The 122,858-nt window shown below is 48.8% G+C and overlaps 3 protein-coding genes across 7 annotated transcripts; 2 read left to right on the forward strand and 1 right to left on the reverse strand.

Annotated features, from left to right (window-relative positions):
- Window positions 1-9,717: 9,717 nt before the first annotated feature.
- On the forward strand, window positions 9,718-16,097 carry Phf13 (PHD finger protein 13). Of its 2 annotated transcripts, none has more exons than XM_041653081.1 (4): window positions 9,718-10,106; window positions 11,781-11,882; window positions 12,950-13,484; window positions 13,819-16,097. In XM_041653081.1, exons 1-4 carry the CDS (start codon window positions 10,068-10,070, stop codon window positions 14,043-14,045), a joined length of 903 nt encoding a protein of 300 aa, XP_041509015.1. In that variant the 5' UTR covers window positions 9,718-10,067; the 3' UTR covers window positions 14,046-16,097. The 2 variants fall into 2 exon arrangements, with proteins under 2 accessions (XP_041509015.1, XP_041509014.1); XM_041653080.1 differs by lacking the exon at window positions 9,718-10,106 and adding an exon at window positions 10,767-11,001.
- An 806-nt stretch (window positions 16,098-16,903) lies between these two features.
- Thap3 (THAP domain containing 3) lies at window positions 16,904-22,793 on the forward strand. Of its 4 annotated transcripts, none has more exons than XM_041653035.1 (4): window positions 16,904-17,019; window positions 20,249-20,441; window positions 21,789-21,869; window positions 22,101-22,793. In XM_041653035.1, the coding sequence occupies exons 1-4, from the start codon at window positions 16,946-16,948 to the stop codon at window positions 22,380-22,382; spliced, it is 630 nt and encodes a 209-aa protein (XP_041508969.1). In that variant the 5' UTR covers window positions 16,904-16,945; the 3' UTR covers window positions 22,383-22,793. The 4 variants fall into 4 exon arrangements, with proteins under 4 accessions (XP_041508969.1, XP_041508971.1, XP_041508970.1 ...); XM_041653034.1 differs by lacking the exon at window positions 16,904-17,019 and adding an exon at window positions 17,083-17,708; XM_041653037.1 differs by lacking the exon at window positions 21,789-21,869.
- A 690-nt stretch (window positions 22,794-23,483) lies between these two features.
- LOC121448666 (dnaJ homolog subfamily C member 11) lies at window positions 23,484-75,592 on the reverse strand. Its single transcript, XM_041652833.1, has 16 exons — window positions 75,488-75,592; window positions 55,815-55,944; window positions 53,721-53,794; window positions 48,842-48,943; window positions 38,873-39,001; window positions 37,642-37,764; window positions 37,109-37,182; window positions 34,107-34,296; window positions 33,435-33,520; window positions 33,097-33,213; window positions 28,847-29,002; window positions 27,827-27,896; window positions 26,826-26,883; window positions 26,603-26,745; window positions 26,053-26,182; window positions 23,484-24,759 (listed from the first exon to the last, which is right to left on the reverse strand). Exons 1-16 carry the CDS (start codon window positions 75,557-75,559, stop codon window positions 24,734-24,736), a joined length of 1,680 nt encoding a protein of 559 aa, XP_041508767.1. The 5' UTR covers window positions 75,560-75,592; the 3' UTR covers window positions 23,484-24,733.
- Window positions 75,593-122,858: the final 47,266 nt, after the last annotated feature.

A 122,858-nucleotide genomic window follows, 5' to 3' on the forward strand; every position in this document is an offset into this window, starting at 1 on the left:
ACAGAACTGGAACAATGGTAACATCAACAGGAATGCTAATATGGAAAGGGGAACATCACATGGGGTCCTACTCCTAGACAATAAAAGACAGGGACTGATGATAGTTTGGAATTAGTCTTTTGACTGGGTAGTGGTGGTGGCACACACCTTTAATCCCAGCACTTCACTTGGGAGGCAGGCAGGCAGATCTCTGTGAGCTTGAGGCTAGTCTGGTCCACAGAGTGAGTTCTAGGATGGTCAAGGCTACACAGAAAATCTCTTGTCTTGGAAAAAAAAATTAGTCCTCCCTAGGGATGGGCCCCATAACTGGTTGTCCAATACAGAGTGGTCAGCCCTGAAACCATATACACACATCAACCAAAATACACTCAGCAGGTTATAGTCATACATTTTTGCACACAAACAAACACACAATAATTGCAATCAAGGAAGAAGAGGCTATCAATTTGAGAGTAAGGGGGAAAACCCAGGAGTTGGGAAGGGGGAACATGGGAGGAGCCAGAGGGAGGAAAGGGAAAAGTAATACAATTATACTTTCTTTTTTTTAAAAAAAAATATTTATTTATTTATTATGTATACAATATTCTTTCTGCGTTATGCCTGCAGGCCAGAAGAGGGCACCAGACCTCATTACAGATGGTTGTGAACCACCATGTGATTGCTGGGAATTGAACTCAGGACCTTTGGAAGAGCAGGCAATGCTCTTAACCTCTGAGCCATCTCTCCAGCCCCCCACAATTATACTTTCATTAGCAATGTATAAAAATTAAAATAGTAATTTCTTAAAGTTTTGTTATTAAATATGTACAGTTATGTTAACTATATAGGACTATTTTTGTTTAATATTTTAATATTATTTTTGTTTAATATTTTATCAGATTTATTCATCTTACACCTTTTGCCTTCATGTCTGTCTGTGCACTCCATGCTTGCTTGGTGCCTGAGGAGCTCAGAAGAGACCATTGGAAGCCCTGGATCTGTAGTTAGGGATAGCTGTGAGCGACCATGTGGGTGGGGCTTAGAGAAGGCACAGGTGTGCTCCTAACTGCTTAGCCAACTCTCCAGTTCCACACCCTAAGTTCTGAGGCCAGCCTGGGCTACACAGTGATACCTTGTGACTTTTCTTTCTTGAGCAGCAGTGCTAGGCGCTAATCTCCAGGCTTACATTTAGCTGGACAGCAGCCTAACTGAGCTCCACCCAGGAAGGAAAGTCACTAAGTTGCTCAGGCTGGCCTAGAACATGTATACTTCCTGCCTAGGACTGCCAAGTAGTTGGTATTGTAGGCATCAGCCATCACTACTGGCTGAGGTTAACATTTTTCTCAAGATCTCTAGGTCTATTTTTTTAAGATTTATCTACTATGTATACAATGTTCTGTTGGCATGTATAGGCCAGAAGATGGTACTAGATCTCACTATAGATGGTTTGTGAGCCCATGTGGGTGCTGGGAATTGAACTCAGGACCTCTGGAAGAGCAGCCAGTGCTCTTAACCTCTGAGCCATCTCTCTAGTTGTTGTTTTGTTTTTTTGTTTGCTTTTTGAGATGTGATTTCTCTGAGTAAAAACTCTGGTTGTTCTGGAACTCAATTTGTAGACCAAGTTGGCCTTGAACTCAGAGATCCACCTGTCTCTGCTTCCTGAGTGCTGGGATTAAAGGTGTGCACCACCACATTGCCTGGTTTAGGTCGGTTTTTAAAATGATTAACATTTTAGGGGCTGGAGAGATGGCTCCTACATAAGAGCACTTGTTCTTCCCACATGAGGGTTCACAACTCTCTGTAACTCCAATCCTAGGGGATCTAATGATCTTTTCAACCTCTGAGGCTACCAGGCAAACACATGGTACATATATACATGCACACATGCAAGCAAAACAGTCATACAAAAAAATAATAAATCTAAATACTTTAAAATAAAAAAAATTGAGCTTATTATGACACCCTCAACCGAACAGGCAAGCACCCAGGACCATCCAAAATCTGGGTGGGAATGTGGTGAGAACAGACAGGCCCAGATTCAGCCCTATCAGCTGTGTGTGGGATTCTGAATGGCCTACCAACCCAGGCCTGCTAGCTAGTTCCTCCTTCTCCCTGGGGGTGAGACATTTACTCCCTGCAGGGTAGCAATGACTTACACTGTGAGACTGAGTCTGAGGAAATGCTGGGCTATGCTAAGGGGCCTTAGAGCCCTTAAGTGGTGCAGCTCCTGTCTGGAGAGGAAGATGGTGGGTAAGCTGTCAGATAAGCAGGAGTTTAGACATTTAAAAAATCATGAAAATTCTAATTTACCTATAATAAAATAAAATACAAAATAATAAAATAAAAAATGTGGGCTGAAAATATACAGTTCAGTGGGCAGAATGTTTAGTATGCATGGACCCTGGGTTTAAACCTTAGTACTGGGGGAACTATAAAAGCAGTCTGTCCAGGCTGCTGCTTTTTTTTTTTTTTTTTTTTGAGACTAGGTTTATGTAGCCCTGGCTGCCTGGAACTTGCTTTGTAGACCATGCTGGTTTTGAATTCACAGAGCTCTTGCTTGCCTCTGCCTCTCAAACGCTGAAACTGAAGAAGACATGTGCCACTATGACTGGCCCAAGTAGCTTGGTTATGATAATGTAAAGTATAATACATGATTTAATCAGTGGTACTATTTAAGTAAAAACAAAACAAAACAAAACCAAGTCAAACAAACAAACAAAACTGGGCATGTGAGGTAGCTTGGTGCAGGTATTTGTTCCCAAGCCTGGTGACCTACCTAGTGACCCTTGGAACACACACTGTGGAAGGAGAGAACCAACTCCCACAAGTTCTGTCCCACTCACACAAATAAGTACAAAGAGGGACTGGAGAGAGCCTCACAGGTTAAGAGCACTGGCTGTTTTTCCAGAGGTCCTGAGTTCAATTCCCAGCAACCACACAGTGGCTCACAACCATCTGTAATGAGATTTGGCGCCCTCCTCTGGTCTGCAATGCAGGCGTACATGCAAGCAGAACACTGTATATATGTAAGGAATTTTTTTTTTTTTACAAAGAATTAAATTTAAAAACTATTTGTTCAGGCTGTAGTGACACAGGCCTGTAATTCTGGCATTCAGGAGTCTAAATCAAGAGACTCTGAGTTTGAAGCAAGGTTGGGCTACAAAGCCCCCACCCACTCACACCCTTCTCTACAGCCACGTACTCCAAACCCTCAACTCAACACAGCCTGTTTGCCTGGTGATCCTCGGATAAAAGAAATACAAACCACTCCATTCTGGTGTCTGGATTCTAATTTTAGATAGTCAAGAAGTAACCTGCATCATGGTGAAAACTGCTTGCTATCTTTGGTTTTTGTCTAAGTTTTTGTTTTTGAAAGAGGGTCTCAGTCAGGTGGTGGCAGCATACACATTTAATCCCAGCATTCAGGAGGCAGAGGCAGTTCCAGGATAGCTAGGATTACACAGAGAAACTGTCTCAAAAAACAAAACAAAGCAAACAAAAAGAAGAAAAAGAAAAAGGGTTTTACTATTCAGTCCTGCTTAGCCTGGAGGTCACTATGTAGTCAAGACTGGCCCCAAACTCTGGGTGTCACCACCAGCTGTTTTTTTTTTTTTTTTTTTTTTTTTTTTTTTTTAATGACTGGAGAGATTGCTCAGTGGTCAGGAGCACTGGCTCCTCTTTCAGAACCCAGGTTTGGGCCGGGCGGTGGTGGCGCACGCCTTTAATCCCAGCACTTGGGAGGCAGAGGCAGGTGGATCTCTGTGAGTTCGAGACCAGCCTGGTCTACAAGAGCTAGTTCCAGGACAGGCTCCAAAACCACAGAGAAACCCTGTCTTGAAAAAGCAAAAAAAAAAAAAACAAAAAAAAAACAAAAACAGAACCCAGGTTTGATTACCGACAGCCACACAGCAGTTTAGGACTTTTAGTTACTCCAGTTTCAGGGGATCTGATGCCCTCTCCTGGCCTCCAGGAGCTCCAGACACACATGTGGGTCCCCAGACAAACAGAAGCACCATACCTGTAAATACACGTACAATTAAAAACATGAATTTTGTGTTTGTGCGTGTGCATACTGGTGTGGCTTCGAGGAGGCCAGAAGAGAATGGTACAGGCACTGGGGCTGGAATCACAGGTGTTGGGAGTTACCTGATGTGGGTGCTGGAAACCCAGCTGGGGCCTCTGTAAGCGCAGCAGCTGCTGACTCAGCTCTCCAGCTCTGCCGTGCCTTTGCGGTCTACAAATAGCACACAAGAAACTGACTTGATTTCCCTGCCTGCGCACCAGCTGATGACGCAGTCAGCAAGTATGGACTTTAAATCTTCACAGACATTCTCGCCCTATAGCCCGGTACTATGAGTAGAGAACAGCATGATTTTGAGGAACATACACCTACACTCTCTCTCTCTTCTGAGCAAGGCAGAGTAAGATGTGGGCAAGACAGGCAGGAGGAGTCCAAAAATACACTCTAGCTGGAACAAGTGCGGAGCAACCAGAGAACTTCTCCGGGCAGAACAAGCCTCTGGGGAAATTCACACCACACTCCAATCGCACAGTGAGAACAGGAAGCGGAGAGTGTTCCCCAAAGTTCCCCAAGTGAAGGTATGGAGCATGAGACTCAGGTAGGTGAGGCTATATTTGGAATACAATTAAAATAACCACATCCTCATATGACTGGGAAACCCTGGTATTCCTAGTATGTGACCTTGCCACAGCCTGGGCTAGTGCTATGTCCCCCCCCCCCCCATGAGCAAGTACAGTTGTCTAGAATAGTTGTCTAGAATTAGCACTCAGCAAGCAGACACACCACACACACACACACACACACACCCCGCACGTAGGTAGAAATCAAAGACTGGTAACTCTGGGATCAGGATACCATGACTAACATTGCTACTTAAGATGCTCTAGGTCTTTGGGCCCATGGAGCCAAGAGTTAGTATACCTGCAAACAAGCAGGCATGGAAAACAGAGACTTTCCAGAGAGAAGAGCCTTTACCACAGCTGGGCAGTTTGGGTCAAAACACTTAAATTTAGGGAACTGAGACACAGCTCAGTAGGTCAGAGTCCTTGCTGGCAGAGGACCAGGGTGAGGTTCCCAGCAACCACACTATCTCCTGACCTCCAAAGACATCGCACACAAACGTACTGTGCAGTATCCAAGCAGGCAAAAAACACCTACAGAAGTAAATTTTAAAAGATTTGTTTCCAATTACATGTATGTACCTGTCTGTGGGTAAATACATTTGAATGCAAATTCCACAGAAGGCTAGGGGCACTGGACTTCTCCAGAGGTGGAGGGGTATAGTGCTTGTCAGCCACTCCATGGGGGTGCTGGAAACAGAATGGAGCCACACTAAACCACACAGCTACTAACCACTAAACCACACTAAACCACACTTCAGCCTCCTCCTTTTTAAAGATTTTAGTCCTGTGTGTGTATGCCCATATACACGCAGATGTCAGACCAACTGGAATATGAGTTGTGAGCCTCCTGACTCGGGTCTTTGGAACAGAACTTGAGCCCTTTGTAACAGTAGTCCTTACCCTTGACCACTGAGCCATTCTTCCAACCCCAAGAATATGCGGCTTTTGCCAGGTGGTGGTGGTGCACATCTTTAATCCCAGCACTTAAGAGAAAGAGGCAGGTGGATCTCTGTGAGTTCGAGGCCAGCCTGGTCTCCAGAGCAAGCTCCAGGATAGGCTCCAAAGCTACAGAGAAACCCTGTTTTGAAAAAACAAAACAAAACAAAAAAAAAGGAATGTGTGGCTTTGGAAGAGTTTAAGCAATTTTTTGGCACAAACATTAGACTTTATCTCACACATACTGGGCAAGTACCCTGCTATGAACCTGTATCCAACTAGGGAGGCCAGTATTTGAGACAGCATTTTGATTTGTAATTCAGGCTGGCCTGGAACCATGGAAATTCTCCTGCCTCAGACTTCTGAGTGCTAGTACTTGGGTGAGCCACCATGACTAGCTGAGAATCATTTCTCTACTTATTTTTAAGCAGTGCTGCGGACAAATCCAAGGGCTTTCTGCATGATGGACTGCCACTGCATAGAAAACTTCCTGTTTTGTTTTCCTGTTGGGGAAGGGGCTCAAGACAGCCTCAGCACATGTAGTCTAGGCTGTCTCAGAACTGCTGACACATCTCAGCTTCCCAAATGCTGGGATTACAGACGTGAACAATTGTGTCTTGACTCAGGTTTTAACTTTTAGGTTTACTTATGTGGATGAGTATTTTGCTTGCATGTCTATTTGTGCATCATGTCTGGTGTCCAAGGAGGACAAAAGAGCACACAAGATCTACTGGAACTGGAGTTGCAGGTGGCTGTGCACAACCATGTGGGTGCCAAGAATTGAACCCAAGTTCTCTGTAAAAGCAACAAGTGCTCTTAACTACTAAGCCATCTCTCCAGCCGCAGGTTTCTATTTTTAAAAGATTTTATATTTTTTTTCTAGGATTTTGAGACATTGCATTTCTGTGTAGTCCTGGCTGTCCTGAATTTACTCTGTAGACCAGGCTGACCTTGAACTCAGAGATCCACCGGCCTCTGCCTCCCAAATGCTGGGACTAAAGGTGTGTGCATCCATTGCCCAGCTCAGATTTTTGTAAAAAATAGTTTATGTGCATTGTCTGTGCGACAGTGTTGGGTCCCCTGAAACTTGAGTTATAGACAGTTGGGAGCAGCCATGTGGGTGCTGGGAGTTGAACTTGGGACCCCTCAAAGAGCAGTTTGTGCTCTTAACCACTGAGCTATCTCCAGCTAACCCTCAGCTTAGATTTTATTACTATTAGAGACAATATAGTTCTAAGTTGGCCTCACATTCAGAGATCCACTTGTCTTTGCCCTAATGAGTGTAGAGGTTAAAGGTGTTTGCCATTTGGTTTTACTATGTTTTTTTCCGAGACAGTGCCTGCTTGGGAATACAGGCATGCAGCACTGACCCCGCTTCCTTGCGTGCGCGTTTTTCTGAGTGTGGCTTTGTACATAGTGAAATATTATCTGTGGAGGCCAGAGGAGGGTGTTGAATCTCCTACAGCTGTGGCTACCCTCGGTTGTGGGTTGTCTGATGTGGGTGCTGGGCACAGACCAAGTCCTCTGGAAACCCTGAGCCATCTCTGCCAGCTTCCTGATGTGACATGTTTACCACGGGCAACAAAGATCTGGTATAATAGTCATTTACTTTTTTTTTTTTTAAATATTTATTTATTTATTATGTATACAACATTCTGCCTCGATGTATGCCCGCACGCCAGAGCAGGGCGCCAGATCTCAGTACAGATGGTTGTGAACCACCATGTGTTTGCTGGGAATTGAACTCAGGACCTCTGGAAGAGCAGCCAGTACTCTTAACCTCTGAGCCATCTCTCCAGCCCCGTCATTTACTTTTTGATTTGTATCGGATAGTGTCTTGGGTCATCCAGGCTGGCCTCAGCTGACCTTGCTGTAGTCCTAGTTTTCTCTCCTCTATCTCCCAACCTCTGGGGTTACAGGCGTGCATTAGCACGCTAGTGTGTAGCGCTTTCATTTTTGTTGTTTTTTGAGACAGGGTTTCTCTGTGTAACAGTCCTGACTGTCCTGGAACTCTCTTTGTAAATCAGGCTGGCCTCGAACTCACTGAGATCCACCTGCCTCTGCCTCCCAAGTGCTGGGATTAAAGGCGTGTGCCACTACTGCCCAGCCCTCTTTTTTTAAGATTATGTAGGAGTGTTTTGCTAGCGTGTATATCTGCTGTGTGTGTGTGCTTGGTCACCTCTGGGGTCAGAAGGCGTTGTTAGGGTCTCAGGAACTGGAATTAGGGAGGGTTATGAGAACCCAGGTGCTGTAGGGAATGGAACCCCAGGGTTCTGTAAAAACAAGATATGCTCCTAACTGCTGCTGGTGTACCTCTGAACTACCAGATACCAGAGCCTAACTTAAGAGTCTTGCACGTTATAGCTAGGTGGCCCACCCCCAACCTTCATGGATAGGTTCCTGTCAACCTTAGATCTCTCTGAAACCTAGGAAGGGATTTTAACTTTCAGCAATCCTGCCTCAGTCTCCTGAGTGCTGGAATTAGACACCACACCTGACTCTTAGGTCTTTTTACTATACAAGAAAAATTAAGTTACTTCAGGTGAGTCTGACCATGGGCAAAACTAGTCAATCTCCAGACATTTGCTCTAGACACAAAAATCATGGAATATCCTAATTCTGCATTTGACCATATTGAAGGTCCTACAGGCTAAGCCCACAGTCCCTGTTTTCTTTGTAATAATTTCATCTGTGCACTACTTCAATGTATCACCTCTGGGGAGCCCTCAACAGGGCTTCATTATTGCAGAAATCATAACACAACAAAAACAACAACAGTAAACTACTTTTATTGAGTAAGTCACTGTGATAGAAATTTTATTTAGGCTTAAGGAACTGAGGCTGGTTTCTGAGATCAACACCGTTTCTGTTCTTTTGATAAGGTCTCACATTGCTCAGGCTAGCCTCCAATTATGTAGTATCCCTTTCTCGTTCCTTCTCTCTCCTTCCTCCTCCACCCTCCCATTCACAAAGTCTCATTATGCATGCAGCCCTAACTGGCCAGCAATTCGCCAGGTAGACCAAGCCGGCCTCAAGTCCCGCCTGCTCCTGCCTGCTGGGTGTAATGGGGTCACCACACCTGGCTAAACCTATTCTTTTCACCACTGTTCACACGAGGATTCGCTTAAGCACGGAAACAGCCATAATCACTGACTAGTCACTCTCCACAGGCTCTCTCAATCTCGTCTTTTTCCTGCGTCAGTGTTTTCTCATTCGAATTTAAAATCTTATGTCGCTCTTTCGACAGTTTTTACAGTTGCCAAATATATTACTGAACAATGTGTACTTTCCTTCTACACGATTATTAATGTTAAAATATCAGTAACAGCCTTACGGTAACGTCACCAAGGCACTCCGCTAAGCGTTCCGGGTCGACCTTGCACACTCACAAGCAGAGCCCGGTCTGGCCTTCGTGCATTGCCCACACTCGCCGTGGGCACCACGCACCCGCCGCCTCTCGGATCCCAGAAAAAGCGTTAACTCCGGAGGCTCAGCGTTTCCCGTCGCCGCAGCCCTGGGACAGCGGGGAGAAAAACAAAAAGCGACCTGAAGCCAGGAGCGGACCGGGAGTTCGGCCCCACCTTCAGCTGCTCGCACCGGGTGCCTACAAGCGGGCCCTCCAGGCCTAACGCCGCGCTCGCTCCCTGGCTCGCCCGGAACCTCCAGCTAAACGCCCGCGGCCGCGAAAACAAGTGCGCTCCGCCCTCGCGGACGTCAGCGGCCCGCCCCCATCCTGCCTTAGCCGCCGGGACACCCGCCCCACAAAGGCCCAAGCCCAGGCCCCACGGGAGAAAGCGGAGCCCCGGCCACCGCCCTCCGAGACCCAGGCCGCTGGCTCGACCCCGCCCCCGCGCAGCCCGCGGCCTGCCGCCCCTCCCCCACCAGCCGGGAGGTGGGAGCCCCCGCCCCTCCCCCGCTCCTCAGGCTCCCTGAGTCCTGTCAGCACCACCCCCGCTAGCGTACGCGGCCGCAGGGCCTCTTGGGAGTTGGAGTTTTGAGACGGCCTCTCGACGCCGTAGCGCCGCGCTCGGGACTACGAGGCCCACAATGCTGCGCGCCGCGGGCGCCACACCCCCACATTGACGCAGTTCAGCCATCCCTGGACTACAGTTCCCGACGACCCTCGCAGCGCTCCCGCCCTCCCTCCCGAGACACGAGCCGAACTGGGCGTCAGGTCGGGGAGCCGGTCGGGTTCCCGCTCGCTGTCGCCGCCGCCGCCGCCGCCGCCGCCCCCCACAGTGCCTCTCCCGCCTCTCCACAGCATCGGTCGTGGGAGCTGCATCCTCCACTCAGGTCGCTGTGGACACTTCAGTCCGGGATCAGCGAGCCTGAGACGCGACACACCGACACCCCCGTCACCTCCAGCCCGGGCGACCCCTCCCTGGACGGGTCCGCCCTCGCCCTGCTCGGTGCCGGAGCCCCCCGGCCCGGAGCGCCCTGCGGGCCCGCTCTCGCACTCCGGCCTCGGCACTCCCCCAGCCGCCGCCCCCCACCCACCCACCCGGAACATGGACTCCGACTCCTGCGCCGCCGCTTTTCACCCCGAGGTGAGTGCGAGCTTCGCCCCGCCGCCCCCTTCCCGGCCTTGGCTGCGCTCCCGGCCGAGCGGGACCCCGGGAAGCCGTCTCGAGCCCGGCCTCCCTCCCCCCACGTTCGCCCGGCGCCCCCAGCTCGGGCCCGCGCTGCTGCTCCCCGCCGGTCCTCCCCGGGCGCCGCGCCCACCCTCCCGCCGCCCCGACTGGGGCTCGCGGGGGTCCCCTCCCCATCTCCCCGGGGCGGCCCGGTCCCCTCGGAACGGCTACGCGCGCCGTCCTGCCGCCCCCTCCACCGGCCAGGCCGCGCCCCACCCCCACGGCGCCCGCGTCCCGGGGGTCCGCACTCGGGAGCCGGACTCCGTCTCCCGCGCCTGCCCCTCCCCCTCCTTCCGGGGAGCGGCCCCCGCGCAGCGCCTCCGGCCGGGTCGGGGTCGGTGTGCGGGGTGTGCGGCGGGGGCGGGGCGGGGCGCGGACGGTCCGCGGTGTCGCCGCTGCGGGCGGGAGGCGCCGGGGCCTGCGCGGCTCCGGGACACCCACCCCGGGTCCCGCGGGCGTCCCGCACCCCACGGGTGGGCCCCGCACCTTCCGGGGCCTGCGCGGGCGAGCGGGCGGCGCGCGCCATCTGCTCCGGGAGGGAGGGCGGGTCCCTGGCCACCGCGGCACCGCCCCGCATTCGCGTCCGCGGCCCTGACCCCCCTCCCCCCCCACCGCGATGTCCCCCGGGGCGAAATTAAAGTTCTGCCGGAGTTTGGGGCCCGGTGGCGCGGCCTATGGCCGCCCGAGTGCCGGGAGCGCGCGGCCCGCTCTGTCGCCTGCGGGGCTGGCCGAGGGGCGGGAGCCAGCGGCCTGCCCGAGCAAGTTGGGTCCGCGTTTGAAAGTGCTGCTCTTTCGCTGGAGGCTTTCGGAGGTCGGCCCGGTGTCCCCCTTCCAGCTGGCCGAGCACCTGAGTACGGGTGGGGGTGGTGACAAGTTGCGGGAGCAACCGCAGGGAATGTTCCCGCGGCCTTGGATGCTCCGCCTTCTCGGGAGAAAAATCCCTTCTTGTGGTGGGTGCTGTGCGGCCGTTGAGAACGGCCCCTGAGCTGGCCGATCCTGCCTGAGTCGTAAGTGCGCACCTAAAGCGAGCGGTGCGTTCTCCATTCCGACTGGGTTCTAAGAACATTTGGGTGTCCGGCAGGCATCCCGCCCCTCCCAGGAGAGGAGGATGTTCCTCCGAGCCCCGAGCCGCAGACAGTGGGGCTCCCCCTCCCTGCCTTGGCCTCCAGGGAGTCAGGTTTGGAGAGCAAGGCGAGATTAAGCAGCTGGTTTTTGAAATCACTTAATTTTTCTTTAGAGCCACAGCTGCAGTTTGTTTTCAGAGTGGAAAATCTCTAGCAAAAATGTCGATGTTGGAGCTCCCGATAGGCCTGCAGGGACAAACAGATAAGGCGGGTGCCAGGAGGTGGACTCTAGACAAGCTTTTATCTTCTAGCTAGTTTCCCAGTGTTCTTGGCACAGAATATTAAAACTCCTCTTTCTACCTTAAGAACACTTTGTTGTTTCTTGACCCCAACTCACCTTATCTTGTTTCTAGAGTGTAAATTCTGCAGTGCTGTGTGAGTTGGCAATAAAAGTTGCAGCTTGCTTTGTTTTGGTCAGCTTCACCTCCTGGAGTTTTCTTCACAGCCCCTTTGTTTCCCTCCACAGGAGTACTCCCCCAGCTGTAAGAGGCGCCGCACTGTTGAAGACTTCAACAAATTCTGCACCTTCGTCTTGGCGTATGCTGGCTACATCCCCTACCCGAAGGAGGTAATGATTACAGTTTGGAGCCTCAGCCTTGACTCCCTGCTACAGGTGCTTTAGCAGTAGCGGGTCTGGAGGCACTTGGTGCCAGCTTCAGGCAGCAGTCTGGCGGGAATCAGGTTTTTGGGAACCTAGATGAGTTCAGACAGGGAACAGGGAAGTGATTCCAAAGCTTTCGTAAGTTTCTCTAGAACTGACTTAACAAATAGATTTCCGCTGGGCGATGGTGGCGCATGCCTTTAATCCCAGCACTTGGGAGGCAGAGGCAGGCGGATCTCTGCAAGTTCGAGACCAGCCTGGTCTACCGAGCTAGTTCCAGGACAGACTCCAAAGCCACAGAGAAACCCTGTCTCGAAAAACCAAAAAAAAAAAAAAAAAATAGATTTCCATTTACTTATTACTTATTTTTGGTTTTTCAAGACAGGGTTTTTCTGTGTAGCCCTAGCTGTCCTGGAATTCACTCTTTAGATCAAGCTGGCCTTGAACCACTTCCCTTAAAGGCTTGTGCTGCTATGCTCAGCTGTTATTTTGTTTGGCTTTTAAAGAAGGTCAAAAATTTGAAACTAACTTAAGTCACTTAATTGAAAAATACCTGTTGTGAGCCAGGAATGGGGCATGCCTTTAACCCAGCATTCAGGAGGCAGAGGCAGGCAGATATCTGAGTTTGGGACTGTTGGGAGAACAAATGGAGGTGTACTCTTCCTTCTCCAGGGGGACTGAAGCTGAGAGAAGGCGATTGTAGTAGCGGTTTCTGTAGGATCTTGGAGGGCGGGAAGAACTCAGGGCCCCTTCCTTGCATGCTAGGCAAGCACTCTGCCACTCCAGTCCCGAATTGTACCTTAGCCTTGACTGTGAGCTTTGTCCTGGCTCTGGGCAGGAACATCTCAGTGAGGGAAGGTGTGCCGTCCTGGTCTGCTGGCGCGTTAATACTAATGAGGTCATATAAGTTTGATGCTGGTTTGAGCCCAGGTTCCAAGTCGTGCTTGCTCAGTGTAGAAGGACTGACCTGCTTGGAGGCTCCTAGCCCTGGAGGCTGCTTAGATGACCAACCATGCCCTGTTGCTCTGTTTCAGGAGCTCCCCTTGAGGAGCAGCCCCAGTCCCGCCAATAGCACTGCGGGCACCATCGACAGTGATGGCTGGGACACGGGCTTCTCTGACATCACCTCTTCTGTGCCCTTGCCGGTGTCGGACCGCTGCTTCAGCCACCTGCAGCCTTCCCTCCTGCAGAGGGCAAAGCCCAGTGACTTCCTGCTGGACAGGAAGAAGACAGACAAGCTGAAGAAGAAGAAGAAGAGGAAGCGGAGGGACAGCGACATTCCTGTGAAGGAGGGGTACAGAGGGGGTTTGCTGAAGCTGGAAGCTGCAGACCCATACGTAGAGACCCCCAGCAGTCCCACCATACAGGATATTCCCCAGGCTTCTGCTGACCCCTGCTCAGGCTGGGACTCGGACACTCCATCAAGTGGCTCTTGTGCTGCTGTGTCACCTGATCAGGTTAAAGAAATAAAAACTGAAGGGAAACGGACTATTGTCCGGCAGGGGAAGCAGGTGGTGTTCCGGGATGAAGACAGCACTGGCAACGATGAGGACATCATGGTAGACTCAGGTGAGTGCTTTCCCTGGGGTGGGATCAGGGAGGAAGTGTAGAAGGGCAGATAGGTAGTTGTTAGCTCCTGGGTACAGCCCAAGATTTCTGTCCAAGCCTGAGTGTGAAAATGACGCAACCCCCCCCCCCCCCCCCCCCCCCCCCCCCCCCCCCCCCCCCCCGCTCTCAGCACTGTTTGGGATGAAGTAACTGCCTTCAGAGAGACACCAGCTCAGCTAGTGCAGCTGGTGTGAGTGTGGCCACACTCTGGCCACCATGTGCTGGATGTGCGGCTCCCAGGCAAGATGGTGGGCCTCAGGGGGTTCTCACTTGTCAACTGTTCATTTCCCTCCAGATGACGATTCCTGGGATCTTGTCACCTGTTTCTGCATGAAGCCCTTTGCTGGTCGCCCCATGATAGAGTGTAACGAGTGCCACACCTGGATCCACCTGTCCTGTGCGAAGATCCGCAAGTCCAATGTTCCGGAAGTGTTTGTCTGCCAAAAGTGCCGGGACTCCAAGTTCGATATCCGACGTTCCAATCGTTCCCGAATGGGCTCCCGGAAGCTGTTTCTGGACTGATTTGGAGCTGGCCAGGAGATAGGCGGGACTGGAAGGGCCTGGGCTCTGTGGCCTCCCTTAGTTGAGCACAGAACTCTCGGCTCTGGTGCGGGCAGACCCTGCCACTCAGGTGCCTAAGCAAAGGACTAGCTGTCCAGATAAAACTGTACATAGCCAGTGAGCAGATAAAATGGTGGCCAAAGCTGCTGCTCCAGCTGTGTTCTCGGTACCGGAGACAGACTGAGCACCAGGTCTACTCGAGCTGAGTGCGGGCACACAGGATCGTTAGCCAGTTCCCACAGTTGGGAGCCATTCTAGCTGTCAGTCCTGTCTCCTTTGTGCCTGGGAGTGGAGTTGTTCTGTTCCCCTGGCCTGTGTTTATTCTCCAGTGTTGGTCTATTATCACAAGTGTCTATACAGCAGCCGTCCAAGTTGTCTGCCCCTTTGTGATCTCATTGTCCCTGCCTTAGTTGTACTTACTGGGCTAGGGAGTTGCTTCCTTAGAGATCTGGTGTCCCTAAGAGGAGCCCTTGGTGGTGGGTGAGCAGTGAGTCTTTGGTTTTCACTGTTTGTTGAAGGGACAGTATGTACCCACTTATCCACAGAGCGGGGTTGTGGGTGGAGGTTGTCCTGTGTTCATAACTCAGTTCTTGTTTTGCATGATGTAAAAAAACCATTTTTTTGCACAATACAGTCCAAAGTGTTGGCCAGTGTCTTCCTACATGCTGTCGGTGGTCCGTGCCCCAGGGTGCCCTGCACCACCCTCTGTGGAAGCACTTGGTTTCTCTGTTCTTCATCTGCTCCAGTAGCAGCCCCCAGATGATGCTGTCCTCAGGACCTATGTGCTGTTGGTTTAGATGATGGTTAGAAAGAATCCAAGGGCATCCTGCAGGGACTGCCCTTACTGCACACAGGCTGGCCTGCTGGGTTCCTGGGGCAAGGCACAGGTTTGGATTAGTGCTGAAACATCAGCTTGCAACAGTGTGTGGAGTTGGAAAGGTGTGACCCAGAGCCCTGGTCTGGGTGAGGGCTGCCCCACACCTGGACACTGGTGGTCTTAGGGCTGGAACGAAGAGGGAGTGCTGTGGCTCTCAGGGGGTCCTCGTTCTTCAGCACTTCTGATGCTTGTTCTCAGCAGTGTTTGGCAAAGCAGTGGGTATATTAAGTATTGTTTCTTGTTAGACATGAGACAGGGAAGAGTACCCAAGTAGGTCCCATTTCTTCCCCCTGTGTAACACCTTTGCAGGGTCACCAGGCTTTCATCTTAAACACCAAAGGAGCTCAGACTGTAACGAGGCTAATCAGAGCCCTTCTTGGGGGGAGGGAAAGGGGTGGGTCTCAGTGTCTTTCACGCTTGTCCAGTTTATGGAATTGTCTTAGTTTTTTGTTTGTTTTTAAAGTCCTATTGCTCATATTAAAGTACAGAGACATACTCATTGCTGAAGCTCAGTTGGTCGCGTAGATCTCTAGGGAGAACTCTGCTATAGTGAAGGAGCTGTTCCAGAAAGTCTTGTCCCCCGGCTATTGTCTGGCTCTGAATGGAGTAAATACCCAGGACAAGTTAAGAGGAATTTGCCAAAGACCTGCCCCATGACAGTACTTGTCCAGTATCCTCACCCTGAGAAGAACCAAAGTTCCAGTAGGTGTTTTTTTTTTTTTTTTTAAAGTGCATTTAAGAATACGTGGTTTTGTTGTGGTTTGGTGTGGAAGGCCATTGTTGTTTGTGTCCAGAGATTTGATGGCTCTGGGATACAGTGACACTCATCTCAATTTGTTTGCTTGCTTTGTGTTTTTAAGGGGAGTTGTCCCTATGGGTGGTTTGGGGGTAGATTGAGCTGGGCAGCTGTCATCAGCTTCTTTATGCAAACGGGGCATGACCCTTCTAGGGGCTCCTGGTTGATGCTAGTGATGTGAGGGGAGGGAAAGATGTCACCCCCAAAGTAGACCCCTCCCATTGGCTTTGGCCAGGCCAGACACAACATCGTTTACATGGTTCTGTGTAATTATAAAGTTTATGTGTATAAAGCAAGCTGTTTCTGTGAAACTGTATATTTTGTAAATAAAGATATTGCTACTTTGAGGTTGGTGTCTCCTGAGTTATCCTGTGCTGAAGGACACTGCGTCTTCCCAGTCACTTATCCGGGTGGTGACTCTGGCAAAACTGACTTGTTTTTGGCATTTAGCACAATGAAAAGGACGGCGATTCCTGGTCTGCTTCCCCAGTTAACTCCTAGACCCAGTGTAGCTTACTGACAGGCTTGAGCACTAGGCAGAGGCAGGGGGATATCTTGAGTTTGACGCCAGCCTGGTCTACAGAGCAAGTTCCACAAAAGGCTCCAAAGCTACACAGAGAAACCCTATTTTGGAAAAGGGAAAAAAAAAGGCTTGTTCCTCAGTCACTCTGTCTCCACCAAAGGTGGTGTGCCCATCCCCAGATTTACCTGTGCTTCAAAGCCACAGCCTTTGCAAGTTTGGGATTGGAACTTTCTTGTCCCAACATGGTGATAGGCCTTTAAGCCCAGCATTTGGTAAGCAGAGAGAGGCGGATCTGAGAAGGGGTGAGTTTGCAGTGCTAGACTTCTGTCCCCGAAATGGCCAAGAGGGTACCTCCCGTGGGTACCCCCTTTATCTGGGAGGCTGATAGGGGAATGTGATGGGTTCCAGGCTAGCCAGTCTCCACCTGTTTTTAAAAAGATCCAACTTCTACTGCCTACAAGCACCTCAGGGACCTTTAAAATATTAGCTGAGGGTTGACACCTCTGTTACAGGTTTCCAAGGTTAATAGGGCTTAAACTCTTGGAGGCGGGGAGCAGAGCAAGCCAGGTCCCAGCCCTCTGAGCCCTGCAGACCCCGCCCCTCAAGCTCCGCCCCTGGGGCCGCGTACTGCCATCTTTGTTAGGGGCAGCGGGCTCATCTCCGGGATGCCGAAGTCGTGCGCGGCCCGGCAATGCTGCAACCGCTACAGCAGCCGCAGGAAGCAGCTCACCTTCCACCGGTGAGGGATGGGAGGCCGGGACCCGACCCTGTGTAGCAGTCACAGGCCCCAGTGCACCTGGCGGGAGCTCCGGGAGGCCCAGGGTGTGCGGACGAGGTGGACCGGGATTGCAGGGAGGGGACGGCTGGGGCGTCAGCGGTTGTTCCCGCAGCCTCAAAGCCCGAACCCCGCCAGCCTCTCTTAGTGCAGGCTTGGGCTAACCCATCTTGCCTGGAAGCATTAGGTGCTTAGTGTAAACAGGCTGCGTGTGGGTGGCGTCTGGCTGTGTCCCTACACTGGCCTCTTACTGCCTGCGTCACCTCGAGGGAGGCCCAGGCGGAGGTACATGGTCTGGAGGAATGAGCGCCCTCCAGGATGGCCAGGCCGCAGGGGCTTTAGTCGTGGGAAGGTGGTGGGTACTCAGCCCTGTAGTCCCAGGACTCCTTCCCTCAGCCCAGCTCGTGCGGAGCCCTTTCCAGGGAAGCGCCCTTCAAGGCGCCAGCTTCGAGCAGTGTCTGTGCCTCCGGCGCAGTTCACCGAGGCCTGGCAGCCTGCGCCGCATCGGGTGCTCCCCACCCCCCGCGGGGCCTCAGTACACTGTTTCAATGCTTCTACCACGGAAAAATGCACACATCAGTTGGCAGCCCACAGACGACTCTCCACTGGCACCCACTTCCAGTCTCTTCTCACCTGCCCACAGGGAGAGCCAGGTTTGAGCCTCTCTCTCTCCTCTCCCCTCTCCTTTCCTCCCTCCCTCCCTCCCCCCCTCTTTCCACTGTTGCCAGAGTCATCCTTGCCCCGCATGCGCACTGCACTTGAGTTCTTTTCTGCATAGTACTCCACTGAACATGTGTCAGAATTGTGCTCTGCAAATGAAGGGCCTCTTGGTGCCTGCATGGGCAGTTATCCAGGGACCTCTGTCTCCTGGTCATGTTGCCGTGTACTCAGGGACAGTCACCTCCATTCACCCTCGCCTTTTTCTTCTTTTTTCGTAAATAATTTTTATTTCATATGCATTCATGTTTTGCCTGCATGTATGTATGTCTGTGTGAAGGTGTCCAATCCCCTGGAAATGGAGTTACAGGCGGTTATAAGCTGTCACGTGGGTGCTGGGAATTGAACCCCAGGTCCTCTGAAGTTAAGAGCTGGTGCTCTAAGCCATATCGCTAACCCCCACCTTTTGTTTTTAAATTTTTGTTTTATTTATTTATGTGTGGGCACAGATGCCACAGTGCAGGAGTGGAAGTCATAGGACAGCTTCTAGAGTTGGTTTCATTCGCCCACCATGGAAATCATGGGGACCAAACTCAGGTCATCACTTGGCAGCCAGTGCCTTCACCGGCTGAATCATCTTGCTGGCTCTAATTTTTTTTTTTTCCCCCAAAACAGGGTTTCTTTGTAGTTTTAGAGCCTGTCGCCTGCCCTGGAACTAGCTCTGTAGACCTGGCTGGCCTTGAACTCGCAGAGATCCGCCTGCCTCTGCCTCCGGAGGGCTGGGATTAAAGGTGCGCACCACCACTGCCGGCCTAGAATGTTTTTATTAACACAGTTATCACATAGACTGGTAGGCTCCTAATGACTTTTTCCTTCTGTGTGCGTTCCATGCTTTCATTACTAACCCGTGTGACCTTTCTCTCAGGCGGTGTTGCTCCTACTTTTCTGAGAGAGCAGAGGTCTTGTGTCGCCCAGGCTGGTTTTAAGCTGGATCTTCCTGCTGGAATTCCAGGCCTGCACTGCCACGTCAGTTCTTGCTTGGGCTTTGCCTTTGTCTTACCTGACTTCTCACTAGCTTGTGACCACACTGGTCTTTCCCCCAGAGTCCTAGGACACATCTGACCTCTGTCCCAGATCGCCCTTGTCAGTCTCCTCGGCTGAATCCTCCCACTTCCCACACTGAGTGCTGCCGTGTTCAACATGGAACCAGAGTGCTGGCAGGTTCTGCAGGGACATCCCCGGGCACATGTGCCCATCTGCCACGCCTGTTCTTGGGCAGTCGAAGAGCACCTTGAACACCTAACATTCCAAACTTGTGTTCACCCAAACCTCCTGTCCTCCATGGCAAACACGAAGTTCCTTCCCATTGCTTCATGATCCACAGGCAAACCTTGAAAGTCCTTGACTGGCCTGGAACTTGCTAAGTGATGAGGTTGGTTTGGAGCTCACCTGCCTCTGCCTCCCGAGTGCTGGAATTAAAGTCTCGCGCCACTACCGCCCAGCAGTTGTTCTATTTTTTTTTTTTTTTTTTTAGTTTTTCGAGACAGGGTTTCTCTGTGGTTTTGGAGCCTGTCCTGGAACTAGCTCTTGTAGACCAGGCTGGTCTCGAACTCACAAAGATCCGCCTGCCTCTGCCTCCCAAGTGCTGGGATTAAAGGCGTGCGCCACCACCGCCCGGCCAGTTGTTCTATTTTTGACAGAAGGTGTCATTCTGGTACTCCAGGCTGTCCTTGAATTCAAAGTAGTCCTCCTGCCTCAGCCTTCCCAGACTTGAGTCGCTAACTTAGCACTGTCTTGCTTTCATAGCATGTTCCCCCGTCTCCAGCACTTTCTCCTGCTCGGCCCTGGTTCTCACTGTAGCCTGGGTGGACACATGCTGCCTTTCCTTCCCTTCTCTGGAACCTACAGAGACTCACACCTATCTAAAGCCTCGTGTCACATGGTCCTTTGTGAAGGCCACTTGCTGCAGGGTCTGTTCGGGTGTCACCTTGCTAAGGACCACAGGGCCACCTCCTGTGGTCAGCTGCTGCAGCCCTCACAGTCCACCTCAGCTTGCTTTGCTGCTGTCCGCCACGTAGGCTCCTGAAGGGCAGGGACTCGGTCCTATCCACTGCCACGTTTTGGCAGGAAATTGAGACATGGTCAGAGGTGAACTTTTTTTTTTTTTAAATTTTCTTTTATGTGCATTGGTGTCTTGCCTGCACATGTCTGTGAGGGTGGATTTCCTGAAACTGGAGTTACAGAGAGTTGTGAGCTGCCATGCGGCTGCTGGGACTTGAACCCCGGGGTCCTCCGGAAGAGCATTCAGTGCTCCTAATCACTGAGCCATCTCTGAAGCCCCAGCAGTGAACTCGTGAAGGAAGGAGAGTTGCTGGCACATGCTTTGGAAATACAGCTCTCTTGAGCTCTTGCCATGCTCGTGATCCTGGGTTTCATATATGTGCTGATAACAGCCTTGGCGAGTGTCCGGATTTTAGGGTAAACAAAGTGGACTACTGAGTTCCTAAGGCTGGATCATGGAATGCTGTGCCCATAGGTTCCCGTTCAGCCGCCCGGAGCTCCTGAAGGAGTGGGTGCTCAACATCGGCCGGGTCAACTTCAAGCCCAAGCAACACACGGTCATCTGTTCTGAGCACTTCAGACCTGAGTGCTTCAGCGCCTTCGGGAACCGCAAGAACCTCAAACACAATGCCGTGCCCACCGTGTTTGCTTTTCAGAACCCCGCACAGGTAAGGTGCTGGTCTGACGTCCAGCCAGTGGGACTGTGTGCTGAATGGGGAGCTTAAAAAGAAGCTGGGGCTGGGGTGTAGCTCAGCTGGTAAGAGTACTGGCCCAGGATGGAAGCGGCCTTGGGTTCGAGCCTTTGCATTGCATAAACTATGGTGCAGGCCTGTAATCCCATAATTTGGAGCCAGAGGTGAGAGGGTAAGGCCAGCCTGGGGTACATGAGACCCTGTCCCACCCCCCAGAGAGAAGAAAAGTAATTTCAAACACTTTTAGCACTAATTTGTGCTTGCTGGGGCCTGGGGCTGCTGTTCCCTTGGTAGAGGTGCTTGCCTAGCATGCACGGAGCCCTGGGCTAGATCTAGATCCCCAGCGCTGCAGTCTAGGCTGTGGCTGTGCATGTGTGCAATCCTGCCATTCCAGAGGTGGAAGCAGGAGGATCAGAAGTCAGTCATCCTTGGGGTTTGAGGCCAGTCTGAGGTACATGAGAGCCTATCTCACAATAAATAAGAAACCCAGGTACGATGGCACATGCCTGTAATCTCAGCACTTAGGAGGTGGAAGCCAGAGGATTGCCACAAACTCCAGCCTGAAGTTTTAGGCCGTGTTTATAGGGTGGAGGTTACAGCTCTTAGGTGGGAAGCCAGGGCCAGTGGCCAGAAGCTGGAAGAAATCTGAGCAGGTCCACTTCACAGTCCTCGGTGCCCCCAGGCTAAGCTGGTGGCAAGAAGCTGCAGATGGCCACTGTGTGCGCTGCCAGCAGCTGCATGACCTTTTGATGACAGGGTACTGTAGGGCCAGTGTTCACCCAGAGGAGTCAGGTCCTTGGAGCTGTGGGGACCTGTTCAGGTGCCACTGACCCAGGATTTGGGGAGTACACCTAGTGCAGGCAAGAGTCAGCACAGCTGGATTCAGGCTGAGCAGGGGGACGTGGCTGTACCAGGCCTCTGTCTGGCCTCGGTTAGGTCCCACTGTGTCCTGCCTGAGCCACGGCTGTGTCTTAGAGCTGGTGAGGGAGAGATGCCGCCTCTTGTGAGGGTTGCAGTGGAGGGCAGTCAGGCAGTGCACTCAGCACTGAGTTTAGTGAGCGCTGAGAGAGTATCTGGAGAAAAGCAGAGTGTCAGGTTTGAGTTCAGGATGCTTGCTTTCCCAGAGGAAGCTGTGGCCTCAGGCTCAGTGGGTCAGAGGCTAGAGCCCGGGGAGTTGGTGGGAGACAGGCTCTTACTGCAGATGCGCAGGACTTGGCTGCAGCCTCCGGGCAGGGATTACTCAGGGATGGACAGTGGCAGCTGCCTGAGGATCCGGTGTCTGCCAGCTCAGCCAGCCTGACTCCGCCTGCCTGCTGTATCCAGGTCTGTCCTGAGGTGGGGGCTGGTGGGGACGGCACACTGGAAGAGTTTCAGCCTCCAGACACTGAAGGCCCTGTGAAACAGGTAAGACCCTGGGTACAAGCTGGTCTCAGAAATGCCCCAGAGGACCCAACAGATGACAGGACCAGAGCTTCTCCTAAGACCACCGTCGGGATTTCACAAGGGGAAGTGGGGGAAATGGGGCTGGAGCTAGACCAGAAGGGTAGGGGGCATTGTGACCCCAGCTCAGAAGCCTTCCTGCTGGGGACACAGGGCCACACCTGGACAGCTCTTACTTCTGACCTCTGTCCTCAGGTCTTACCAGAGAGAACAGAAGCAATGGAGGCTTCTGGCCTGCCAGCCGGCCCCATGGGGTTAGAACGGCCCTTCCAGGGACAGCCGTCGGATCACAGCTATGCCCTTTTGGACTTGGATACCCTGAAAAAGAAACTCTTCCTCACGCTGAAGGAAAACAAGAGGCTCCGGAAACGACTGAGGGCCCAGAGGCTGCTGCTTCGGAGGACGTGTAGCCGCCTGCGAGCCTACAGAGAGGGACAGCGGGGACCACGGGTCAGACGGCCAGCACAGCAGAACTGAGCCCGAGGAGGCTCTGGGATGTGAGGAAGTGTGCACATTCCTACTACTGGTGCTGCAAGGCACCTTGAGACTGGCTAGATAGGATGCCCTCGTCAGGGGAGGGCCCAAGTGCTGGGGAACCAGAGGCACAATCTCGGGTCTCCTGGGCTGAGGATGGCAGCTGTGGGCCTGTCTTGTAACAGTGACCAAATGTTAGGAGTTGTCACAGCCCTGCCAGAGATAGCTCCCCGAGGGAGAGGTGGCCATTCCTGCAGTCCACCTCCAGGAACACGGCTAGTCTGTGGGGTCGTTCTCACCTTCCCAGAGGAGGAGTTCTGAGGGCAGGGCAAGGGTCTCCCGCACCAGCCTGTATTTTTGACGACTCTTTCTGGCCTGGTCTGTGTAAATGTGGAATAAATTCTTTGAACTCTATTTAAGGCCTGCTGCTTTCACTTTTTCCTGATACAGGAGTGACTACCGCGGCCACAGGACTGATTGACAATAACTAAACAGATAAATAAGTGCACGTGGGGAGGGGCTGCAGAAACATCTTCTCCCCTGGTTAAGAGCACTGGCTGCTAGTTCAGAGGCTCCAGGTCCAGCTCCTGGCACCCACACGACGGCTTACCACCATCCAACTCCAATTCTAGGTGGTTTTTGTTTCTTTTTTTTGCCCCCTTCTGATCTGGGGGCACCCGGTAAATACCTGGTGCACACATGCAGGCAAAATACCCACACACGGGCTGGAGAGGGAGCCCAGCTGTTAAAGGCCAGACTCACAACCAAGAACAGACTATCTAGACACGAAGACTGTTTGAAAAAGTGAAAATGTTAAATGTCTGAGTAGAGGCGCACACCTGTAGTTTCAGCAATCGGGGCTGAGGCAGGAGAATTAGGAGTTTTGGGCCAGCCTGGACCACACAGCCAGACCATGATTAAAATGCAAACACAAAATCTTATGTCTAATTTCCTTATTTTGAGGTTCTATGTCTCAGGTAAAGCTGAGTGTGGAATGGAAGCCAATGGTCTAAGCTGAAGCAGCAGGGGTGGGAGAGGCCTAGGGCATTGTAGCTGTCTCCTACCCCTTCCTAAACATACACGCACCGATGGACAGAGTGGCTTCAGCTTTCAGGTCAGGTTTATTGTTGGGCAGTGCCGCCACAGTCAGCTTCACACAGAAGGGGCAGCGGTGCCCAGGGAGCCACAGGCCACTGAGTCGGGCTCATGCAATAGTGCAAACCGCACACCAGTCTGGGGCAAAGAAAAAGCCTCTTAAAAAAAAAAAAACAACAACCAAAAAACGGAGATAAATATTACAGAACTGAATGTTCTTAAAAACCGAAGGGTTGTGAGGATAGTAAGGCAGTGTCTGCCTTCAGCAGTTACTGCTGGGGGACCAGAGTCAGAGTCACCGCCGCTGTCACACCTGCTCAGAGGGTAGAGCTTGCAATGACAGCCACCAAGTGTGCAATGCACTAGAAGGGGTCTGGGAACTGAGGCTCCTTAGGAGGAACCTTGTGAGAGCCTGGCCTGGTAAGCAACAGCACTGCCTGCTGGGCGCTCACTAGAGGTTCAGGTACCTGGGCCAGCCTTGGGCCCACCCAGGAATTGGCAAACTTGTGCCCCCACTACCTGCAAAGGTCCCCTCCTTCCAGCGCCGCCCTATAGAGCTTTGCAAGGCAGATGTCTTGTGGGTGGGGTGCAGGGGCCACTGGCAGCAGGATCTTTCTTTAGCACTGTGGGCAGTATGCCTGGACAGTGTACCCTGGGACCTGGGGTCTCCCCTCTCTGTCCCAAGCCAGGGCCTGGAGGAATGATTTGAGAAGCTCTGGAAGGGGAAGAAAGAGACTAGTCTCCAAACCTGTTGTTCTCGGATAAAAAGCAGTTTTATAAACCCACAGTCCTCTCCAGTCCACTGTATAATGTTCTAGAAGAGAAAGGTGGCTTGTGGGAGTCTACTGAGCAGCACGCGACACACCTTCCTTTTCATGTTTCCCAGGTGCAGCGTGGACTTCAGGAAGAACAGTCCATGTGTGAGGATGTCCCAAATGCCTCCCGAGAGCGGCTGTGCACGGCCACTCATGAGGACCGGGCGGGGGTGACCTCAAGAGTCGGTTCAGGCACTGTCCTCCAGGAACATGATCCTTGGGAAAGATGTGGCCATGCTGTGGTCTGGCCAGGGTGGGGCTCTGCAGTCCTCACCCACAGCACCCACGAGGCTAGGCTGTCTGCATGTCCCAACACATAATTGATACAGCGCCACCTTCTTGAGGGATAAACAAAAAACATCTCATGTCTGGGTTTCCCTGCTCCAAAGTTGTAGACTCCCCGGAAAGTATTTTGTAGCCTTTTTACTCAGGGTTCCCAGTAGTTTATCCGTCTGTGTCGATCCTGTGAGCTGGAAAGGAAAGCACAAGTCAGTCAGGGCAGCAGAGGACAGGTGGGCTTCCTCTACCTCCTGCACAAGTCAGTCAGGGCAGCAGAGGACAGGTGGGCTTCCTCTACCTCCTGCACAAGTCAGTCAGGGCAGCAGAGGACAGGTGGCTTCCTCTACCTCCTGCACAAGTCAGTCAGGGCAGCAGAGGACAGGTGGGCTTCCTCTACCTCCTGCACAAGTCAGGGCAGCAGAGGACAGGTGGCTTCCTCTACCTCCTGCACAAGTCAGGGCAGCAGAGGACAGGTGGGCTTCCTCTACCTCCTGCACAAGTCAGTCAGGGCAGCAGAGGACAGGTGGCTTCCTCTACCTCCTGCACAAGTCAGTCAGGGCAGCAGAGGACAGGTGGGCTTCCTCTACCTCCTGCACAAGTCAGGGCAGCAGAGGACAGGTGGCTTCCTCTACCTCCTGCACAAGGCCGGGCCGGGAACGGCTGCATTTCCTGTGTTCTGAGGCAGGGCTTTTCTATGTAGTCCACGGTTGGCCTAGATTTCAGACCCCTGCCTCCTGAGTTCCACCACCCTCAACCTGAAGCACCCGCTTCTGCACCCAGGGCGAAGGGTCACTTCCACGCAGCCATTCACAGCTGTGGCAAGAATGGTCATCCTACCCCATCTTACCCCATCTAAAAGTTCTGTGTGACTGTTCTGCCTGAATGTATGAATGAACCACATGTATGCTTGGTGCCCATGGGTAGAAGAGGGTGTCAGATCCCCTGAAACCAGTCACAGATGGTTGTGAGCCACCGTGTGGGTGCTGGGAACTGAACCTGGGTCCTCTGCAAGAACAAGAAATGCTCTGAACTGATGAGCCATCTCTCTAATAGACTTTTTGCTTCCTGCTAACAGCCCTGGCTCTGGCTGTTCTGGAATTTCCTCTGTAGAGCAGGCTGGCCGCTGCCTCCTGAGTGCTAGGGTCTTTTTTTTTTCTTTGTTCCTGTTGTTTTTCAAGACAGGGTTTCTCTGTAGCTTTGGAGCCTGTCCTGGAACTAGCTCTTGTAGAGCAGGCTGGTCTCGAACTCACAGAGATCTGCCTGCCTCTGCCTCCTGAATGCTGGGATCAAAGGCATTTGCTACCACCACCTTTCGGCTAGGTTATTTTTGAGTTTTTGAGTTGAGCTTCACTGGGTAGTCCAGGATGACTTGGAATCCATGATCCTACTAGCTCAGCTTCTTGGGTGCTTGAGTATCACACCTGGCCAAGAGCGTGCTCTAACCTCCTCACAACTCAGCTGTCGACACCGAGGGCACTACTCACACTGCTTTGGTATCCTCAGGGCCTCACTGTCAGGCACCATCACCTGGTGCAGCACGCCTCGGAACTGGTACAGCACTCGCAGGCTCTTCTCCTCCCCAACACACGGGTCATAGAACCCTGGCAGCCCAGCCTGCAACAAACAGAGGGTCGCCCTCAAGGCCTGCTCTGCTCCGCTCCTTTCTGCCGCCAACTGGGCACAACATGGATGAGGAGCTTGATGAAGCTTGATGAGATGGGAGTTGTTTACTTAGGCAGTGATAGACTGGCCATCAAGCCCCTTCTCTCCCGTCCAGTCTGAAGCCACGGCCAGCTGAGTCCACACCTCTTCTGGAACTTACAGGTAAATGGAATGCAAGTGCCAGGAAGGCAGGTGTGGGCTACTCAGTGGTCATTTCGGGTGAATTTTAGGGCCCACGGGAGCAGAAGTGGTTCCAGCACAGAAGCTCTCCGGACTGTGGGGAAATGGTCACTGCAGGCCTGACCGTCCTGTCACATGGAGTTGCACCCCAGTCTGGGAGCAGGTGGCCTTGGTGACTGACTGGTCACGTACCTTGGAGGCCTCGGTGAGGATGAGCTTGGAGTCCTTCACCAGGCACTGCAACGGCACGGTCACGTCAATCACCTTCACCCTCTCATTCTTCCTGCTCTTGTCGTTGACGAACTTCCCATACCAGGCATTCACGATGATGAGCCCTGCAGACAGAGCGGCAGGGGTGACACAGGCTGTCCTGCCAGACCCCAGTGCCCAGCCCACAGAGGGGGTGCCTTCTCACCCATTCTGGACTCTTCTGCTTCGATTATTCTCCGGACAGACTCCTGCATCAGCCGCACCTTTGAGAGAAGACGAACATGTCGGGGACCCTGGACTGTTTTGGCAAGAGCATGACAAACACCCAGTTTGTGTCCATGTCAAGATGTCTGCTCAGGGACTGCAGGGAAAGGAGCACAAGCCTTGAGCTCAGCTCACCCACCGGGCTGAAGCCCTCAGCCCCATTTAAGCAGTGTTGGGGAGTCACCTGACAAGGCAGAACCCTACACGATGACCCCAGTGGAAGGGACAGCACCTTTTCTTCCTTCTCAGTGATTCTGCACATGGAGTTCAGTGAAGGATGAGAAATTACCGAACACAGTATTTCAAAAGAAATAAAAAGCTCCACAGTGATGAGTTTCAAGGCTAACCTGGGCTACATAACAAGTATGCGGTCATCCCGAGTACTGTGAAGTCCTGCCTGAAGATAGATACTTCATGGGAGCAGCTGGAGCCCACTCTCCTTGAGAAGGACTTGTGCTCTCTGTGGAACACACAGCTGGGCAGGGCTGTGTGCTGCCCTTCAAATTTGCCTGGGGTTTGCCTGGGAACATGTGTGGCCTCATGCAGTTTCTCAGTCCTGTGCCTTTACTGCCCTTCCTCTGGTCACAAGAACCCCATAGTACTCTGCTGTTCAGTCATGATGCTTCTGCTCCCTCAGCTCCCCCAACAGGAGGAGTACGTAGAGGGAGAAGAAGACAACCCCGCCACTTCACAAACCTTGTCTGGCCCTGGAGGGCTGTATTCATCTCAAGGCACAGACCGGAGTCTCTAGAATGTGCCCACAGGTCACAGACAGGCAATAAGGTTGTAAAATGAGGGGGAAGAAAAGCCCTTGGGCTCTGGGATTAACACGAGGGTAAAGGAGTTTCCTCTGCAGTCCCAGTTCAGCAGGATGGGTTGGAGAAGGGAACAGAGGAGGCTGCCCTGGGTCTGGACTCTGCACAGTGGCAGTGGGACACTCACAGCAGCTTCTGCCTCTTGCTTCTTCTGCAGGACGTCACTGGCTGTGCTCTCCCTTTGCTTTTCCAGTTCCCTTTCAGAGAGAAGCAGGGCACAAGTGACTCTATGGTGAGCACCATGACTCTATGGTGAGCAAACTGCGCCCTCTGCTGGACAGAGCCCTGCATGCAGTCTGCGAATTAACTGGATTTCTACTTCTAGAACTTGGAAGATACTTCCAAACACAACCCCAGGCCAGCCTTTGAGCTGCAGGCCTGTGCATCTCCCTTTAGTTTGAGATCACCTTCCCTGTCCACCTCCTCCATGGAACCTCCCAAACTGCTGTTTCCTTAGGAGAGGAGAAGACTCCAGCAGGCAGAGACAATTCAGACTACTTTGGATGCACAGAAATGCCCACTCCTACAGCAAACAGAGGCACTCGGGGTCAGCCCACACAGCGCTGCCAGATGGAGGACATTCTTTGCTCCAGGTCTTAAACATCCATGGAAACTCAGCCCCTAGACTAGTAACAGGTCACAGGCAGCTAGAAGAGGGATACCCTGTCTCCCACTCAACCTTAGTGCCCCAGTGTCTCTGAGGCTAACACGGGGCCTCTCCATCCCTTGGGTTTCCAAGGGATGCTTGGACTCAGTTTTGACTGAGGGGAGGGGCTCCCTACAAGAAATTTCAAAGCTAGGTCTGTTCTGTGGTTTCCATGACTACAGTTAGTGTCACACCAAACAGACCCATTCTACTTCAAGTTCAGTGCCAGGGTGAGATGTCTAGCATACAAGAGAGGGAGACAACATTTGTGCTGGCCCTGTTTGAAGCTGATTTTATAAAGCAAACCAAGTCATTTCTGAGGGTGGGACAGAGGGAAGGGAGCAACCTGCGGCTGCCGCTGCCAACAGTGACGCGGACCATCAGGACCTGGACACCACGCTTGTACTTCCCCAGCATTAACCTGTCCTCTTTTTCTAGGGGACACAGTCAGCTCTCCAGTTTAGAGAAGACCGAGGTGGAGGTTCTTAGTGCGAAACTCACTTCTCTTTCTGAGCCCTGAGGTATGGTTTGATGATCAAACGGTGCATTGCCAAGTAGATCACCAGTGGCCCCACGGTGGCGTAGAAGACAGCACTGGGGAGCAGCTGGTCCGTCAGGTGGATCGGGAAGAAGTAGGTCTGACTGGCCCTGTTCAGCCTGCGGGAAACACAAGGACACACACAGGGTGTCAGGTCCCACGGAGCAGCAGTGGGGCTCAGCCACTGCACGCCAGCTCCAAAGCTGAGCTGATTACCAGAGAACGTGACCACATATGAAGACTAGGACTAGGGACTGACTGGAGAGATGGCTTATGGCTATGAGCACTGGCTGCTCTTCCAGAGGACCCAAGTTAGCTCCCCAGCACCCCACAGTGGAAAGCCCACAGCTGCCTATAACTCTAGTTCCTGAGTTCTATGTAGATAACTATGCAGATGCCCACTGCTAGCCTCCAAGGGCATCTGCATACTTATCTACATATAAACAGACATTCACACATAAGACACAAAAAATCTTTTTCTTTCTTTCTTTTTTTTTTTTTTTAAAAGAAGATAGGGTTTCTCTGAAGCTTTGGAGCTTCTCCTGGAACTAGCTCTATAGACCAGGCTGGCCTTGAACTCAAGAGATCTGCCTGCCTCTGCCTCCTGAGTGCTGGGGCTAAAGGCATGCGCCACCACTACCCGGCTAAGACACAAAAATAATAACTAACTAACTAAATAGCAGAGGCTTTATTCATGCTTTGAGACGAGGGGCAGGGAGGTGGGAGCCCAGACTGTCCCTGAACTAGGATCAATGATCCTCTTGCTTCAGTCCCCCTTAGTCGGTGCCACTGCGCTGGGCGTCAGATTAGTGTTTACTGTATCTTTTATAAAAAGATTTATTCATTTATTCATTTATTTATTATGTACAGTGTTCTGTCTGTATATGTCTGCAGGACAGAAGAGGGCACCAGATCTTATTATAGATGGTTGTGAGCCACCATGTGGTTGCTGGGAATCGAACCCAGAACCTCTGGAATAGCAGCCAGTGCTCTTAACCTCTGAGCCATCTCTCCAGCCCGTGTTTATCATATCTTAAAGCAAAGTGCTGTAGAATATCCTTTTGTACACTGTGAAGACGTAGCACTCGGATTGGTTTAATACAAAGCTGACCGGCCAATAGGGAGGCAAGATTTCCAGGCAGAGAGGGTGCTGGGAGGAAGGTGGAGACACCAGGAGACTCGGAGGAAGCAGCATGGGCGGTATAGAGTAAAGGTAACTGAGCAACATAAAAGAAATGGGTTACGAGATAATCAACCACGTAGATTAAAAAGTATGAGTTAAGTTATAAGAGCTGGTTAGAAACAAGCCTTAGCTATCAGCCGAGCATTTAGTTTCTGTGAGCTGGCAGTACAGAGACTCACTACAACAAACACACGGAAGCTCTGACAGCAGCGGACAGGTGAGCATGAGCACAGGGCATGGGCATGTTTCCCACTGCATTGATGGCTGCCTTGGCGGAACCCAGAACCTGTGTGTGCTAAGCTATATAGCCCAGGCTAGCCTTAAATTTGTAGCAATACTCCCACCTCCGCTGGTATTATAGGCACAAGACACCACTCTTGGCCCAAGCCGTATTCATCTTTCCTTTCTTTCCTCTCTTCATATTCCTCAAACAATACATTGATTTGTATTTTTTTTAAAGATTTATTTATGTATTATGTATACAGTGTTCTGTCTGCATGTATGCCTACAGACCAGAAGAGAGCACCAGATCTCATTACAGATGGTTGTGAGCCACCATGTGGTTGCTAGGAATTGAACTCAGGACCCCTGGAAGAGTAGTCAGTGCTCTTAACCACTGAGCCATCTCTCCAGCCCTGTATTTTTTTTTTAAGATTTTTTTTTTTAGATTGTGTGTTCGTGGCTAGAACTCGCTATGCATCTGCCCCTGCCTCCTGAGGATGGGATTACAAGTGCACACACACATACACAGATACACACACAAAGCACAGGCATGCGCTAGCTACAGTGCACAATTAAGCAATACACTCCTAGTGAACTGGATAATGAAAATACAACATCAGCTTCGTAAGATGCAGTAGATTGACTATAAAGGGGCTTCAGTGTTGTAAGATGTTATTAGAAAGGACCCAAGCCTGGCGCACCTTTAAGTCCAGCAGTGGGGATGCAGAGGCACTCGGATCTTTATGACTTTGAGGTCAGCACTATCTATCTAGTGAGACCATGTCTTTAAAAACAAAAGACAGAAAGGATACAAATTACCAAAAGGGTAACTACAAGAGGACAGGCAGGTGAAGGAACAAATGAATGCTAAGAAATTTCACACCAAGATGAAAGAGCCACAATCCTTGAAACACCCACGGTTTACAAAATAGCGAAGCTGTCAGGTGAACTAGGAATATTTTAAAGCTCTATGCTAGCGAAAGAACTGAACTCACTTCCCCAAGACTCCTCTTTACGTACAAATATGTCAAGGATAAGGGACGTCCAACCAGCACAAAAATTCAGTTCGAAGCAGTCAGAGCAGCAGCTTAGTAGTTAAGACCACATCTGCAGGCCTGCAGCTGCCCAGAACCCCAGCTCCAGGGGATCTGACTCCTTGGGCCCCTCAGAGCACTTGCACTCATGTGGACAGACCCACACACATATTAAAATAATAAATCATTTTTAAAATTTTTATTCGTTTATTTTATGTATGAGTGTTCTGTCTGCATGTACACCTGCAGGCCAGAAGAGAGCACCAGATCTCATTACAGATGCCTGTGAGCCACCATGTGGTACTGGAAATTGAACTAGGACCTCTGGCAGAGCAGCCAGTGCTTTTAACTGCTGAGACATCTCTCTAGCCCTAAAAATGATAAATCCTTTAAAAATTTAGTTTGGACAGTTTAATACTGTCACAGAAAACACAGGTGACAGGTGACACTGTCCCCAGAAGCCAGCTGAAAGTAAGTCATCATCATAGTGCTGAGAGAGTCCAGCAGGGCACAGTGCCCTCACCAGTGCGCTCACTCCAGACAAAAGAGGGTCAGCATGCAGATGAGTACTGGGACCCAGGAAGTCCCAGCTCAGAGTGTAAAACAGTAGTGTGTCTGCAGAAACCAGTATTATATTTAAAAAAAAAAAATCATTTCATTCACGTGCACAAATGTTTGCCTGCACACATGACTGCATCATATGCATGCAGTTCCTGCAGAGGTCAGAAGGGGGCGCTTGATGCATTGGAACTCATAGAATTTCGGACTCTTGGTGCACACATGTGCATACAACCTCAAGTGTCATTCCTAAGCAGTTGTTCACACCTTTCTTTTCTTAGACAAGATCTTTCATTGACTTCTGGTCCTGTTGAACACGAATGCCACATCAACAGCTGCCATACTGCACTGTCTGCGACCTTTTCTCCATTATTGCTGATTCTGGTGGCTCAAATCCAAACATGTGATATCCATGGATACAGAGGGGCACCATGCATATAAGCTAGAGATTTAGGAAGCAGGCCAAGATGGGCCCTTGAGGCAAGGACACTGAAAACACAGTACAGCCATCCCTTGGGAGTTCAGAACTCCATCCAGATACAAAACCGGTACTAAACACACAGGCCAGACTGGGCCACTTGTGGAAGTCTGCACAGACAAGGACTGCGCCCCACAGAGCCACCACTGGGAGGCAGGAACAAAAGCAGGGCTCTAGCCTGCTGTCCAAGAATCCCGGCACAGAGAAGTATAGAGAGGAAGGAGAGGCAGAAGAGGACGACAGCTGCCCTCTGCTGGGAAGCATGATGCCCAGGTGGTTGAAGGAGGCCCAACTGCAGTGCAACAGAAAAGTGAGCAAACCCAGAAGCTAGAAGTGTCCGTGTCTGAAATCTCAATACTAAGGTAACTGAAACAAGAGGATCCCAAGTTTGAGTTCCAAGACAGCCTTGGCTATGTGAGACCATATCTCAAACAAAACATCAAAAACCCAAACAAACTCAGACAGCACGACTGAGGAACTGGGCAGTGCAGAGGAAAGGGTGCACGTTCTTATGCTACAGACAAGGAAGAATCTGATGCTGCAGACACCTGTGGTGGCCCTGGGTGTGGACGCGGTCACTGGACAGGCCTGGTGAAGTGTGAGGGAGGAGAGCCTAGGCCTCTCCCAATTCACTGCTGGGTTATGCCCCTTGACCTCTCTGCTCATGCAGCTCAGAAGCAAAGGCACACTGAGGAATTAACCCTCATCCCCGCTTAGCAAGGGTCAGGCTCAACTTACTTGACTTTGAGAGACACACCCTGCGGAACACCAATGCTCACAGCAGCACCCAAGACGCTGTGTCGGGAGATCTTCCTCTCAGCTCCATACTCCACTATTGTCCCAAAGAAGCCTGCCCTGGGGGGTAGAGCACAGCTGCAGGCATGTTTCCCTCCTGCCCTCCCGTCCACACAGGAGCTGCTAGGAACAGAGCTGTGTCTCCCTCCCGTCCTCCACCCATCACCCATGGGAGCCAATGCCAGAATGGGGCAATCAGGGAGCATCACAGGAGTGATGACGATACACAAGTGCCCACCACAGCGCTGGGTCACCTCTATGCCAGCAAAGCTCAGACTTACTTGAGGGACCCTTTCACCCGGGTCTGGTCATCATCCTGGAACTTGTGCTGATAGCTGATCAGTGCAAACGAGTGCGGGATCCCCAGCTGAGGAGGGAAGTGCAAGGAGGCCAGTTAAGCCTTATCATTCTGGATGATGACGCCAGCTGCCCACAGCTGCTGGGCACCTGGCCAAGGGAGCTTCATCAGGGCAGGTGTGTGTTTACCAGCAGCCAGTACAGCTGCTATTGTGTAATGACATGCTGAGAGATGACAGTGATCTGCCATTGTGTGAATCTCACCACTGGGGGACATGGTCTCACCATGAAATCTACCGACAGGAATGTTATGAAGCACACAACTGTAAGAGAACTGATTTCTAATGAAAATGCAGTTTACTGGCCTCTCATGAAAACAAACCTCTGGTAAGCCTGAGTTAGGATGAGGAACCCAGGACCTGCTTCCCACCAGCTTCTCTCTCTGCCCGGCCACAGGACTCAAGAGCACCATTTTGACAGGACGTGAAACTGTTACTTCAGATGATCTGAGCACAGCCACTTGGGAACATCCTCCTTCCTCACTAGAGGCCACAGTCACTGCTGCGTGAACCCAGAACTGCCCCACAGGGTATAGGGTTATACTGAGATACCCGCCTCAAGATGCATCTTCAAGAGACTGCAGCTCCTTTACCCACCTGCAAGGCCACAGTGAAGTGGCAAGTCTTGGTGTCCCGGACGATGCTCGTATTCATGGCTGACTGGATGCCCCATCGCCACTGCAGGTAGCCCACGGTGTTCTTGTCCAGGTTCCGAGCTAGGACAGTGGTAAGGCCAGGCCGGATCCCACGGGATGAAAACTGCAGAGCACAGTTTGTCGTCACAAAGCTGGGGGTGGGGGACACAGACAGAAAGGGTCCAGCTGACACAGACTCTCAGCTGTTCCTTCTCTCAGCAAGGAAAGCAGCAGAGCAAGGAGAGAGGAGAAGCCTGTCTTTTCAGGATCCTCCTTGGCGGCTCCACCTCCCACCATCCACTCTGTCAGAGCACTACATGCTGTGTTTGGAGCCACTGGAAGGTAGTTCTGGTGACACTCTAAACACAGTGGCTCAGGACAGTGCTCCCCGAACTCTGCTCAATGCTGAAGTCACCTGGCTGATGTGCACCCTTCTGGTTTCTTCAGCACGGGCTTGGAGCATGAGCAGTCTCCAAGCGATATCAACTCATCACAAAGAGTAGCGCCACCTACCGCAGGTATGTGCCGTACAAGTCAAAGTCCGGGGTGGATCCCCAGCATGTGCATATGCATATACATACACAGATACGCACACACTAAAGAGATTTTATTTTCTGTGTTTTTGTCTACATTCAGGTATGTGTGCCCTATGTATGCCTGTCAGATCCCCTGAAACTGTGGTTGCAGATGCTTGGGAGCTGATATGTAGGTGTCAGGAATCAAATCCAGGTCTTCCACAAGAGCAACAAGTACTCTTAAATGCTGCAGAGATGGCTTATTGATTTTAAAAACCTGCCCAGGGATCCTGTTGAAAATCAGCTTTCCAGGAAGGACTCTGAAGTCAGCTTGCAGGGTGCAGGCTGACAAACAACTGGTGTCTGGCGCACAGCCCGACACCCACCGCTTGCCGTCGAGCCATCTCTTTCTTGACTTTCTAGGCTCGAGAGATAACACCGTGACATTAAGGTAACCATGACACACTTGACACATTTTTTTCCCCCTGAGACATGGTTTCTCTGTGTAGTCCTGACTGTCCTGGAACTCAGAGATCCTCCTTAAAGGCATGTACCACCACCACCACCCAGCAAACACACTAACTTTTAATCAGGGTTACTTTATACTCCCAGTATAATACTTTATACTCCCCCAGCAAAATGACTAAAAAGAGCCTATTTCTTGGTTTCCACGAGACCCGGCCATGCTAGAGAAAGGCTGCATTTTCCTGCTTCCCTACAGGAGCCAGGGGAGCCAGCAGGGAGAATGTCATCAGTAGAGTTCCAAGAGAAAGCTAGAGAAGCCTTGAAATAAGACAGGGATGAGATACCAGGTTCTGTCCCAAAGGGAGGAAAATTGCGATCAGCAAGGCAGGCAGTGGACAGAGATCGAGACCATTGCACAGGGCTGCCTGCTTTGGGGGCCAGGGTCTCACATAGGCCAGAGGTTGGCCTCGATGAGCTACACAGCACAGGGCAGGTTTGAACTCCTGACCCTCCTGTTCCTACCCCTCAGACGATGGGATTACAGGCGTTTACAACCATGCTTGCCTTTCCTATTTTCTTTTGGAGACAGGGTCTTACTATATTGTCCACACCAGCCTCAAATTTGTAACACTTCTGCACCAGCCTCCAGAGCAGTGGGGATCAGGGGCTCATACCACTAAGCCTGGCTTCACCCAGCAGCTTTGTTTGTTCTGACACAAAGTCTTCTTTCTGTATCCTAGGATGACCTCAAACTCTCCACATGAAGCTGAGGATGACTCTCAACTTCTGATTTCCCGGCCTCTACCTATCCCTGCAGAGTTAGCAATATTATGTTAAGGTGTGCGACTTTTGTTCATGTTGCATTTGCTTAACGCTGTGAAGCTGTGATTCTTTGCCGGTCTAGAACATCTGATGGTGTAATCAAGATCTGAACGGCCAATAGCAAGGCACGAGAAAGGACAGGCGTGGCTGGCAGGCAGAGAGAATATAGGAGAGAGAAGTAGCCAGAGGAGGAGGACATCATGGGAGAGCAAGCCACAGTAAGAGTCAAAGTAAAGATCTACAGAAGAGACCAGGAAAAGCACAGGGGCAAAAGGTAGACGGAATAACAGAAGTTAAAAAAAGCTGGCAAGAAACAAGTCAAGCTAAGGCTGGACATTGCTAACTAAGCCTCTATGTGATTTATTTGGGAACTGGGTGGTGTCCCCCCACCCCCGAAAAGCCAAAAGAGTAAAATCCTCCTACTGCCCTGTGTCACTACACACCTGGCTCTGTGCAGCAACTTTAGGGCTGAGCTTGGACTTGGCCATGGAGGAGGGAGCCCTGGAGGGAGACATGGCTGATCTGAATACTGTACAAGAGGACAGACTAGCTCTGGCTGGCTTGGAACTCGGAATGCAGACTAGGCTGGTCTCAAACTCAGAGACCTATCTGCTTCTGCCTCCCAAGTGCTGGGGTTAAAGTTGTACGCCACCACATCTGCCTCCCTGACCTGATTACAGATTGATGTGACCAGTCCCCTCAAGGTTCCGCTGCTGTGATTCCCTCCTAGAATGAATTATCCCCTGGAACTGTCTCCCTCCCCTAAGTTGCTCTCAGCAGGGTATTCCATGTTACACTAGCTGGGAAGCGAACTAGGACCAAAGCCTGGAGTCATCACTGTAGCTGCAGAGGCTGTAAAACTCAGGTGTGGCCAAGTCTGTCCAACCACCAGGTAGTCCCACAGACAGATTCTGTTTCCTGGTCCTCATGGGACTGTAGGGTAAAGGGTCCCATGTTAGAAAGCTTCTCAGTGCAGAAGGAAGCCTGGTGGGCCAGGCCTGCTTTCCCATGCAGAGCTCTTTCAGCTTGCAGGCTGCCCCAGCACCTGTACAACTGAGCCCACACAGCACCAGTAACTTCAAATGTTCACAATCAGAAGACGTCACAGACTCTAATACAAGTTAGCACAGATCACCAAAAAGGAGTTATCTTGTATATTTACCATCTTGGTGTGAGATTACGGAACAGCTTGAGACCAAATAAAGGCCCCTGGAGGTCTCCAGCTCCAAACTCCAACTGTTTGGAAAAATAAACAGAGAAAGCATTACTGGTGTTCTTTCTACAACAGCAACCCAGGGCTCAGCATGAACCTGGCCAGGCTCCCAACAGAGGACGGGCAGATTCCTAACACCTCGGTATCATCTCTGCCCCAGACTGTAGACAATTACTCCGCCAAAGAAAATGTCAGTCTTAAATTCTGACCTCCCTTGGCTCAAGTCAGAAGGGAAGGAGACTGGTAGTCCACACCCCTCCCCACCATGGTGCCACCTGCCACATCTCCTGGGTGACAGATGGGACATGGGTCCTATGGAGAGGTACACCAGTCCTTCTGGCACTCTCCTGGTTGCCTCACTGACTACCAGCCCAGGCGACTTTCAACCAACAGCTCCCTCAGGCAGTGAAGGTTAGCTTGTCATGTGACTAGTCAATAAGGGGACCGACCATGTATGGACACCAGAATCCAGTGGGTCTTACCTCTCCCCACCCCTTTGCAGAAGTGACCCGCCGGAGTGCAAAGTTAATGGAACCGCCACCATTGCCATTCTGGGTGGAGAGACTTCCGGAGAGGATGGCTGTGTCTGTAGCTGTCAAGGGTGCCTAAGGGAAGACAGCCACGGGTAGCAAGCGAACAGAGGCAATGGGGACACAGGTCACCTGGCATTTGAGGACAGAGACAGGAGGCCTCCCAACCGCTCTGCTCTCCTAATTTATATCAATGGCATGGGGCCCACGAAAGCAGTAGTTTATTTATTTATTTTTTACGAGGATCTCACTATAGCCCTGGCTGTGGGGCTACACAGATGAGTTAGCCTTCTTGTGGGATGAGATGCTCCTGTCTCTGCCTCCTGAGCGCTGGCAGGTGCCACGACACGCAGCCATATGCATTGATGTTATGTATGTGGCACTGGGAATCCAGTCCACAGCCTGTGATTATCAGCAGACACTCGACTTACTGAGTTACCTCTTGAGCTGCACAAATTCAAGAGAAGAATCCCCCAAACCCACAGAGAGTAGCAGAACACCAGGTCTAGTGTGCCAAGGCAGGAGCTACATGGAGACCCTGACCCTGTGCCTTCCCATAATGTGTTGTCTGGGCTTTCTACTCCCAGCCTGCCACCAGGGTTCTGGCTGTATTAAGGGCTCTTCAAGAACAGCAAGTTTCTTAGCATTAACTCCACGGGGCAGGCTCATGCACTTGATAATAAAATGAAGACGCTGTGTAGGCAGAGACCCTGGTGTCCTAAATAGAATGGCCTGCCCCTACTGCATCTAGGGACAAAAGGGTGGTGTTCGAATTCTCTGGCTCAGGACCAGAGCTGCTATTGTCTTCCACACAGTCAAGTACTTAGAACCTAGACTAGCTCTGAGCATCATCTGCCAGCAGGGCTGCCTTCCTTCCTAAAATGACTACGACCCTGGGCATCTATGCTTACCCCATTAGCACTCCTAACTGGCAAGGCCCGGGACCTTGGGAGTTAAGTGCCAACACTCAGCTGCCTTGTGTGGGGGGGCAACGCAGTAACAAACAAGGCCAAATGGAGCATGCTCGCACGTCCTCTCATCCCCCCTTCCCCCTCTCAGTGGCTAATTGCAGCCTTTCATAAATAACGATGAGAAACCCCGAGCCACTCCCATCCAGCTGCTCCGGCATTGCGCCTCATTAACTCAGGCCCAGGCTGTACTTGGAGAGGTGTCTGTGCTTTACCTCAATGGACTGGGATATGTGCATTTTATTAATCTCAATCTGTGGAAAGCCACTTCCGGACACATCTTCATAGTCCTCATCATAGCGATCAAAAAGGTCAGTGGCATCGACTCCAACGCTGATGGTTCCCTGGGGCAGAAAAACACGCAGTCAGCACGAAATGCTGGTGTTTGTGGAATGAAAACATTGAGTGGAGTGCTTGGGCATCTGACTTCACGGATGTACAGTGCTCCATGAAGTCTGTGAAGCATGAATGTCAGAGCCAGCAAACACCAGCTCTATGAAGAGCCGGCCTGTACACACCTGCAGAGGGACAAGACACGGGAGAGAGAGCCAATGACCCGAGCATGCAGGGATCACACAGGTCCCTGGCGACATCACCCAGACACCGGCCGGCCACATGGACTAAGCACCTTTACTTCAAGACCACCTCTCAATTCTACGAGATCTAAGGGCGCCCTCCAGACCAGGAAGCAGGTACACGATGTGCACACACAGTATTTGTACACGGGTGTTCACACACCTTTCTGCCTTTGAAAACTAAAGACAGCAACACAAGACAGCATGTACAGAAATGCTAAGTTAAAATTTTGTTGACTGGTTGTCTTAGTTCGGGTTACTAATAGCTGTGAGGACATCACGACCAAAAACAAGATGAGGAGGAAAGGGTTTACTTGGCTTACACTTCCGTATCATAGTCCGTCACTGAAGGAAGTCAGGACAGGAACTCAAACAAGGTGGGGGCCTGGAGGCAGGAGCTGATGCAGAGACCATGGTCATGTTTACTGGTTTGCTCAGCCAGGATCACCAGTCCAGAGATGCCCCCTCCCACAACAATCACTAATTAAGAAAATACTCTACAAGCTTGTGTACAGCCCCGTCTTAAGGAGGCATTTTCTTAATCGGGGCTCCCTCCTCTCAGATATCTCTAGCCTGCCAAGATAACATAAAATTAACTGCCAAAACCCTTCACAGAAAGACAAACCACATTTATCATTTTCTCATAGGTCTATCTTAACCCAGCATGTAAGACTTTTCTCATGGGTCTATCTTAACCCAGCATGTGTGCACACACTGTACACACATACAAAACCACACACATTTTTATTAATTTCTCTAGATACTCACTTTGTGGCCCAGGCTGACATAAAATTCACTATGCACACTGGCACTGAACTGGAAGCAATGCTCCTGCCTCTCAGGTGCTAGCATTCCAGGATACACCGAGGGACCAGCCTGACCCCATTTTAAGATTAAAAGCCATCTTGCTACAAGGTCAAAATAAGTTCATTCCTGTTTTCTGTAAAACTTGGGCTTGACTACGTCTTAACACATTTTCTGGGGCTGGAGAGATGGCTCAGTGGTTAGGATCATTGCCTGCTCTTCCAAAGATCCTGAGTTCAATTCCTGACAACCACATGGTGGCTCACAACCATCTATAATGAGATCTGGTGCCCTCTTCTGGCCTGCAGACATACACACAGACAGAATATTGTGTACATAATAAATAAATATTAAAAAAAAACATTTTCTGGAATTTGACACGTTCTATACCCTATATCCTAACCTTCACCATACCAACTTCACCGTGTTTTTGTTGGCTTAGCCATTAGCCAAGACATCTTAACAACATATCACCAGCAGCAACAGTTGCTTTGAATAAGATGCAGTGGGGGCTGGCGAGATGGCCTAGTGTGTAATGGCTGTACTAGCTGCCAGACCTAACTCTCTGAGTTCCATCTCCGGAATCCACATGCCAGAAGGAAAGAACCAACTGGCACAAATTATCCTGATTTCCACACGCATGCACCACACCCAGCAGTGGGTGTGACAGGTCAACACTCACCTCTCCCCCAGTGGACTCTGTCCCTGTTTCTCACATCTAACATGCAGGCAGTAGAAATGCCGAGCAAGGCCCCCACTCTTCCCCTAGTCACACGGTCTTGGCATTAGGTGTTCATTTATCTGCGTGTGCCCGTGCATATGTACACACCTGGCCTGGGCACATGAAGAAGCCAGGAGAGAATATCAGGTGTCCTCCTCCATTCCTCTCTACTTACTCCTTTGGGGCAGGGTCCTCTCCCTAAGCCTAGGACTGGCATTTTCTTGGCTAGGCTGGGGCCCAGCAAACCTCAGTGACCCTCTTGTTGTTCTCATCAGAGTTGGGGTTACAGGCATGGCATGTTCATGCCCAGCCTGTCATGAGTGCTGGAATCCAGTCCTCATGGTTTCGAAGTAGCGCTCTTCTTAACCCAAGCTCCTCCCATCTAGCTCAAGATGAAATGGAACAGCATGTTCTTGCCTCAGATGGCCCATGTGGTGCTTGCTGACAAAATTGCTTGGTACAAGCTAACTCCTTCTAGGCTCAGTGGATGGTGGGCAGCCTTAGACGTGCCTCTGGGTGGCAGATGGCCAGGAGTTGTCACAATCAGACAGTGACGGGTAGGTGTGGCAGCTGGGAGAGGAGGTGGGCTTGCTCTGCTGAGGACCTACCGCAGCACTTCTGTCATCTGCTGAAGGATGCCACCAGGGCTGGCATTGTCTGTGAAGGGCTAGAGTACATAATATTTTTGTGGTTTCGGCCATCTGGCTGCTGTCTGCAGTGTTCCATTCTATAACAGCAACCAATTGACTGTGCTGTGCTTCAAGAAAATTCTGTCCACGAACCCCGCAACCTGAATAATTCGTAATGTCACTAAGCATCAGTTGGTTTTTTTTGGATATTTTTCTGTCAGTTTCTCACCTCATGGTCATCAAAAATAAATAAAAGGCGTTGGCTGCTCCTGAGAAGTGGACGAGCTGTTACCATCATACTTGTCATGACACACTTTTCAATGACGAAATCAAACCGTGTTTTGTTAAAAAAAAGTATCAAATTTTCAATTTCTCAGAAAGATGTACGTATAAGACCTCTCTCTCCTTCCCTCTTTTCCAGTACATTCGAGGCAAGTTCCCTACCACTCAGTTATACCTCATTACCTCGAGACACTTTGAAAGACAAGGTAAGTTGTTCGGGGTGGTCTTGAACTTTTGATCCCAAGCACCTAGGACGACACCCCAAGCTGCCAAGCCTGGCTCCGACTACCTTTTAAATTGTCATTTATTACTTTTATTTTTATTTCTATTTTTTTAAAAAAATGTTTTCTTTTTTTGAAACAGGGTCTTGCCCACATGTAACCCTGGAAAGGTCTCAAACTTTCCTCTTTCCAAGTGCGAAATTAGAGGTGCACGCCCCACACCCCACGATAACTACTGTTGAGGTGGGGGCTCTCGCTGCCTTGCTCAGACTGGCCTAGAGTTCTTGGTCGGGCAACTTTCGGCCTTTGACATCAGTGGTATGTGCACTACTCACTCAGCCCAAACACTCATCAGCCTTGAAACACCACGGGGAGTGGAGTCACTGAAAACAGAGGAATATCCTCAGATGGGCCGGCTCACAAGGGAAAACTTGAACCGAACACGTTCTCCAATGGCTTGAGGGATAGCTCAAAATCTGTTGATGGCCTTTCAGCAGGTCAACTTTGGACAAGAAAGTCTGTAGGTGGAACTGGCATTTTTCAACTAGTTAGACTTACATTCCATTCTTTTTGTTGTTATTGTTTTAAGAGACAGGGTTTCTCTGTAGCTTTGGGGCCTGTACTAGAGCTAGCTCTTATGAGTTCAAGGCCAACCTGGTCTACAGAACAAGTTCCAGGACAGGCTCCAAAGCTACAGAGAAACCCTACAGAGAAAAAGCAACAACAAAAACAAAAAGCAAACAAAAAGGTTCAAGACAGTTGGGCAGTGGTAGTGCACGAGGAGGCAGAGGTAGGTGGATCTCTGAGTTCAAGGCCAGCCTGCCTTACAGGGAGAGTTCTGGGACAACAGAGACTCTACAGGGCTCTACAGAGAAAGCTTGTCTTAAAAAACAAACAAACAAGAACAAAGACTGTTCTGAATGGAGGCAAAAAAGAAAATGTCCATGAGTGGCACCTCCATGCTATAATATGAAGAAATTTTAAATGGAAAAATAATTTTTTGGAGACAGTTTCACGTAAACCATGGCTCTGAATTCCTACTTATCTCGTCTCACTTCTCAAGCGCTGGAATTACATGTGGGCACCACCATGACTGACACGCAGGTGCTCCATTTCCCCAGAGCAACACATATACAACCACAGTTTAAAAATATGGAAGGGAAGGGAGGGAGGGAAGGTATAGGGTGATGGTGTTGACTTCAAGATCAAGTACGAGAAACTGTGCTTCTTCTGGGTCTTTGGACCACGCCATTCGGGGAAGACCAGTCACGCACAACAAGGTGACCACCTAGCAAGCTGGGCAGACTCCAGACCAGGCCCCTCTGCAGCTGAAGAGGATCTGGTTTGCAGGGTTTGAATGCTGGAATACCATCACTTGGGGAGCTGAGGCAGGGCGATTGTCCTAAATTTCAGGCTAGCCTGAGTTACATACTGAGTTCAAGGCCAACCTGAGTTACCTAGAAAAACCCTCGCTCAAAAACAAAGAAACCCAAACAATCAAGTAAGCTTTCTTCAACACTTGGTCCAGTAAATCTATGAATGTTAAGACCCAGGAGCCATTGAACTACACCTGCAGGGAGGTGCAGTCTAGAGCCAGCCAGTGAAGTCTAGTCAACCCCAGAAATCCTGAGAAGGATTCAGATTGTTGTAGGCTGAGGATATAGCTCACTGGTAGAGCCTGGATGTGCAAGGCTCTGGTTCCTTCCTCAACAATTCTACAATAAAAACACAGGTGCAGGCCCAGTGCGGTGACTTTTTCAAATAGTATATATTCAGCAAGGCCCACGGCAGTACGGGCCCAAAATCCTAGCACCAGGGACACCAAGACAGGAGGAACACAAGTTCCAAGTCATCCCAGGCCATAAGCAAGACCTGTCATAAAGAACTGACACTCTCACTGACAACCAAGTGATTGCTTCAGCAAAGGACAAGTGACCATTAGAAGTCTAAAACTAAGGTCCAGTTATCACTTCTCAGCTTTAATAATTGAAAACTCCAATGAGCCGGTGACTACAGATCAAAAGCTTTTGGTGCTAACCCACAATTATGGAAAGCGACTGAACCAGAGCGGTGAGAGTGAGCCAAGGAGAATGCTGGGCTCCAGCAACAACCTGCTTGATGAATGAACTGTTCTGGAAACGGCTGACAAGGGTCCAGATGGCCCACTGCAGCACCAGGAGGATTTCCTTGCCGTGTGCCCACAGGCTGGCCTGCTTCACAATGACTGTTCACCTCCAACACCATATGTTTTCTCACAGCACACTCAGCTAAAGCACAGTATCAGTACAATGACACCGTATGTGTTCTCACAGCACACACAGCTAAAGCACAGTATCAGTACAATGACACCGTATGTTTTCTCACAGCACACTCAGCTAAAGCACAGTATCAGTACAATGACACCGTATGTTTTCTCACAGCACACTCAGCTAAAGCACAGTATCAGTACAATGACACCGTATGTTTTCTCACAGCACACACAGCTAAAGCACAGTATCAGTACAATGACACCGTATGTTTTCTCACAGCACACACAGCTAAAGCACAGTATCAGTACAATGACACCGTATGTGTTCTCACAGCACACTCAGCTAAAGCACAGTATCAGTACAATGACACCGTATGTTTTCTCACAGCACACTCAGCTAAAGCACAGTATCAGTACAATGACACCGTATGTTTTCTCACAGCACACTCAGCTAAAGCACAGTATCAGTACAATGACACCGTATGTGTTCTCACAGCACACTCAGCTAAAGCACAGTATCAGTACAATGACACCGTATGTTTTCTCACAGCACACACAGCTAAAGCACAGCATCAGTTTTGCTGGAGACCCCGAGTGGGTCAGAGATTAGCCGAAGCTTCTGACTGAAAGTGTGCAGGTTCTTGTCCAAGTTCATCGACTGCCCTATAGTACAGTCACGTGAAAGTAAAAACCATTTACTTTAATCCCCACCACCAGCAACTCCAATAAATCACAAGTTTGGTTCTCTATTGCTCTGGCTGGCCTAGAACTCAAAGATCTGTCTGCCTCTGCCTCCCCAGTGCTGGAATTAAAGATGTGTGCCACCCCACTTGGCCAGTTCTGGTAGTTTTGTCTGTGTGAATGGAGTCCTAACTGCAGTGGAAAGCAAGGACTGAGGTAGGTGGGCCTTCCGTCTCTACAAGTCAAGCCACAGCCTTGCACTGCCTTTTGTCTAGCAAGCTTCTGCCGGCTTTTCATGCTGATCTAGAGCGGAGCTGTCCCGCCTGTTTTGTAAAGAGCAGAGAGTAAATCTAGGCACTCACTGGTGAAACTGAGCACTGGGCAGAACCAGGCACATTCTCTTGGGCTGCACACTGTGTGATGGCTTGCGGTTTGCCAACAGGTGTAGAGCACTTAACTGCCATCAGTGTCTAAAGACTGTGTGCAGCAGGCAGCTCCAGATCCCCGTGACTGGGTGTGAGTGTCCACAGTGAGGACACTCTTACTTTACCCCTGGACGCTGGTGACAAATAGTCCATGGGACTCCACCCAGTTTCCTGTTTCTTCAGTCAAACCAATCAGAAGAACAGACAGGCACAGACAGTCGAGAGAGAGCTCCATTCACAGTCCCATGGCCCCTGCTTCTTTCCCCCATAGTCAGCAAAGGTCTTCGGCGAGAGTCCCGTCCACAGATACTGCAGCTGACAGACTTGCAGTGGTCCTTTCTTCTCATTAATGGTTATGGATAAAAAGCCCCCTTTTTCATTTTTGAGGTAGATCCTTAGAATTTCAACAATGACTCTTTACTCACCGAAAGTCTCCCCCACAGGCAATGTGGTGGTTTGAATGAGAATGCCTACAACAGCTCGGGCAATTGAACCCTTGGTCCCTAGCTGGCTGCACTGTTTGAGGGGGAGTGGGTAGTGCAGCCTGATGGGAAGAATTTAAAGACTCAAGACTCCAGCTTGCCTCTTGGCTTCCTGCTCCAGCCAGGCCCAGCCCCTGCAGCCAGCATCTCTATGAACTCTCATGCCTCTAAAACCACAAACGAGCTCTCGTTTCTCTATGGTGCCCTGGTCGTGCTGTTTGGTTTGTATAAAGCAGCAGAGGAAGCGGTGCAGGCAGCTGAGAGCAACTCGACACTGGCCTTTTTTGCACTGGCCTCAGACAGCTCTTGTGAGGACAAGAGCAGTTACAGAATCATTGCATTATCTCAGAACCAAGACTTAGACTTTACAATTGTAGGGGGAGCAAACTGGACTGTATCAGCATTTGAAGACCCTCAGCCTGCTGCAGCCTTTAACTCAAGTCTTGCTGATAGTGACTCTGCACACACAGTAGCCTTTAGTCAGATACGCAGTCTAGGAGCAACACAGGACTCTGCTTTCCAAAGCACAGTTCTTTTTTTTTTTAATTTTTTTTATGGTTTATTTAGCTTTTATTTTATGTGCATTGGTATGAAGGTGTCAGATGCCCTGGAACTGGATTTTCAGACAGTTGTGAGCTGCCATGTGGGTGCTGGGATTTGAACCCGGGTCCTCGGGAAGAGCAGTCAGTGCTCTTAACTGCTGAGCCAACTCTCCAGCCCCCAAAGCCCAGTTCTTCATGTGACAAATTCCCAGACAGGATCAACCAGGTTCCTGTCCCTTCTACGCCACAGTCCCATTGTCCCATTTTCAGTTGCAGCCCACTTCTGCTTGTGACCCTCTCTGGCCCTCTGCCACCAAGCACCAACAAACATGCGGGCTCTAGTGGATTTCTTCCTGACTCTAACCACTTCCACAGAGCAGGCTGGAGCCACAGCAGGCTCACTCTGATGGCTGTGGTTTGTCATGGAAACCTAAACAATTACCTTAAACTTTCTATGTATTTAGTGTGCGTGCACACATGGAAGTAAGAAGACAGCTTTTGTGTATCAACTCTGTCACATGGACCCCGGGGATCAAACTGAAGCTGTCGGGACTGGCACATTCATCCCTGAGTCATCTCTTCAGCCTTATAAAACAATTTTCTTGAAAATCTTTAAAAAATAAGAGAGCAGTCAGGTATGGTGTGGTGTGGTGCGGGCGCACACCTTTAATCCAGCACTCTGGAGGCAGAGGCAGGCGGATCTCTGTGAGTTCAAGGCCAGCCTGGTCTACAGAGGGAGTTCCAGGACAGCCAGGGCTACACAGAGAAACCCTATCTTTAAAAACCAAAAAGTAAACAATGTAATCATGTTGTTAAGAAAGCATTCTGTGGGCTGGAGAGATGGCTCAGTGGTTAAGAGCATTGCCTGCTCTTCCAAAGGTCCTGAGTTCAATTCCCAGCAACCACATGGTGGCTCACAATCATCTGTAAAGGCGTCTGGCGCCCTCAACTGGCCTTCAGGCATACAGACAGAACATTGTATACATAATAAGTAAATAAATATTTAAAAAAAAAAAAAAAGAAAGCATTCTGTGACTGGAAAGTATCTGTATAGGTATTCAAATGTTTTCTGATATAGCTGAATTATGTCTCTAAGCCATTACGTGTGTGAAGACGACAGAGCCTTTCTAAGAAAGGATGCTATGCTAGTATCAGCCTGTCTGATATGGACAGAACAGAAAGGACTAGGGAACAATTTAATAATCTATGCAACTATCAATTAACAGGGTTAAAAAGAAAGCAACCTCCATCCTCAGAGAAAGTCAAGTTCTGCAAGCAGCAGGCACAGGGGTCCACACAAGCTTGTGAAAACAGCAGCAAAAGCTGCTGGGGGCTGCTAGGATAGACAAGAATCAAACCAGGCCACATGACGCCAGTACAGCACAGACCAACTCTATTCCAGGCTGCCAGTCACTAAAACCAGTGTGTGATTCGTATAAACCAGAGACCTGAACCAGGAGGGAGGGAAGTGTCCTAGGCAGAAGCAGTGCTACCGTAAGTCCATGTGAATGACCTCATGGCACACTAGTGACAGTCCCCTCCTCTACACTATGGAGGGGCCCAGGGACACATGACCCCAGCACCAAGTTTTAGCTTTCTCAGTGGGAAGTTACAGATACAAGGTTTTATCTGAAAAGACCAAACTGAAGCCAGGTAAGAGGCAGTGAGAACTGGGGACAATGGTATTCAAAGATACAGCTCCATAGGATGGATCTCCAGGAAAATTTCCCATTTCACACTGGAAATAAAGTTCTTTACACACTTACTGTCTTAAAACACAGTGCTAGAAAGAATGAGAGCTTCACTGTACCTGCTTCCTGGCTTCAGCTGGCACTGTACATATGTCTAAGACGATGTAAGAAACACAACGGTGCCTCTCATCATCCTGCACAGCTGCCGAGAGGATGTGGGTACCTCAAGAGGTGATGGCAAGGCTACCAGCGTCTTATCATTACAGGAATAGGCTGTAGCAGGGCCATCTTGACACACTGATAGTGCCCAGCCTGAACAGCAAACAGCACCCTTTCACTGCTGGACAGGACTGAGCTGCAGTCAACCACCCAATACAATGTCACCCCAAACCTCACGAGATACCATTTGCCTCCTGGGTGGGGCACAGCTCGGAATGACCTCCTGAATAGAAGGAAAAAGACACCATACAAGGTCTGACTGGGGTGATGAAGGCAGAGGGCCCCTACTTGGTGCCATCTGGATTTGCCCTCCAGAGTATAACTGCACAGGGGACCACTGTGTTAGTACTTGAGCTGTCAGGTGGTCTCCTTTCTCACTGACCCTGATAGCCAAGGGTTCAGGAAGTGTAACAAAGGGACGGTCTTCGGGAACTATGAGCTGTGCCTGTGCAAACCAAGGCTCTTGTAGCCTTCCCTCCCCAGGCTCTCATGCTTGTCCTCAGCCACAGCTCTGCTAAGCAGCACAGCTGTCACTCTCCAGGAAAAGACCGCTCTGAGATAAGCCACAAGTTTTTGCCCCACCCAGTTTTATGTTGTCAGCTGAAAAACACTGAATTATTTTCAACCTGGCCTCCCCAGTCCCTTTCCAGGTGGCGCTGGCTACCTTGGGGTTGGTTCGCTGCTGCAGTCTCCGCTCTTCCCGCTCTCTCTGGAGCCTCTCAAACTCCTCTCTGATCTCGGCTGGAGTTCTCTTTCTCTCCACCACCTGTGAGCAGAATTGAGGGAGAGAGATGAGGCCCAGGACACCCCAGAGCTGACTTTTGCTTGACACGCACAGGATAGCCGATAGCCAGGGGCCAGCAGGGCAAACCCTGGGCTCTAAAGATACTGAAGGAGTTGCACAGAGCGGCCTACCAACCCTGTGAGAAAAGCAAGGCTCTGCTGGCCTCTGGGCTCCCCCAAAACTGACATTCTTTATCTTAGTAACCCCTCAGAGGCACAGGAACCTTATAAAGAGATCTTACAGTTAGTTCTACTGAGAAATCAACTGTCAATGCAGTACACTTGGGATTCTAAACTTGGGACCTCTAGTCATGTGAGGGATGGGGCTTGTCCTCTACGACACGAGGCGCAGCTCTGAGCTGCCAGTGACGCTGTGGTCTCAGGTCCAACAACGCTGGAGGACCTAACAACAGATGACATCAAAGTCACTGGCACACCATGAGATCAAGTCTGGACAAGCCAGGATCTAGCACGGCCTTGCTTAGTCTCAGTGTACGTGACAGGAAGGTGATGCAGCTGACATTTCACAGAGGCGGAGCTTCATGGAAAGGGCGAGGCCACTGTGGACATCAGGTACCTCACCTCTGCGGCCACTGTACCACGATGACCAAGTGCACAATCCTACGCCCTCATGAGAAACGCAGAGCCTGGGAGCACAATGGAGCCCGATGCTGGGTCTCAGCCTGGAATGTGCTGCGGTAAAAACAACCTGGGTCCTTCTTCTCATGCCCACACTCTACACAAGTCCTGCACACGGCTGGTTATAGAGTCAGAACCAATTGCCAAATTAAAATGGCTGGTCCCTCCACAATGCTGATGACGCTTCCTGGGTGCAGAGACCTCCCTCTTGGCAGTCATAAGCCTCCGCCATCAGGGCTTTACCTGGCACTAATCGAGTACAGGAAGCTGGGGTGGTCCTGTGAGGGCAATCCCGGCTGTGGGCACTACAACTTTTGCTATGTGCTGGATAACCCCTGCCCTGAGCCCCCACAGAAGCCTAGTTCACCTGGGCCAGTAGGAAGACTGACTCCATTAGAGAAGCGCTGTGGAATAATCTTTGTGTATACTGTGACTGTATCGGATTGGTATAATAAAAAGCTGAAGAGCCAATCACTAGGCAGAATTTTCAAGGCAGAGAGGATGCTGGGAAAACAAGGGCAGAGAAGCCAGCCAGATAGAGAACGAGTTGAACACACACAATGGGACAGAGGTAAAAGTCACTTGGTAGAATGTAGATTAATAAATATGGGTTAAGCTATAAGAGCTAGTTACAGCCGGGCGGTGGTGGTGCACACAACTTTAATCCCAGCACGTGGGAGACAGAGGCAGGTGGATTTCAGTGAGTCTGAGGGCAGCCTGGTCTACAAAGCAAGTTCCGGGATAGTCAGGGCTACACAGAGAAACCCTATCTTGAAAAACCAAACAAACAAAAAGAACAAAACAAAACAAGAGCTAGTTAGAAACAAGCCTGAGATATCGGCCGATCTTTCATAGTTAATAAAAAGTCTCTGTGTGGTTATTTGGGAGTTGGCTGGCAGGACCGAAAAAGTCCAACTACAGGGAAGGATGGGTCAGGTGGGGGTGGGCAGTTCACCTCCAGGGAGAATGTCCACAGTTACAGTCCCTAGGCATTGTTGGGTCTGAAAAGTCTAGGATCCTAAGTCAACTTTTTTTTTTTTTTTTTTTTTTTGGTTTTTCGAGACAGGGTTTCTCTGTGGTTTTGGAGCCTGTCCTGGAACTAGCTCTTGTAGACCAGGCTGGTCTCGAACTCACAGAGATCCGCCTGCCTCTGCCTCCCAAGTGCTGGGATTAAAGGCGTGCGCCACCACCGCCCGGCCTAAGTCAACTTTTTTAAATATTCTGAAACAAGGTCTCTCTCTCTAGTCCTAACTGTCCTGGATCTTATTGTGTAGACCAGGCTGGCCTCAAACTCACAGCGACTTGCCTGACTCTGCCTCCCAAGTGCTGGGATTAAAAGCATGCACCACCACATCTGGTTTATATTAATATCTTTTTTTAAAAAGATTTATTTATTATGTATACAATGTTCCTCCTGCATGTACACTTCTATGCCAGAAGAGGGCACCAGACCCCATTACAGATGGTTATGAGCCATTATGTGGTTGCTGGGAATTGAACTCAGGACCTCTGGAAGAACAGCCAGTGTTCTTAACCTCTGAGCCATCTCTCCAGCCCTATTAATATCTTTTTTTAAAAAATTCTTTTTAAGGCTGGGCAGTGGTGGCGCACGCCTTTAATCCCAGCACTTGGGAGGCAGAGGCAGGAGGATCTCTGTGAGCTCGAGGCCAGCCTGGTCTACAAGAGCTAGTTCCAGGACAGGCTCCAAAGCTACAGAGAAACCTTGTCTCGAAAAAAACCAAATAAATAAATAACATTTAAAAAATTAAAAAAACTTTTTAATTTTTAAAATTTTGTACTATGCCAGGCGGTGGTGGTGCACGCCTTTAATCCCAGCACTCGGGAGGCAGAGGCAGGCGGATCTCTGTGAGTTCAAGGCCAGCTTGGTCTACAAGAGCTAGCTCCAGGACAGGAACCAAAAAGCTACGGAGAAACTCTGTCTCGAAAATCCAAAAATAAATAAATAAAATTTTGTTTTATGCATATGGGTGTTTTGCTTAAACGCATATCTGTATCACTTGTGGTGCCTGGTGCCAGGGAAGTCAGAAGTCAGCATCAAGTCCTCTGGAACTGGAGTCACAGATACCTGTGAGCCACCATGAAAGTGCTGTGGTTTGAACCTAGGTCCTCTGGAAGAACATCTCTCCAGCCCCAACGGTAGCATCTCATGTGGCCATAGACAACCGTCAAGGCTATCATAAGCACCACACGTTTCTATTGGCCAGACCTAGACTTTTCAGATTTTGTGAGCTTCCCACTAACATTTATTTCTCACATTGCCTTAGTTACCTCTGCTCTGTGACAGTTTGAGATCTCCTCTCATGATACATTTCTGCTTTTCACAGAGTTACCCTTCTTAGACACTCTCATAGGGGACAATGGGTAACATACAGGGCTGCAAACTGCAGGTGTATCAGGTCAAAGGATGTGCCAACGAGAGCAGTTTGCAGGCAAGTTGAATCATGTGGTTTCACTCCACCTGCCAGCCAGGATGAGTGCCGAGACCGTCTAAGCGTTCAATCTGACTTTCTCAATTCTAAGGAAAAGACAAACTTCACTTTCAACGTGGGCACTGGCGTCAACACTGCCAGCCAGCTCCAGGCGCTGACATGGCGGGAATCACCAGCTGGAGGCGGTTATTGGTTACACAACAAGTTCCAGGCCTTCTAGAGCATCCTAGCGAAACCTGCCTTTAAAAGAAAGGCCCAATTTCATTCCTAACATCCTCCATTAGACACAAGTGACGTCACAGCTGAGACCCAGGTGCTTCTGAGGCATTTCACATACTCTGGATGCACAATTACCTTCACCTTTTACCAAACAACCTAGATGTTTACTCAAGTAACAGGCTGACAGGTGACCTTCAGCCACCAAAGACCTGTATTCTGAAGACATCAGTAACACAATGAATGCCATGTCCTTCATGTGGAGAGAGCGCCACTCCCACGAGCCATCATACCTGGCTGGCTTACCTTGCGGACTTACTGGGAAATTTGTTTCATTAAAGCAGTTTGCTGAAGCTATGCACGCAAAGTTGACCGCTCACCATCTGTGACTGGCTGCCTCCTGCATAAGAGCAGCCAAGTCTGGCTTTGCGGCATGCTAGCGGGAGACACTCTGCTTTGGTGGGAGGATCCCACCACGCCAGGCGTGCCCAAACACTGCCAGGAACCAAACCCTCATCTGTGATGAGAGCCCCATAGTCAGCAGCCCTGACTACAGCCCTCAGCTCTGGAAACTAATCCAGGGGGCACACAGAGTCTGAGAAGAGTCTAGACGACTGTTTTCCATCTGGGTAAAAGGTACAAATTGCAATGAACTACTGAGATTTCCAGGAAGCTAGAGGCCTAAAACAAACACCTATGGGAGCCAGGCAGGACACATAGAGCCTGCTGCAGACAATGGCCTGATGACAGTATGGAGTGGAGGGGGACGGGACAAAGTGTGAACACAGCCTAGTTCAAAGGGCAGGGCTTCCTCAGAGCTGGCAGCTACCTCATGAAGGGACTCAGGTCCAGTGTTGCAATTCTGGCACTTCAGACAACTGTCGGATATTCACACAAACTCCCAGACAGTTCACCATGCTGCGCCCATCAGGGCATGGCTATAGGTGGATGGTGACCCATAAGCCCCCAGGGCAACCAGTCAGTCCTGCTTTCTTCCCATAAGCCCCCAGGGCAACCAGTCAGTCCTGCTTTCTTCCCATAAGCCCCCAGGGCAACCAGTCAGTCCTACTTTCTTCCCATCATACCTCAAGCCTTAGACGGGCTTCATGTTGGGGTCAGAAGGGACAGAGCATGAGGTCAACAGGAAACTGGTACCATTCGCCTGGCCACTAACGTCTGACAGGATTCCATGGGCACTCACACATCAGTCTCTGGGTAAGAACACCTACACACTCTGTAGCAGTTTGGGGTCTTACAACACAATTAATTTTCATGCTCACTTTTCTATAGAACTTTATTCTTCAGGTAACACGGAAACACAAAGAAGTGAATGGCTTGCCACACTTCTGCTATCAGGCAGGGGTAGAGCGGAAGGTGCTCTCACAGGCCCCTAGGGGACAGCCATGGTGCTGTGCTTCCTTGTGCTTCTAGCTCCTCAGGCTCAATGTCTCTTACCTCCCATCCTTCCATCTCCAGGCCTCTCTTCCCATATATGTCATAGATGGCCCTTGTTTGGGGATCGCTAAGCACTGCAATAAAAAGAAAAAAAAAATCAAGCATTTCACACAGAAAATTTCCCCTTCAGTACTGAAAACCCAGTGTACATGAGGTAAGCCTCCGCCTTCCTTTCCTTGCTAGTCTTCCTTCCCTTTTTTAAAAAAAAAATATTTATTTTATTTTATGCGCATTGGGCTTTTGCCTGCATGTCTGTCTGTGTGTAGGTGTCAGATCTTGGAGTTACAGTTGTGAGCTGCCATGTGGGTGCTGAGACTTGAACCTGGGTCCTTAGGAAAAGCAGTTGGTACTCTTAACCGCTGAGCCATCTTTCTAGCCCTTAGGAGTATCCTTTTTCTGCTGCATCCTTCCTGACGCTTTCTCCTTTCAATGGAGGGTGTTTAAAAGCTACAGATGGGAAAAGCTGGGCTTCCACAGGGCCCAGCCCACTCTGGCAGTTTGGAAGGACGGTGTTTTTTGTTTGGTTTCAGGTTTTAGTTTTCTTGAGACGTTTCTTGTATACAAGGCTGGCCTTGCGCTTATTATGTAGCTGGGGATGTCCGTAAACTCTGGCTCTACTGTTCCCACCTGCTGAGTGCTGGGACGCAGGAGCATCGTGCCCCATAAGAGCAGCCTTCTCTAACGCTCTGTTCCATAGTGTGCTCCACAGGACACTGTGCTGACAGCTGATTTACCACTAACCAACCGCAACAGCTGGTCTTGGTGTACTTCTCTTTATTTGTAAATTTTTTCTTTTTTTTTTTTAAAACTAGGGTTTCATGTAGCCCAGGCTCAAACTCAGTACACAGCCAACATCCCAATTCTGCCTCTACCCCCCAAGTCCTGGGATCATAGGTGTGAGCTCCAACATCCAGCTTTGAAAATTGTTTGAGATACATGAATATCATTCACAATACTGGTGGCCACAGCACCTAGTGAGAAGATTCCTCAACAAGGGAGAAAATTACTCCGGGCCCCAATGGACTGTGAGCAAGGATGACAGCTATCCCGGAGCTACTCCGGATTCTGTTGGGGATCTTTGCACTGCGCCTCCTCTGAGAAGGAAGAAGAGCTGACCACTGGAAAACACGGAGCCAAACTTGTTGAGCAGAGCTGGTTTACTAGGAGGTCCAGGGCTTTGCCTGCGGCTGCAGTGCTTACTTCCACAGGGAGGCAGCTTCCACTGTGATGCACACCTCCGGCAACAGCAGAATCGCTACAGCCCTTCACAGGTCAGAATACAATGGGCTTGGTCACCACCAACTCTGGTGACACCGCAGACCCCTGTCTAACATGTGCCACTGGCCATCAGAATCTAATTTCTTGGTAAAAGCTGTGAGGTAAAACATGCTATCCTGCTTGCCGCGAGGTCTTGCTGCCTCACACAGAGGCACATCACAGGGTCTGGAATGAGTAACTGATTTTTCCTAATCTATAAATCCTAAGAGTGACTTAACTTTCTTTCTTTTTTTTTTGCTTTTATTTTTAAATCATTCTAATCACTTTAAAATGCCCAACTAGGTAGCGTAAAGCTCACCGGCACTAGGAAGCCACCAATCACTCGTTGCAGAGCCTTCTACCTTCCCAGAGACAAACATATCCCAAGTTTTCTTCATTTATAGGTAAAGCCATAAATTTCAGATCCCCCACCACGCTCTACACACCAGCTTTTGTAAGCCCTTTCTTTCACCGACTGCCACAAAACCAATAAAATCACTCAGGTTAAAAAAAGGCCTTGTAGCTTCTCACAAAAAAGGGTCAAAAAAAGCAACTCTACAAGTACCAGCCCCGCCCATGGCAGACATGGGGACCAGCTGGAGCCGTAGCCTCTGTTCAGACCTGACCCGTCTCTTCATCTGGACTCTCATTTTCTTCTTCCTAGACACATATTGATTTCCAAAGCAAAATACGACTCTTTCAAAGGGCTCCGTCAGTAGGAAGCACCTAACCAAGCACCTCTTTTATACACCTCTAAGGACTCCAGCTCTGCCTTCCACAAATCAAGTCACTTAAAAATCGAACGTCTGTGCGCATGAAGCCAAGTTCTCCACCGACCTTCATAGGCCTGGTGAACAAGGTTAAACAGCCGTTCTGCCTGTGATTTGAGCTCCGGGTCCCTGTGCTTGTCCGGATGGTAGAGCATACACAGCCTCCGGTAGGCAGCCTTCAGCTCTTCAGAAGAGGCCTAAAGAAAGAGAAATTCAATTAGAGGACATCAATGGTACTGAAACACTATCATTATCAGAATCAGCCGTGGAACGGGACCTGTCAGCCACACTCCACCGCACCTGCCCTCTGCACAGGACATAATCAAGTTATGCTTTATTTCCCCAATAAGGCTTCGTTTCCACAGTTAATAAAGTGATCAATTATGTACATCAATAGCAACTGTGTTTGCTGTGCCCACTGCTACCCAAGGGAAATGAGAGCGGCTGTCTCCACCCTGGCTCGCTGTGCTGAAACACCAGACCCCTACTTGCCCCCAAACCCAAGTCAGCTAAGTCCTCCCACACCAGAGAGCACAGGGAGGGAGCACAGTCACATGCTACAGGCACAGGGGACGTCAGTGATGTCAGAGATTAATATACTAATTCTCAAGAGCCAAAGACAAGGCTATAAAAGCAACACACTCCTAAATGTGGCCTCTAACTGTGAGCATAGAAAATGTTCCATTAGGTTGGGGCAACCAGGGGGTTATACGGGGAATGCTGTACACAGAAGGTGCTTCCTGACAGACTTCTGGGGACACAGGCGTGGGCTGCAGGAATGAGGCCAGCATAAACACCTTCTCCTTGGCTAGCAGCCACCAAGAATCCCTTAGGAGTCCTCCGTAGCCCTGGGAACACTGTCTAGTTTTGCCAGTTGTTGGTCTCTCTCTGGGAAGACCTAGAATCAGCACCCAAGACCATTGTGGTCTATCACAAGTGAAGCCGAAGGAGCATCCCCCCATCTTGACAAGGGAACCATCCTGTGTGATCACTGACAATATGTAAGAGGGGCCCAAGAGGTCAGCATCTAGGTGGAAATGGGTCACCAAGGATGACCATGCCCTAGCATCATGTACTGGGATGTAGGTCTTCAAGAAGCGGTCATAGGGATGGACAGCTCAGGGGTAGTGATAGAAAACCACATGACACTAGATGAGCCATCAACAACTTTTCCCTTCCAGGACTAAGCTTCTTCCTTTTTCTTTTTTCCTCCCCACTCACAAAGATGTGAAGCTGACCTGCGCATAGCAATAATCTCAGGCATGACTTTACCCGTTTCCCACCAGCCCCACCAGGCAGGGGCTGGGAAGGTGTGCAGTGGGCACAGGGCTGGCTGGCCTGGGGCTGACCTCCCCAAAGGCCGATAAAGCAGTTACTCAGAAAAGCAGCAGCAAGATTGGAGCCTGGAGCTTGTCGGTAAGACTAGCCACAAACCCCTGCTGTCTGCTGGACAGAGACTTGGCTGTGCCACTGTTACTCTAAATCAGAAGCTGCTCCACCAGAAGAGGGCAGGCTCTCAAGACGGAGCACCCAGCTGCCTCTGAGAACTAGGGAGATTTCTGCCCTTCTGTCTCCAATCTCTTCCTCTACCTTCTCTCTGGGGTAGCCTTGGGAATGATGCTGTTCAGTAGGTCTTAGCCCACTGCCTCCCCTCCATCTCTGGCAGGTTTTCTCTTATTTACTGGGAGACTCTATGGTGACCTTCCATTTCAGTGGCTGAGAAGGCAGGCGTAGGAGTTCAAAGGCCTGGACCCAGGCTATGCCCCTTCCCAGGTCCGTGATTCTGGGCAAGGGAGCTCCTGTCAGCAGCTTTCTGCCTCAGGGTTGGTGTGACAATGCACTGAGACACCCCACAAGGGCTCACATGGTGCCTGACTCAGCCAAAACTTACAAGAGCGGCTCTTCAGAACCCATTTCCTCCCCATGAACCTGGGGACAAGGCTGTCCTGCAGCTGGTGAGACACATACCAGTTCGCTCACAGGCAAGCCTGGCAGTGCATACCATCCGACAGGAATCTCAGCTCCATTTCCAGACCACCCCCTCCCCGTCAGCACTGGGATGGTCGGAGCATCTACTGCCAAAGTGGACCTGCACCTCACCCGCCAACTGTGCTTAGATTAGATCTCAGGTCCCGTCACTGAGCCTTCTCTTGCTTCTCCCTGCCTGGGGCTCTTTCCCAGCTGCTGCTAATCACGCAACACATTTCTTGCTGCATTAACACATTATCTGAAGGAAACCCTGGTATTTGAATTACGATAGTAGATAACAGAAGATAAAACACACATCTTTCTGATAGCTTGATGCTGTGATTCAAAAGGAGCTGTTCTTTCCTAAGTCGTAGCTACACATTAGTTTCTTTCTGTGGTTTTTTTATTTCTTAAAGATTATTTATGTGTATGTGTGTATACATGTGTGTAAGGGTGGCCATGGAGGCCAGAAAAGAGCGTAAGATCTGGAGCTGGAGTTAAAGATGGCTGCAAGTCACCGACATGGCTGTTAGGAACTGAATTCTGATTCTCTGAAAGAGAAGCAAGCACTCCAACTACTGAGCCATCACTCCAGCCCTATATTTATTTGGGAAAATAAAAAAGTATTAACATGTACAGTGTTTCTATATATGGTGTGTGTGAGCATGTAGGGGTCAGAGGGTGAGTATGTAGAGTCTGTTCTCTCCTTTCACCTTTATGTGGGTTCTAGGGATCAAACTCAGGCTGTCAGGCTGTGTGGCACGTGCCATTGCCTGTCTGCTGAGCCGTCTTACCAGCTCTGTTTTCTTCAAAGTCAGGTCTTAGCATGTAGCTCAAGCGGGCCTCAACATGACCCTCATCCGCATTGTCTTATTTTAGGTCCCTCAGTACTGGGAGTGTAGATGTGAGGAACTCTGTCTGGCCTTCTTCCTGAAAACTTTAATTGCTCTTTCTCATGCCTTATAAAAGTTACCAGTACAGGATGAAATGGATTTACGTGACTCTAGGTTAAAAGACACTTCCTGGTTACTAAAGTTAAGTCAAATGTCTGGGGAGCAGGAATCTAGTCTGCAGCGCCACCTTTAATCATATTAACAAACGACTTAGAGTACTATCGATTAAGTAATGGAAATGAGAAGTTTCATTTTTAATAAATCTCACATTCAATAAAGGTTAGATTAGGCCTTTCATCACAACTGAATAGCTAAGGTCACTGGTTCGATATTTCATAAATGATAACCTTTCTCACTACTATTTAGCTCCTGACACCATTGTAGAAGGTAATGAGATCACATTAAGAAGGACACCTAAACTATACATTTATCTCAAAACTTCTACAATAAAATCCAGATGTCCCAAGATTAAAATCTGAAAGTTTTATTGCCCAGTCATCTGAAGAGAATGTTAGGTCACAAATTAAATCTCAATAGAACTTTTAATAAGATTTCTATTCCTAGGCTCTAAAGCTAAAAAGAAGAGGAAGAGGAAGAAGAGGAAGACTTCTGTTCTTGTGTGCGTGTGCACAGTGCCCACAGCAGCCAGAAGAGATGCAGCTCCCTTGAAGCTGGAGCTATGGGTGGTTGTGAGCTGCCAACACGGGTGCTAGGAATTAAACTTGGGGCCTCTGCAAGAGCGGCAAGCACTCTTAATTGCTGAGCCATTTGTTCAGGCCTTCAACAGATTTTAAAAGATAAACACGACACAAAGAATCATTCCTACCAGACAGCATGAAATTAGAAGCCTATTACAGGCTGGGCAGTGGTGGAGCACACCTTTAATCCCAGCATCTGGGAGGCAGAGGCAGGAAAATCTCTGAGTTTGAAGACAGTCTGGTCTACAGAGTAAGTTCCTGAACAGCCAGGGCTACACAGAGAAACCCTGTCTCAAAAAACCAAACAAAACAAATCAACCAACCAAGCAAAAAACAACAACAAAGAAAGAAGTCTATGACAGAAGGAGACCAGAAACCCCCAAATCTGCGGCTATTAAACAACACACTGCTCAGCCATCAGGGACCAAAGAAGAAAGTGCGAGCAGGTTAAATACTTAAAACACAGAAGATAAAGCACAGCATGCCAAAACCTATAGAATGAAACCAAGGCAGAGCTGTGGGGAAGTTTGTAACCACAAACCACCGCAATAAAGCCAGGAAGTAAGGTGGGACAGGTGGCTCACCAGGTTCAGATCCCAGCATTTATGTGACCCTCGCGTAGCCTCTGGGAGAGCACATGGGTCCATTCACACATGTGCACACTCACTGTACCGCCATAACTACTAACTAGCCAAAGAAGCTAGCCTTGGCAGAAGTTCAAGGATAGCCTGGTAGACTTAACAAGTTCTACCAAGCTAGGATTATACAGACTGACAATAAGCCAGGTCTGGGCTGCAGCTCGGCAGGGCAGAACATGTCAGCACACACAGTTCTGGGCGTGGGCCCCAGCACCAAAAGTAGCAGCATCGACTACGAAATGTGTCCGGTCAGTACCCAGCTCTACCACTTATGCTGTAAGCATGTCTCCAAAGGCTCATGTGCTGGAAGCTCGGTCCCCACAGCTGATGCTAAGAGACTGGCCAGCTGCTCTAGCTTCCTGTCGTCGCCCTCACAGGCTCCACATGTTTCAATGCCCTTCGACATTACAGCTTTACCAGAGACAAGTGTAAGCGGCTTTTATGCCTCTGCATCTTCTCAAATGTCAAGCGCAACCTTTTGTTCTTTATAAAGTCCGCAACCGCAAGTATTTTGCTATGGCAGCAGAAAATAGACTAACACAAGAACTAAATAAAGAAAAAGCTTTTAAAAAATGAAATCATAAACAGACAACTGCAACAACTAGAAAGGAGATGGACCCTGAAATCAAAGTCGTCCCCGCTTGACGTGGGATTCCCCGCTGTATGTCATGAATATGTTTTATTACCACTTGTTAATAAAGAAGCTGCTTTGGCCTATAGCAGGCTGGAAGAGATGTATAGAGAGAGTAGGCAGAGTCGGAGAGATGCCACACAGTGCCGAAGGAGATGGTTGCCAGAACCTTACCCGGTAAGCCGCAGCCTCATGGTGAATAATAGAAACGGGTTATTTTAAGCTATAAGAGCTAGTTAATAAGAAGCCTGAGCTAATAGGCCAAACAGTGTTGTAATTAATAAAATTTTTGTGTGATTATTTGTGTCTCGGCAGCCAGAAACCGAATGAGCAGTGTCCACTTACGCCTCCCCCCACAATTTGGTTTTTCAAAACAAGGTTTCTTTGTGTAACTCTGGCTGCTTCAAACTCACAGAGACCTTCCTGCCTCAGCCTCCCGAGTGCTGGGATTAAAGGTGTGCCCCCACCTCCTAGAAATCAAGGCCCCTTAACAGGCAGGTAGGAGGCCTGCCATAAATTCTGAGACAGCCTGGGTTATATAGTGAGTTTTAGGCCAACCTGAGCTACAAGGTGAAAAGACCAAACAGACTCCCCAAACAAATGAACAAAACTCACACAACAAAGAAGGGCCCTGAAATTACAGGTCAACTCTTTCATACATTTTCTTCTCAACATTTTTTAAAAATTGAAGAGGAAAGCACACTTAAAGACTCTGTAAGGTGGTATTCCAAGCCAAGGCCGTCTCCAAAGAGAGCCCCGTATCCTGGGTGGGCAGCAGCGCTCGTCAGCTCTGAGCACAAAGACACTAAAGGAGAAAGGGCAGAGCTGAGACTTGGCTCCGTGGTGAAGGCACCTGCTGTACAAGCCTGGACACAGCGCCTGATGTCTGCAGCCACTGCAGGTCGAAGAGAATCAGCTCTGGAGGGTTACCCTGACCTCCACATGTGCCTGTGAGAGGGATGCAAGCATGAATGCACAGACACACACACACCAAACACACACAGTTTGATTGAGGGCTTCACCTCAGCTCATTGGCACCCCTTTATCCAAAGTCTAGAATGTTTGGTCGGAAGCATCACCTCAGCTCCCTAACACCCCTTTATACAAAAGTCTGGATTGTTTGCCTGGGGGCTTCACCCCAGCTCCTGGCATAAGAACCCTTCCCTGGGAGTTGCCTCAGTCCAAACTCCACCTCTGAGAAAACCCACCAAATGGCGACTCCTCCCCAGGGAAGACCACTCCCACAGGCTACTTAAACTGCCCCCCAGAGAATAAACATGTGGTCTCCGGGTTTCCTGTGGTCTCCCTTTCTCTCTCTCTTGCCCTCTCCATGTTTCCCAGGGCCACCCGGGAGCACTGCATTAAAAATGGGCGTCTTTAATTCGGTCTGATTCGGTGTGACTGGGATTATTTGCGTCAGCAGAGAGGCTCCACACAGCACACCTCTAAGATCTGGAACAAGGCATGGATGTCTTCCAGTCAAACGACTGAAAGTGCTGGCTAGAGCAAGATGTCAGAATGCAGACACTCAGAAAGGAAACAGCTGGCTTGGGATGACATGTCCCTACATATGGAATATCCCCCAATTTAAACAGAGACACATGACCTGTTACAACTAGAACACAGTTTAGTACAGTAACAGGATACACAAAACCCATTGCATTTCCACTGATGAACAAGGAATAGCCTAAGAAAGGAATAAGTAACACAAAATGAAAGAGACCACGGTAAGGGACAGAGAACATCAGCCACCAACACAAGCTACTACAGATGGAGCACACGCCCTATCAACACAAAGGGTCACACTGTATAGTCCAGGCTGGCCTCAAACCTCAAAGGCTTCTCCCTTCTGAGTCCATGCATGCAGATTCACACGCATGGAGCACATCTACAAGCCAAGAGCCACTGTCTGGAGTTCATTCTCTGCTCGCACAATGTGGAAGTGGGGAAATCAAAAGCAGGCTGTCAGGCTCAACAAGAGTCTTTCTCATTAGGCCATCCCAGCAGCACTGAAATGGTTTTCCATCTTTATTGTTTAATATTTTTTTTGAGATACTTGAATATCTGAGGCTCAATGTGATATATGTCGTTACTACTCATGACAGCCTAGTATTAATGACATGGTCTTGTACACACCAAACAGGCATCAGGAAGTGTAGTCCTATACCACGTGTGCCAGACTGTGGGAACCCACAGACAGGGATCAGTTCCACCTTGACTAAAGGTCAGAGTTCAGACCTACTGTTGCTCCTTCAAGGTTCTATGACAGGCGGTGTGAGCTCAGCTGTGGCTACGTGGTGCTTTAGGTACTAAGAAGGTGATTGCTTTGCTCCTTCTATCACGGTAAAGAAGTTCCTTGCCTTCTTACCTTCCTCCCCACCTTTGGACTGGGCATATAAAGAACACGAGAAATAAATGCGAGGCGAATCTCAGGACTTACTGGATGCCCTTCCGACTCTATCAGTTTTTTCTTGTCTCTTTCTTAGTCCTCACGTTTTCCTCCAAACACGGACACGAATAAGTGAGGCTGGGTGGGACCTGGTAGTTGACATCTCCAGATGCAGGACGCGGCACCAGACAGAGCCAATAACCTTTGGAGCAAGGTACTTACAATGGCCATACTTATGCTCTTGATTCAAACCTGCCAAGACTGATCAGAGCGTGCTCAGCATGGCCAGTCACTCTTCAACCATATGACACTTAAGAACAGTGCTGCCCTCTCTGAAGCCGGTATCCCCACTAAATTGGCACAGTTTACGTAATCACCACAAATGAACACTTCCCGCCCCCCACCTGTATGTTCCACGAGAGTCTGACGGGGAAAACAGAAACAAACAAATACGCACAGCTAGTAGAGGCCTACACACTGGAAAAATGGCCCTAAAGGAGGAAGCTGATCTGGGAGCTAATGAACAATTCCAGACAGGAGCTGCGGCCTGGAGAAAGGGGCCACATCTCACTGTGTCACTGCTGGGAAGAAGCCTGTAGCTAACACGGTGGGCGGGCTTAAACTCCCCCCCCCCCCCGTAAGACACCCTACTCTATAGCCTGATCCCTCCCCACCATGCGGAGACCATGTGCCTGCTCAAGGCAGCTTTCTCTTCCTTTCCTTCTTCCTTTCACCAGCCTGGGTAACCAGGCACTAGGATCCGCCTTGGTGAGGTTCCACATTCTAACCAGGCAGAGGGAACCATCCTAAGCAGTCGGATGGTGCGGACCTGCTGCCTGGGGTCTGTGAAGGAGCCTGTCAAGCAGAAGATGGACGGCAAGGGACTAGCTTCTACACACTGCAGAATGCAGCTGTGCATGGCCAACAAGAGAAACAGCGTGCAAAGCCCTACACCACGAGAAACTTGTTTTCCTTTACAGACATCATTACTGGTTCTGGTGCGGAAGATGACAAACAGGCAACCTTTCTCACGGCAATAAAGAACCCGTGAGGAGACAATCAATACCTGCCAGACGGAAAGGCCAAACCTGCAGTGGAGAGCTGCATCTCCTCCTCTAGGTGCCTCCACAGCCTGCAGCAGGATGCCCAGGCCTCACAGCTTCGGAGCCAGAGCATCTCTGGGTGTGAGCCTGCCCTTTCCCTCTGACTCTAGACAAGCTTCAGAAGTGAAAGCATGGATTTACCAAAACAAAGATGAAGAAATTCCTTCTGGCAGCCAGTTCCTTCAGAGCAGCGGTTCTCAACCTGTGGGTCTAGACCCCTCCACAGGAATTACATATCAGATATTTACATTATGATTCATAACAGTGCCAACATCATAGCTATGACGCAGCATTTTACGGTTGGGGTCATCACAACATGAACTATATACTAAGGGGTCGAAGCATTATGAAGGCTGAGAGGCTGAACCTGCAACTCGTGCCTCACTCCAGAATGGGGTACTGGGGGCTGCAGAGATGGCCTGGCAGATGCAGCACTTGCTGCACAGGTGGGAGTGAGACCAGAGTAGAGCTAGATCCTCACACCATAGAAGGCACAGGTGGGTGTGGCAGCCTGTTTGAAAGCCTAGTACTCAGGAGAGACAGGACACCTGAGTCAGCAAGCTCCGGGGTCAATAACCAACACCAACAACACACCCTCATACACAGGCAAAACAAAATTCCAAGCAGGAGGTCAGTAGATGTACATTGCTCGGGGATGATTGATGTCAGCTAGGCTCTAGATACCACCCAGGACAAAAGAAGCGCAATGGTCCCTACGCTCAAGAGACAACAAACTAGCTGTGCTGTCACTCTTAAGACCCATGGACAAGGGCTGCAGAGATGGCTCAGCAGTTAAAAGCTTGCTGCACTGCTCTTGCAGAGGACCCGGGGGCAGGTCCAGCACTCACAGCCACTTGTGACTCCAATTCTAGGAGGATCCAACCCCACACATAAAAAACTATGAAATAAATAAAAAAGACGCCCACACATATGGACTTAACTAGACATAGGGCAGAAATGCTAATGTCAGTGGCACAGAAGTTAGGGTGGTCAGAAGGCAAGGAAAAGGTCTAAATGGGTCACAAGAGACTTAAAGTTGCATCAAGTCCTTGAGAGGCTGAGGCGTACCACCAGAAAAACAGGACAGAGGAAGCAAGCCACCAACTCGGAAGCAAGATGGGATGGTGCACAGTGGTACGAGGAGGAAGGGGCGGGCAGGCAGCTCATTTGGACATCCATCCATCTGCTCGTTCCTTCAGCAAACATTTGTTAAGAACGTTCAACAATGGGGGCTGGAGAGATGGCTCAGAGGTTAAGAGCACTGATTGTTCTTCCAGAGGTCCTGAGTTCAATTCCCAGCAACCACATGGTGGCTCACAACCATCTATAATGAGATCTGGTGCCCTCTTCTGGCATACAAACATACATTGCAGGAATGTTGTATACACAACAGGGATGTGCTGGAGACATGCACGGTGGAACTGCATCATCACAAACATCAGCGCTCACTCTGATAAGCTAAGGTGGCTAATGATGTCTTCTGGAAGGTTTCCTATGGTGTGCAGGGTACACAGTGGTGACAGACAGATGCAGTTACCAGATCTCCTTGAAGTGAAAGGGGTAAAATGTCACATAAGACATGGTTTATAAAAGGCTTTAAAAATTCTAGAGGCCAGGGCTGGAGAGATGGCTCAGAGGTTAAGAGCATTGCCTGCTCTTCCAAAGGTCCTGAGTTCAATTTCCAGCAACCACATGGTGGCTCACAACCATCTGTAATGGGGTCTGGTGCCTTCTTCTGGCCTGCAGGCAGACACACAAACAGAATATTGTATACATAATAAATAAATAAATAAATATTAAAAAATCCTAGAGGCCAGTGAGATGGCTCAGTAAGTGGGGTACTTGCTGCTAAGCCCAACAACTCGGAGAGAAATGCACCTTGCCCTAAGTTGTCCCGATCTCTTCCACATAGACATTATGATGTGATATTATCTCTCTCGGTCTCTCAAACACAAATTATTTTTAGTTTGTTTTGGTTTTCTTTTTTTTTTTAAAGATTTATTTATTATGTATACAACATTCTGCCTCCATGTATGCCCGCACACCAGAAGAGGGCGCCAGATCTCATTACAGATGGTTGTGAGCCACCATGTGGTTGCTGGGAATCGAACTCAGGACCTCTGGAAGAGCAGCCAGTGCTCTTAACCACTGAGCTATCTCTCCAGCCCCCTTGTTTTGGTTTTCTAAGACAAGGTTTCTCTATAGAACAGCCCTGGTTGCCCTGGAATTTGTTCTTTAGACCAGGCTGGCCTTGAATTCACACAGATCTGCCTGCCTTGGCCTCCTAAATAAATGCTGGGATTAAAGGTAACCATGAGTCTTTAATCTGTAAATGGTATGGCTAGGATTAAAGCTGCAGCTTTAGCGGCTGGTTCCGACTCATTCCTTGGCTGAAATTCTAGCTTAAAGGTTGAGGTACAGACTGGAGCCATGTTTACTGTTTCAAGGTTCCTGCCACCACCAAGAAGCATGCTACTGCCACTCAAAAACACCATTTAAGAGTTTGGTGGCAGGGCCTCTTAAAAGAGCTGTGAGGCTTTGGCATTAATGCTGAGTCAGGAAGCCTCTCTTAAAGATATGTTTCTGCCTGCCTCTAGCAAACAGAGCCCACCTGAGAAAATGCTGCTACCAAGAAGCCATACTTGACTCTGTTCTTGTCTGTCTAGAATCCTTTTTAAAAAGCTTTCTCAGGCTTTATATGTAAATTCTTGCCAAACCTTGGGTGTCATTTGTTAGCAGAAACACCATGTAGCTGCTGAGGGAGTCAGAGTCTGCAGTGGTAAGCCACGGCCTCATGACAATACACAGATGGATAAAAATGGGTTAATGTAAGATGTAAGAGCTGGCAAGGAATACGCCTGAGCCATTAGCCAAACAGTGCTGTAATTAATATAGTTTCTGTATGACTATTTGGGTCTGGGTGGCAGGAAAACAGAAAGAAGAGTCTCTGCTTACACAGAGCCTGAGCTTGGCTTGGGTTCTGCAATGCACCCCATACTGTCTGTTAATATTAACTGACATAACTTGTGAAAACAGACAAAGCCAAAGTCAGAGATCTGAGAGAACAGTGAGAGGAATTCAGGGTTGAGTTTATGGGGGAGGGGATGATCTAGAAACTGGAAGAACTCTGGTCAGTTGACCTCAAGATTGAACCAAACAGAAGGTATGCAAATTAAATTACTCAAAGCTTAACACAGAGGCCTCAGAACAACTCTAGTGAGGGCTGGAATGTGCAGGTTATGGAGTAACCGGAAGGCAGCTCAGGCCTGGCGGGGGGGGGGGGGGGGGGGGGGGGGGGGGGGGGAGTGGACATAACTTTCACCTGGGCACAACGTCCAGAAGGCAGAGGGGGGGGGGGCAGGCTTGTGGAGACTGAAACAGTCTCAAGGAGTTGAGGACGCTGGGCACACACCTATAATTCTAGCACTCGGGAAGCAGAGACAAGAGGATTTCAGTGAGTTCCAGGACAGCAGCCAGGACTATTACACAGAAAACGTCTGTCTTAAAAAACAAACAAAAGAGAAGCTGAGGATGGTCCTAGGAAGGAGCATCTGAGGACAATGAGAGCGGGAGTGGTCACAGGCATCACAGCATTGCACACATCTCCAGTCAACATGGTTCTCACTGACAGGCCCTCTCCTGCATCTCACAGTTCTCACTGACAGGCCCTCTCCCGCATCACACGGTTCTCACTGACAGGCCCTCTCCCGCATCACACGGTTCTCACTGACAGGCCCTCTCCTGCATCTCATGGTTCTCACTGACAGGCCCTCTCCTGCATCTCATGGTTCTCACTGACAGGCCCTCTCCTGCATCTCACGGTTCTCACTGACAGGCCCTCTCCTACATCTCATGGTTCTCACTGACAGGCCCTCTCCTACATCACCTGGGTTCTCACGGACAGGCCCTCTCCTGCATCTCACGGTTCTCCCTGACAGGCCCTCTCCTGCATCTCACGGTTCTCACTGACAGGCCCTCTCCTACATCACCTGGGTTGGTTTTAGGATGATAAAGATCAGATGAACACGGCCTGGTGGTTCAGGTGTATAATACCAGGTACTCAGAGGCTGAAGAAGGAGGATTGCCAAGTTCAAGGTCTGCTTAGGCAACTCAATGAGACCCTGCTCAAAGTGTATCAAAGTATAAAAAGAGGGCTGAATATAGCTCAGCGATGGGACCCTTGCCTGGTCTACATGGGCCTTACGCTAGCCCCAGAATCACAAAGATAAATAAACGCACCATCAAATGACTTGTCTCTGATGCAGAAGGAAGCTGGTTCTGGATTCCTAACCAGGAAGCCAGCTAGAATTTAATTATTTGTATGGTTTGATGCCAATCAAATTCCGTTCAAGAAAATGCAAGGAAATATACAGAGAGGGAACTGCCAGGGACTCATCCACATTATTTAAACTGTTAATTACAGCACACATACACCATTTTTTTATTATTTTGTTTTTTCAAGACAGGATCTCTCTGTGTAGCCCTGACTGTCCTGGAAGGACATACTTGGGATTAAAGGTATGCTCTTTTTTTTTTTTTTTGAGACAATCTCTTCCTTCTTTTCTATTTTTGACAAAGTCTTACTACACACACACACACACACACACACACGTCAGCTGGCCTCACAGCAATCTTCAGTCTGACACAAGTGTTGGGACCACAGGGGTACAATACCACTTCTAGGCACCTCTCCGTACTGCCCAGGCTGACCTTGACTCCTGATCCTCCAGCCTCCTCCTCTCCAGTGCTGGGGTTCTGTGCCATGACACCACACCCAATCCTCTACAAGGCAGGCGACTGGCTTGTGGAAAGAGATATACACCCACCACTACAGAAGTATCAGATACGCACTACACCTCTCTGCTCTGTAGGCTGAAGGATGAAGAAACAGGTTTACACAGGGCGAGTCGCCTCCCCAGCTAACGTTGCCTCACATCACACAGGACCCCATGGAGGAGACTGTCTTCATTAAAGCTGGCTTTCAGGCATAGCCTTTGAGGTTCAGCTGCAATCTGGGGCCACTCTGAGAACAACAAGTGCACAGAGGAACTCAACATGCAAGGTGCTGGGCTGTACCACCAGACATCCTACTCTGTGTCGAGTTCCATCGCCAAGGCCAGGGGTCTAGTGGACATAACCACATCTCACATCCCTGCGGAGTCTGCCTCCCCCAGCAGGAAACATATGGGCTAGGGAGACACAGTCAGACCATGAAGGAGAAATAATCAAGGCAGCTAAAAAGATCAACCAAACACACAAGCCTCTACTTTGACAAACAACTGTGTGACTTTGGGTCCTACTTAACAGAGTTAGAGGAAACCCCCAGAACTGAGACACAATACACTCAAGATGGTACCACAAACTCTTAAAAACAGAACTAGATAATCAGTAACAACAAAATTCTAAAAAAAAAAAAAAAAGAAAGAAAGAAAGAAAGAAAAGAAAAAGAAGGAAGAAAGACAGACAGACAGACAGACTCTCAGGGCCTAGTAGCACAATCCTGAGGTCCTAGCTATTCTGGAAGTTGAGGCAAGAGGATCAAAAGTTTAAGCACAGTTGGCAGCTTGCTAAGACCTATCTAAAAACTGAACAAGGGACAAGGGGTAAGGTAGTTCAGTGGTAGAGACACACTGTGTTCCGTGCCCAGAACTGGAAAATGTTTCTAAAGCCAGGACACAGTGACCTTTAAAGCTCCTAGGACACGGGAATCCTGTCCTCAGCACAGACCTCTGCTCAGAACAAATGGACCAAGGGCAGAAACTGCCTTAGAGAGAGGCCATTCAGGACACAGGAAACCCCTCTCTACTGTGACACAACTTAGTTTTCACTATTCCTCCTGGTCACACTTCCATGTTCCTCTGGTGCCTTGAGACACTGGTACAAACGACCAGGACATGCATGGTTTCTGAGATCAGCTCTCCATGGGACTTCTGGGTTCCAGCAAAGTTGACGGTTCAGATCCTATCTCCCCCTGAGAACTTATCTGCTCTGTTCACTCAGCTCCACCCTGCCCAACCAGGCACGCTCCTGGCAGTCCATCTCTTTAGCTTGGCATTTTCTTCTGGGCGGATTCTCTGCTTCCTGCACACTGCATTCCTGACATGCAGAAGTTCCCACAGTTCCAAAGCCTCGAGGTGGCTACCCAGAGAGGAATCAACGTGTGTCCTTACAAGAGCAGGGCAGCAGTGACATCCGCAGCGGCTGTCTCTTTCAGAGATAACCGTGTGCCTGGTCCTCATTAAAACGCGTACAACTTACGAGTCCCCTAGTTGTTCTAAATCCTTATCAGAACGAGAGGAATACATGGAGCAAGAGAAACCAAAATAGACACCGCCAGAAGGAATCAGCAAACTCCACAGCTGCGCAGGCGCGCTGCTCCCAGGCCCGTGTGCTCTCCTATCATTTTATTAGATTTACAGCACAAATACTTTCAATTGAAATCTTTGAGAGAAAAGGAAACTGTTCACCTGCATGATACAAAACCAGAGCACAAAAACGTTAAGAATCTATTACCAAAATGCTCAAAACAGGAAGGTATTAACTAGCTTATGGTTCATTAACGAAGTAAACTTAACTTTGTAGTGTTGGCTAATGACACCAAGGTAACATTGAACCCGGCCAAGCATCCTTCATGGCTCTTTCCCCACTCCACAGCCAGCCTCTCCTAGTCACCCTGGCCACCCCATGCTTCTCACTTTCTCTCATCTTGCCCATCTCTTCAGAGCATCTTTGGGTGCCCCGCTATTGTATCTTAGACTCCAGTCTCTACCCTCTGTGGTAGGTTTTGTGCTCAGAATCAACTCCAGCAGAGCCACCCACCCAGTCAGCTCTGCAGGAAGCACCATTCAGGACTGCAGTGCCTTTTAAAAACAATTTACTCCAGCTCATGCTTTTAATCCCAGCACTCGAGAGGCAGGCAGATCTTTGTGAGTTCGAGGCCAGCCTGGTCTACAAGAGTTAGTTCCAGGACAGACTCCAAAGTTACAGAGAAACCCTGTCTCAAAAAAATAAAAAAAAAAAAACAACCCAAAAACCAAAACCCACTCATCCACTCAGCATTTGGAATAGGCAGAAAAGCTTGGGCTCTCATAACCTAATGCCTGGTATACATTCTGGCACGATCTCTCCTCCTGCAGGGCTGGAGACAGAGTCCAGTCCCTGCGTACACAAGGCACTTCCTCTACCACTGAGCCACGTCCCCAGCACTGACGTTCAGTGGTACAACAGATGAGCAACTTAGCATGAGGCACACTAAGGCCATTTATACACACATTTAGTTTTGGTCTTTCGAAACAAGGTCTCATGTGGCTCCGGGTAGCCTCAAACTCACTAAAGAGACAACAGGGACCATGAACTCCTGACCTACCTCCAAATGCTGAGATTACAGGTGTCCTTCACCATGCCGTGTGGATGTCTTCAAAAGCTAGTAAATACTAACTGGATATCCATTTATGCTCAGCACTTCACACACATCCTGCCCACATGGCGATGTGTACAGCACATGTCACCCTAACTCACAGCAAGTGCTTAGCACTTGTTCTTATCATCGGTTAGTTACTTTATTTATTTGAGACTGCCCTATGTAGGACAGGCTGGCCTGTTTCTGCCCTGGCGTGCTGGAGCCACCATCCCCAGCTGTCAGCTGCATCCTTGTGTCAAAGCAAACAGGAGTGGCATGTAGGACCGCTCGGCAGGTGAAGGAGCTTGAGGCCGAGTCTCATGACCTGAGTTCTCCCACGATGAAAAGGCAGAACTGGCACCCAGAAGTTGTCCTCAGATCTCACACTGTGCTCCATACAATAACAGCACACGCAATTAGAAGAAAAAGACAATGGGCAGGAAGGCTGGACAGGGCAACAGCACTCCCAACAGAAAGGGCACCGGAACACAAGGCAGCCACTCAGAAGGCCACACTTCCCAGGCTCCTGGGGCTTCAGAGGCTATCAAGGACAGCGCTGTCATCTCTACTGCTAAGCACTTGCAGGTTAGGGATAGGCAGAATGGGCGACAGAAAGAATTCTGGTTGTGGACAGCCAGGTCTGACCCTACACGCCCAATGCCAAACCTTTGCCCAGTCACTACCGTGCATGTGGAGAAACTCAAGAGTCAACCCAGAAATGGCTCAATGGTTAAGCGCACTTGCTGTTCTTGCAGGACCAGGGTTCAGTTTCCAGCACCTCACAATGGTTCACAACTGCCTACAACAATGCATGTGCTGAACATACATGTACTCAAGCGTGACACCTATACAAATTTAAAAGAGAAATTCCACAAAAAGCTTAAGGATCAATCAATTTAATGCTAATTTGCTGTCAAGAAATCCATTCTCCAGTTTGGAAAAACCATCCCAGAAATCAGACGGGTTCAATTTTAGTCCTGATCGTGCATCTAACACAAGAGACCACAGAGCCGGCCTCGCGTCGGTGGGCTCGACTACTGGGGGTCACCACTCTACCACCAGAAGCCCTGCAACAGTGAAGAAAGGGCCTCCCTCGCTCGGGCCATGGGCTTGGTTTATAGCAGGAGCTGGTGGTCCTGGCTAGCCAGTGACCTTCTGCCGTAGAAACCCTGAGAAAGGAGATTCTTAGGGAATTTTCGGCATTTCCTTATTACTTCAGTTCTTTAATTCTCTTATTCATCTAATTTTTACTTCACTCTTTTTGAAACATGGTCTCATGTAGCTCAGGCTGGTCTCTGTGTAGCTGAGGATGGCCTTGAGCACCAAACTTTCTGCTTCTGCTTCCCAAGTGCTGCCATGCCCAGTTTGACTGCAGCACCTGGTGGAGAACGTGGTTTCACGCCAGTTAGACAAACACTACCGACTGAGATCCAGTATAGCTCAGTGCTTCTAAACTGTAAACGGAAAGCCCAGGTTCTGCAGCGTTGCTCCCATCTGTGACTTCTAGGGAGACGACTGAACTTGCTAGCTAGACGCTGAGCATTCTAGCTGGAGTGCCCTCCTATGGCACACTCTACTAAAGTCAGAGCTGACAGCACATAAAGCTAAGCTTAGACACGCTTCTAACACATATGCACACATACACAACTCAAGATTCCTTCTGTTTTATTCTCCAGCTCAGGTCTGAAAAAACAAACAAAAACCTTCTAGTAAACACTAATGTCATCACCTCTAAAGCCTCCATTCTAGTAGAACCCTGAGCCACAAAGTTCAGCATTCAGAAATGACGGCTCTCAACACTGAATGTGTTCTTTGATGAGGAGGACTTCATCTACGGCTATAAACGAAGGGAGTGCCTGCACTCACTGGCAAAAGTAAGAAGTCCTGCCGGGCGGTGGTGGCGCACGCCTTTAATCCCAGCACTCGGGAGGCAGAGGCAGGCGGATCTCTGTGAGTTCGAGGCCAGCCTGGTCTACAAGAGCTAGTTCCAGGACAGGAACCAAAAGCTACGGAGAAACCCTGTCTCGAAAAATTAAAAAAAAAAAAAAAAAAAAAAAAGTAAGAAGTCCTTTAAAAGAGGTATTTCTTTGGCTTGTATCCCAGTTCAGTAGCAATGAAAGGCCCTAAAATCCTAGGGGTTAAATGTCCTCTGAACACCGAAGGCTCCCTAGGTTCAGAAGTTCTGGCATGCAGATAAACAGTGGCTCAACCACTAACAACTCAGTCTAGTTAGGAGTGTGAGGGTTTGAAACAAAACAAAACAAAACCGGGTCCTGAAAAAACTGGATTCTCTTACCATTTCGCTTCCTCAAGAACCAGGGTATAGTATACACTGTGGCTCTTGCCTTTAATCCTAGCACCTGGGAGGCAAAGGCAGGTGGATCTCTGTGAGTTCAAGGCCAGGCTGCTCTACTCAGGGTGCGCCTGCCTCAAAAAACAAAATGTAACAATAACAAGCCAGGGTAAAAGTTAGTTTCATTTAATTGCAAAGTGTTAAAGAAACAATTTGTTTAAAGTCTGAGGGCAGTTCAGCTATAAATCCAGGCCCCAGAAAGCCCCTGTGTTTCTGTGGGAAACAGTGTTTGGTACAACTGAGAAATGCATACTCCGGGTAGCCAAGAGCATAGTATTAGAACAAAGAGCTTTGTAGTATGTGGGCTGGTAAACTGAGGCAGCAGCACAGTTCAAGAGCTAGGTTCTGGAGTTCTAATGTCCAGGGATGAATTATACCTGACAGTTCCTTCGATTTTAAATAATTATAAATCGAGTTTCAGGAAAGCCAGGGTTACACAGAGAAACCCTGTCTAGAAAAAAAATAATAAATAAATAAAATAATGGATTATTATGAGGGTAGCTATGACAATTTAGGTGTTTTTTTTTTTTTTTTTTTTTTTTTTTTTGTATTTCGAGACACGGTTTCTCTGCAAAGCTTTGTGTCCTGGAACTCTCAACGTAGACCAGGCTGGCCTCGAACTCACAAAGATCCACCTGCCTCTGTGCTACCACCGCCCTGAGCATTTAGAGTTCTTTCAGCAGGTGGCCGTGCTCAAAACAAGCACTTTAACAGACGCTGGTTATTAGCAAGCAAACTAGCTTTGCTGAGGACAGTCCAGTTCGGTTACACTTGATCACTACCAGGAAACTTGAAGGATAGGATTGTCCGGCAGTGATGGACCCAACTAACCACTAACGCACCCTGACCTTGGAAGCTTTTCCGGAAACCCTTCCCGACAGAACTCAACTGCCGACTAGCAAAGCAAATGGGAACCTGCGAGAAAAGTACATGTGGCAGACAGTGCGGGCCTCTCAGGTTACTTTTTATTCTCGAGGAGACAGCGTGAACACACTTGACCTGGATGCTGAAGCCCCAGTCAGGACGCTGTTGCATCTCAGGCCTAGCACTTCTTGCTCATCCTCGGCCCCTTGAGCCGAGGCTGGGGAAGTCCTGCTGTCTAATTTCTGGGCGGCGGCTCAAGGGGTCGATGGAGGGCACGGAACGCTAGCGTCTGAGGCTAGATCCAACTTCGGTGGCACCGGAGAGTTAGGGGTCCGGCTGAGTTCCAGGGAGGCTCCCAGGTGGCCTTGACCTTGGTGTCCCGGGACTCAGTTTGTCCGCCTGCTGGCTCAGGCCGCTGACACTAACCCCCCCATCTAGGGCAGGTGTGTGTAGAGGGAGCATGGGCCTGGGTCACGGGGGCCCGGGAACCCCAAGGCAGCGGCTGCCCCGGGACACTCGTCCTCCCTCCGGCAAGTGCGTGGGCTCGGGCTCGGCCGGGACACGTTGCACGCCACGCACGGGTTGGGGAGAGCTGGGCAGATGCTGGACCCGCGCCAGGGCGCGAGGGTCGCGGCGCTCCGAGCAGCCCGACGGCTGGCAGGCGCACACGGCGGCGGGGTCACGCGGCCTCCGCACCGGGCCGCTGCCTCCCCAGGACGGCTGCCGGGCCAGAGCCACCCGTCCGACCCTCCAGACCCATCGGGCCGGGCGTCAGCCCCGCCGACGCCGCGCCGTGGGCCTCACCTCCCTGCGCACGTTCAGCAGTGAGTAATAGTCTTCATTGTCCAGCTCCTCCTCGCTCAAGGCCGTCGCCATCTTCGCAACCTTTCACCCCGCCAAACCGGCGAGGCCGCACTCAAGAGGGTCCGGCGCTGCGCGGCGCTCCCCGTAAAGCTCCCGCTCTACCCGCAGCGGCCCCTGGCGGCTCGGAGGCCGCATGGCAGCCCGCGGGAACGCGCTTGCGCAGTACGCCACCGTGCGACCGAGGCCAGAAGCTAGCAGGCGGCGCGCGGGGATAGTAGGGCGGGCTTGCGTGTTTGAGCCTTTGCACGTGTGTGTGTGTGTGTGTGTGTGTGTGTGTGTGTGTGTGTGTGTGTGTGTGTGTGTGTGTGTGTGTGTGTGTGTGTGTGTGTGACCGAGGCCAGAAGCTAGCAGGCGGCGCGCGGGGATAGTAGGGCGGGCTTGCGTGTTTGAGCCTTTGCACGTGTGTGTGTGTGTGTGTGTGTGTGTGTGTGTGTGTTGCCTACCCGGGTGGCACTGAGCCTTTCCCTGGACTGTCAAGGGAGACTGTGAAAGCCACATTCTTAACTCCCCCGCCGCCGCCTCCCCCGGTTCTGGGTGGCCCTGAACCGGGGCTGCCTCGAGTTCCTCCCCTGGTTTGGTGTTTGTTGCAAGGCCACCTAGAGCCCAGGCTTTCGTCTCACCAGGCCCACCCCCATGGGGAGCTGCTTGTGGACGCACTTGCATACTTAATGCTCAAGAAACCTCCGAAGTGATTGTCTACACCATTCTTAGTCCACGGGAGCCTTCCTTCCTGTTCAGAGAATGGGTCACCTCCTTAGCTTAGGTTTTTGGGTTTGTTTTTTTTTTAATGTGTTGCCCTAAATTTAGGAGCACCTGGCCATTTTTTTCTGCTGCGTAAATGAGGAGGCAATATCCATTTGGTTCTTAATTGCGTCTGGTGTGCGCACACACCTGTGGTTCCTACCTCAGAACCACTCTGCTGTAAATTTCCCCCGTATATTTTAGCAGTGGCGTCTAAGTGGTTTCAACCCGGTGCTTGCTGTTTGGTGTGTTATTAAGAACGTCTTGGTTACAATAATCTAAATAATTTAAATGTGTCTGAAATGATGTTATCAAGTGGTGGGCAGCGCCTTAGACTCTCCCACCTGTTGGCTCACATGGCCTGTCTTTTTCTCAGGGTCTTTCTTGTTCCTCTCACAGCCACCCTTTGCCCTTCATAAGGGGGTTTTCTGGGAAGCTCCAGCACCTGGCTGTAGATATGAGAGGTTGGTTTCTTCCTTCCTAAGTTTTGGCCAGATGTGCGCCATCTGGGCTTGGGTAATGTCCCTTCCAAGTTGTCCACTCCTCTTAGGCTCTTTTGCCTGGAGACATCTAGGTGTGCAGAGGCAGCCTGCAGTAGGCTGTCAGCCCAGCTGTAAATTAATAGCTTAAAGAAAGAAACAAAAAAAGCTTGGTAGACTTCCACAGCCACAATCTATCAGTTCTTCCTGTGGTTTTTATAGGCTTTTTCTTTCCTTCTTTTTTTTTCTTTTCTTTTCTTTTTCTTCCTTTGCAGAGCTGTGATTAGGGCAAAACTACCTACTGACATTTTTCTGGTCTTTGAGAATTCCATAGAGAGGCTGGGGGGAAAAACTACAGTGTTGAGATGTTTCCCATTTCCTTGCGTTTGAAGATGTTCAGTGGGCTGCAGAGGAAGCCTTTGCCTCCCTCCCCTGCTCCGGGAAACACAGCTTCTAGGAGTTACAGAAATGGAACAGCATATGTTTCACTACGCCCAGGTCTGTGTTTCTGTGATTGAGAGTGACCTGGTTTTTAGCACCACTCAGACAAAATCAACAATGACTCAAGGCTGCTCTGGGCCTGTCCTCTCTCCGGCCCACAGTGTTTTCTGTTGTGGTCCCTTGGAAAATGGCTGTGACAGACGGAGAGTCAACTTCCATATGCCACAGGCCAAGTGAATGTGTTTATCTCCAGGGCTGGCTGTGCTCCTTTCTCCTCGCCAAAAGCCCTGTTGTTGCATGGGCAAAATACTGGAAACCAAGGGCTGTACAAATCTATAAGTTAGAAAACACACGGCTGGCGCCAGAGAAACTGCCAGAAAGCCACCGTCACTCAGGACCTTGTACTTTCTAAAGCAACCTATAATTCTGGAGCAAGCAAAATCCGGTATACTTGGGTAATAGATTTCTGTAAGAATAAGCACACGCGTGATGCAGTTTTAAAGGGTTATTTCATGTGTATGAGGGTGGTGAGCGGTCACGTGGTTCCTCTTCCAGGGCAGCCAGTACTCCTAACCACTGAGCAATCCCACCAGCACCTTGTTTTTGTAATTGTGGATACACGTGTCTGTTTTATCCGTGCACAAAAGCCATTATGAGTGCGTCTATAGAACACACACAGTGCAACTCCTGTTAAGTGCTTTCATTTTATTATTTGTTTTTACCTTTGTTTTCTAGGTTTTGAGACAGGGTCTCATGAACCAGGCTGGACTTGAATTTGTTCTGTAGCAAAGGATGACCTTGAACTGCTGATCCTCCCACCTTAACTTGACTCGCGCTGGGATTCCCTTGTGACCACCATACCTGGGCCCTTATGTCAAATAGTGAAGCTAAGGACACTCATCTCTGGTGTCACATATTCCTATGTTACTGACCCTAAAATATTCTGGCTCTCATCGAGCCTCTTTATGTAGACGCTCAGCAATATGGCTCACTGAGTGGAGGGGCTTGCTGCCAAGTCTGACGATCTGAGTTTGATTCCCCAGAACCTACGAGCTGAAGAGAACAGACTCCTGTAAGTTGTCCTCTGATCTCCATGTTTGAAGGCATGTACGGGGACACACACACACACACACACACACACACACACACACAGTGTGGTGCCTGTCAAGTATTGATATCACATGAGGCATATTCTGAATAACTGTTTATCTGAAATTCAAATTCAGCAGCGTACTATAGTTTGGATTGCAAGTGTCCTGGAGAGCGTAGGTGTTAGAGGCTCGTTCCCACCGTGTTGTTATTGGGATCGCTGGGAACGTTCAGAGGCAGAGCCGGTGGACAGGCACAGGATTTTGTTGATGTGCCCTCAAGAGGAATCACTGGACTGAGATGACCACTCATGTCAATTTGACACAAGCTAGAGTCATCTGAAAGGATGGGACCTCAATCTGAAGACGCCTCCAGAAGATAGCTGTAGGCCATTTTCTTAATGAGTGATGTTTGGAGGAAGGCCCAGCCCATCGTGGGAGGTGCCATTGCTGGGCAGGTGGTCCTGGGTTCTATAAGAAAGCAGGCTGAACAAGCCATGGGGAGCAAGCAAGTAAACAGCATCCCTCCCTGGCCTCTGCATCAGCTCCTGCCTCCAGGTTCCTGCTCTGCTGGCGTTCCTGTCCTGGCTTCCTTCAGTGACGAACTTCAATGTGGAAGTGTAAGCCGAACAAACCCTTTCCCCCTCAACTTATTTGATCACAGTGTTTCATCACAGCCATAGAAACCCTAAGACAGGAACCCCAGTACTCTCCTCTGCTGGGAGGTCAGTGGGCTATCTCTCACACATGTGTCTGCTATGATATGTGACAGGCACCTCCAATATCAAGGCCAATTTATCATGGATGGAAACTTCCAGAACCCTGAGCCAAAATAACTTTTCCTGTCTCTATGCTTGAGGCCTTCGGTTGTCACGGTAGCAGGAAGCTGGCTGACACACAGGCATCCTGGGATTTCACCTGCGGCCCTCACTGAAGGCTTCCCAGCTTTCATTAGTGACAGTCCCCAGAGGAGAGGCGAGCGGCTGCCTGCCCTGCCCTTTCTCTAACTGGACTAAATCCCTCTTCTCTGTCTATAACTCAGGAGGAGGAATTACCTATAATCTTTTTATTATTCCTCTGTCATCGAGTCTGGGCTGGGATTTAGTGCTTGCTTGCCGTTCACAGCCCATTCCTCCGATCCCACGCAGTGCTGATAACCTGTTAACCAACAGATAGGGGAAAGCCTCAGCTGCAGGAGACAAGAGGGAATTTGCAGGCACTCAAGAATTAAATTTTCTCCATGTTATCTGCTCTCTGAGCATTCAGTGACTTGTCGCCGACATCTTTAGCCACGGTGATAATTGCAGCGGGGTCACCCGGAAGGAAGAGTTGTACCCGTCCCTGCCAGCCACACAGAGAGCCTGAGTCACACAGGTTGAGAGCTTAACCCCAGTAGCAGCCTCGGTGGCGGTGGAGACATGGAATCAAGGCAGGGACGTGCGAGACACTTCCAGATGGACTGGTTTTGTCCTTGCCATCCCTCGAAGCACCCCCCCCCCCCCGCCCAAATCTCTGCTTCAGAGCCTCTGTTCTCGGGGCTTAGTGTTCTCACCTGCACTATTAGCATACATTTTGCTGCATTCAGGGAATCTCCTTCCATCAGATGGGTCCCAAGGATTGATCTCGGGTTCTCAGGCACAGAGGCAGATGCCTTTACCCACTGAGTCACCTCACCAGCCCTGGTCTGTCGCAGGCTTTCTTGGACCGCCAGTACCCAAGTCATGACATGTAAACTTATTACTAATCATGAACACTCAACTAGCTCAGTCGGTTGAGCATGAGACTCTTAATCTCCAGGCGTGGGTTCAGGCTCCCCGTTGGATGCCATTTGGGTGCCATTTGTAGCTGGAACTATTTTTGGGAACTGGTTGGCAGTCCCAAGAAAATTCTAACTACACGGGTCTCTAGCTACTGATTTATCCCAGCTTTTTTGGGGAGACGCAGGTGGGTCCCTTTCTAATGTGCCTCCTTGGACAGTCAACGATCCAGCACCTTCCCCTTTGGTCCCGCCTACCACATCTGTTCCCATGCATTCAGCTTGTCTCTGTTGTCTCCCTGTTTCCCTTCCCAGGCTGTCAGAGTAGCTACAGGGCCTGGGCAAGTATGAAGCTCATGCTATCTGACTTCTGCTGGGACCAGGGTTGCTTGCCAACGTTTTTACATGCACTTCTTTTTTCTGAGCTCTCCCACGGTGTCTGCCCCACTTATCTTGAAGTTTGAAGTACAGAATGGACCTCGGCGTTTTGGCAATTCACAGAGGGAAGCAGTTTCTGTGCCTGTGAGTTACTCTGTGTGTGTGTGTGTGTGTGTGTGTGTGTGTGTGTATGCATGTGTGTCTGCGCAGACGATAAGCAAGCCAGTTCATATGCAGGACGATCTGTGGCCGTAAGGGCTCTATGAAAAGATGGCACGGTGAGGCGAGGTAGATCGTCTCAGGTAAGGCGAGAAACACTGCCCTGGTCAGAGAGAACTGTCTGAAGGGAATTTTGAATTACCAACTTTGCAAGACCTGGAGGAAGAACCCGCCTGTGCCTCTAGAGGCTCTGAGGAGGTGGGAGTTTGGTGAGCTTTGGGGCCAGGTGGAGGGTCAGGGCACAGGAAGCTGCTGTGGGCAGGGGAGGTAGCAGGAAAGTTGGAGAACTGAGCTGGGGTCAGGCATAGGTGGGGACTGCACTGGGTGGTGCCTGTGAATCTCTTCACTCCCCGAGCTGAAATATTAAATTAGAGCAGGGGTATCCAACCCCTTGACTTGGTGACATGTTGTCACCGACAAATGTACCGGGCCACATTCATCGCCATCTGTAACGCGTGCAGCCTGCGTATCATAGGTTGGACGCACAGAGTGGAAGGACCAAGAATGGAAACACCCTGTCACCCCTGTGGAGTGAGTTTATCGCAGTGTCTGGGGGAGGGAGGATGGTGGCTTAGACGGAGACAGGAGCCATGCAAATGGTTGGATACAGGCTACCCACTCCTGCGGTTTGCGTGTTTCCCCCCAAGAGTGTGTGTGTGTGTGTGTGTGTGTGTGTGTGTGTGTGTGTGTTAGGAGCTTGGTCCTCAGTGGGATGATATTGGAGGGGCTGGTCACCTGGCAGTACTGCTCCCAGGAAGGGCACAGCTCTCGCGGTGCGTCCGTGAGTTCAGAACCTGCGCCTCTCTCTCGTCTCAGGCCTCCTGTCTCAGTTCATGATTTCTCTTCTCACCAGAGCATCCTCCGTGAGAACATCTACCAAGATGTGACCTCTCTAGAGGACCCTCACTGGGGCTCGTACCGTGCCCTTCGGAAGTCCAGCCTCCCAAACTGTAAGCAATACAAGCCTCGCTTCTTTGTCCATTCTCTGGTCCTAGGGATTTGATTACTGCCACAGACAACCGACTCCCATCCTGTTAGCTTCTGGTGGTGAGTCTGGTCAGTGAGGGCACGAGAAGAGTGTGCCACTTCTGCATTCCAGCTTGAGCTAGTCGGTATCAAGGCCATTTGCAGACCTCAGGAAGCCTTGAGAAGAGGCCAACTTGGGAAGGAAACTACCAAGAACTCAAGCTATGTCTTTGATGAACGTCCATGTGGATATGGCTTTTAGTTTTGCATCCTTGTCCTCCACCCTTTAACTCCTGGCAATCAGGAGTTTGCCTGCCATATCAGGACAACCACTGAAATGGTCTTGAAGCCTAGAGCCAATCGTTTCCTGTTGGGGAATATTATTTTCAGTGTGTGACTTTTGTTTAACTCTGTGAAGCTGTGTTACTGTGCCTGTCTGAAACACCTGATGGTCCTAATAAAGAGATGAACGGCCAATAGTGAGGCAGGAGCAAGGATAGGCAGGGTTGGCAGGCAGAGAGGATAAATAGAAGGAAAAATGGGGGAGAATGAGGAGCAAGAGAACAAGGAGAGGAGGACGTTAGGGGCAGTCACCTAGCCGTCACCCAGTCAGCCATGGAGTAAGAAGGAATGTAAGATATGCAGAATTAAGAAAGATAAAAACCCAGAGGCAAAAGGTAGATGTAATAATTTAAGAAAAACTGACAACAAGCCAAGCTAAGGCCAGGCATTCATAAGTAATAATACGCTTCTGTACGTGATTTATTTGGGAGCTGGGTGGCAGGTCCCCCAAAAGCCAAAAGAGTGAAATAGCCTACATTTGACACCCAATGTGGGGCTTGAATATTCATCTAGAGCCTGAAAAAGCTGAAAAGAAAAAAAAAGTATACGGCCCCTTTACAATAGCCGCTACTCTTCAGCCTGTACCGCTGAATAGAAACCAGACTGTAAACTAAGTAAAAACCGCTTGTGGCAATGCAAGGCTTCTATAGCTAGAAAGGTTTAACGCAGTTCTCAGGAACCTCCACAGGGTGCAAGAGTGGGTGGAGCCAGCTGCTAGAGCATGCAGAGGATCCAGGTGTAGCTTAGCAGTCTAAAGTTTGCTCGTGTGGTCAAAAAGGCTAAAAGGTACACAGTAAAAGAGGTCCAGAAGGAAAAAAACACCTCTACAGAGTTTCCAGTGTGTTTTACAGTGTGTGTAGGCTTAAGAAAGAAAGAAAATGGGTATAGGCAGTCCTAGAAGGAGAGAAATAGATGGAAAGCAGTAGTAAAGTCTTGAAAGAGACAGTAAAAGGAATATAAAGGAAAAAGCCACACAAGACGGGAAACACAGGGAGTCTGGACCCTGTATGTATGTCATTGTGTTTATTTTGAATATTTTGATTTCTGGAAAGCAACAGACAGCTGCTAAAAGACCTGGAATTGAAAGAGGGGCTGTTGAAATAAACCAGCCTGGATATTTTAAGAATGCCTTAACTTTTAAAAAAAAAATCAAAGAATGCATTTGTCAGATGGAAATTAAAGATGTTTTGGAGAAGAGGTTTTGTTTTTGTTTCCACAGGAGACAAGAGGCTGTGGATTTGCTCCAGGTTTATTTGGGTCTGGTCTGATCAGGGGAGGCCTTCTGAAACTTGATGGGTAATTTCCATCAACAAAGGTTTCCTGGTCTTCCCAACTTGGCCATTCTCCCAAATTTTCTCTTTGGGACCCTGAAAATACTTCACCCACATTCAGTAGAAAGCAGTCTAGAGAATGCAATGTCTACATTCCCAAGGGAAACGGGGATGTGGGTGGCCTTTGGGTTATTTTGTGGGTCATGGGTGTTTGTTATACTTAGAAGAATATAGGAACACAGGATTAAAAGACAACTCTTCATCTCAGGTATTTGCATTGGCGTGGATTTGGTATATGGGTACAAATTCAAAGTCAATTTGGTTTCACTGTTTACATTTTTACTCTTGTTTAAAAGACTTTTATATATTGATATAAATTTAAGGTATTTTTTTGTTACAACACACTGTATATATGTTTCTACTCTTGTTTAAAGGATTTTGTATATTGATACCAATTTAAAGTTATTTTTGTTATAATGTATTGTATATGTGTTCCTATTCTTGTTTAAGGTATTTTACCTAGGTAGTTAATTTAAAAATAAAAGGTAAAATTCTAGTTTTTGAAAGCGATTATTATGAACTACAGGAAAATCAAACACAGGTCCGTAGTTAGTCATCTACAACAATCAAATTTGTAGATGTGCTAGGTACGTTTTCCAGATCATATGGAGAGATGTTTTAGATAAATAGATGATCTTCAAACCACCCAAGACCTACAGAAGATGGCATTTAAAATGTTTTGTTAATTTAGGGATTTTCAGGACAATGAGACACATTTGCTTCTGGGTGCACCAATTTCCTTCAGAGGGGATGGGCGTTGATGAAACTCCTTATGGAATTTGCTGTCATTGTGGCAAGATTAGCCACCTGGGCAAGAAGCTGCTCTTGTGTGACCATTTGACAGTATTCTGTATAAACTGGACATGTGGAACCCCCGGGAAAGGGACCAGTGAACTTTGCCAGACTGAAAAGGGCAGGATGGTCCTTCAGGGCTCCTGGTTCTCAGAAGAAACTGCCAGACTTTCTGCAGGACACAGAGGAAAGTGACTGACAAGTGGCCAATAGAGGCGGGACAATCTTTCAAATTTCCTGCCTCGTTGAAAAGTCTGCTGGATACTATAGGCCTGTATGCTGAAGATGATGCCTCAACGTTGCAAAGGAACTTTGGGTGACTGTCCAGGCAGTCAGAAGTCTCTGTCAGTTCTAGAGTTTTTCGAAGTCATTTGCAATGCACTTCTTGTTTACTTAAATAATATTATATCATCTGGTGCCTCTGATGGAGTTGAAGACCAGAGAGTTACAGTTGCTGTTTTCCTCAGATGTGACAAAAAGTTAGGTAGGTATAGGATTTACTAAGATAGGATAGATTATGGAATATTTTCTTTAAATTTGCTAGACACAAATGATTTGAAATTTAGTACATTGTGAATATAATCTTTATTTGATAATTGTTCTTATTTTATACAGTCTTACTATGTTTCAAGTTAAAATTTTCATTTTTAGAAAGAAAAAAGGGAAATGTTGGAATATTATTTTCAGGTGTGTGACTTCTGTGTACGCTGTGTTTGTTTAACTCTGTGAAGCTGTGTTACTGTGCCTGTCTAAAACACCTGATGGTGTAATAAAGAGATGAGCGGCCAGTAGTGAGGCAGGAGCAAGGATAGGCAGGCAGAGAGAATTACTAGAAGGAGAATCAGGGAGAATGAGGAGCAAGAGAACAAGGAGAGGAGGACATCAGGGGCCAGCCACCCAGCCAGTCACAAAGTTAGAAGAAAAGTAAGATACACGGAATTAAAAAAGATAAAGCCCAGAGGCAAAAGGTAGACGGGATAATTTAAGAAAAGCTGGTAAGAAACAAGCCAAGCTAAGGCCAGGCATTCATAAGTACTGATAAGCCTCTCGGTGATTTATTCGGGAGCTGGGTGGTAGGCCCCCCAAAAGTCACAAGAGTAAAATACCCTACAGCGGTTTCCTCCTGAGGTCCAGGCAGTACTAACGATGTCATCCACCTTCGCCCTCTGTCATCTTTCTCCTGACGCCTGTGTTTTCCCCAGTGTTCCAGCTCCACCTATTGCTGGGATAAATACTTTGAACAAAAGCAACTGGGGTGGGGGAAAGGGTCTGTTTGACTTACACATCCAGCTCACACACAGTCAGTCCATCATGCAGGAAGTTGGGGCAGGAACCCAGGAGGTCACTGCCTGCCAGCTCGCTCTCAGACTCTGCTTAGCTGACTTTCTTATACAGTCCGGGAGCCCAGCTGTAGATGGTGCTCCCTCTTCTAAGCTGGGCTTCCCCTAGGTGACTTGCTTAGATGACTGTCTCCTAGCCGAGTCTACATCCTGCAAGTTGGCAAGCAATATGAACTGCCACGCGTGACCTGATTCACGCATTGTTCAGCAGGATGCTCTCTGACTCTCCTTCTGGAATCCTTGAGTCCAGTGAGAGATTTTTTTCTTTTGTGGTTATTCTCTGAATGCTCCCTGAACTTTGCTCTTGCTCCCGTGTTGAATTTCTGGGGTCATTGACCCTCAGCTTCAAAACTCCCTGTGGCATTCTCTGGGTGAGGGTTGGTCTTGGAGAACTCTCTCGCATTTTGCTTATCTGAAAAAATCTTTTTCTATCAGTAAAGAATATTGAAAGGTAGAGAAATTTACCCTGGCTGTTACTTTGTTCTTCAGAACCTTGGCAATGCAATTTTATCCCCTTGGGCTTCTAGTCTGGTATTTCTCTTTTGACTTTTGGAACCCCAATTAAGCATATTAGACCCTAAAATCCATTTATTCTCTTTTGCTGCCTCTCCCTCCTCCTCTTGCAGTTTAAATCTCTCACGAACTTGCTTACTTTCCTTTTTCTTTTACTGCTTTATTGGAATATACTTAACAAGAAACAAAATGCACTTGCTTTTTCTTTTATTATTTATTTATTTTTTTCTTTCAATCTGGGCCTGGTAGCGCACACCTTTAATTCCAGTTCTTGGGAGGCTGAGGCAGGCAGATGTCTGTGAGGCCAGCCAGGTCTGCAGAGCGAGTTCCAGGACAGCCAGCACTGTGTAGAGAAACTCTGTCTCAAAAAAACCAAAAACAGAAACAAGAATTAACGAAATAACCATTTTTGTTGCTGAATCTGGCATCTAGCCAGGCTCTGATGGTTACACTCACTTCTATTGAGCCTCTTTGGTTATCAAACCGCCTGTAAGATTGGGTGGTTGTGTTCTGGACTGAGTAGATTGGGGAAACACATTGGTTATTTTTTATTGTTTTTGTTTGGAAAGATTTGTTTATTTTAGATGTTATGGGTGCTTGACTAAGTGTGTTAGCCATGTATGTGCAGTGCTTATGGAGACCAGCAGGGGGTGATAGATCCTGTGGAATTGAAGATCTAGACACTTGTGAGTTGCCTTGTGGGTGATGGGAACCAAACTAGGGTCCTCTGGAAGAGCTCTTAACTGCTGAGCCATTTCTCCAGAGCCTGGCTTTGTTATTTAAGACATGGGCTCCTGCTCTAGCCCAGGCTCGTCTGGAATTCCCTGGTAGTCCAGGTTGGCCTCAAGGTTGTAGCAATCTTCCTGCCCAATGTCCAGAGTGCTGGGAACATAGGTGTGGCAGATTACATGTCTGGTGGGGCCCCTTTCCTCATTTATTGTTGGTTTTCTCTCCGTGTTCCTCGCTTTGGCGGGGGGTGAGGAGCCTCTCTGGTGTGTGGTCTTTAGGAACACCAATTCCATTCAGAAGTTCACCTTCGCCCGGCGGTGGTGGCACACGCCTTTAATCCCAGCACTCGGGAGGCAGAGGCAGGCGGATCTCTGGGAGTTCGAGGCCAGCCTGGTCTACAAGAGCTAGTTCCAGGACAGGCACCAAAGCTACAGAGAAACCCTGTCTCGAAAAACCAAAAAAAAAAAAAAAAGGAAAAAAGAAGTTCATCTTCAGGCCCCAGTGACTTTCCAGAAACTCCAGCTCCTAAGTCCATCACCCTGAGTTATATTTCAACATTTGACTAGGGTAAGCACAGATTTAATAGTTTGAAAGAAAATGACCCCAAAGGGAGTGGCACTATTAGGAGGTGTGGCTTTGTTAGAGGAAGTGTGTTAGTGTGGAGGCGGGCTTCAAGGTCGTCTATGTACTGAAAGTACTGCCCAGTGTCTCAGACCACTTCCTGTTGCCTGTGTGTCTTGTAAGAACTCTCAGCTCCTTCTCCAACACCATGCCTGCTTACACCCCACCATGCTACATTATGATAATGGTCTGAACCTCTGAAACTGTAAGTGAGCCACCTCAAATGTTTTCCTTTATAAGAGTTGCTGTGGTCGTGGTGTCTCTTCACTGCAATAGAAACCCCAACTAAGACAATAGACATCTGGACCACAGCAGTGTCCATCTCTCTTCCCTACCCAGCAGGAATCCTAACTAGAGTCAGTCAAGGCAACTTTGTTGCTGATTGAATGGGGACCTGTGTTATTCACAGAAGTTGGGTCAGGTTTGAAGAGTTCCTTTTAAGTAAATGTCAACTTAAAAGAAAAACTTCCACTTTTTATCTTGGCTGATTAGTTTGTATCTTGATTTTACATATTTTATTTTATTAAAATACTGGGGATCTTTGAAAGGAGGGAGCCCGGAGAAAGCTATTTAATGAGTCTGGAGTCTGGATGTGCTACATGAAGTATCCTGGATGCTGGGCAGACAGTAACGTGGACATCCTTAATGCCAATGGGGCTAAGATGGCAGCCTCATGATCCCAGGCAAGAAACTGCCCGTGTAAAGCCAGCCTGGGCTACAAAGTAAGAACCTGCCTCCAAAACAATAACAACCAAAATAAAAGGTGTTAAAATGGCAAATTTTATGCCCTGTATATTTTATTACAATTAAATAGAGAGGCTAATGGGACTGAGAAGATGGCTCAGAGGTTAAGACCACTGGCTGCTCTTCCAGGGGACTTAGGTTCAATTCCCAGCACCTCCAAGGCAGCTCACAACTGTCTGTAGTTGCATTCCCATGGGATCTCTCATCTTCTCTGGCCCCCATGGGCACCAGGCATGCAAGTGATGGCATAGACATACATGCAGGCAGAGCAGCCAAACACATAAAATAAATAAAACAAAAATAAACAAAGGGACTAGGGAGATGCTTAGTGGGTTGTGCTTGCTGCCCAAGCCTGAGGGCCACATGGAAGGCAGGTGTGGTGGCCTGTGCTTATAACCCCAGGGTGAGAGACATGTGATGCTCTGTAAGCCAGCCTGGTCAGTGCAGCGAGCTCTAGGGTGGAGAGCGACAGACTGCTGCTTCCACGTGTGCATGCGTAGAGGATCGCATCTACATGGCATGCTGCACATCTGCATGCAACACACACACGGTGGGGGGGAGAGGAGGGGTTTAAATATGTTTTTGGAGCTTTGACCTTGTCCTAGGGTTTCTATAGCTGTGACAAACACCATAGCCAAATGGCCAGTTGGGAAGACAGGGTTTATCTGGCTCACACCCCCACATCACTGTTCATCAAAGAAGTCAGGACAGGAGCTCAAATCGGGCAGGAACCTGGAAGCAGGAGCTGATGGAGGAGCCATGGAGGGGTGCTGCATATTGGCTTGCTCCCCTAGGCCTGCTCAGCCCACCTTCTTTTTTTTTTTTTTTTTTTTTAGTTTTTCGAGACAGGGTTTCTCTGTAGCTTTGGAGCCTGTCCTGGCACTAGCTCTTGTAGACCAGGCTGGTCTCGAACTCACAGAGATCCGCCTGCCTCTGCCTCCCGAGTGCTGGGATTAAAGGCGTGCGCCACCACCGCCCGGCTTCAGCCCACCTTCTTATGGAACCCAGGACCATTAGCCCAGGGATGGAGCCACCCATCATGGGTGAACCCTTTCCTATTGATCGCTAATTGAGAAAATTACAGCTGGATCTCACTCAGGGCGGCATTTCCTCTGCCTAGGTTCCTTCCTCTGATGACGCTAGCTTGTGTCAAGTTGACACACAAAACCCACCCAGTACAGACCTCTTGCCTCTGGGAGCTTATGAATTCAGAAACTTTAAATATCTGCCCCTATTACCATCCAGAAAGCCAAGCCAGAACCAGAAATGCTTCTAGGGAGTCATAGTAGAATGTTCTAGAACTCAGGAGTGTGACCATGTTAGCATGCACCTGACCCCACATGCTCCCAACTTGGGTTCTGCTTTAGAGAAATGGCTTTGGTCCTTCCCTACTAAAGAAAAGATGTCTTTCCTAAGGAGGAGTGAGGTTTCAGCCTCGCTGCTGGCCTTGAGTCCTTGGTGATGCTGTGTGGTCCTGGTTTATACCCACTATGCCCGAAGTAACACTCTCCACTTGTGGCAGCCACGCAGGTGTCCCAGGAGCAAGTCATGCCCGGCCTTCCTTACTTTCTCATTGCTGTGACACAACCTGACTTTAATGGAGGGTTGGAAGGCACAGTCTGTCAGGGCAGGGAAAGCGTGATCACGGGAGTGTGGGGCAGCTGGTCACTCTTCATCTATAGTCAGGCGATGTGGGGTTCCCCTCTGTATGCTGTGAATGTGTTTGCTTGGTCCTATCACAGAGCAGAATCGGGTGGGAATTCCAAGCAGATAAAGGAGAAAGTAGGCGGAGTCAGAGAGATGCCACGTAGCCTTTGGAACCTTGCTGGTAAGCCACAACCTCATGATAGGTTAATTTAAGATGCAAGGGCTAGCTAGAGATATTCATAAGCTAATAGACCAAGCAGTGTTGTAATTAATATAGTTTCTGAGTGATTGTTTTGGGTCCGGGAGGCCAGGAAATGAGCGAGCAGCCTCCGTCAACAGTCAGGAGGCCGGGAGAAGATGAATGCTGGTGTTTGGCTTGCTTTCTCACTTGAAGAAAAGGTTTGTTGAGCCAGACATGGTAGTGCACCTGGCAGACAGAGGCAGGGGGATCTCTGTGAGTTTGAGGCCAGCCTGGTCTACAGAGCCAGTTCCAGGACAACAAAGCCTACACAGAGAAACCCTGTCTCGAAAAACAAATGACAACAACAACAAAATTGTTACTGGTGGTTGTGAACCACCTGTGTGGGTGTTAGAGCTGTAAGTGCCCTGGTAAGCCATGTCTCCACCTCTTCTCTCTCCTTTTAGTCAGTCCAGGGCTGAAGCCTACTGGATGCAATTCTCATATAATGATGAGTTTCCTACCTCAGTTAGCAGCAATCCCTCACCGAAAAGCCCGGAGATTTGTCTCCATGAAGCTGCTAAATCCCATCTAGTTGACAATAAGTTAGCCGTCAGCACCATACACACACCCCACTCTTTTTTTTTAAATGTTTGTTTGTTTGTTTGTTTGTTTATTTATTTATTATGTATACAATATTTTGTCTGTGTGTATGTCTGCAGGCCAGAAGAGGACACCCGACCTCATTACAGATGGTTGTGAGCCACCATGTGGTTGCTGGGAATTGAACTCAGAACCTTTGGAAGAGCAGGCAATGCTCTTAACCACTGAGCCATTTCTCCAGCCCCATACACCCCACTCTTGTTAAACACTCCTGGGCTAGGGATAACGAAGCTGTCCATATACTACAGGGACTTCTGGACCCATTTCCTCGACCAGTATCCCCTACTATGTACCCTCCAACATTTAGTAGCTTCTAAAATGAAATGTAACAGAAAATTTTAGTGTGTGTGTGTGTGTGTGCGGTGCTGGGGATTGAACACAGAGCCTTGTGCATGCTAAAGCAGGCACTCTATCACTGAGCTGCACCCCGAGCTCTCACCGAGAACAGTCTTTCCCGGAAGCAGTAGCACACGCTTTTAATCCCAGCACTTGGGAGGCAGAGGCAGGGCGATCTCTGTGAGGCCAGCCTGGTCTACAAAATAAATAAATAAATAAATAAATAAATAAAATAAAAAAAGAGAAAATCTTAAAGTGCCATATAAAAACATTTGCTATGTGCCAGGCAGGATGCTACTTGATTAACAATCTCATTTAATCTCTTCAGCAATTCTGGTGTGATTATGAATGGCCTCATTTTACATGTAAGCCAGCTGGGCTTGGAGAAGCTGAGTTCATGAGTAAGAGAACAGAAGAGCCAGGAAGCGGACTTGAGGGTGCCTCTCTTCATTTCTGCCATCCCAGATACTTTTTTACTCTATTTTAGATGACTTCATACCATGATATTTCAGAGGACTTTTAGCTTTTTTCGATACCACGAGCTTTATTTTATAATGCGTTGGGGTATGCCGTGTGGAAAGATGTTGTCTCTGACCCACCAAGGCAGGGGATGTTATATTATCCTCTCAGCAGCTCAGACTCCCAGATAAAATCTCTGTGAGTTAGGAGATAAGGGGAGAGAAGTTGATTACTGGGTCACAAAACCCCTTCCTGGCTGTCCAACTGCTGCTGCTGAAGTGTTCCTTCACCAGCAGAGGGCAGACGTGTGGGCCCAAAGAACAGAAAAAGGCAAAGAAAATGCACGCGGAGGTTTAGTATATAGAGAAGGAAAGATTTGGGGGAAACGGCACTCCTCCCAGTGGCTGGGCCAGAGAGGGACCGTTCGTAGGCTGTGGGAAAATGGACGCAGTATTCGTAGTCCGTGGAAAATTCATGTGGGGCTGGTGAGATGGCTCAGTTGGTGAAATGCTTCCTGTGGAAACGCAAGGATGTGAGTTCAGATCCCCAGGACCCACAGAAAAGCCGGCTGCCACAGCCTGTGCCTTTGATCTGATCACTGGGGAGCTGGAGATGGGTGGATCCTGGAGCTTGGTGGTTCCAATGAACGTGGTTCAGTGAGAGACACAGTTTCAGAAAATAAGGTGGAGAATGATAGTGGAACACACTTAGCGCTGACATCTCTGGCCTCAACATGCACACTTCTGCACACGTGCGTGCGTGCACACCCACCCATGCATGTGTGCACACACGTTCTTTCTATTGTGGGGGCCAAAGTTACATTTTAAGTTTCAATTACTCTGCCTTAGAGATCCATGAAACAGAAATGACTCTGGTCTGCCAGCCTCTTGCCCAAGGACAGTGAGTTTCTGAAATGCTGGAGGCCGTTGTTTATGGGCGATAGTAAACCGCGTGTTTTCACTCCCCTAAGCAAGTTTGTTTTGTCCAATTGCATCGCGTGTGCTTGATCACAGGTGGGCAGGGGGTTCCGAGGCAGAACTATGTCAGGATGTGTGCTTGCCCCTGACTGGACCTGATGGGAAACACTGAAGCTGCTGCAAACTGTGGTTTCTGGGAAACCAGAGATGGACCTGGTCAGAGCCTATCCACCTGGCCCGTATTTAATTTGGCTTTGAATTGTGGTAGCGGTTTAATTCTCGACCAGTGAAATTAACACTGTAGTTCTAACACGACGTAAATCTTCTACCCTGACCTCACTTTCCTGGACCAGGCTCCTAGTATTTTAGACAATCAGGGTCTTATAGGGTCTGGGCCATTACAAGTATTATTGACTTGGGAGGCACTGTAGGCCCTGCTACAGGGACAAAGGGTGTCTCTGTGGGGACAATCAAGATGCAAAGGCCTTTCTTCCACGTTCTTCTAACTGATAGGTTCTTAGGGGCTCAGTGCCACAACTGCGCAGTCACCATGTGCTCAGAGCACAGCGTGCTACACAAGACCCCAGCATGCTCCTGGAGGCAGGACGCTGAGTCTTGCAGGCCATGATGGATGCTCTAACAAGAGCTTGTCACCCCGGTCTTTATTTCACACAGAAGGGAATTACCATCAGGACCCTTAGCCAAAATCCTGTCCAGGCTGACAAGCTGATGAGCTTGCCCGAGGCTTCATAATCACCTGCCTCCCCACACGAGAGCCCCAGGAAGGGCCACCAAAGTCGGGGCCTCTCCAAAATGCCTCAGCTTCCTGGAGAAACGGCTCTCTCCTGCTGCCTGCTCCTTCTGCCAGCCTCCAGAGCTACATAGAGGCTTGGCAGAGCCACATCAGCCATGACAAGCCTCTCCAACAGCCTTTCCCTTCTCGGAGTACGGCACTTCCCAACTCTCTTCTGAATGAGCGGTGGAGGCTGGTAAGTGTGAGCATTTCTGCCCCCTCCAACTCTCCCATCCTCCTCTCTCCAAACGCCTGATTATGTTGGAAGTGTAAGCCGGTTGCTAAGCCAACGGCAGGGGTCATTTGAGAAGGGTGGAACCAAGAATTCACAGATACATTTCCTCAAGGAAGGCCAAAGTGAGTCCTCACTCTGAGGCAGGCGCACCTCCAAAATCAGTCCACTTGGCTGGGCTGTGGTACCCCAGGTTCTGAGGTTCGGGTAAACAGATAAAACAAGAGGTCAAAGTTCCTGTGTTTGGAATCACCATGGCAAATGCCCAGGCTGCCTTGCCACACCTGGGTCTAACAATGGGCGGAACCAGTCTTTCCGTTCCTCTGAAACCAGCCAAAGCCTGGAAACTGGAGGGTCACCCATGCATGCCTCAGGCTGCAAACCACCAAAGCTGCCAGGTGAAGTCTCCAGGAAGTCGCGCACTGGGAGGGATGGTGGCACTCTGAAGACAGACCTCAGTCCTGATCCCCAGAAGCTGGGAATGTGATTCAAATTTGAGACAATGTTTTTGCAGCTGTCATTAAGAAACTCAAAATTAAATCACCCTGGATTTAGGGGTGACCTTAAATCTAATGATAAGGGTTCTTGGGAGAAGAGAACCGGGGATGAAGGCTAACTGGAGACAGGCAGAGATGGAGCAGCGTGCTCTGAAGCCAAGAACACTTGTGGTCACTAGAACCAGGAGGAGACGAGATGGTTCTCTTCTAGAACCTTCTGAGGGATCACGGTGAAAGGTTTCCATACCCCGATATTAAGTCTCTCCACCAATGCAATAAATCAGATCAGGCCAAATGAATAGTCCAGGTTTAATGAGCAAAGCACTCCCAGGTGGTTCCAGAGGAAGAGTAGAAATCACAGGGAGAACCACGTGGCAGGTGTGTGTGTGTGTGAGAGAGAGAATCACACCCATCACCCACACCCAAGCCCACACTGTGTCTGAAATAACCTGTAGGCATGGTCTTGCACATCTCGGAGGGAGGAGCCACCGATGAGGGGGGAGGCTTTCTTGGGGGCAGGGTCTGGAATGGGGGGAGCGGGACTGGTTGGATCTTCTCAACACATGGCTCTGCTTGATATCCAGATTTGGCACGTCATCCTAAGTGTGACCCTGCCCACACATCCTTCCGTGTAGAGAGTCTTTCTCCTGTGGTCAGAGAACAATTTATTTATTTATTTAAATCTTGAAAATAAAGCAGAAAGGTACAGGCATGTCTTGAGGGGTCACCCAGCTTTCCCGATCTTCAGGGTTAAACTCAGGATCAGTGAGCTGTTTTGTTTGTTTTTGTCAGCCTGACACAGGTAGGGTGGCAGAGGAAGGGGGAACCTCAATTGAGACAATCTCTCCATCAGACTGGCCTATAGGTAAACTTGTAGGGAATAGTCTGTCCTTCCTTCCTTCCTTCCTTCCTTCCTTCCTTCCTTCCTTTCCTTCCTTTTTTAAAAAGATTATTATGCAGTGTTCTGCCTGCATATACGCCTGTAGGACAGAAGAGGGCGCCAAATCTCATTACAGATGACTGTGAGCGCCACGTGGTTGCTGGGTATTGAACTCAGACCTCCGGAAGAACAGCCAGTGCTCTTAACTGCTGAGCCATCTCTCCAGCCCCCACTTATTTATTTATTTAGGTTTTTTCGAGACAGAGTTTCTCTGTGTAGCCCTGGCTGTCCTGGAACTCACTCTAGACCAGACTGGCCTCAAACTCGCAGAGATCCACCTGCCTCTACCTGAGTTCTGGGATTAAAGGTGTGTACCACCACTACCAGGCTGGGACATTTTCTTCATTTCTCCCCCCCCCCCCCCCCCCTTCGGTTTTACAGACAGGGTTTCTTTCTGTAGCCATGACTGTTCTGGAATTCACTCTGTAGTTCAGGCTGGCCTCAAACTGCCTCTGCCTCCTGAGTGCTGGGATTAAAAGTGTTCTCAATTTCTTGATTGACAGGAAGGTTCAGGCCACCCTGGGTGTCACCATAGACTAATGGTCCTGGGTGCTCTAAGAAGGAAAGCTAAACAACTTGAAAGGAGCGAGTCTGTAAGCAGCATTCCTTCATGGCTCTGCTCCAGTTTTTGACTCCAGGTTCCTGTTTGAGTTTCTGCCTGGTCTTGGCTGACAGCCCTGGGTGGAGCTCCTGGGGTTCCCTGTCTTTCCTGCTACCCAAAGCTCATCTGGAAGCTAGCTTCCATTGCTACTATTCCTTCCTTGCTCTGGCCAGCATCCTCTCTTTGTAGCATCAAAACTGGTTTCCATGGATACAAAAGGCTGGGGTAGAACGGTGCTGATGTACGTGTAAACTTTGGAATGAAAGAAAAGGCTGTTGCTTTTGCCTGCTGTTGAGTCCCGTTCATTGTGAGCACATCCCAGGGGACTTTTGGAACGGGCATTGCTAACTCCCTGGTCTCCAACCATATTCCAGCCTGCCTGGCTAATGGATCGTGGAGCCCGTTCCCAACACCCCAGATCTTCATCTCAATCCTCCTTCAGGCTTTCTCTTAGTTTGGCTCATGCACGGGAATGTCAACAGGTGAGGAACGATCTGCTGTAAATAAGCAGATGGTTCCCACGGGGTCGGCACTATCACGGCCAAAGGCTCTCCCCCCTTCCCCCCCATCTAGACGTGTCATTTGTTTCACCCATCAGAAGAGGGTGACCCAGGGGACCCTGGGCTATCGTGCACACTCACAACCGGAAGTGGACATCTGCTTTTGCCGGTCTCAGGCACAGGCCTCCGGTTGTCACAGAGGCAGACTCTGGTCAGTCCTTGTCATGGTTACCGCCCTGTTGCTGTGACGCAACACCATGACCAAGGCAGCGTAAGGAAGACAGCGTTTAAGTTGGCTTCGGCCTCAGAGGGAGAAGAGCCCTGGACGGCAGTGCAGCAGCGTGGTGGCTAGAACCAGAGGCTGAGGGCCCGCGTCGTCAAACCTCTAACAGGGGTCAGAGATTAAATTAGGAGTAGGCACGCCTTCAGCTCTCAAACCCTGCCTGCGGCAACATATGCCCTTCAGCAAGCCTGCACCCAACCCCGGACCCTCCCCAAACAGCACCACCGCTTTGGAACCGCGTTAAAACATGAGGCCGTGGGGGACATTTCTAGGAACCGAGCTGAGGCAGAGGAGCGCAGGTAGAGGGGCGTCACTGTCTTGGTGTCCTATTGCTGTGAAGAGACACCACGACTGTAGCAGCTCTTATAAAGGGAAAGTATTTAATTGAGACTGGCTTACAATTTCTGAGGTTCAGTCTATCTTTTTTAGAATATGGACTAAAAAGAGTCTATATTTTAAAAATTTATTATGTATATAGCACTCTTCCTGCATGAAAGAAGAGGGCACCAGATCTCATTACAGATGGTTGTGAGCCTCCATGTGGTTGCTGGGAATTGAAGTCAGGACCTCTGGAGGAACAGCCAATGCCCTTAGCCTCTGAGCCGTCTCTCCAGCCCTGAGGTTTACTCTGTTATCCTGGCAGGATGTGGCGGCACACAAGCAGACACGTTCCTGGAGAAGTAGCCGAGAGCCCTGCATCTGAATCTGAAGGCAGCAAGAGAGACTGGCTTAGACTTTTGAAAACCCAAAGCCCACCCCCACACACTTCCTGCAGCAAAGCCACACCTTCTAATCCCTCTCAAGTGGTGCCACCCCCAGATGACCAGGCATTCAAATCTAAGGCCTCTGGGGGCCATTCTTATCCAAACCACCACACTCCACCCCCTGCCCCCACAGTCAACAAAGGTCTGTTCTCTAAGGAATGCCACGGGGGCTGGCAAGGTGGTTCAGGGGTCAATGCACTTGATGAACTGTTGAGGGGACCTGAGTGTTAGTTCCGAGAGTTCGCATAAGAGCTGAGGTGGCAGTGTGTCCTTAATTCTAGTGTTTCTATGAGGAAATGTGACAGGGGAGTCCCCTGCAGCTCATGGGCCAACCAGCTGTGGCAGGTGTAGATAGGGTAGGGGTGTGTTTGCAGTTCATATCTCTGATGCACGTGCATGTGCGCGCGCGCGCGCGCGCGCGCACACACACACACACACACACACACACACACACATTGAAAAAGAGCAAGAGATGCCCCTTGGCAATTTTTACTTCAGAGAAAGTGAGCTGAAGGTGGGGTGACCATTTTGTTGCATCATCTGGGACTTCTTTCTGAGAGAGAAGAGCCACCATCATAACAGGCATAATCTGAATTCTCTCAGGGAAAAGGAGGGCATTCAGCAACACAAATTTTAGGCCATCTTATCCCCAGCTCTGCTACAGACTTCAGTGCTGAAAAGCTCTGGGACGGACACCCAGGTCCTGGAGATGGACAGTGACAGCAGTGGGAATATATCAAATGCCGTAGGATTGTAGACATAAGAATTGTGGGGAGGGGTCCTTCTGGTTACGTCAGGCATAGTGACATGCCTTCACTCTCAGCACCTGGGAGGCAGAGGCAAGTGGGTCTGTGGGCTGGAGGCCAGCCTGGTTTATACAGAAAGTTTCAGGATGACCAGGGTGACATGGTGACATGGTGAGATTTTTGTCTTAAAAAAAAAAAAAGATTGTTGGGGCCGTAGAAGGTAGCAGTTAGCAAAGAGTGAGACTACAGAATATGAGGACCTGAGATTTGACCCCAGCACCCACATAACAAACTGCAAGGGTGCAACCTCACGACCCCAGTTCTGGGGAGGTAGCCAGCCAGTTTAGCCACATCTGGAAGCCCCAGGTTCAGTGAGACCTCTTAAAAAAAAAAAAAGCTGTTCTTAGGGGCTGGAGAGATGGCTCAGCAGTTAAGGGCCCCATCTATCTTGCAGAGGACCCAGCTTCAATTCCTAACACCTACATGGTGGCTCACAGTTATCAGGGGATCTGGTTCTGCTTTCTGGCTTCTGAGGGCAACATGAATGCACGTGGTGCACATTCATATGTGCAGGAAAAATACTTATATGCCTTAAAAATAAGATATGAAGAGTGGAGAACTCCAATGTGCACACGCATGAACACATGAACACCCTACCCCATCCCAACACACTGTTTAGAATGGCTGTGGCAGCATCGGGTGGCTAGTACCACCATGGGAGGTTTCATTGCGGCTCACACCTCATCCTAGAGCTCTCATGTCACTGCGAGAAGAAAGCTGGGGACACTCCAAGGTATTTTGGGAAAAACCATATTCACACTATTTTATAGCAAGGATTACTGTAATTTTTTATTTTATAATTACTTGTGATTAATAGTTTACTGCACTAAATTAAATTTATTATTACATTTTTTAAAAATATTTATTATGTATACAATGCAATATTCTGTATGCATGTATGCCTGAAAGCCAGAAGAGGGCACCAGACCTCATTATAGATGGTTGTGAGCCACCATGTGGTTGCTGGGAATTGAACTCAGGACCTTTGGAAGAACAGGCGATGCTCTTAACCTCTGAGCCATCTCTCCAGCTCCTTATTATTACATTTATTTGTGTGTATGTGTGTGTGTGCACACTGTATTTGTGTGGTAGCCAGGAGTCAGTCCTCTTCTTTCACCTTGTGGGTTCTGGGGATTGAATTCAGGTCGTTGGTCTTAGCAGCAAGCTCCTTTACTTTCTTAGCCATTTTATCAGTCCCTAAGCTCCTAATCTTTTTCTTTTCTTTTTGGTTTTTCAAGACAGGGTTTCCAAGTTTTGGACCCTGTCTTAGAACTCATTCTGCAGACCAGGCTGGCCACAAATTCATAGAGATCCTCCTGTCTCTGCCTCCTGCGTGCTAGGATTAAAGGTGTATGCCACCGGTTTTACATTTTTTTTTTTCCTGAGACAGGGTTTTATGTTTCTCAGTCTGGTCTCCAACTTGCTTGGTATTCTAGAATGACTTAACTTCTGATACTCATGTCTCATTCCCCAAGTGCAGGAAACACAAATGTATAACACCACACCCAATATACATGGTGCTGGGTATTCAAAACCAGGTCTCTGGTCAAGCTTGGTAAACACTCTACCAACCAAGTTTCATTCTCTGGTTTCCTTTGCTTCCCCATTCCCTCTTGAGACAGGGTCTCACTATCTAGTTAACAAATGTAAATAGTTTCTAAAAGCATGTATTTTTTAGTTTTACGTGTGTGTCTGAGTGTGTGTATTTGCACCACACGCATTGGCCTCCTGGAAGTCAGGAGAGGCTTTCCATCCCTGGAACTGGAGTCACGGTTGGTTGTGAGCTGTCTACCATGGGTGCAGCAAACTGAACCTGGGTCCTCCGCAAGAACAGTAACTGTTAACTGGTGTGCCATCTCTCCAGGCTTAAACACTAAATGTCACTCTGGTGTGGCTGTACAGGAAGCTTGGTATGTGTAGATGTAAACATAACGCTGCTGTTGGCACCCACTGGTGTCTGGAACATAAGCAAAGGAGACCATTGTGTCCTTCCCACCGTTACTTCGATGACTATGTCCCGGATTCCTTCTGTCCTCTGTTCAGGCCACGCCTCCTGCTCTTCCCACAAACCAGGGATGTCTTTGCCTTTGTGGGGAGGTTCCACTCCTTACAAGGCTCTTCCCAGCAGCCGCTTTGTAGGCCTTTGCCATCTTTCTAGGGCACCAGCTGGACAAGTCAACCCTGCCCCCTCCTAACACTTCACGTCCTTCTCACTTGCTCTGTTTTTCTCTCGTTCACACATATCACGACTTATAGTACTATATATTTAAGGCAGCTCTTTAAAACATCTCCTTTGTCCTGTGCTTTTCCTGCAGCTCCCAGACCAGCCCTGACACATGCTTGGTTCTTCGAGGCTTCTGGAATTGATGCATGGGTACAGACACACAGGGATGGAGCAGGGGCCATTGCTCAGGTCACCTTGGCCTTTCCTAGGCTGTCAGTCTTTCTATAGTGTCGAGAAACGTGGCCTACATTCCAGGATGTTCATTGAGTACAGGTTTCCTTTACCAGTGTGTGTGTGTGTGTGCATGCACACACATGCATGCACGTGTGTGTGATTTTTGCTCCCTAAGAGGACATCTGGCAATATATAAAGATATTTGAGATTCCTATGAGAGAACAACATGGGCTACTGGCCTATTGGCATGTGGTGGGTAGAGACCAGTGTTGTAATAGGAGCGTCAGGGCTGCGTCCCCAGCACCCTGGCCACCTGGCTAGCTTAAGCTCCGAAATAACAACACACAAACTGTATTCTTTTAAACACTGCTTGGCCCATTTCTATCTAGCTTCTTCTAGGCTAATTCTCACACCTGGACTAGCCCATTTCTAATCATCTGTGTAGCCCACGAGGTGGCTTACCAGGGAGATTCTAGCCTACGTCCATCCTGGGTCGGAGCTTCATCGCGTGTGCCTCAGAGAGCAGAGCTATCACTTCTACCCGGGAGAGAGGAGCATGGCATCTCTGAGCTCACTTCCTCTTCCTCCCAGCATTCTGTTCTGTTTACTCCACCCACAGGGCCAAGCAGTTTCTTTATTGCTTAACCAATAAAATCAACAGATTGATATATGACACTCCCACATCAGACCAGAAGTCCTTTTCCAGAGCCCAATATAATGTAGAGAATGTCCATCATAAGAAATTATATAGAGAGCATGGCAGCTACATTAGAGTCTAGAAATCCTGATATAGTCTAATCATGTTTGGAGTTATCTAATCTCACTTAATAAGATGCAAGTTTCTTCAGGGCAAGTCTGGCTTCTTCTAGGTCAAGCTGGGTCTCCCCAAATTCATTTCTTGAAGGAAGTCCTAACACTCATGTCTGAGACTGTCAGAAACTAGGACCTTTAAGTAATTAAACTAAAATGAGGTCATTAGAGTGCGCCCTAGTCCAAACTGAACGGTGTCCTCACGAAGTGGACAACTTGGACACAGACACGCATAGACAGAAGAAGATGAGAAGACACAAAGGGGAGGCTGGCTGTGTGACAGAGTCACCCAACTGAGGCCAAGAGACACCAGGCAATCACCAGGAGTGAAAGACGCAGGAAGACCCGTCCTGTAGAGCCAAGAGTACAATTCTGCTAACACCTAGATAGAATTTTCAGAAAGAGGAGAGAAGCAGTTTTCATTGCTTAAGACTCCCCCAAACCCTAACCCTTAACCCTAACCCAACACCTAGAATAGAACTTTCAGGCTGAAGAAACAGGGGAGAAGCAGTTTTTATTGCTTAACCTAATGCTAACTGTAACCCTAACACTAACTCTGCAGGAAGAAGAGAGAAGCAATTCTCATTGTTAAAGCCTAACCGTAACCCCTACCCCTTAAGCCTCAACCTTTAACTTTAACCCCAATCCACTTTCATTGTGTAAGCCAATCCTAACCCTAACCTTAACCCTAACCCTAACCTTAACCATAACCCTTAACCCTAACCCTGACCCTAACCCTTAGGCTTCTCCCCTCATGATTCCTTTCTACCCAAGAAAACTTTTTAAAAGTTTTTATTACCAGCTGGATGGTGGCGGCACACATTTTTAATCTCAGCACTAGGGAGGCAGAGGCAGACAGATCTCTGTGAGTTCAAGGCTATCCTGGTCTACAGAGTGAGTTCCAGGACAACCAGGGCTGTTACACAGAGAAACCCTGTCTTGAAAAAAAAAAGCTTTTAGTTAGCATATACTGATCATACATAATATTAGATTTCATTTCGACATTTCCATGTGTGAACATAATGCGTTTTGATCACATTCGGCTCTCCACCCTCTCTTGTTTTCTTCCATTGATTCACCAAGTATGTTCTTCTAGCTCTCTCCTCTCTCTCTCTCTCTCTCTTTCTTTCTCTCTCTCTCTCTCTCTCTCTCTCTCTCTCTCTCTCTCTCTCTCTCTCTGTGTGTGTGTGTGTGTGTACCATTGAGTTTAATTGGGCTTACTTACAGTAGCATGGGTGAGGGGTTATTTTCAGAAATATAGGCAACTTACCAGTGGCTACCTTACTAAAGAGAATGTCTGTCTCTCCCAGTAACCTTCAGCTGCCTATAGATCTTCAGGAAAGGGTGGGGCCTTGTGAGCCCCTTCCTTTTTAATGACAAAATATTAATAGGCCCAATCTTTTTAAATAAATTAGATCCATCTGTCTGTCTGTCTACCATCTATCTACTATTTATCTATGTACCTAACTACTACCTATCATCTATCTATCATTCATTGATCTATCCATTTATTGATCCATTTATCTACCTATCTACCTACCTATCATCTATCGAGCTATCATCTATCTATCTATCTATCTATCTGTCTGTCTATCATCTATCTATCTATCTATCTATCTATCTATCTATCTATCTATCATCTCTACCATGTGAGTTCTAAGGATCAAAACACAGGTTTCCAGGCTTGCTAACAAATATCTTAGCACACTGAGCCATCTTGCTGACCCAACAGGCCCCATCTTTTTTTTTTTTTGTTTGTTTGTTTTGGTTTTTTGAGACAGGGTTTCTCTGTGGCTTTGGAACCTGTCTCTGTAGACCAGGCTGGTCTTGAACTCACAGAGATCCGCCTGCCTCTGCCTCCCGAGTGCTGGGATTAAAGGCGTGCGCCACCACCGCCCGGCCAACAGGCCCCATCTTGTGCAAACTGTAATGACAATGTTGACAGTTCAAGCATGCAAAGGCCATATTAGACCTGGAAGACAGTGGTCGATGACTCAACACAATCCTCAAGTTCTTACATTCCTCCCAGTCCTCTTCTGCACAGTTCTCCTTGAGCCTTGGAGGGGGTGATGCGAATGCCCCATTGGGGTTGAGCATTCAGCAGGCACCTGGAAAGTTTGTCTAGGACCCTGGGTGTGTAAAATAGGTATGTAAACCAAACATTTATAAATATAGATCATAAAGACATTTATTTTGAATCTACCTATTTAACATGCACAAGTGTTTTGCCTACATATATCTATGAACCCCCTGCATGCCTGGTGCATGAGGAGACCAAGGAAGGCATCAGATTCCCTGGACCTGGAGTTGTGGGCCACTCTGTGGGTGCCGGGAACCAACCAGGGTCCTCTGCAAGAGCAGCAGATGTTCTTAACTGCGGAGCCAGCCAACTCTCTAGCCCTCAAGACACTTGTTGGAAAATAATCCTTCGGTATACATATAATTTTACCATTTATTAAGACAAAAGCAGATCTGTGCACTAATCATATGGTTGGGCTGGTTTATTTCCATGTGCAGAATCCTTGGCTAGCTATTCGACACCACAGGGTGCAGCCCATCTTCAGTCTTTTCCAGAGCTATTGATGCTTTAATTTTGTAGTTATCAATGCTGAGAGCTGTGATTTGCATACGTATACAGCACAAAGTGACAGGAACGTGTTTAGGGTCATTTCAGAAATGGTTGAAAACGCCACCCTAACCCCAAACCAAAATCTATTGAACATTCCTTTTTTTTTTTTTTAATGGAATTTAAGTCAGTGGCTCAGACAGAAACTTAAAAATCAAATCAAGTACTCTGTCACAGTCTGCTCCACAGACACACGAATTGGTGCTTTTGTGCTGAGGAGCACAGTAGGAAAAACTGAAAGCCCTTGACCTTCGCAATTAGACCGTTCTGTTCGTACACGGGTGGAAACCTTAGCACGTGCAGCAGAAATGCCGCTGCTCACAGCGTATGGTGGCGCAGGGTCTGAGCTGAGGGGATGCAGGCTTTGGGTGGCGTGAGGGCTGTGTGACAGAATCAAGGCTGCGGTGAAGTTCGGAGCGCGACGTGGGCAAGCACTGTCGGAAATGCCCCAGGTTCATTGTGTTTGAATCAGAATTCACTTTTTTGGCTACTGGCTGTTCAGAAAATCTTTGCTTTTGCCAAGTTTGTTGTTTTGTTTTTCTTTTTTCTTTTTCTTTTTTTTTTTTTTGGTTTTTTGAGACAGGGTTTCTCTGTATCTTTGGAGCCTGTCCTGGAACTAGCTCTTGTAGACCAGGCTGGTCTTGAACTCACAGAGATCTGCCTGCCTCTGCCTCCCAAGTGCTGGGATTAAAGGCGTGTGCCACCACCGCCCAGTTGGGTTTTTTTTTTTTGTTTGTTTGTTTTTCTATATTCAGTTATGGTACTTCGTGAAGGATCAGGGTACACGGTTTAAGAAATTGGGGTTTGAGCTTCCAAGTTTCTTGTATCTTGTTGTGACTGCCCAAGAAGGCTGATACAAGGGCACGGGCAACTGCTAAATCCAAACTTCACACCAATGAGCTTGAAGCTTTGTGACAGTTAAGTTAGTTTCGCGTGAAAATAAGATGCTTTACCAAGAGGGTGGGTAGGGCCCTGGTGGGAGGAGATGCCAGGATGTGGCGTCTTTGACCTGCCAAGGCTTCCTCCCGCCCCGAGTCAGCTAGAAATCTCATAGAGTACATTGCTCAAAGCCGCCACTCGCAGTCAAATGACCCCAGGACAAAGTGGCTTTTGCTAATATTAACTTGGGCTCTGTTTCAGATCAGTGAAAGCCAAAAAAAAAAAAAAAAAAAAAAAAAAAAAGCCCAAACAGGAGATTCCAATTCCATAAATTTCACTGAGACTGTCTTCACTGTCCACGATGCCATGACAAAGCTTCTGGTGGCTGATGTCATGGCCGGCACCCAGCACAGACACAAGGAAGGCTTTAGAGAGCGTCTGGCTGACCAAGGAGACACTTGTCATGCAGAGTCACCTGGGGGGATTCTGTGGCTGTAAGGACTCTTTAAAAAGGTGTAAGGACAACTTCAAAATAAACGAAGATTTGGGCGTGAGGGCTGCTGCTCACTGTCCCAGGATCGAGATTAGTGTAGTCTGACAAGTTTTTGTGAAGATCCTCTGTAGCCTGGTTAGCTGGCCTGGGTCTGCAGAGATAATGCCTTTTCACATAGAAAAGATGCTATTGATTTCCTGTTAGGGTTATCCTGACAATGTGCAGTGTGTATCTGTGGAGCAGAGACAATCTTCCATCACTGGCTTTATGGGAGGAGAATGGTTATTGTATCCTTCCCCATAAAATATAATCTCTTTTCCTCTCCAGGATCCTCTTGCCCCCCTGGGACTTTCCACTTGTAATCCGTGAAAGTGAATTGATTTTTTTATTATTATTTTTGCATGTGCCAGGCTTTTTATATTTGGCTCCGCTCCTTTTCCTCATTGTTCTCTGGAGTCTGGCTTTTTGAGGTTGTTATTGGAGCTGTTCTAAAAATAAATAAATAAATAAATAAATAAACGAACCCCCCCCAGCCCCCCCCCCCCAGTCCCACTGAGATTCACGCAGTTACTCACATGATGGTGACTGTCAAGTTTCCTGATTTGCTTGACTCAGTTGGGGCGACCCTGCTTCGCCCCTCTGTGAGGTACCTAGTGTATTCCGACAGGACTGAAGTGTACGAGCCAGGTGCTGGCTGCAGAGACAGCTTCTGCTGGCTGAGGTTCTCGGTGCCACGTCAAGACAATTCTCAGGCTCACTTTAGAGACAGCCGAGTCAAGGTTATCTTGTCTACACGTGAAAACCTGTCTCAAATAAAACAGAACAATCCGACAAGGGCTGGGAGATGGCTTGGTTGATAATATGACTGCCTCCTAACCACCAGAACTTGAGTGCAATGCCCGGGACTCACATAAGAAATTGTACCTGAAATCTCGGTGCTGGGGAGCCGAAGACCAACAGAGCCCGGGGCTCCCTGAGCAGCCAGTCCAACCTCACAGGGAGGTCCAGGCCGGTGTTAAAGAAGATGGTATATTTGAGCATGAAACCAGGAGGGTGTCCTCTGGCCTCCATACAAACACGTGTGTGTATCCTCACAAATACATATACACACTTTTTAAAAAAAGAGGGATGGGGCTGGAGAGATGGCTCAGCGGTTAAGAGCATTGCCTGCTCTTCCAAAGGTCCTGAGTTCAATTCCCAGCAACCACATGGTGGCTCACAACCATCTGTAATGAGGTCTGGTGCCCTCTTCTGGCCTACAGGCATACACACAGATAGAATATTGTATTGTATACATAATAAATAAATAAATATTTAAAAAAATAAAAAAGAGGGATGTGGTAGAGGCTGGAGAGATGGTTCAGAGGATAAGAGCACTGGCTGTTCTTCCAGAGGTCCTGGGTTCAATTCCCAGCAACCACATGGTGGCTCACAACCATCTGTAATGAGATCTGGTGCCCTCTTCTGGTGTGCAGGCACACATGCAGGCAGAACACTGTATACATAATAAGTGTATCTTTTTTTTTTTTTTTTAAAGAGGAAATGGTGAGAGCTGGGAGGTGACTCAGCAGTTAAGAGTACTTGCTGCTATTCCAGGGGACCCTGATTCAGTTTTTAATCACCTACGTTGGGTGGCCTTCAGAGGCCAGATGAGGGCGTCAGATCCCCTGTAATATAGTACAAACTCTAATTGGTTTTAATAATAAAAACTTGGAGTCAGATATTGGGGTAAATGCTGGAAGATCAGAGAAGCAGAGCAGCCGGCCACAGTTCTTACCTCTACTGAATCCTCAGACCAAAGGGTTAATCCTGTCCCAACCCATCCTCAGACTGAATGCGCCGAGCTCCTGTCTCCTCCCGCCTTCTATTCCTCTCTCCACCCAGCCCTATCACTCCTGTCTCCACCTCCCTAGTGCTGGGATTAAAGGCGTGTCATCCCAAGTGCTGGAATTACCTTCAAGTGAGCTCTGTTTCTCTTTTAGACAGATTCAATTTCGTGTAGTCCAGGGTGGCCTTGAACTCACAGAGATCCGGGCCTCTACGGCTAAAGTGGCTTAGCTCCGCACTCTGATCTTCAGGCAAGCTTTATTTGTTACAGCACGAACAAAATACCACCACATGTCTTAGCTGGGTGTTCAGAACCCCCGTGTCCTCTTCCCACCCCACATTCTCAGCCCACTATCTCCCCATCTCCCTCTCAAGTCGCAACCTCCGTCAGTCCAGGGATCAATTCCAGGTTCCTCACTCAGACTTCCCCGGGCTTCCCCACTTCCACCCTGCTCTGCCATCTTCTTGGATGGCTTTTACTTTGTCCCCTTCCCAGGCCTCCCTAGTTAAAGCCAACCAAGCGTAGGTCCTCCCAGATGCTTCCGTGCTAGTCCACACATCATGAGACGAGAGCTTTCCTGTGGGTTCTGTGATAGTTTTCAAACTGAGTTCTTCAGGGCAGGGCCGCTGGTGTAATGGGCGGGGGGTGGGGTGGGTGAGGGTGGGGTGGGGGTGGCTCAGCAGCTCCTGCCCACCCAGCCTACAGGATTGCCTGGCCTCTTTCTGTGTGGTACCTTTATTTTCCCTCTCCCCTCCTCATTCCTCCCCACCTCTTTCTCGTCTCTCCTCTCTTTCTGTAGGTTCTGATGTAGCCTAGGGAGGCCTCTAACTTGCTGTGTAGTCGGGGATGACGGCGAATGTTTGAGCCTCCAGCATTCTGGGATTATAGGTATGGGTTACCCTGCCCAGTTTATGGTGGTACCAAGAAACAAGTCGAAGATTTCCTGAGTGCCAGGCATTCCTCCAATCCCTTGATTCCCCCCTCCTCTTCTCCCCTCCCCATTAGGGTTTTGCTAGGCAGTTCAAGTTGACCTAGAACTTGTATTACGTAGCCCAGGCTGCCCTGGAACTGATGATCCTCCTGCCCCTCCCTCCCAATTTCTGGGATGACAAGCTTGTGCCATCACGCCTCACTTGATTGCATATTGTTCTGAAATGGTGGCCCTGAGTCTGGAGAACCACCCCAAAACTCTAGCCTGGCTCTAGCAATGACAAAATGTCCAAAAAACAGGCCACAGGAAGCTAATGGTCCTTGCTCAGGAAACACTTAGCCAAACAAAGCCCATCACGCTCTTATCTAGGTTTCCTAGAACTGTACTCATCGCTAAGGGTAAACTCAATTATCAAAGTCACTGACTCAGAAGATGGGACTTGGAGTAGCGGTGTCCACCGCCATCCACGCCGCCTGCCCGGCAGTGGCTGCACCGTGCACGCAACCCATGTTCCCTGCCTTATTCATCTGTTTCTGAGTATAGAAGGATGACAGCTTGGATACTTTACAGCAGATGTGGACACTTGCCAGGGCACATCTGGCCAGAGGCTGCTTGCTCCGTGACCTCATGAAGAAATCAATTCCTGTTCCCTTTGGCTGACCTTGGGGCCATCTTTGCAGACTTGCCTTTTCTCTATGTAATTAGATTTTAGTCTGTGATTTATACAGTTCTATTTCTTCCAGAAGTTATCACCAAGGTCCCAACGAGTCAAGGAACGGGAGGTCTGTCATTATTTCTACCCCTGGGATGGCAAAGGAAGGGGGGACAGCTGCTATCCATGACCCTCCCAGCCACGTTAGAAGCTTCAAATGGAGAAATGTCAATAGGTCAGGCTTGACCGGGGTCATGTGGGTGGTCATTGTCTCTACAAAGTCTCTGGTAATTAAGGTAGAGCCTTTCTCAAAGGTGTGTGTGTGTGTGCGCATATGTGTGTATGTACATGTGTGCGTACGTGTGTGCGTACGTGTGTGTGTACGTGTGTGCATGTGTGTGCATATGTGTGTGTACGTGTATGTGTGTGCGTACGTGTGTGTATGTGTGTGCATATGTGTGTACGTGTGTGCGTACGTGTGTGCATGTGTGTGCATATGTGTGTACGTGTATGTGTACGTGTGTGCGTACATGTGTGTATGTGTGTGCATATGTGTGTGTGTGCATACGTGTGTGTACGTGTGTGTGTACGTGTGTGTACGTGTGTGCATACGTGAGTGTGTATGTGTGTGCAAATGTGTGTATGTGTGTGTATGTGTGTGCATATGCGTGTGTACGTGTGTGTATGTGTGTGCATGTGTGTGTGTACGTGTGTGCGTACGTGTGTGTGCATATGTGTGTACGTGTGTGTACGTGTGCGCATACGTGTATGTGTACGTGTGTGTATGTGTGTGCATACGTGTGTGTACGTGTGTGCGTACGTGTGTGTATGTGTGTGTGTACGTGTATGTGTACGTGTGTGTATGTGTGTGCATGTGTGTGTACGTGTGTGTACGTGTGTGCGTACGTGTATGTGTACGTGTGTGTATGTGTGTGCATACGTGTGTGTACGTATGTGTGTACGTATGCATGTGTGTGTGCATATGCCAGAGGTTGTAGTGATATTTTGTTTGTGTTTTAACAAATAAAGCTTGCCTGAAGATCAGAGTGTGGAGAGAGCCACTAGTTAGCCATTGAGGTCAGGCAGTAGTGTTACACATCTTTAACCCCAGCCCTCGGGAGACAGAGGCAGACAGATCTCTGTGAGTTCAAGGTCACCCTGAGCTACGCTGGATTGAATCTGTCTGAAAGAGAAACAGCTCACACAAACGTGATCGCAGCACTTGGGATCCCACACCTTTAATCCCAGCACTAAGGAGGTGGAGACAGGAGCAATATGGTTGGGCAGAGAGAGGAATATACAGCGGCAAGAGACAGGAGCTCAGGGCAGTCTGAGATGCAGTTTGAGGATTCAGAGACAGGATCGCCCCCTCAGTCTGAGGATTCGCTAGAGGTAAAAGGTCTCTCTAGTGGCTGGCTGCTCTGCTTCTCTGGTCTTCAGGCAAGCTTTATTAGATTACAAACAAGATATCACTATGAGAGGCACCTTGAGGTTCATTCCTCAGGGGCTGCCTATCTTGTGTATTGAGACAGTCTTTCACTTGACCTGGGCTCTCTAATTCAGCAATTCAGCAGGGCTGACTGACTAGTGAGCGCCAGGTATCTGCCTGTTGTCTCTACTTCCCTAGGCATTGCAAAAGGGAACCTCCATGCCCGACTGCTTCACAAGGGCCTTCCTCAAAGGTTTCAAACTCAGGACCTTGAACTTGTGTGACCCATCTCCCCAGCCTTTGCCCAAAGTTTGGAGCAAATTTCCTTGGATTTGTGCAATCTTGGTGGGGGAGCCACTGATGGCCCCAGGAGTGAGCGAACCGTGAAGGTGGGGCTCAGCTTTCCCCATGATATAAATATGCCAGTGTTTGCTCATTCCCATGTCCATTCCCGCGCCCCTGCCCGCCCCTCGGGCTGCCAAGACTCACAGCCTTTGGCCTTGAGATCCCGTCTGTTTTCAGGGAAGGTGAATTCCCTGGAGTCCTGCATGGGACTGAGGCGTGCACCCCTCCCGGGGCTCCACAGCTAGATTCCTAAATCAGGGTCATCTGGTCTGATTATCTGTCCCACCAAGGATCTGTCATGGATGTCCTGTTTCTGATCGGTTTCCATGGATATCACTCTTGTTATCCCTGTTTTTCTGTAAGCAGAAGCTGTGCTTTCGTGGGCTTGAGAACTAATCTGTGCAAAGCTCTCAGGATAAACCTTGTTTGTTTGTTTTAAATTCTTTTTTAATGGCGGTAGAAGGATTATAGATCCAGGGGAGGCGGGAGGGGAGGGGAGCAGAAATACATTTACCATATGCTTGTTTATTATCGGACATTTGCATCTCATTTTCACTCACAGTGTCAATTTGGGCCTCAGTTTAAGTTTGGAGATGCTTGGTTGTGAGGTGGCTGTGGCTGGGGACCCTCTCAATCACCCTGAGCAGTGAAGGATTTGCCACCATGGCTGTACTACTGCAGTAACCCTGAAACCTCACACTGGCTCAGGGCACAAAGAGAGCTCTGCATACACGCTGGATGATAGAGTGGCTCTTTTCTTTCTTCTCTTAGTCAGCTGAAAAGAGCAATTAAGTTTAAGATGCTTTGCTTAAGACAAGGCTTTTCTGGTTGTAAAAAGAAGAAGAAAACACTCAAGAATCTGGGGATGGGGGGCACAAACAGCCCAAGGAAAGATGGACGCTAAGAATTGGAGCAGTGCTGCTTGTGGGGGTGCACACCTTTAATCCCAGCACTCATGAGGCAGAGGCAGGCAGAGCTCTGTGAATTCAAGACCAGTCTAGTCTATAAGAGCTAGTTCCAGTTTGTGCTGCCTTTAATCCCGGCACTCAGGAGGCAGAGGCAGGCGGATCTTGGTGAGTTTGATGCTAACCTGAACTACACAGTGAGTTTCAGGACAGCTAGGCCTATAAAGAGAAACTCTGTCTCTAAATAAAGAAATAGATAAATAATAAATAGAAAAAAAAACCTCCACAAAACCCAAACCCACCCCCCTCCAAAAAATCCAAACTCAAACAAACAAACAAAAGGTAAAACAACAAGGATATAACTAAAAGCAGCAAAGGTGGTTATGCTGACTGCTGGGGCCCAGAACCCTCTGGAGCTTGCAGTGCCTGCCCACCTCGTTTCTGGCTGTCTCTCCTTTCTCCTTACTTGTCATTCAACAGATTTTTCTCAACATCAGTTTTTGAGCATCTTGGTCAGGTCTTATGATGCTCAGGGAGCACAGGATTGACAAGGGAGTCAGGCAGAGTCTAATTTTTTGAGAGTCGTACTGATGGAAGCAAGGTCCTGGACAAGACCGATTAGATGTTGTAATTTGTAAGAGAAACAGGGGTGTGCTTGCAGCTCAGGACTAAGGTGACTTCTTCTCGGCTGGAGGTTTCAAGTTTACCTCAGGTTAGAGGTTGGCAGAACTCGGGTTGACAGCATGGACGGGGGAAGAGTCAAGGTGCTTGGAATGATGGCTCAGTCAGCAGAGTGCTCGCTGCACAAGCATGAAGACCTGACTTTTGGTCCCTGGTGTTCGTGTAAAAAAGCTGGGTATAGTTGGGGTGGTGGCACATGCCTTTAATCCCAGCACATGGGGAGGCAGGGGATTTCTGTGAGTTCAAGGCCAGCCTGGTTCACGTAGAAAATCCTCTCTCGGAAAAAAAAAGTTGGGCATATTGGCATGCTCGGGTAAGCCCAGTGCTAGGCAGGTAGAGGGGTGGACCCCTGGAACTCACTGGCCACCCAGCCCAGTTAAGTTGGTTCAGTGAGAGATCCCCGTCTCTGAAAAAAATATAGAGGGTGATTGAAGACACCACACTCTGGCCTCCATACACACACATATGTATGCAATGCACACACATACATGCACACATGTGCATACACATGCACACATAAGCATGCACACACATGCATACACACGTATACACATGAACACACACATATGGGTGTATGAACACAGTTCACATATGCACAGACTCAAGTTCTTACCAAAGTCAGGATCCCCACATAAAGTCTGACAAAAGACTTCAATGGCTTTATCTGCTTAATAGTTTGTTGGGAATTTACACAGGCATAAACCAGCTTGGAGCCAGGCGGCGGTGGTGCATGCCTTTAATGCCAGGACTCAGGAGGTAAAGGCAGGTGGATCTTTGTGAGTTTGAGGCCATTCTGATCTACAGCATGAGTTCTAGGACATCCAGAGCGACACAGCGAAACACTGTCTTGAAAAAACAAGGGGAAAACCAAACGAAAACAAAAAAATTAGGTTTACCCAGGGACAGTCAAGGTGGTTATGACTCAAGATGGCTTTGAGTATGCCAAGCTGTGTCTATGGGTCCACATTTCTTCTTCTTCCTCATTACTTGAGTTGCACAAAGCCCTCGGTGTTCTCTCTGGAGTCTTCCCTGTGATGTTTCAATGTCAACTGCCAACATTTACTGTCCATTTTCTCAGCCCCACAGGGCAACAACACAGCTCATGGTTAGGCTGTCTCTGGGTTAGGGTCCTGTGGGCCAATCCAATATAACTAATAACCAATGTTATATGTTACAAATGGGCCACTGGAAGCTTCTGTCGGGCAGGGCATACAAAACTTTTCCCGGAGAGATACAACACATATATCCCAGATAGGGAGCTCACAACAGATCAGAGTACAGATACCACTAAAGTCCAACTTGGTGAACCAATGGGTTTGATGGGGGTTCCTTACAGGAGCAGAAAAGACTCAAGGACAGCTACATCACTAGAACCTACCCCAGCAAGGGTGACAGCTCATAGAGGCTGGGACTCTGGAGCACACTGCACAGCCTGCAGGCAGCTCCACAGGTTAGAGAGTGTTTTTTCCAGGTGCCTCAGTTGGTTTAAACCTCTTCCAGGCAGATGACCTGGTCTGAGTCTTCTTGGCACTCAGTTTTCTTCTGTCTCAGGGGAGCTCTCAGCTTTTATGGCTTACTCTGCCTAGTGAATCTGGTCAGTTTCAGGGACTTCCTGAAGTTCCTGAGTTGTTTACATCTTTCCTGCTCAAGGAGTTTATCTGCAGGATGGAAGGTTTTAATCTGGGAGGAAACTGCTATACAGCAGCATTCGGTCATTCTTGCAGCACTCTGCATTCTTGTGACACAATGTGGTTCTGAATCGTGACCCCAGATGGCTGTGTGCTGTGGGATAATGTCTTCTACACTGTGAAGATTTGTCGCTTGAGCTGGGCAGTGGTGGTGGCACACACCTTTAATCCTAACACTCAGGAGGCAGAGGCAGGCAGATCTCTATGAGTTCGAGACTGCTTGGTCTACAAGAGCTAGTTTCCAGGACAGGCTCCAAAGCTACAGAGAAACCCTGTCTCAGGAAAAAAAAAAACAAGATTTGTCACTTGCATTGGTTTAATAAAACACTGATTGGCCAGTAGCCAGTCAGGAAGTATAGATGGGACAACCAGATTAGGAGAATTCTGGGAAGAAGAAAGGTAGAAACACAGTTGCCACCCAGATGCAGAGGAAGCAAGGGGAGAATGCCTCACTGATAAAAAGGCACCAAGCTATGTGGTTAAACAGAGATAAGAATCATGGGTTAATTTAAATTATGAGGTAGCTAGTAATAAGCCTGAACAATAGGCTAAACAAGTAATAATATAAGCCTCTGTGTGTTTATTTGGGACTGAGTGGCTGTGGGACAGGAGGGACAGAAACTGCCATCTACAAATGGCACCCAAACGTTTGGCAAGAAATTCCATATAAAGCCTGAGAAAGCTTTAAAAAAAAGTATTCTAGACAGACATGAACAGCCAAATGCAGCTTCTTGATAACTGTCTTTTCTCTGGTCAGCTCTGTTTGCTGGTGGTGAAAAGAGGTGTGGCTCCTTTAAGAGAGGCTTCCTGACTCAGCATTAATGACAAAAACCTCACAGCTCTTTTAAGAGGTTCTGCCACCAAACACTTAAATGGTGTTTATGAGCAACCAGCATCAGGCTTCTTGGTGGTGGCATGGACCTAGAAACTCCACAGAATTGTGATAATAAATGTGGTTTCTGCCAGTACCTCTGCCATGAAGCTAGACTCTCAAAAAGTTAAGGAATGGGGTGGAGCCAGCTGCCAAAGCCACAGCTTTAATCCTAGCCATCACTTAGCAGATTAAAGATTCATATGGTCAGAAAAGATAGGGATATACAGTAAAGACAGATTCAGACAAAAAACCCCTTTAAATAGCTTATAGCATGTTTAAAAATATATATAGACTTAGGAGAGAAAAGAAAAAGAATAAAGAAAGTCCTTAGGAAAAGAATTAGTGTAGTTAAGTGTGGTGGCGCACGCCTTTAATCCCAACACTTGGGAGGCAGAGGCAGGTGAGTCTCTGTGAGCTTGAGGCCAGCCTGGTCTACAGGGTGACTTCCAGGACAGCCAAAGATTCAAAGAGATACCCTGTCTCAAAAAACTAAAAATTATAAAATAAAAATTAAAAATTAGAGTTAAAAAAACACGTAAAGATGGAAAATACACAGAGACTCTGAATACTGTGTTATTGTGTTTTCTTTGAATTGTTTGACTGCTGAGGAGGAACGACAGCTAAAAGATATTTGATTATAAATGCTGCTGGGTTAAATCAACCTCAGTATTTTGAAAATGCCTTGACTTTAAAGTTTAAGTCAAAAGACATGTTACTTTGAAGAAGAGGTTTTACTTTTGCTTCCACAGGAAATGAGAGGCTGTGGATTCATTCTGGGTTAAGAAAAATGAGGTTTGATCAAGGAAGATCCCCTGAGAAATCTCCGATAGGAGTGGGTGGCCCAGATGATCCAATGTTTTAGAGCACTTCCGTTGTAGTTTCCTGAGTTCCTCATTGCTGTGGGAATTCCTTCAGCTGGTAACTTTTAAGATACCAGCCCACTTTGGGCGTGGTCTCATGTATAAATGCAAATGAAAAGTGTGCATGAGCCTCTTGGCTGCTGGATTCTATTCCAGTTCCCAGCACATGCAGAGGACTGCAGATCACTATTCTTTCTGTGAGTTTATCCCCAGATAAATCAACCTTTGTTATACTCATTTCGGCTATTGTGGAACTCTTTTGTACACCAATACTACATCCAGAATAGCTTCAAGACTGTTCACTGAGATGATCCTGCTGACTCCAGTCAGGACTTGATCATAATCCTGAATTTTCTTTGGGTCCCCTTAAGAGTACCAGAACCTTCAATCGGCAGGAAGTAGCCTATAAAACTATGTCCACATCCCCCAAAAATGGATTATGGATGTTTGTCTTTGTATAGTATGTTGTTTACAAGTTGTTATGAATAATGGTCAGGAAAAAAGCTAAACAAAGGAGATTAGATTCAGGGTCCTGTTTTGAAAAGAAAAAAAAGGGAAATGCTGTGGGATAATGCTCTTGTACACTGTAAAGATTTGTCACTCATATTGGCTTAATAAAACACTGATTGGTCAGTAGCCAGGCAGGAAGTATAGGTGGGGCAACCATACTAGGAGAATTCTGGGAAGAGGAAAGGCAGAGACACAGTCTTCAGCCAGACATAGAGGAAGCAAGTTGAGAATACCTCACTGAGTAAGGTACCAAGCCACACAGCATAGACAAGAATTATGGGTTAATGTAAGATGTAAGAGTTAGTTAATAATAAGCCTGAGCTAAGAGGCCAACTAGCTTATAATTAATAAAAACCTCTGTGTGTTTCTTTGGGACTGAATGGCTGTGAGACTAGGCAGGACAGAAACTTCTGTCAACAATCAGTGGTTGCAGAAACTAATGAAGGTCAGTTCTACTCTTTCCTCCAGCACATTCCCAGCAATGCCCACAGGGGTGCCCGCCCCAAATCAGTATTTCCTCATGGCCCCTGCTGGAGAAGAAGTGCAGTTGCTTTTAAGGGAGAGTCTTATTACATCATTGATGTGGTCCAGTTTAAGAGGGGCTTGTTCTGTTTCACAGTTGGAGGCAAAGCCCATTGTGGTGGGGCAGCATCCCTGCAGGAGCCTATGGCAGCAGGTCACATTGCATCCCGTCAGTAAGCAGATGGAAGAATGCTTGGGCTCAGTAGGGTCTAAATGATTACCCAGGCTACCTACTTGTGAAGCTGGCCTGTTCCCTGCAGAATTATCAGAATGTGAAACCCATGACCTACAGAATACCCGCCCCCCATCACCTCCCCTCCAAACAACTCCTCTGTTCCGCTTTCACCAGATTACAGCAGCTCCGTGCAAGCTGCCTTAAACAAAAAGGCAGAGCTGTCGCTGTCAAAATTCCTAACAATTTTAAACAAAAAGATTCTATTTTCATCTTATACCAGGCCCTGCAAGTGATATAGGCAGTCCCATTCATGTCCTGAACCATAGAGAACAGGAGCTATGCAAACTGTAAAGTGCCAGGAAAGCTCTGTCTCTCTCTGTCTCCCAGGCATGTGCCACTGCATCCAGCTAAATAGTTATGTGCACCTGTCTGTGTGAATGCAGGTGTCTTCAGAGGCCAGATCCCCTGGAGCTGGAATTTGTGCGGCACCCAACGCTGGGGCTGGGAACTGAATTCAGGTCCTCTAGGAAGAGTAGTGAGTACCCCTACTCACTGGGTCATCTCTCCAGCCTGAGTTAGTACTCTCAATAAACCTTTCATTCTCTTGTGTTGTGGGTTTTCTGCTAAGAAAGCTGCACTTCACACTGTCCAGTCTGTACTGTTTGATTCCAATAACCTTCTGCATGGGCACTGAGCTCAGAACCTCTGTGTTCCCAGAGGAGTGCCGGGGTGTCGAGAGAGGTAGGGAATTCAATACTGATTACTAGAAGAATTTTTGTTTCTGTTTCTAAGATGTGGGAAGTATTTGACCAAAGTTAAGGTTTAAGTGTTTAATTAACAGATAAACAAGTTAAGCAAACTCTCTCTTCCTCTCTCTTTCTGTCTGTCTCTCTCTCTCTCCCTCTCTCTCTTTCACACACACACACACACACACACACACACACACACACACACACACACACAGAGAGAGAGAGAGAGAGAGAGAGAGAGAGAGAGAGAACAAGAGCCATAATTATCTCTACTGCTCTGTTTTAGACTCTTTATGACTTTTTTGGGACCTATTTTAGGCCCACGGGCTCAATTGCCCTACCTTTATGTATGTGTGTGTGTACATGTGTGTGTGTCCCCACAGGTGTATGGTCACGTGTCACAGGTGGAGAAGCTGTCCGAGTCTGTCCTTTCACCCTGCGAAGGTGGATGCTGAGCGAGTGCCACTTAGGAGATAATTAATGTGTCCCATTTTAGTGCAAAAATATACCTTGTCCCAGGTCACATGACAAATATAGCCATAAAAAGTTTAAAATGCTATTATTTAAAATTTATTTTCTCATAAAAATGGTTCCTGAAATGTTCATAATTTGAATAACTTACTCTATAGTTATAATACATTATGTCCTGGCCCAGGTCCAGGATCCATAATCTGGAGCAGGGAAAGGTTTCAGTTTTAGGAACGAGTGCCTCGCTTCTGATGGTCCCTCAGGTGTGGGTGGCTGAGTGCCTGCCTGGTCCTCTGAGTCATCCTCAGCCTGTTGGGGTCTGATTCTGCTGCCTCACGGTCCACCTTCGCCTGCGAACAGTGTTACTTTGGGGAGCGAGTGTGCAGGTTTAAGTGGACTTGAGATGAGGGCTGGAGAGATAGCTCAGCTGTTAAGAGCTCTGGCTGCTCCTCCAGAGAACCAGGGTTCGATTCCCGGCACCCACTCGTAACTGTCTACATCTGTAGTCCCAGGGACTCTAACATCCCTTTCTGGATGCTGAGGGCACCCGGCACACATGTGGTGCACAGACATATATGCAGACAAAATACTCATGCACACAAAATAAAAAAGAAAGTGGGTTTCAGTCTGTGGTGGTGCATATTTGTAATCCTGGGAGGAGGTGGGAGGGTCAGAAGGTTGGAACCATCCATGGCTACACCGTGAGTTCGAGACAGTGTTTCATTCTGTAGCTCTGGTTGATCAGGAGCTGGCTGCATAGACCAAGCTGGCCTCTAACTCACAGAGATGCGCTGGCCCCCGCCTCCTGATTGCTGGGATTGAAGGTGAGCACCACCGCCCCTTCCTCCATTAGTCTCACTCGGGAAGAAAATTAAGACTCAGGATGACTTGCCCCAGACACCCATTTAGGTCAGTCTGTACCTTTCTTGCAAGGACACACTTTCCCTAGATGGTGCTAGGCAGAGTCACCTTCTTCCACACTAACAGGCTTCAAAGCCTTAGGACATCTCAGTCCCAATATGCAAAGCGAGAATGGGTTTCGTGGGATGCCCTGCACTTTTCCAGCCAGAAGCTCCCCATGCCTGGGTCATCTTTTCCACACCCCGACTCTTGCTTGCTCTCTGCCTGCTTAGATTTTGTCCCTTCTTCACTGTGTGGTTACACGGGCCAGCTGCCTTGGCACACATGGGCACTTGTTAAACAGGTCGGGTCCAGGCCCTGTGCCACGCCTGCTGTATGAGCGCTTGTATCCTGACCAGATCTCCCATGATTCACGAGCACGTTAGAGAGTTAGCCCTCTGGACTGCACTCTCTCCGCTCCTCTTCCTCTTCTGCTGCCTGGCCTTTCTGCAGGCGTCCTGAGTGGGCTCCTGCAGCCTGGCGTGAGCATTAGGGAAATGTCTGTGTCGCTAGCTCTTAGCGTTGATGAGCTGGCAGCAGAACAGACCCTAGCTGGAGACCGGGTTCTGAGGCTGGGTGTGGGGTGGTGTTTCTGGGATAGCAGACTGGGGACCTGGCCAGTTCGGCTGGATGCTGTCGCTGTGCTGGGTGGACAGCCAGTGTCTCTTGTATACCAGTAGCCCTGAGATAGCAGGCTGGGGACCTGACCAGTTTCGCCTGATGCTGCCGCTGGGCTGGGTGGAAACCCTGCTGCCCCTGTTCACCAGCAGCCCCGAGAGACAGAGGGGAATGCAGGATATAACTTTGACCTTGGCGTTTGGGTAGATCCCTCTTCCTCGGAGAGCTTCAACATGTTGGCCTGGTACACTCTGAGCACTGTGGAGTTTTGGCAGAGTGGCCAATAAGTATTTTTAGTTCCTTCCTCCTTAGTGTCTGCCAGAAAACCACAGTCAGGAGCAGGAGACATTTCCTCCCAGACCTCAGAAGAGTCTGGACTCACCCTCGTATGCCCACGGAGGCACCTTGGCCCCTGGTTCGCCCTCGGATGCCCACGGAGGCACCTTGGTCCCTGTCTCACCCTCTGATACCCAGAGAGGCACCTTGGCCCTGAGCTTCAAGCTGTTCTGAAATCAGAGTCAGGCTAACACCTACAGCAAGGCAGAACACCATGTACTTTTTAATAGAACAGTCTGTGCTTTGCCCTTAATTATTAATTCCTCTAAATCATGGTAAAATGTGTGTACCAGAAAGCTTACCACTTCCGCCACTTCTCCGTGGCTCACTCAGTGGCTCAGTGGCACCGAGTATGTTTGGTTTGTTGGCACCCAATCACCACTGGCTAACTTGGGGATTGGTCGTCTTGTCAACCTATCCTCATTCAGTGTTTCCCAGCCTCAACCCTGGCAGTCATCATTCCACCTTCTTTTTCTATTTTAATATTAGCTAATCTGTTGAGAATTTCATACATGTACACAATGAAATGAGACTATCTCTGTGGTGGTTTGAATGTACTTGGTCTGCGTAAATCCATAGGGAGTGGCTCTATTAGGAGGTGTGGCTTGGTCAGAGTAGGTGTGGCCTTGTTGGAGGAAATGTGTCACTGTGAGGGTGGGCTTTGAGGTCTCACGTATGCTCATGCCACGCCCAGTGTCTCAGCTCACTGTCTGTTGCGTGTGGATTAAGATGTAGGACTCTCAGCTCCTTCTCCAGCACCACGTCTACCCGCACGCTGACATGTTCTGCCATGGCGACAATGGACTAAACCTCTGAACTGTAAGATAACCCTAATCAAGTGTTTCCCTTGATAAGAGTTGTCATGGTCATGGCGTCTCTTCGTAGCAATAGAAACCCTAAACTAAGACAATCGCCTCCTCCCAATTTCCTCCACAATCCACCAACATATCCCCCTCCCAACTTCATGCCTTCCCTCCCTCCTTCTTTGACAATCCATGATGTCCTCCTAGCATTGCCCACACGTGTGTCAGTGTGGGAAACCCGGTAGTGGCCGCCCCTCAGAGAAGAATGAGTCTCTCTCTTCAGCAGCTATGGACTGCCAACAGGTCCGCGGAAGTGGGTGGGGCCTGGAGAACACCCCTCCCATCTAAGGAATTTTGGTTGACTTGTTCTTGGAGGGCAGTAGCCACGTCGTGCCCCGAAGGCAGCTTTCCACAGCCCTCCTTTGGCTCCAGTGTTCTTCCTGCCTCCTCTTTGGAGATGTTTCTGAAGCCTTGGGGTGGTGGTGATGGTACAGCAGCGGTTTTACCAGGCTTCTTCTTTTGGGCCACAAACCAGTTCCCAAACCATGACACAGAAACCATTAGTTAAGAGTGCTCGGCCTCGCTTAGGCTCTTCTCTGGCTAGCTCTTTTAACTTAAGTCCACCTGTCTCTCTTTAGCTACCTTTTGCCTCAGGGCTTTTTACCCTTTTCTCCTTCTGTGTAACTTACTTTCACTGCTTCTGGTGTGTGCTGGCTGGAAGCTGCCTGGCTTTTGGTCCCGGGCATCTCCCTCCTTCTTCTCCCATTCTTCTCTTCTCTTGAGCCTAGATTTCTCCTCCTATTTATTCTCTCTGCCCACAAACTTCACCTATCCCTCTTCTGCCTAGCTATTGACTGTTCAGCTCTTTATTAGACCAATCAGGTGCCTTAGGCAGGCAAGGTGAAACAAATGCAACACATCTTTACATACTTAAAGAGATGCAGCAGAAACAAAGTAACACATCCTTTCCTAGTTAAATAATCCAAAACAGTGATGGCAACGCTGTCCTATTGACAGATAAGCACTCACAATCTTATTCCCAGGTATAAGCCTTTTAGTTTCCTTTCTTTCTATTTCTTTCTTTCTTTCTTTCCTTCCTTCCTTCCTTCCTTCCGTCCTTCCTTTCTTTTTTTTTCTTTCTTCCTTTTTGAGATGGACTGTCTTACTAATCTGGAGCTACCTATGCAGCCCTGGCTGGCCTCAAATTTGTGGCAATCCTCCTGCTTCAGTCTCCTGGGTGCTAGGATTATAGGTATGACCCACCCCACCTGGCTACTCTGCTGGGGGTTGACCCACGCCTCTCTCCTGCTCTCATTTACTCAGCCAGGGCCTGCATCCTAAGCTTGCTTTCCTTTAGGCCAACTGATAAAGAAGATGTTCAATTAAAACACATCTGCCATAAAATAAAATAATCTTTAAAGGGGGCTGGAAAGATGGCTGAGTGGTTAAAAGCACTAGCTGTTCCTCTAGAGGATCTGGGTTCATTTCTTGGTACCCACATGGCAAGGATAATCACCTCTTCTCTGACTGAGTTTGAGGTCAACTCCACAGAAGAAATATAAAAGTATGCCCATATTTATTTATTATAATTTTTACCTTATTTTGATCTTTTATTTATTTTATTTATAATCTCTTAAAAATTAAAATATAATTGCATTGTTTCTCTGTTCTTTCCCTTCAGCCCAGCTCCTCGTAGTCCCCGCTTTCACATTCATACTCTCTTGTTTTTAATTGTTGTTACACACACATATATGCAAATAAATTTGTAAATTCAACCTGCTGAGTCAGCTTAGTGTTGCTTGTATGTATATTTTTTAGGGATGACCACTTGGTATCAGATGACCATTTAATAAGCTCATCTCTGGGGAGGACTTGTTCTCGCTCTCAGCAGGTTTCAGTTATCAGATCTTCACGGCCTTGTGGGATATCCCCTGTTTGTGTTGGCATGACAACCAGTGTTGTCATTGTTCAAGTCTTGTATAAGTGGTCATACTGTTGAGAGTTCGTGGGTGTAACCTACCTTGTCACATGTAGAAGGCACAACCTTGCAGTACACTTTGGGTCCTCTGGGTCTTAGAACCTTTTTTTCTCACTCTTCTGAGATATTCCTTGAATGCAGGAGAGACTTCATGCTTGGCACTGTGAACCTGACCAAAGGCCCATGCCTCAGGTCAATGGCCCTAAGGAGAAGCCTCCTTCTGTTGTTGTCAAACTGCCTTCTAAGTATTTATGCATCTACCTGTAGATTAGTGTAGCGTCTACTGTAGATTAGTGTAGCGTCTACCTGTAGATTAGTGGAGTGTCTACCTGTACATTAGCGGAGTGTCTACCTGTAGATTAGCGGAGTGCCTACCTGTAGATTAGTGGAGTGTCTACCTGTACATTAGTGGAGTGTCTACCTGTATATTAGTGGAGTGTCTACCTGTACATTAGTGGAGTGTCTACCTGTAGATTAGTAGCTACCTGTATATTAGTGGAGTGTCTACCTGTACATTAGTGGAGTGTCTACCTGTAGATTAGTGGAGAGTCTACCTGTAGATTAGTGGAGTGTCTACCTGTACATTAGTGGAATGTCTACCTGTAGATTAGTAGCTACCTGTAGATTAGCAGAGTGTCTACCTGTAGATTAGTGGAGAGTCTTCCTGTAGTCTGGTGTAGCTCCTGGCCTTACTCAGAGAAACATCATTGTGCTGTGGGCAGCAGTTAATGTAGGGACTCATAACTGGGCAAAGTGC

Source organism: Microtus oregoni, unplaced genomic scaffold, assembly GCF_018167655.1.
Source record: "Microtus oregoni isolate MIOR12 unplaced genomic scaffold, Mior012 000005F_ref0000423, whole genome shotgun sequence".
NCBI lineage: Eukaryota > Metazoa > Chordata > Mammalia > Rodentia > Cricetidae > Microtus > Microtus oregoni.

Coding starts and splice junctions, on each gene's coding strand:
- LOC121448666 (XM_041652833.1), bottom strand. CDS start 75,559: ATGGCGACGGCCTTGAGCGAGGAGGAGCTGGACAATGAAGACTATTAC. Junction 33,521..34,106: donor ACTTCACTGTGGCCTTGCAG/GTGGGTAAAGGA, acceptor TTCCCTCCTCAG/CTGGGGATCCCGCACTCGTT. Junction 24,760..26,052: donor CCTGAGGATACCAAAGCAGT/GTGAGTAGTGCC, acceptor TTTCCTTTCCAG/CTCACAGGATCGACACAGAC.
- Phf13 (XM_041653080.1), top strand. CDS start 10,807: ATGTCCCCCGGGGCGAAATTAAAGTTCTGCCGGAGTTTGGGGCCCGGT. Junction 11,002..11,780: donor TTCGCTGGAGGCTTTCGGAG/GTCGGCCCGGTG, acceptor TTCCCTCCACAG/GAGTACTCCCCCAGCTGTAA. Junction 11,883..12,949: donor ACATCCCCTACCCGAAGGAG/GTAATGATTACA, acceptor GCTCTGTTTCAG/GAGCTCCCCTTGAGGAGCAG.
- Thap3 (XM_041653034.1), top strand. CDS start 17,623: ATGCACACATCAGTTGGCAGCCCACAGACGACTCTCCACTGGCACCCA. Junction 17,709..20,248: donor CTGCCCACAGGGAGAGCCAG/GTTTGAGCCTCT, acceptor CTGTGCCCATAG/GTTCCCGTTCAGCCGCCCGG. Junction 20,442..21,788: donor CTTTTCAGAACCCCGCACAG/GTAAGGTGCTGG, acceptor TGCTGTATCCAG/GTCTGTCCTGAGGTGGGGGC.